This window comes from Dermacentor variabilis, chromosome 2 (assembly GCF_050947875.1).
Source record: "Dermacentor variabilis isolate Ectoservices chromosome 2, ASM5094787v1, whole genome shotgun sequence".
Lineage (NCBI taxonomy): Eukaryota > Metazoa > Arthropoda > Arachnida > Ixodida > Ixodidae > Dermacentor > Dermacentor variabilis.
Genome location: NC_134569.1, coordinates 102,343,242 through 102,487,420, shown reverse-complemented (window position 1 = coordinate 102,487,420; position 144,179 = coordinate 102,343,242). Strand labels below are relative to the sequence as shown.

The 144,179-nt window shown below is 45.3% G+C and overlaps 6 protein-coding genes across 7 annotated transcripts in view; 5 read left to right on the top strand and 1 right to left on the bottom strand.

Annotated features, from left to right (window-relative positions):
• Positions 1–26,688, top strand: part of LOC142572431 (progranulin-like) — a 461,641-nt gene extending 434,953 nt beyond the window's left edge. The window contains exon 6 of the mRNA XM_075681534.1: positions 26,065–26,688. Coding sequence (XP_075537649.1) covers positions 26,112–26,618 — 507 coding nt within the window. The 5' untranslated portion in view covers positions 26,065–26,111 and the 3' untranslated portion in view covers positions 26,619–26,688. The remainder of the gene's footprint in view (positions 1–26,064) is intronic.
• A 25,569-nt stretch (positions 26,689–52,257) lies between these two features.
• Positions 52,258–69,787, top strand: LOC142572429 (uncharacterized). Its single transcript, XM_075681531.1, has 8 exons — positions 52,258–52,547; positions 56,025–56,153; positions 56,409–56,498; positions 64,308–64,380; positions 67,816–67,881; positions 67,959–67,991; positions 68,081–68,140; positions 68,232–69,787. The coding sequence occupies exons 1-8, from the start codon at positions 52,378–52,380 to the stop codon at positions 69,495–69,497; spliced, it is 1,887 nt and encodes a 628-aa protein (XP_075537646.1). The 5' UTR covers positions 52,258–52,377; the 3' UTR covers positions 69,498–69,787.
• Positions 69,788–78,311: 8,524 nt separating this feature from the next.
• On the top strand, positions 78,312–82,678 carry LOC142572427 (progranulin-like). The gene is made up of 2 exons (XM_075681529.1): positions 78,312–78,482; positions 81,870–82,678. Exons 1-2 carry the CDS (start codon positions 78,392–78,394, stop codon positions 82,586–82,588), a joined length of 810 nt encoding a protein of 269 aa, XP_075537644.1. The 5' UTR covers positions 78,312–78,391; the 3' UTR covers positions 82,589–82,678.
• A 1,235-nt stretch (positions 82,679–83,913) lies between these two features.
• Positions 83,914–98,427, top strand: LOC142572428 (progranulin-like). Its single transcript, XM_075681530.1, has 2 exons — positions 83,914–84,107; positions 95,617–98,427. Exons 1-2 carry the CDS (start codon positions 84,014–84,016, stop codon positions 96,249–96,251), a joined length of 729 nt encoding a protein of 242 aa, XP_075537645.1. The 5' UTR covers positions 83,914–84,013; the 3' UTR covers positions 96,252–98,427.
• Positions 98,428–105,501: 7,074 nt separating this feature from the next.
• Positions 105,502–139,807, bottom strand: LOC142572425 (SH3 domain-binding protein 5 homolog). Of its 2 annotated transcripts, none has more exons than XM_075681527.1 (9): positions 139,666–139,807; positions 131,966–132,028; positions 127,096–127,224; positions 125,436–125,603; positions 124,344–124,474; positions 120,256–120,298; positions 118,734–118,938; positions 114,564–115,031; positions 105,502–111,684 (listed from the first exon to the last, which is right to left on the bottom strand). In XM_075681527.1, exons 1-8 carry the CDS (start codon positions 139,708–139,710, stop codon positions 114,640–114,642), a joined length of 1,176 nt encoding a protein of 391 aa, XP_075537642.1. In that variant the 5' UTR covers positions 139,711–139,807; the 3' UTR covers positions 105,502–111,684; positions 114,564–114,639. The 2 variants fall into 2 exon arrangements, with proteins under 2 accessions (XP_075537642.1, XP_075537643.1); XM_075681528.1 differs by having other exon boundaries at positions 114,569–115,031.
• A 354-nt stretch (positions 139,808–140,161) lies between these two features.
• LOC142570389 (PAXIP1-associated glutamate-rich protein 1-like) lies at positions 140,162–140,659 on the top strand. Its single transcript, XM_075678777.1, has one exon. It carries the CDS (start codon positions 140,162–140,164, stop codon positions 140,657–140,659), a length of 498 nt encoding a protein of 165 aa, XP_075534892.1.
• Positions 140,660–144,179: the final 3,520 nt, after the last annotated feature.

The following is a 144,179-nucleotide window of genomic DNA, read 5'->3' as shown; positions in this document are numbered from 1 at the left end:
AGAGCCGCCAGTGATGGAGAACTATATTTGGGTAGGGTGCAACAGAACTTAATCGAAATGAAAGGGAGGGGGAGTCGGAATGCTCATACATAAGGCAGCCAAATGCGAAAAAGTAAATTCATAATGTCAAGAGCATCTTTGGTTATCATGAACAATTAGTGGAAAGAACGCTTGGCTGGGCGTAACATATTTGTGACCCGGAAATAAATGCAGAGAGAAGAATCAAGAGTTAGTGAAATGCCTAAGTGCTGATATTAGGGGTTTGAGGAATGGCGCCGAAATTACCCTATTAGGTGACATGAGTGCCCACATACAGGATCTAGATGCAGGCATGTACCCAGGAGAGGGGGGGGGGTCTCGCCCCCCGCCCGAAATTAAGCGGCACACACCTTCCCTCCCACCCTCCCCGCCCACGTTACCACTCCTCACACACATTCCTAAAGCGTCGCCAAACCAATCTTGAGACTTGGTAGCTATTCGGCGGTACAGTTTGCTGCCTTTTTCCCTCCTTTTGGGTGGCGTTAGTTATCGGCATCTCCTGGGGTGTGAAAGCCAGTTTTCTCATCGATTCGGTGCCCGCGCGATCAGCTCGAGATGCGTACAGTAGTCACTATCTATTGCAAAGGTGCAAATATGAAAATATGAAAATATACAAAGGGGGAGGGCAGCTGGGGAGGATCAGGTAACAGCAGATTTTTTGAAGGATGGTGGGCAGATTGTTCTAGAAAAACTGGCCACCCTGCATACGCAATGCCTCATGACTTCGAGCGTCCCGGAATCTTGGAAGAACGCTAACATAATCCTAATCCATAAGAAAGGGGACGCCAAAGACTTGAAAAATTATAGACCGATTAGCTTACTGTCCGTTGCCTACAAAGTATTTACTAAGGTAATCGCAAATAGAATCAGGAACACCTTAGACTTCTGTCAACCAAAGGACCAGGCAGGATTCCGTAAAGGCTACTTAACAATAGACCATATTCACACGATCAATCAGGTGATAGAGAAATGTGCGGAATATAACCAACCGTTATATATAGCTTTCATTGATTACGAGAAAGCGCTTGATTCAGTCGAAACCTCATCAGTCACGGAGGCATTACGGAATCAGGGTGTAGACGAGCGGTATTTAAAAATACTGAAAGATAACTATAGCGGCTCCACAGCCACTGTACTCCTCCATAAAGAAAGCAACAAAATCCCAATAAAGAAAGGCGTCAGGCAGGAAGATACGATCTCTCCAATGATATTCACATCGTGTTTACAGGAGCTATTCAGAGACCTGGATTGGGAAGAATTGGGGATAAGAGTTAATGGACAATACCATAGTAACTTGCGATTCGCTGATGATATTGCCTTGCCTAGTAACTCAGGGGACCAATTGTAATGCATGCTCACTGACCTGAAGAGGCAAATCAGAAGGCTGGGTCTAAAAATTAATCTGCAGAAAACTAAAGTAATGTTTAACAGTCTCGGAAGAGAACAGCAGTTTACGATAGGTAGCGATGCACTGGAAGTGGTAAGGGAATACATCTACTTGCGAGAGGTAGTGACCGCGGATCCGGATCATGAGACTGAAATAATTAGAAGAATAAGAATGGGCTGTGGTGCGTTTGGCAGGCATTCTCAGGTCATGAACAGCAAGTTGCCATTATCCCTCAAGAGAAAAGTGTATAACAGCTGTGTCTTACCAGTACTCACGTACGGGGCAGAAACCTGGAGGCTTACAAAAGAGAGTTCTACTTAAATTAAGAACGACGCAACGAGCTATGGAAAGAAGAATGATGGGCGCAACGTTAAATTATGGGGTTTTACGTGCCAAAACCACTTTCTGATTATGAGGCATGCCGTAGTGGAGGACACCGGGAAATTCGACCACCTGGGGTTCTTTAACGTGCACCTAACTCTAAGTACACAGGTGTTTTCGCATTTCGCCCCCATCGAAATGCGGCCGCCGTGGCCGGGATTCGATCCCGCGACCTCGTGCTAAGCAGCCCAACACCATAGCCACTGAGCAACCACGGCGGTGATTGGCGTAACGTTAAGTGTTAAGAAAAGAGCAGATTGGGTGAGGGAACAAACGCGAGTTAATGACATCTCATTTATTATTATTATTTGTTTTTAACACATATTAACATATGCACATTAACAGGAAAGGGAAAGCGAGGAGCAGGCTGGCAACTGCCACCGAAAGGGGCACAACGCCTGCCTACTCTTCTGAAGGGAGGCGACAGCAACACAGAAATGGAAGATAGGAAGGAGGGGAGGAAAGAAGAAAGAGGAAAGGAAGAGCAATAACATCTTAGTTGAAATCAAGAAAAAGAAATGGGGGGGGGCAGGGGCAGGACATGTAATGAGAAGGGAAGATAACCGATGGTCATTGAAGGTGACGGACTGGTTACTAAGGGAAGGGAAGCGTAGCAGGGGGCGGCAGAAAGTTAGGTGGGCGGATGAGATTAAGAAGTTTGCAGGGACAACATGGTCACAATTAGTACATGACCGGGGTACTTCGAGAAGTATGGCAGAGGCCTTTGCCCTGCAGTGGGCGTAACCAGGCTACTGCTGCTGCTGCTGCCTGCCGCTGCTGCTGCTTGCTGCTGATGCTGCTGCTTGCTGCTGCTGCTGCTGCTGCTTGCTGCCGCTGCTGCTGCTGCTGCTGCCGCTGCCGCGTGCTGCTGCTGCTGCTGCTGCTGCTGCTGCCGCCGCCGCCGCCGCCGCCGCTGCTGCTGCTGCTGCTGCTGCTGCTGCTGCTGCTGCTGCTGATGATGATGATGATGATGATGATGATTATTGCAACGGTCACGCGCATCGCTGTTGCTTCGTTAGTTCAACGTTCTTTGTTTATACTGATCTAGGGACCAGGAAATGGATTCATATCATAGTCAGCTGGTCTGTATGCTCGTGGGGAACGAGTTGCGGCCGGAGAAAATGCCAGTTGCATTTAAGTTTTCCTTTTGCTTCATTATTTCCGCTAGTGACGCCTCGCCGCGACGCTGGAAGATACTCAGAACAATGTACCCATCTTATATGGGTTAGATAAGGTGGAAAATAAAATCATGCGAAACAGGGTCTATCATCAAATCCTGGAATAACCGTTAAACCCATAAGCAATATGAATGTCACTCGTTACCTTCTGTAGTTCTTCCCTAATTGCACAGCACTTTTCGGGCAAAATTGGCAACTGGAAAGAAGAGTCGCAAGGAGTTGAAAAACTAAGCGATCTGCTATGTGAGAGAGCCGAGGCAACAGCCAAACAGGAAGGAAAAGCGATAATTAACAAATTTAAGCGTTGTTTGCGGAAATATTTATGGATCACCATCTCTTTATTTAAAAAGGAAGTAGAGGAAACGCCGCCGGAAGTGGAGAATGATTGAATGTGTTTTGAATTACGCTTCTACAGTCATCAGTCGAGCCGCATGACGTAACCACTTCTCTGCTGCGCTTATGTAGGTGTTTCTCTAAGCTTCCGCGGTGGGCGCAGTACGTCTAGAACCGAAGCGTCTTGCGCTCTACGCGGTTCTACGGGACTGGCAGCCGCGCATCCTTACGCAACTTAGTAGAACAGTAACCGCAGTAAATATATTTCTCTATGATTCTTCCAAAGCTAATTTTAAAAAACGCTGTTAGAAATTTTTATTTTACGCTGTCGCTTATTTGTTCGCTCTTGGCGGTGTTCTTCCTGCGCTTCTTTCCTGCGCAAGTCCATTTGACACAGTTCCTTGGCTGTCAAGTAAAGGATAGGCGTATCTCACAGGCGTACCTGCAAGATACACCTTATTTCATGACTCTTTTGCGGGTTTACGCCTCTTTATGGCGAACGGTGGGCATTGTTCACATTTGTACCAGTAAAAGTATCCCACCCCTCATTTGCATAGAAAAGTTACCTTGGGAAAAAATCCTGGGTACGTGCCTGTCTAGATGGTTATACCGACAACACCAGGAAGTCAATGCTAGATCTTTGCGAGTAACATAACCTCGTTATCATGAATACAGTGCCTAAATGTGAAGGGCAGACCTCGTGGGAAGTGGGAAACCGGCAATCGACCACTGATTACTGTCTAATGACAGAAGGAACTTGTGATAAGTTGCGAGAAGGGTATAGGAAGGGTATAGCAGCATTGACGAGGAAGGGTACAGCAGCATAGGGAGTGGCCATAAACGCATCATCTTGAAAATGGGATATGTGCAGTTGGAATAGAGAGCAAGGAGCGAAGAATGGCCAGTTCAAATTTAAACGTTGAACAAATAACAAATATAGTCACAAGAGTCGAGGAAGAACTTGGAAAATGGCGAAGCAAAGAGTGGGAATATAATGAGATTGTAAGTTTAATTACAATGGAAATACGGAAAGAGAAGCAGCATGTTCGTTGGAAAGGAAGAAAGAAATCCAGAAGCTGGTGGAATAGGGAGATACGAGAAGCGATCGCAGAACGACAGAAATCATCACGAGAGCTCAGGCAGCAAAAAAAAAAAAAAAGGGAAGTTGCCGCAGAATTAAGTAGCCAGAAAATGGGAAATATACCAGGAGAAAGAAATCTATTGTTCAAATACCGGTTGAAGCAAAGATATAGATGAAAGTAAAAGTTGGTGGTCAGAAATTCGTGCGAAAAAGAAGGCCGCACTTAGAGTATTTTGGGATCACATAAACTTATTAGGCAGGGAGTCTAGAACAATACAACAACATATCCTATAAACGAAGATGGGAACAAATTGGAAGGGGACGCGGCACTAACTTGCATCTGAAAGTAACAGCCGAATCATTTCAAGGCAATGGCGAGGTTGTATTCGAGGAAAAAAAGCGCATGAAAGAGAACGAGATGGAAAAGTAGCTGGATGCTCACAAATTTCAACTGGAAGAAAGCCGAAGAGAAAATTCCTATAGCGTTCCTAAACGAGGTTCCCGTTAGGATGATTCCCGTTAGAATGAAAATTAGTTAACTAGGGCCAAAAATTAAGGAAGCTCTGTTGAAAGCAGTAGAAAAAAACCTTAAACGATAGACGAATACCAGACAGTTGGCGACGAAGTATAATGAATTTAATATATAATGGTAAGGGGCAAAAAGATAAAATTCACTCATTTAGACCGTCGACCATTTCTTGCAGTGGTTCCAGGACCTAAATTTGTAAATGCGGTTGTTTGCTTCAAGTCAGGGGTGCAATCCGGACTCGACGGCTACCAAAGGCCAGTGGGACGCCTCGAATTGGGCGCTCACGGTCAGAATACAAATGAAGCTGTGCAGGGTGATATGGGCTCGACAAGTCTTGATGTGAGGGAAGCTCAGAGTAAAAGTGATTATGGAGAACGACTGAGGAATATAGAAGAAAGTAAATGGGCTGGGAGAGTGTTCAGATATTTGTAGAGGAATAACATTGATTGACAGTGGGGGAAAAGAACTAGGACGCTTACCAGCAAGTATGCGACAGGTATGGTGAGCAACTAGGCAACAAAGAACGTCAAACGGAAAGTCAGAGAGGTTGAGACATTTTTATGGGTGGTGGCAATGGAAACGAAGCCTGCCATGAGTATCTACTTAAGAAGAAAAAAACGAAATCAGGAAAAATAACAATTTATGATAGTTCAAATGGAAGCTATTTACTTTTCGAAGCAAGATGGCGATGCCTTAGAACACGCTCTTATAAAGTGAGATACAACAAGAAAGAAGAAGCGTGTGCTTGCTGCGGTAAAGCTAAGGAAACGATGGAGCATGTTTTACTAGAATGTGAAGATATCTGCCCAGCGATCTATTTAGGCACCTCTGGCCTCCTTTAATCTCTTGGGTTCAGTGAGAGTCGGGGGAAAGCAAGTATGCCCGCAGTATATGGATTAGTAAGAATCGATTGGAAGATTGGTAGAATATAAGTAGGGAAACGACAAACAACGAAGGCGTACAAAAACAAAGTTCCCCTGTAGAGTTTCTGAAAGCTTGCTGATGGGAATCCTTCGTGCGGTCTTTCTTTCTCTTTTTTTTTTCCTTTCTTTAACATAAGTAGGGCATTAGGCAATATAATAACAAGCGCTTGGTGGCGCAACCCACCCTTCCAAATGGGACGTTCATAGCATCCACCCATCCATACATCCAACCTGTGCCATGCTGTGCACCTTGTGTCTGCATAGTGTTCCAGTATTCCGTTAACGGTAATATGTTCGCGGACAAGCTCTGACTGTGCACTAAAGGCAAAAATTACCTGAGGCTAAAATGGCGTAACTTTTTAGGAACGTGTTCAAGGTTAGTTGCGTCAGAAAATGCTGCTTATCAAGGCAGGAAATAACTGAACTGGGAACCTAACCGCGCCGGCGATGATGCCACTTAATTGGGACGCAATTCATTATTAATGTATGCATTTTGGTTAAATTAGTTCTTGAGCGCAATGCAATTTCTTTTAGTAATGAGCGATTGGCTACCCGAAGATAGCTGTTACTGATATCTGGGACGCGACAGGTAGTTAGTTGGGTCGACAATTTTAACGTGGCTTCGTCGCCTGTCTTCTGTCACAATGAACGTCTGAAACCAGTAAAATTGACATAACATATAGTTTTTAAAAGCAAAATCAAATAATGTCACCTGAAGTCTCACTTTCCTTTAGTTAGGCCTTATGTGCCTTCCTCACTAAGTTGACGCCTTGCAAATAAATCTGTAAGACGACCTGCAAACAAGTTGCTGATGCTGCTCGCAGGGCGCAAAAAGTAATCTTTCAATCGGACATTATGAGGTGATCTTAGGCACAATGACGAGTAAAACTTCGTTCCACTAGGAATTCGTACCAGACATTTTTAGCCCAAAGGAAAGCTTAAAGATAGCACACAAATTGTCGGTATCGAAGACCTATATAAAGGACATTTCGAGCAGCATTATGCTAAAGCACTACCAGCGTTCCAGAGGCGTGAAGATTGAGCGGCAAGAAAGCTTAAGCTTGAAGCTAGCTCTGTTCAGGCGAGATGAATACAGGTACTATTTGTACAATAGTACAATCACCAGTATGCAACATGCATATGCAGTCGCCACCAGTACTGCGGGTGACTGAAAGGGGCTGCACTCGAAAAGACGCTCAACATTTGAGCCTACCTATAGTCTCCGCCGTGGAACCAAAAGACAAAAGAACTCTGTCCGGTGTGCAAGGACGAAGACGCCACATGTACCAGTCTCCGCCAATTCTTCCAAGCACTGTCCGGCCCAGTGGGCTGTACCCCCCACCGCCCCACCCCAAAACCTTTCCATACCCGCATGCCCTAATATGTCTGAGGCGAATCGTAGCCGCGCTTACATAAATGCGATAGCACAGGGCATCGCGCCCATTTAAACGACGTTAATGCGCTAGCAAGGCGAATCACATTCATGATGCAGGAGAGGGTAGTTTAAACATTGAGACGGGGTAAGTCGTCGCGAGCGACGCATGTGAACGCCGGTGTATGGCGTCGAAGGATAGAAGCGAAGTGATACTGTCGCCGGCATGTGCCCTCCTCCACTCACCGGCGAAACGAAACATGTTCCGACTGGTTTTAGAACGAAGGGGCATGCTCCACATGTAAACGGTGTCGGATGTGTTTAAATTGAAAGAAAAAAACACTGCGGAGGTATAAACGTCCCGAGATTGTACAGTGGGTTATTCGGAGCTCCCTATATAGTGGAGTACTCCGGATTCATTACCACCACGAGGGCTCTTTAACGTGCACCAAATGCAAGGTACACGAGCATTTCGCCCTTATCGGAATGCGGGCGCCAGCAGTCGAACCCGCAACCTTGTGCACGGCCGCAGTTCAACACCATAGCCACTAAGCCACAGATCACTACCGCGCGCGATGTACGTGGTCAGAAATGCGATACGCTACACTCGCATTCGTGTAAACTGAACCTATAGTATGTCTGTGTCATGTCGACTTCAGAAAGAATTTTTTTTTATTTGTGTCGCAACTTGGAACTCTATTTTGCCTTCCTGTAAAGGTCTTCCTTTGTAGTTTCAGCTTCAATATTTGATGAAAATTTCTACGGATATCGTGTTCCCGCACTTCACTCAGTCTCGGCAACCAGCCATGGTTACATTCAGGGTACAGTATACAAAGGGGTAAGTTCCTTGTGCCGTTCGGTTCGCCCGAAACTAGTGGAGAAGGTGTTTTCATTTACCGACGAATCTCAACGTGGGAAACAAGGTAAATGATATTTTTAAAATTTGATTAACTTCTGCGTTTAGTCTTGCTCTAAGCTGCTGTTCGGGTCTAAGTTTCGTTTAAACCGATGGCCACAGTATACCCTGTCACCGCCGGTACCGAACAGCTTGTTTTCAGTCTCGCTCACATAAGTGCAACACGGTGCGAAAGGGGTCCGAGCTAAGCCTCCTCTCTCGTGGGCCCTATTTTCCCACGGTTACTTTTTTAACGGATGAAACAATATGTCCCATATCCGGAACCCCAATAAAGTCTCCAGTAGTCACCGTTCTTTTTCTCTCTTGCTGTTGGCGTCAAAGTTTTCTATAACAAAGCCGAGCAAATAGCGCTGGGCAGTCTGCCACCTTCGTTCTACGTGGGCACCTATGCTCGGTCCCACGTGCTCGGGGCGGTGAACGAACGGAGCCCATAAAACGCGCCGTAATCCCTCTCGTTCTGGCGCGCCAATAATCCCGCGCGCGTGGCGAAATAAAAGCCCCAAATGAATTAAGCCATCACGTTGACCGGCGGTTTTCCTCTACGGTTCGCGGGGCAACTTATCTTGCTAACCCACCCCTCTAATCTGAACCGTAATCGAGGGAAACCCAGTGCCGGGAACTAAGCCGAAAGGAGGGAGGGATTATAATGCGGAATCCCGGCCGTTGATTCTGCGGTGGCATCGGCGGCGTCACGAGGCTTGGAACAAGCGGGGCTAAAATAACCACTGGAGCGACGGTGTGCCGCTTAGACGTTCGTGTGAACTTTAGCGAACGCATGGAACGTTTGCATGGGGCTTCAGTAGGCGAAAACCTTGAAACTATATGTCCTTCACTGCAAAGGTATAAGTGATGATAACGAGAAATTAGATTGGCTGTGACGTTTCTTCTGCTAAAAATTTATCTATCACCCCACCTACACCGTGATTTTGGACATTACGACGCCGCTAATATCAACTCCACTCATCCCTATAGCGCACTCGACCAAAAGTGTGGAGACTAAAAATGAATCCGTATAAGCAGACACTCACTTTAGAATAATGGTGCTTATATGTGTAAGCTGTTTGTTTGCGGCACATGTGTGGCACGGTCACCATCCTTAAGCAGACCTTGTGGAACTAGTTAACCGAGGAAGTTTCTCGCCTAAACTATATGTCGAAAGCGCTGTAGTTTACAACGTGATGAGATTCTACACTAAACAACTTGAACGTCTCATATCATTTGGCAGCGGGTGTGTTTACAGTGTTCCTGCCACTCCGTCGTGCGCAGGAAGCCGGAGTAACAGGCCCAGTCGTCTGCTGCGACTGCGCAAGCGCGTTTAGACCTCCGACGCCATTTTGCTAAAGAACAAAAAAAAAAATCAAATTCGATTCTGCACTGAGCTCAGACACACCAGCGGCAGCTCTTGACTGCAGCGGCAAATCCGCTGATTAATGCGTCGGTCGACCGCCACGCGTCGCTACTTGAAGGCTCGGCACGCAGCGCGCATTTTCGAACCAGTGGAAGCGAAACGAGATGGAACACCATAATCGCCGGTGGTTGCAGTATTTGCTTTTCTTTTGTGTATCCTTGCCCCTGCGAGCGCTGCACTTCTGCCAGATGGGAGAGCGCCCGTTTTAAGATTCGCACGCGTTTCCCCAAACAGGTGCGCTGATTGTAAAGATATACTAAACGATAGAGGATTTCTTGTAGAGAAATGAGGAGTTAGGAGGAGATTGGTGGAAAGTGATAGCTGAACTAGACTTGGAAATGGCGTATAGATGTTATAACTTTGACCGCAGGCCACCTCTGTGCTAGGAGGGCCATCTGCCGGCCGACGTATCTAGACAAAGAAAATGTGGTGGGAGCGAACGTGAGAACCCTTGTGAACTTTGACAGAGATAAGAGCGTTGACTTTCGAGCGGACGCAGGAGGGCAGGGATCTCTTGGAGATTGCGGCGCGAGGAGCTGTAAAAAAGGGGGAAAAGAAAAGAAAACAAATGTGCCGCCCGTATGCTTTCTAAGACAATAATTTATTTATAGAGAAAAGCTTTATTTGTCATTCACGCTCACTGTTCAAAATTATAAGGTGTAGTGGGTAACCGTATAACGGGCTTTACGCACACCACACCAAGAACAAGCAAGAACTACGGAGCACCAACTAGCAGTCCTCACACCCCTTGCGCGCGGTGTTGTGTAATTCACATGCGTGTAGCTTCGTTCATTGACCCTTTCTCTGAAATCAGGGCTATGTCCTTTCTTTTTATTTTTCTTAAGTACACCCATCTTGTTCGGCTAGGCTACATCAATCAATCAATCAATCAATCAATCAATCAATTATTTCAGTATCAAAGACACTTGGTGGGTACAGACAAAAAGCCATTCATCGGGCTTAACGAGGTCTGCACCCCCGAATACTGGCAGACAAGGCGCATAAGAAGCACAGCACGCCAACATAAATAAACCTAACAGTGTACAGAAGTCAGGCATATATACATATATTGTTACGGTCTTAGATCAGCTGCTATTGTCATAAATACTAGTAAAAGAAGCAAACATTTTCGCAAACATTTTTATTGATGATGCCGACACTTAGTGACGCGAATTTCTCGCTAACGAAGTGGCTGTGCAGTTGCAGCCGTCTGCCTTTCCAAAAAGTGCATGTACCGTCGTCTTTGACGTCTAATCCACATAGATGAGTGAACGACATATGCTGGCTTTTTCCATCGGACGCATCCATCCTCGGTCTCACATTGGTGGAGACATTTTTCATGATACTGGACTGTACTAGTGGGTTTAGTAATGCCGCAACGATTATCAACACCAGCGCAACTGTATGTTCACAGCAGGACGAAAACCTCTCCCATATATCTCGAATAGCATCTGTCTAGCGCCAGCTGACATCATCCCGTGCCTGAGAATTTCCTAATTTATTCACATCCCCTAGCTTTCTGACATCCCCGACTGTACGCTTCCCATCTCTTGCCACCCTGTCGCAACTCCAATAGACAATATGTTCCCGTGCTCAACTCCATTTCTTAAACACGTCTTAAGCAAGTCCACTTCTTCCTCTCAAGTATAATATAAAATACATCCGTTTTCTCTCTCATCCACACCACTCTCTTCCTGAGTCTTAAGATTACGCCTAATATTTTTTTAATTACATCACTCATTGCACGGCCCTTAGCTTCTTCTCAAGCTTGCTTGTTAAGCTCCAAATTCCAGCCCCATATATATAGTACCGGTAGAAGGTTGGCAGAACCGGTAGAATGCAATGACTACACGCTTTTCTTATCAAAGATAGCGGTTAGGTTCTGGAATTGACTCGGTAATGCCTGCCGTATGCGTTGCAACTCATTTTTATTCTTAATTCTGTAGATTTTCTTCTCGTGATCTGAGTCCCCTGTGACTAACAGACCTATAGTTAAGCGTGCTCCTGCACCGATTCTAGAGGTTGACTGTCAGTCACGAATTCGCGTTCTCTTTTTCAGGCTATTGCACATCTGCATATCGATCATCATCATCATCATCAGCCTAGTTACGCCCACTGCAGGGCAAAGGCCTCTCCCATACTTCTCCAACTACCCCGGTCATGTACTAATTGTGGCCATGTTGTCCCTGCAAACGTCTTAATGTCATCCGCCCACCTAACTTTCTGCCGCCCCCTGCTACGCATCCCTTCCCTTGGAATCCAGTCCGTAACCCTTAGTGACCATCGGTTATCTTCCCTCCTCATTACGTCCTGCCCATGCCCATTTCTTTTTCTTGATTTCAACTAAGATGTCGTTTACCCGTGTTTGTTGCCTCACCCAATCTGCTCTTTTCTTATCCCTTAACGTCACACCCATCATTCTTCTTTCCATAGCTCGTTGCGTCGCCCTCAATTTCAGCAGAACCCTTTTCGTAAGCCTCCAGGTTTCTGCCCCATATGTGAGTACTGGTAACACACAGCTGTTATACACTTTCCTTTTGAGGGATAGTGGCAACCTGCTGTTCATGATTTGAGAATGCCTGCCAAACGCACCCCAGCCCATTCTTATTCTTCTGGTTATTTCAGTCTCATGATCCGGATCCGTGGTCACTACCTGCCCTAAGTAGATGTATTCCCTTACCACTTCCAGTGCTTCGCTACCTATCGTAAACTGCTGTTCTCTTCCGAGACTGTTAAATAATACTTTAGTTTTCTGCAGATTAATTTTCAGACCCACCCTTCTGCTTTGCCTCTCCAGGTCAGTGAGCATGCATTGCAATTGGTCTCCTGAGTTACTAAGCAAGGCAATATCATCAGCGAATCGCAAGTTGCTAAGGTATTCTCCATCAACTTTTATCCCCAATTCTTCCCACTCCAGGCCTCTGAATACCTCCTGTAAACATGCTGTGAATAGCATTGGAGATGTCGTATCTCCCTGTCTGACGCCTTTCTTTATAGCGATTTTGTTGCTTTCTTTGTGGAGGACTACGGTGGCTGTGGAGCCGCTATATATATCTTCCAGTATCATTACATATGGCTCATCTACACCCTGATTCCGTAATGCCTCCATGACTGCTGAGGTTTCGACTGAATCAAACGCTTTCTCGTAATCAATGAAAGCTATATATAAGGGTTGGTTATATTCTGCACATTTCTCTATCACTTGATTGATAGTGTGAATATGCTCTATTGTTGAGTAGTGTTGCGTTTCGCCTGCGACACGTGGTTTTGCCGGCGCGACTGCGGCGGGGCGGCAGACATTTTGGCCCGATCGTCGTCGCCGCAACGCTCCCCGCCAGGTGTTTCCAGGCGCGACTGCGGCGATGCGACCGCAAAGGATCACCCTCTCCTTCCAGTCATTGTGCCTGAACCAGGCGATGCGACAGCAGGGGCACCCTCTCCTTCCAGTCATTGTGCCCGAACCAGGCGATGCGAAAGCAGGGATCACCCTCTCATTACAGTCATTGTGCCCGACCGGCGGCGCTACGACAGTGTGCGTCACCATTAGCCCATTGTACATTCACGTGCTCGTCTATTGAGGGGTTCCTTCTTGCCCTCAACTGCGAGAGTATAAAAACAGCTGCCCCCGGACGCCAAAAAGGGAGGGCTCCGATTTCTTCTGTTGAGTAAAGTGCTCTCCCGTCTCTCTACTTCGGTCAACCTGACCGCCAACTCTTTGCGATGTTAAAATAAACAAGTTGTTTTGTTGTTACCAGTCGACTCATGCTTTGCCGGGACCTTCGGATGCTTCCAGTTGTACCCCAGGCCGCCAGGCCAACGCTACCCTTGGGGCTTGCGACCCAGGTACAACCACGGGCGTCAGCGCCGAGCTCCCAACAGGTCGTACCATCGGTGCGATCCCAAACATCTGGTTGGCAGCGGTGAGATCGCCTCCGACTTCAAACATCTGTCTGCCAGCGGTGAGATCGCGACAACGGAGGCCAGCAGCGAAGAGATGCAGTTGACTGTATGCTGAGCAGCTCAACGACGATCCGGGAGCAGTGCAACGAGCCCTGTGTGACGACTGGTTGCCTGCAGCGGAACGACTGCGCGGAATTCCTGCCTGCGAGGTTTGGTGAGTGCGGGACTTTCTTCTTCTGAGCTTTGCCAGGCTTTTGTTAGTGTCAGAAACAGAGCTGGTAATTGTGGTTGTCGTTGCTGCCGGGTTAGTTTGCGGCAAGACAATAGTAAGCAGTAGAGAAAGCAGCATTCAGAGCAGCCATGGATTTGAAGTCGTTGCGCAAACCGAAATTGTTGGAGCTTGCAAGAGAGTTGGGTCTGGATGTCTCGGACAAACTCAGAAAACCAGAACTGCTAAAGGCTATTCTTGAGTTAGAGGCTGAGGATGACGAGCTGTCGGAATGCCTTGAGACTATTGAGGAGAGGTCAAAAAGACAGGAGCGCGAACTTAAAGAGCAAAAAGAGAGACAGGAGCGCGAACTTAAAGAACAGAAAGAAAAAGAAGAGCGTGAACGTAAAGAACAGAAAGAGCGAGAGCAACAAGAGAAAAAAGAAGAGCGCGAACACGCTTTGGAAATGAAGCGTCTCGAGGTAGAAATGGAACGCGCTCGTAATGGAAGTCAGGCACACGGTGCAGGAGAACGCGTATTGTTCAAAATGACTGACCTGATGCGGCCGTTTAAGCTTGGAGAGGACATTGGTTTGTTCCTGGTTAACTTTGAGCGAACGTGCGAGAAGCAGGGGTTCTCTCGGGAAACGTGGCCACAGCGCTTGCTCACTTTGTTACCCGGCGAGGCGGCCGACGTAGTCGCTCGCTTGGATAGAGAGGAGGCAGAGGATTTCGACAAAGTAAAATCGAGTCTGCTAAAAAAGTACCGGCTGTCTGCGGAGGCGTTCCGTCGGAAGTTTCGGGAAAATGAGAAAGGCAAAAGTGAGTCATATACAGAGTTTGCGTATAGGCTTATGTCGAACATGCAGGAGTGGCTCAAAGAAGAGAAAGCGTTTGGTGACCACGATAAAGTTCTGCAGTGCTTCGGGCTAGAACAGTTTTATAGTCGGTTACCGGAGAACGTGCGATACTGGGTCTTGGATAGGCCAGACGTTTGTACGATGGCTAAAGCCGCTGAGCTAGCCGAGGAGTTTGTGACGCGTCGGGCTCGCGGAGCTAAGGACGGTCAAAAGGGTGAATTTGGCTCGAAGTTTGAGAGGCCGAAGTTCACACCCATGAGAGCAAAGGGGAACACGCGTAGTGCGGATGCGAGTGGAAGCAGTGCGACCGAACCTAAGGAGACGGCGGCAGCCGAAGCCGAACGCAGAAAGCGGTTCGAGATGAGGCAAGCGCGCGTTTGTTATACGTGCCAGAAGCCGGGTCACTTTTCGGCGCAGTGTCCGGAAACAACACCAAAAGTTGTGTTTTTTTCAATAGGCAGCACTGACGAGAACATGAAGCTTCTCGAGCCTTACATGCGAGACCTCCTCGTGAACGGGAAAGAGTGCCGAGTGCTTCGCGATTCCGCAGCTACAATGGATGTAGTTCACCCGTCTTACGTAGAACCCCATATGTTCACGGGCGAGTGCGCATGGATCAAGCAAGCCGTGGAAGCTCATAGCGTGTGTCTGCCAGTAGCAAAGGTGCTTATTGAAGGACCTTTCGGAGCGCTTGAGACAGAGGCGGCAGTGTCATCTATGCTGCCACCCCAGTACCCGTACCTATTTTCAAACAGGTCCGATCACCTCCTGCGCGAGAAGGGGCTTTTGTTTGGTGAAGCTAGTGTTCAGGCCTTAACCAGATCGAAGGTTCGGGAGCTCGCTGCAAAGGCGGTAGTTGCGGGGCCGACGTTATCAAACAACGAAAAAGGGTCAGAGGCGCAGCAAGCTGATATTCAGAGCACGCCCGAACTGAATCAAATTGAGTCTGTAGCGTTGAAGGCGCCAGATACTGGAGAGGAAATGCCCGACACGGGAAAGTTAGAAGAGCTATCTACTGATTTGCTCATCGCGCCTACGTCAGACGGACTTGATAGGTTGCTAAAAGTCAGCCGGTCGGCTTTGATAGCCGAGCAAAAAAAGGATGGCAGCCTGGAAAACGTGCGCTGCAATGTCAAAGAAGGTATCGCCAGGAAAACTGCGCGTTTTGTGGAAAGAGGTGGAGTCCTGTACCGGAAGTATCTAGACCGAAGAGGAGTGGAGTTCGATCAGCTGATCGTGCCTCAATGCTATCGTCAGGATCTGTTGCGCTTGTCACACGGGGGTTCGTGGTCCGGACACCTAGGAGTTAAGAAAACTAAGGACCGTCTCTTGCAAGAGTACTATTGGCCAGGGTGTTTTCGGGACGCAGACCATTTCGTGAGGACATGTGACACTTGTCAGCGGGTGGGCAAACCAGGGGACAAATCAAGGGCGCCGTTGAAATTGGTACCTATCATAACGGAGCCTTTTAGACGGCTCGTTATTGATACAGTGGGACCTCTGCCGGTAACAGCCACGGGGTACAGACACATTTTGACTGTGATCTGCCCAGCGACAAAGTTCCCTGAAGCAGTGCCGCTTAAAGAACTCAGCTCAGTTGAGATAGTCAATGCACTACTGTCCATATTTGCGCGAGTTGGTTTTCCTGCGGAAATCCAATCAGATCAGGGCACAGTGTTTACTAGCGCTTTGACGACAACTTTTCTCGAAAGGTGTGGGGTAAAGCTGCTACACAGCTCAGTGTACCACCCACAGTCGAATTCCGTTGAGAAGCTCCACTCCGTCATGAAGCGCGTGTTGAGAGCGTTGTGTTTTGAACATCGAACTGACTGGGAGCTGTGTCTGCCTGGGGTGATGTTTGCTTTAAGGACCGCGCCGCATGCGGCTACGGGGTTTTCGCCAGCTGAACTGGTGTACGGTCGCTCGCTTCGATCTCCGCTTCGCATGCTTCGAGAATCGTGGGAAGGTAGGGGCGACGACCCAGTCGTGGTGGAGTACGTACTTAAGCTCCTCGAACGCTTAAGAAGGGCACCGGAGTTGTCAGGTGAAGCAATGACAAAGGCCCAGCAGAGGGCCAAGGTTTATTATGATCGGACAGCCAGGGCCCGTCGTTTTGAGGTGGGCGATGAGGTCATGATATTGCGCACATCGCTAAACAACAAACTAGACGTGCAGTGGGAGGGCCCAGCACGAATTGTTCAGAAACTGTCGGACGTTAACTACGTGGTAAGTCTGCCAGGAAAGCGGAAAGCACAGCAAGTTTACCACTGTAATCTGCTCAAACCTTATAGACAAAGGGAAGCAGTGGTGTGCATGATGGTAAACGTTCCTTCCGGTCGAGCTTCCGGGACTAGGCTCAGTGACGAACAGGGAAGACACCGGTCAAGTCATTAGTGACCTTATCAGTAAAGCACCGCTGTCGCCTGAGCAGAAAACCGAACTACACCAGCTCTTACAAGAGTTTCAAGGTCTGTTCTCTGAGAGGCCTGGTAGGACTTCTGTCCTTACTCATGATATAGAACTTACCTCCCCAGAGCCAGTACGATCCAAGGCGTACCGGGTGTCACCCCGCCAGAGCGATATTATGGAGGCTGAGGTAAAGAAAATGCTACAGCTCGGTTTTATTGAGGCAGGTGAGAGTGATTATACCTCCCCTTTGATTTTAGTTGAGGTACCGGGCAAGGAACCTCGTCCTTGCGTCGACTACCGCAGGCTTAATTCCATCACTAAGGATCAAATTTATCCGATCCCTAACATCGAGGAGCGCCTTGAGAAAGTTAGTAGCGCTCAGTTTATTTCCACCCTAGATCTTGTCAGGGGTTATTGGCAGGTTCCACTTACAGAAGAGGCTAGTAGGTATGCGGCGTTCATTTCACCAATGGGAACATTCCGTCCTAAAGTGTTGAGTTTTGGTTTGAAGAACGCGCCATACTGTTTTTCAAGCCTCATGGATAAAGTGTTGCGGGGACAGCAAGAATTCGCTTTACCGTATCTAGACGACGTAGCGATATTCTCCGCATCCTGGCCTGAGCATATGGCACACTTGCGGGCAGTGCTAACCCGCCTGCGCGAAGCGGGCTTGACAGTCAAGGCTCCTAAGTGCCAGTTAGCACAGGCCGAGGTTGTCTACCTCGGTCACGTGATTGGTCAGGGTCGTCGCCGCCCCTCTGAAATAAAAGTGGCCGCTGTGCGAGACTTTCCGCAACCGCGCACAAAGACCGATATTCGGTCGTTCTTGGGTGTCGCCGGCTACTATCAGAGGTACATCCCTAGGTACTCTGATATCGCGGCTCCCCTGACGGATGCTCTAAGAAAGACAGAGCCTCAAACAGTCGTCTGGGACGAGACAAAGGAAAGAGCTTTTAGCGCCCTAAAGAGTGCCCTAACAAACCAGCCTGTGCTACGATCGCCAGACTATACAAAAGGGTTCGTTGTTCAGTGCGATGCTAGTGAGCGAGGCATGGGCGTTGTACTGTGCCAACGGGAAAATGGAGAAGTAGAACACCCCGTCCTGTATGCTAGTCGTAAGCTGACCAGTCGTGAGCAGGCGTATAGCGCCACCGAGAAAGAGTGTGCGTGTCTCGTGTGGGCCGTTCAGAAATTGTCATGCTATCTAGCCGGCTCGAGGTTTATCATTGAGACGGATCACTGCCCTCTCCAATGGCTGCAGACCATCTCTCCCAAAAATGGCCGCCTCCTGCGCTGGAGCCTCGCTTTACAACAATATTCCTTTGAGGTGCGTTACAAAAAGGGGAGTCTCAACGGTAACGCCGATGGCTTAAGTCGAAGCCCCTAACGTAGGAATCAGCCTCAAAATTGTTGGTTACTGATGTTTTCTTCCTGAGGCAGGATTTTTTTTAACATATTGCTTTTGTTTAGTGTTTCAAAGTGATGATATGCTTTCTAGTGCAATTTTCCAATTTGTGGACGCGTTCTGAGTGATGCTAGACTACTGTAAGGAACTATGCAGTGGTATAAAAAGGGGAAAGAGCCTGGCAGGGCTTAGTGAGGGTTGTGCCGTGCTTGCTGACTGAGCGGTTGAGTTTCAGCGTAGTTCTAACGCTTGCCGGGAACGAGAACAAAAATGTGAACTCTCCCGAAGTCACTTTGCAGTGTCCCGTGCGAACCTGAACGAGAGAACGAGGCCTTCTCTGTGCGCTGCGCTCAAGAAACGTCGAGGGACGCCCGACTTCGGTTATGAGCATCATCGAGCGACATCCCTCCGGACAGCGGATGCAGTCCCCTGTCCATCGGGATCTCCTTTCCCCGGCGGGGCGGTCTGTTGCGTTTCGCCTGCGACACGTGGTTTTGCCGGCGCGACTGCGGCGCGGCGGCAGACATTTTGGCCCGATCGTCGTCGCCGCAACGCTCCCCGCCAGGTGTTTCCAGGCGCGACTGCGGCGATGCGACCGCAAAGGATCACCCTCTCCTTCCAGTCATTGTGCCTGAACCAGGCGATGCGACAGCAGGGGCACCCTCTCCTTCCAGTCATTGTGCCCGAACCAGGCGATGCGAAAGCAGGGATCACCCTCTCATTACAGTCATTGTGCCCGACCGGCGGCGCTACGACAGTGTGCGTCACCATTAGCCCATTGTACATTCACGTGCTCGTCTATTGAGGGGTTCCTTCTTGCCCTCAACTGCGAGAGTATAAAAACAGCTGCCCCCGGACGCCAAAAAGGGAGGGCTCCGATTTCTTCTGTTGAGTAAAGTGCTCTCCCGTCTCTCTACTTCGGTCAACCTGACCGCCAACTCTTTGCGATGTTAAAATAAACAAGTTGTTTTGTTGTTACCAGTCGACTCATGCTTTGCCGGGACCTTCGGATGCTTCCAGTTGTACCCCAGGCCGCCAGGCCAACGCTACCCTTGGGGCTTGCGACCCAGGTACAACCACGGGCGTCAGCGCCGAGTTCCCAACCGATCGCGCCAGCGGTGCGATCCAAACAGTAGCCTTTACGGAATCCTGCCTGGTCCTTTGGTTGACAGAAGTCTAAGGTGTTCCTGATTCTATTTGCGATTACCTTAGTAAATACTTTGTAGGCAACGGACAGTAAGCTGATCGGTCTATAATTTTTCAAGTCTTTGGCGTCCCCTTTCTTATGGATTAGGATTATGTTTATGTTAGCGTTCTTCCAATCGATATCTTCCATATCGATAACCAGACTTAAATACTGTTACAATTCGTTGTTTAAGGTCCCGAATGATGTTTTGTAAATCATCTCCAGCATTGCTGAACAGAACTTCATCTTCAGACCGCAAGTTGCTGTGTTGTTCCCCGTTTATCCTCACGCACAACCATACCCAGTCAAACAGCTTAGATGCTTCTAACCATGCAGTGATTAGCGTTAGACAGATAGTATGACCTTGCGTAGCCCCCTCTTCAGCAATATGTTTCCACTTCCCTTGTGAAAAAATGGGGTATCTCCAGAATATTTATATATATTTGCTAAGGTACTCACATATGCTTCTTGTGCTCCTTGACGACGCAATTCCTCCATGAGTGCTGTTATCTCTTCTGAATCAAACACTTCTTTCGTAATCCGTGAAAGTCACAGAGACGTGGTTGGTTATATTCCGCACATTTCTGATTACTTCGCTGATGACATTGATGATATCCATTGTTTAATATCCCTTCCTAAAGACAGCCTATGTTCTAAGCTGCATGAAGTCAAGCGTTGCCCTGATTCTAACTCAAATAACTTCGGTGAATATTTTGTCCAATACCGAAAGCTAGCCAATGAGCCTATACTTTTGTCACTCTTTATTTTCTCCCTTTTTAAGGGCTAATACGATGTATTTATTTTTACAAGTCTCTGGCGCCCTTGAACTAACGGGGCATTGCGAATGAAGGGCCACAAGTTTTCCGAGTACACACTCCATCTTTTATCAAATCAACAGTTATTCCATCTCCTGCTGCTTTTCCCTTCCACATGTCTTGCACAATTGTGATGTGTGTAGCACTGCGTGAGACGGTACCGTGGTGGGGAGGAGAAAGCAAGAGAACAACAAAGAATGCGCACGCGGAGGCGAATCCCGTGCTAAATGAAAGACGACGACATCGAATAGCGTCGGACACAAGAACGCGCGCGCGCGCAAGAAGATAAAAGGAAATGAATCCAATCGGAAGAACCCACGGAATTTCCGGGGGCCAATCGCCTGTGAACACGGAACTCCGAAGGTCACCAATCAGGCGAAGACAAATCTGCCAGAGCAGCAGAAAAGCGAGGCACACTGGCAGAAGAGGGGGATAGTTCCAGGAAGCGACGTACGGCTGAAGATCGGCCACCGGACCAGAGCCTTCAGGGCATCACCCGACTGAGGCATCCTGCCGAACCATTACCAGGCGTCGCAGCCCTACTTGATCACCGACTGCTGCCTGAGGCCGGCGAACTCCTGCGCCAGCAGGCAGAGCGCGAGCAGTCGGTCTACGGGCCCGAGTTTGCGCCCAGCTGCCTGGCCAGAAAGCCGTATCTGCACGTGCGGCCAGGCCGCCTGCGTCCCAAGCTGCTACGCTCTGGTCGCCCTTTCGGCGGTCAATCACGTCCACCTTTTGGACCAACTCCGCCGCTTTCGTCGCCTCGCCTCCGCCCCTCCGCGTCGAACTGTTGCGCGCGATCACACTCGTGGCTTGCCCTCATTCGCATGGCGTAGATACTGTTCTAACTTTGAGGGTAATGGCTACTTGCAGTGAATTTTCATTGAGTATTTGTTTCATATTTCTTTTTCCGCGCGAGTTGCATCAAAAGTGTGGTGTACGTTTTGCAGCAAACGGCTTTGTCCTTAATTGGGTTCTCGCAGTCTCCGCCTCAGGCAGCAGTCTGGAACATTAAAGAAAGAACCTGCATCACAATATCCCTTCTAACCTCATATAGTTACTCAAGTTACACATGGGATTTTTGAATCCTGATCGTCACTACGGACAATTACGGTTACATGGCTGCCCTGAGTGCGGTACAGTTCGGTATAAAATTAATCTGCTGCCTTTTAGAGCAAAGCTTACCGTACCGTTCACCGCTGCAGTTCTTGAAGTGCACCGTCCTGAGTGGTCGTTTCTAGCCCTGTCAATCTTCCCGCGTGTGCGCTGTGCTCGCTTTCTGACGCTCGTCTGGTTGACATCCCTGCTTTTACTCTCTCTCTCTCTCTCTCTCTCTCTCTCTCTCTCTCTCTCTCTCTCTCTCTCTCTCTCTCTCTCTCTCTTTCTTTCTTTCTTTCTTTCTTTCTTTACCTGCTGCTGTTGCTGCCTTGCTGAGTATACAACTTCGATCACTGAGTATGTGCCGGAATAGACAACTTGGGGCCGTATAACGCAAGACTATTCCAATATGTTTTTTATTCCAACCTCCTTCCGCCAAATACGTAACCGCCGACGCAAGCATCCGGCGGTGAACCGCAGCGTTGCCTGGACAGCCCAATCAAACGCTGTCCTCGTTTATAGGAAGTCCCTTCTGTTTGCTTTCAAAACGAATAACGTACATTGCCTACGTTGAGCTGTTTTTATTATCTAATTGGCTGACAAGAGGCGAGGAGCACGCTCAAGTGGAGAGGGTTTAGATAACCGGATGAAGAGAGAGTTGCCGCAGTCTGCGATTGGTCCGCTTTCCCTTACTTAGCTTGCGGTGGCTTGTCTAATATTGCGGCGGCGTGCAACGGAAAAGAATGCCGCTATAACGGATCCTTATCAAAGAAGAATTTTCAGAGCGATGTCGCATACGTGCCGAAATGGCTCGATAACGTTGTGCGGCCATGCAAAAAGTTTTGTTATACGCAAATAAACCCATACTCTCCGGCAGGTGCGAGTAGCCAGCGCCTGAGCGATCGGCGGGTAGCCATCTTATATTCTTTTCGGAACGGAGCAGTCTCCGGCTATTCAGAAAAAAATCCGGTCTGGTTCGGCATATTGACGCGTCTTTAACGCATGCACGTCACTTTGACGCAATGAGTTTTCGAGGTTTTTGACGTCGAGTGGCCGCTGCAGTCATTTGACTTGGGACCCTCATCCGTATACTATTAACAACCAACTATGTATATTGAAAGAATAATAAACTAAAACTTAAACTGAAACTGAGTGACAGTCAGGGGAAGTGGATGCAGCCTGAAACCTTTTGACCAATTGCAGAGGGCTAATGGCGAAAAGGCGTCGTATCAGAAATATTTTTTTTGTTGGGTCCAATCATGCGTAACCAGTGTGTCCATGTCACGTCAGATTGGGCGCTATTGCTGTTTTCGTGACGTCACCTAACAGACAGGCGAAATGGGGGTGGTCCGAAAAAATTTGGCCAATCGTAGAGGGTTTATTGCAGAATTGGAATCATTGTTTGGAACAGCTTTACGTTATAGCGCCCTTGGGTCGCTTTATTTGTGCAACTCGGCATGTTCCACTGGGTACGTGCCCGAATAGGCAACTTAAATCGATGGGTATGTGCAATTGGGCACGTGGTACTGGAGAAAGAGAAAGGGAGAGAAAAAGGTTCCGTGAATTAATTCTCGGCCATTCCTCCAGAATGCGTATGTACCGCTGGTTATGTGCCTGAATAGACAAGCACAATAAGTGGCAAGCAGCGAAGTCGGCAAACAGGTATTGAAGAAGTCAGCTGCAAGTCCTGTTTACCCAATAACGATGTTGAATACCTGCATTAAACTATTATCTGCATCGATATGGTCTGGCGCAGCACTCCTTGTGCTCATATTGTGGCGAGATAGAGACAATGAAATGTAGTTTGTTATGGCGCCCTTTTTTATCATTAGGAAAAGATAGTTTAGACAGACAATATTATGGCGCTGGATTGAATCTAGCAATTCTCGATATTCTGTCTTGCCTCCTCTCCGTGACGTTATCGTGGGGATGTTGGTGCAGCTGTTGTGAGGTTTATCATTGAATCAGGACGATTTCATTGCTAAATTGTTAAATATTTATCTGACTTCATTTGGATTTATCTTTTCAAAATTTCTCATTAGTGTTTATTTTAAGACTCGAGTTGTTGTCCAAAGTCGCCTGATTCTTGGTCAATGATCCATAGTGGGCATGAGCCACTTGCAAAGGAAAACCAACCAACCAAATTTTCATTAGTCAATTGTGATCAATCCCTCTCGTGGGTAGGAGCCATGTTTTGAGACGACGACAACAATAACAATAACCAAGCCAAGGGAAGAGAATGGAACCAGATCGTGCATTGGAGCTAGGAGCATTGAGCTACATAAAAGTGAAGAACTGAATACATTTCAGTCAGCATCCAAGAAAGCGTCGCTCTGAATCGATTCCCACTTATGCGTGAAATCCGTCTTTTTTTTTTTGTATTACATCGTCCAAATTATTGACGACATTGTCCTGTTTAATCTCCCTCTGCATGCATCTTGTCTTTCCAATGTCGTTAGCTCCTTGCTGATTTGATGCTGCCCCCATTCTTTACTGCTTCCTCAATCTTCCTGATGTTATGATTTTGAACGTCAGTCATTTCACTACTGGTCAGCTTTGGCAACAGCATGTGCCACTCCGATGGAGCACTATGGAGCTAGACACTTTCGTGTGATGCAGTTTCTTCATTGGGTATTTTGTTAGTTCAGGCAGCCTTCCAGTTTGCTGTCTTCGTGCACGTCACCTCCAACTTCGAATGCGGCTTCTGAAATTATTCTAGCTAAAATTTCGTTCATTATGTCTATGCTATATCTCCATCCTCCCGTTCCAAAGCCTCGTATTTGTTTGAGAGCACTAACCTTGAATTCATCCGCTGTTCCCCTGACTGCTTCGGCGTTGACCAGTTTCTACTTGACTAGCTTTGCTCTTTCCCTTTTCAAATTGGGAGCAACACTTGACGTCACTAACCTGTGATAACTGCCCTTTGCCTTACCTAAAGCTTCTACATCCGGCACAATGCTAGGGTCGGCACAGCATATAAAATGTATTTAATTTCTTGTGTCCCCGTTTCGGGCTTTTCCAGGTCCACTTCCAGTTATTACACTTCTCGAAGAAGATATTTATTATTCACAATCGATTCTTCCTGTGAACTCAACCTTCATATCCCTACTGTTATTCCTAGAGTCGATGACACATCTGCCAATTGCCTATTCCCCAGTCTGTCAGGGGGTTTCTTTTGTTTTGTTTTCTTTTTCTCTTTCGCGTTGAAGTCTCCCATGACTACAGTATACTGAGTATTCCCTTTTCTCATTGCTTATGCAACGGCCACCTAGAGCTGTTCTACTTCATCTACATCATGACCCGACGTTGGAGTCACGGTCGGCCTTTACTATCTTTAATGTTTATCTCCTTTTAAGCTCTATTACAATGGCTGCAAATGATTGCTATTACGATAAACACCGACTGCGCCTTTCTCGCTAGGTTGCGTTTGTCAGGAGCGAATTGACGAAAACGAAGAGTGTTCTCGCTCGTGGTGCGGTTAACACACGAGGAAGGCGTGCCGACGTTTCTCGTTCGAGCCTGCAGCTCGTTGCTACGTGTCAGAATGCTGCTCACCCTCGGTTTCGTGCTGCTGGCGGCCTCAGCGGCGCTGGCCGCAGACTACAAGAGATGTCCCGACGGGAGCCTCTGCGTCTTAAGTGAGAATGTTATTATTTGCATATTATCTTGTTGCAGGCATCGAAGCATCACGCTATCAACATCCGCAAGCCCCGCTGGGGCGTGTCTTGGTTCAGTATACTGGATATATAATTGCGTATATAGCTTAGGTGATGTCTCGCGTGACAGCGTGTGTCCGCCACACGCAGTCTTCCTTGAGGGCTTCCGTCAGGGATTCACCGTCATATTGTCCGCATACAAGGTTTTTTTTTCTTCCTTTCCTCGCAGTAAGTGTACGGAGGAAGTAAAACATAATCTGTAAGCAACCCATACATGAAATAATAGCCTCTTGGCCATGTTACTGCGGGTGGTCGCGGCTCGTGGGATTTTTCTTTCCATCCAGACATGGTGCGAAAGGACAGTCGTATCACCTGAATTTGTTCTTTACATTGTATACAATGAATGAACTTCGGCAGGAGGAATTTTGCAGATTCGAGTCATCCAGGTATTCGAATCAACCGTGTGATCGGATCACCAAGAAGCTTTGCACTGTGCCGCAACAAAAGAAAACAAAATTAATGTCCCGCTCGTGTCGCGTAGTGTCTGCAATACGGCACACACCTGCGGCACACGCCCCGTCTGTGGCGAGATAACAGGCCCGGCCCTGCTCTGCTTCAGCGGTGGGAGACATATACTGCCGTCGCACGCGAGGCATAGCGTGCTACAAGGGCTGGAGCGCTGCGTATTGTACGAGTCCACCTAGAGGTTTGCCATTTCGGCCGCTGCTGATATGCTGATTGGATGGAGCTGTGCGAGCGAGCAGGAGACGAGCGGCCCCAGCCAATCAGCGGCGGTTGAAATGGGCAGTCCACTAGGTGGACTCTTACAGAATAACCCCCCCCCCCCCCTCCCTAGTCTCGATGCTTTTGCTACATGCTTTATAAGTCGAAATAACCTATCAAACCCAAATCGTACTAAATGTGTTTCCGACGTTTTCTCGGCGTCGCGTGATGTCCCCTCGATTTTTTTTTTTTTTCAGAAGGCACTTGCTGTCTGCTACCGGTCGGCCGCTACTCGTGCTGCACCATGAGCAACGCCGTGTGCTGCTCCTCGCGCAGCAGCTGCTGCCCCGAGCACTACGTGTGCGACCAGGCGTCCAACCTGTGCGCGCCGGCGGCCGGGGCGCGCAGGCATTCCGAGGCCGGGAACGCGACGACGACGACCACCATCGCCGCCACCGGAACGAAGACGCACGGGAGCAGCGTCGGCGACGACGAGCCGCTCCTGACCAAGTGCCCGGCGGGGGACACGTACTGCTTGCGCGACAACAGCACGTGCTGCCGCCAGGAGGGCGGCTCGTACGGCTGCTGCCCCGACCGGGACGCTGTGTGCTGCAGCGACCTGGTCAACTGCTGCCCGCGCGGGTTCGCCTGCATCCGCGGCACGGGCAACTGCGTCCAGACCACGACCGTCGCGAGGCTGGCCGCCGGCGCACGACGCACGGCGTTTCGCGCAGTTCTGCCGGACTCGGACATGACAGAGCCGCTGGCTGTGCCGGCCATGAGGCTCGAGCGGGGCTTCGCGATGCCTTAGTGCGGGCGCGGATGGTTCGATGGCCCCCACCATGTGATTTCGGGTGGGCGCGCCGTCTCGCCCTCCGTCGGGTCCCAGCACGAGAGAAGGCGCCGCGGGGGTCTTTTGTGAAGTATATGTTGTAAGCGCATGCGTCATTTGTCGGATCTGTTTTCTATTCGCGTTCACGCACGCGTGCGTATACTGCGCGCCATAAATGGGGCGGACGCTATCGTACGGAATACAGCACACGAGGAACTCCAATGCCTCCCCAGTACACTATTTAAAAAAAAAAAGAAATGTCGTAATATAGTTACTACTTAGTTGTCACACCTGTTTACTACCTCGGTATAACTGCACTTGGCAAGGGTAGAGCTTAGCTACATTACTGACTAAAGAAAGTATACTTCCTGTTACTAACGGGCCGCAGCTACCATTTTCAGATGAAGCTAGCGCCGCCGGATACGAAGTTTGCAGCCTATAACACTTATATCGGACCCACTCTGGTATACTGCTGAGTGGGTCCGATAAATGTTCCGACCTCATCAAAATTCGGTCGCTGCTGTCGGATTCAAACCCGCGGCTTCGAGCTATGCGTGCAACGCCATTAGACGCTAAGCCACTAAGCCACCGCGGCGGATATTTTAGATGTATTTACTGATTAGCTTGAAACCCAGCCCTACACCTTGCTGCGCATTGTTTAAACAACTGCTCCGTTGAATCAACTGCTCGGCTATCCCATATGTCTCGGCGATTAGTAACGTGTCTGCGTATAGATAAATATGGCTATTAAGAATTAGTCGATTGAGATCATTTATACATAAATATGAAACAACAAAGCCGATGGAACTATACGTTGGGGTACTTCAGCACGAGTATAAAAGCGCTGTTTCACCTAAAAGGTTTAATATTTACGAACAGGTTAGAAGTCATATAGTACGTGTCCTCTAAATTCATAATTACCTAATTTCTTGCCTAACGTTGTTCGATTGAGAGTATCGAACGCCATTGATAAATTTAGGAAAAAGGCACATGCAAACGGTTTTTCTTCAAACGCTTTTATTTATTTATTCTTACTTTCTTCATTTTCTTTTAAAAAAATTAAACAGAGTAGCAGTAGTCGCCGTGTGCTGGCGACGGCTCCCCTTTTCGTTTGAATGATAATATAGGATCATAAAATATTAATGCTTGCGTTATGCAGTGTTTAAACATAAAACAACGGTTAACACACTAAGAGTGAGTTTCTTTCGAAAGGTTCTCATTAAAACAAAGCCCGTGGAAGTCTGGTGTACACAAGTTTCGGATGCAGGAACGATATTCAATTACCCACGACGCCATGAGGTGAATAATTGTCACAACTGCCGGCGTCTTCAACGAAGCGTTGAAGTGTTTTGATAACTTCGTGGTGCACTTTTGATGACCATGGGTCTAAAGGAGGAAGAGAATTGCGCAATCTACCGGCGGATCTACAGCCTTGCAAATGCATGCCGGCAATGGCTCAGTCCGAGCGTCTCCTTTTGCCGTGCGGGGATAAACATGTACACGAACTCGAAGTTTATCGCAGCGCGCCTTCTGCGGCACATCCAAATGAATGCACTGGTTACCACAACCGGCCTCTTTCTATATATATATATATATATATATATATATATATATATATATATATATATATATATATATATATATATCGCTATCGCTCCGACCCCTCCTGCCCCAATTGCCCCTCTACTTGCGCAGACCTATCCCATTGCCTACTCTACTGTCCGGCTGCTCAGCAATCAGGTTCCTATCCTCCCCCTTCCCTTTCCATCACCGACTGGCTTGGCGCTGCAGGGGAAGAACAGCGTCGACTGGCCGCCCAGGCAGTCGATATGCTCAGCCTGTAATTTTGGGCTGAATAAAAGTCTTATACTACTGCTACTATCGCAGCGTACACAGCTCACTCTGTATCTCATGAGGCTATTAACTGCATTACTCGATTGGAGAAGTTTAGCATTACCCGGTTTCTTTTATTCCATCTTTTATTCCTATTTTTTTAGCCATCTTTTATTCCTTTCGGAACGGGGCAGCCTGCGGCTATTCAGAAAAAAAATTCACTTTTGGTCGACTTAATGCATCTTTAACGCGTACACGTCACTTTGACGCGGGGAGTATTCGCGGTTTTGTGACGTAGCGTAACAGGCAGGTGAAGTGGGTGCAGCCCGAAAACTTTTGGCCAATAGCCGAGGGCTAATGGCGAAAAGGCGTCGAATCAGAAATAACTATTTTTCTTTTGTTCGGTCAAATCATGCGTGATCAGCGTGTACACGTCATATCAGATGGGGACCTATCGCGGTTTTCGTGACGCCGCGTGATAGACAGGTGAAGTGGGGCTGGTCCAAAAAGTTTTTAACCAATCGCGGAGGGCCGATTGCAGTAACGGAATAGAAAAGTTTGGAATAGCTTTACGTAATAGCGCCCCAGTTGTCGTCTTTCATACTCGCTGGATGTTTTGTGGCACTCTCACACCTTGGCTTCCCCGTTTTTGGAATAAGGATGAAACCTACGACCCATATGGCTAACGTCGTGGGCCAGAAAGCTCTTTGAAAAACTGATACAGGCCCGGTTACCTAGCTACATAGAGAACAACAATCTTTTTCCCACAAACATGTTCGGCTTGTGCCCACACGTGTCGGCGCAGGACGTTTTTCTCATGCTCCAACAGGACGTCCTCCATCCGGTAAGGGGCTCGGAAGACATCATTGTGCTAGCTCTCAGCGTGAAAAAGACATTCGATACGATTTTCCACGACACAATACTAGAAGTACTAGACGCGGTAGGTTGCAAGATGCGCATTTACCAGTATGTACGCAGCTTTCTGAAAAAACCGTACAGCCACTGTTGGTCTGGGTTCAACTAGGTCGAAACCTTTTGCAGTTCCCGATCGAGGAACCCCACAAGGGTCAATACTCTGCCCCTTCTATTTAATGTGGGAATGCGTAAACTCGCACTGGAACTGGGGACGAAGCAAGCCCTAGGGAGCGCCATTTTATGCTGACGATATCACGCTGTGGACAAACTGAGGATCCTAGTGGGATAAGCAGGAGCTCCTCCAGTGGGCAATCGAACAAGTCGAGACCTTCACGCAAGGGGCCGGCATGACATCTGCCCCGGAGAAGTCCGAACTTATTAGAATAAGAGCAAAGTGCGCGAGACAAGAAAAATCGCCCAAGCATCGAACTGTTCTTGGACGGGGAGCGTGTAATAGAGGTGGATAAACTGCGCGTCCTGGTATTATGAATCTAACAGAAGGCCGGAGTAGAGCACAAGCTCCTACTCGGCAAAGGTACCACCCAAAAATGTAGCTAAGGTGATCCGTAGGGTTACGTAAAACTCGCGAGTGCTTTTCGGAAGGGGGAAACGATCCGACTTGTGCACGCTTTTGTGATTACTAGGATTATGTAAGGACTCTCCTTCCAAAGCATTACCAAGCAGGATCTCAAACGTACAGCTTGAAGTCATCATACGGCGGGCCTTTAAAGCTGCTTTAGGGCTTCCGGAATATGCCAGTACAGAACATCTCGAGAAATTGGGAAAGCGCAATACCTTCGAGGAGTATGTGGCGGCCACCCCAATCGCGCAAAGGGAACGGCTGTGCGCAACAACGCAGGATCGGGCCATGCCAACGAAACTAGACTGCAATCCGCCCCCAGTTCAGTGCAGAAGAGACCGTGCAGATGACCCGGGAAGTCAGGCAGCATATGATGGAATCCCCAGTTCCGAAAAATATGAGTCCGAGATATCATGCGGGCGGCCGAAAGGCCCGAGCCTTGCACAGCAGATTTACAGGGCAACTGGACATTGTTAAGAACGGCCAGCTGCAGTGCAAGTTTGCCAGCCATTTACGCCAGCGGTGGTAACCTCATCTTGGAATGCCGCCGCCAACCTCTAGCCACGGCGCGACTAAGTCGACTTTGTGTCAGGAACAATACGCACGCCTTCCACTCTCCGTCGCTTCGGCTAGGATGCGTTTGACGAAGCAGGCTTTGTGCTGAAACCGCCACCGTTACGCTCTAGCCTCGTCGCCGTTGTGACTGAAGGAGTTCGACGAAACAGGCTTTGTGCGCAACACGACAACGCGGACCTGATCTGCTACCCGGGACGGCTCCGAGTTCTACGAAATTCGTGTGGTGTCGGTTTCGGACCGTGAACACGTGTGTGTGTGCATGTGTGTGTGTAAGCCGTCCCGCGGAGAGGCGGCTAGTTTACGGGGACTAATGTTGAATTCCAATGGTAGATCGCGAGCGCTCGGCCAGATCACGAACGGAGCGCATCGCTCCGACTGAGATCGCTCTCATCTGCTCACACCATATCTGCGAAGGGAATGCGTGCGCTCCCGCGGGGGCACTTAGTACAGGAAAATCAAGTGAGAGGGCGCTAGGATAGAGAGAGGAAGAAGCGTTTGGAAGCACAACCCACCACCCCATTTCACTGCCCGTGTCAGAAGAATCATCACTCGACTTGGAAATCGTACTGTCTGAGTCGGAGCTGTCTAGGAGCGCGAAGCGGTGTCCACGTTTCCCATGTCGTCCATAGCTGCCCGCGACCGGAAACAGTCGACCGTGACAGGAAGCAGAGGCGGGTGAAGGAAATACGTCACGAGGACTTCCGGTCAAATCTGCCGATTTTGGCGGAGCAAATATTTTTGCTCCACGGAGCAATCCGGGATCATCGGCTGGTCCCAATCTGCCATTGGAACACACAGCTCACGCTCCCATTCTGCGATTGGAATAGGATTGCTCCATACAGAGCAGAAAAACTTGATCTGGATCTGCCATTGGAATTCAACATAAACGAACGTCCGCGTCACCTTGTATCGCGAGAGGACCGAGTGTTTAAAAACTGCTGTTGTGCGGATGCTCGACACACTTTTCTTAAGCAGTCATGTTAGACTGAGACACTCTCTCAAGCAGTCGTGTTATGTTGAATTCCAATGGCAGATCCAGATCAAGTTTTTCTGCTCTGTATGGAGCAATCCTATTCCAATGGCAGAATGGGAGCGTGAGCTGTGTGTTCCAATGGCAGATTGGGACCAGCCGCTGATCCCGGATTGCTCCGTGGAGCAAAAATATTTGCTCCGCCGAAATCGGCAGATTTGACCGGAAGTCCTCGTGACGTATTTCCTTCACCCGCCTCTGCTTCCTGTCACGGTCGCCTGTTTCCGGTCGCGGGCAGCTATGGACGACATGGGAAACGTCGACGCCGCTTCGCGCCGTGCGATTTTGTTCGCGCCCCTAGACAGCTCTGACTCAGACAGTACAGTCACAGAACACCTATACAAACTTAGAGAAGGGAAACTGTACCTTCCACAGTGCTACGGAAATAAGCGTAGCGGTGGCGTCGTGAACTAAAGTATGTGACCACGGGTGGCGCTGTACAACAGGAAACGGAAACGGGGTTTTGCACAGTATGGTCGCTTTACCTACTGGGTTCTGGCTGATGCGCATCGATCGTGCTCCCGCCAGTTAGGTTGCTGTGTGGCAAACGTAGCGCCTACATATGTATGTAGGCGCTACGTTTGCCACACAGCAACCAAACTGGCGGGAGCACGATCAAGGCGCAGCAGAATATATGTAGCGCTGAGTCATATCGAGTTAAGGCACACTCTGAACTGACTTTTAAGGACATCCCGAGCGGTTTTTCGTTTATTACGCCGCCGTTACCCCGAGTTGTGCCGCCGCGCTCCAGCTGTTGCATTTCGTGTAGGGCTACTGACAGAGTGCGGTTTCCAGGTGGCACGATGGCCTCGACTGGAATAAACGCACACACCAAAGATTGAGTAAGCTTGAAAATATTTTATTTGCATTTTACAAGTACAACAAAAAGCACACGTCTACGGATCCACACAAACGCGGTTACATAGTCAAGAACATAGTCAAGAAATGGCTCATTAATAAGGGTAGCACAGACGCACAAGAAAGAAGACCTAAGCTACAAAACGTACAGTCGGCTGCTAAACATAACTTCCCTGTCACCGCGTGTCACTTTTATACAGCATCTTTAGAGCACTACCAGGCCGGGTAATTTGGCGAAAAGAACGCAACAGCTTACGGCCGTCAGCTGCCTCTTCCTTACGGGTGTCATAATTATCCTAATCTCCGCATCAACGTCGTGCAAGTCCGCATACAGGTATCTGTATCTGAACCACATGTGCCAGCTTAATACATGTGTAGTGAAATTATAACCACTGCGTCTTATCAAACGTATTGGTTTTGCAAATGCGCATTACAGCTGACGGAACGACATACTGTAAGTGAAGCACAAGAGAACAAGGACAAAAGGAGGATGCAACACTTGAAGAAGTGAAGAATTAGTAGGCGTACAGCAAACAAGCGATGACGGAGAACACACAATGATGCATCGGGTGTTCTGTGACATCGGTTTGCGTACTTACGGTGTTATGGAGATCAACGGCATAAAAACGTACCTTCAAGCGTATTCCGTCAACCTCCGCCGCATTCATTATGATAATCAACGCCTAAACAAAATGAGGCACTATTTTTTGCCAAGAGTAGACCTCTTTACAGCAAGTCTGTGTAATGACTCGCAGACGAAACCAGCATGCTTTCGAAAATGTTTTACCGCCGTAGTATTCGAACGCCAACGGCCAGGAAACACATCGATACCAATAGGCTGTCGGCTGTCGGTGGTTAATCAAGTACAAAAACCTTGACGCTATGACTAAAAAGCAGCTTCAACAATCAAATTTTAAAAAAAATCAACTGCCTATTTGCCTGAGGTAAAAAAACATCCTTATACACCTCGATTGTTCATGTCAATAGTTTGTGTAAATTTAAAAAATCAGCATGTTCAGCGCCCCTAGCAGAGAAAGCACCAATCAACGTATTCGACCAAATTACAGTAGCTCCACTTGCGCGCTTACGCTGAAACGCGCCTCGATTGATTTTTCGCCCTCTGTGGCCATTTGTTGAACTTGAGAGTGTGCGGGGCCTGGTACAGTTTCCAAGTCGAGTGATGATTCTTCTGACACGGACAATGAAATGGGGTGGTGGGTTGCGCTTCCAAGCGCTTGTTCCTCCCTCTATCCTAGCGCCCTCTCACTTGATTTTCCTGTACTAAGTGCCCCCGCGGGAGCGCACGCATTCCCTTCGCAGATATGGTGTGAGCAGATGAGAGCGATCTCAGTCGGAGCGACGCGCTCCGTTCGTGATCCGGCCGAGCGCTCGCGATCTACCATTGGAATTCAACATTAGACTGATGTAATTTCTCTCGCAGTCATACTAGACTGATGAACTGGATGTAAATACTGTAAATAAACCCATATTCCTCGTTCTCGATGAGAAGCAGTCCTTCCCTTCATCAACGTCCTCAGCGTGGCACGATAAGTTGGACGACGGCATGGGCCAGCTACCTTCGAATTTATGCCGGACTCCAATCTTGACAACGGATCACGAACGATGGGATTGAGCCCCCAATCCTGACAACGTGTACTACACGGACGCGAGTTAGTCTGGCAAGGACACGTATACTGTGGTAGCCACGAACCAAAATCGCGCGATAGCGGCATCGGTCAGGGCGAAATCTGTCAGCACGGCAGTCGTGTATACCGCGCTACTGCCATGTCATAACTTTATCGACTAAGTACAAGCTACTGGATTAAACCAGTTGGGGATTCGTTTCTTTCACGCAGCCGACGTACAGTCTAATGGCTAGCTATAACTTTTCAATTACAAAACCAGAGTTTATGTTCATCTGATCAGTGGAGCGAATATACACGTGGTCTAAACACAGCGAGACGCAACGTCCAACAACATATTCTACTACAGTTGCATCCAGAGAAGCGGAAACACTCTTCAGTGTTCCGCGCATGCGTTTAAGTAGTCGTTCGTCAATGTTTCTAATCTTCAGTATATATATATATATATATATATATATATATATATATATATATATATATATATATAAGGTCGCCTACGATACATGTATTAGTGTAACAAAGGTAGCTGTTCTAGATTCTTCTTTGTACTTACTCATGAAAGCCTGTAAATGGCTATTAAAGCTAGCCAAGCTGAATGATTCAAGGCGCAAAGCTAGATATTCAGCCATTATAAAGAATAATGACGCCAGAGTGGCTGTCCACTGTGATTTAAGAAACACTGCAATACCACCTTCTTTTCGATTAAATCTTGAAGAAAAGGTAACACTAAATCAACAATTTATTTGGTGCGTCCAGGAACAACACTGCATGAGATTTGAGTGCTGGTGCCCAACTACGACTAAGAGTTTTAGGATTTTAAAAAATACAATAAGAAAACAAAAACAAGAAAAGCTGGATAAACAGCTACATAATGAACAACAGTACAGCAATAACGCACAACCTAGAGACGGAGAACACGTACGGAAGGAGAGAGAAATTCAGGATAGGAGCGCAGCTCTATAAAGAAGAGAAAGGGCGAAGCTCGGAACGGAAAGAAGACAACACGTTTTGAAAGATATCAAGGTGGAGTAAGTGACAGTTGTAAATGTTTTGCATTCTGTGCAAAGGCGAGTGTCTGCTGAAAGCGGCAGGAACGTCGAAGGGTACCTGGTACCTGGTAGTGTTCTGCGGAAACCGCAATTAAACAGAATCTAGTAGGTACGAAGATGTAATAATTCCATGAATGATTTTTTATAAGAAAGAGGACGTCAGTACGGCTACATCTGCAGCTAAGCGACGGAAGTTTAGGATTATTATTCAGGCTTGAAAAGTTCTTGGTCCGTGAGGCCAGAAATCGAGTTTTAAATGATATACTCGTGAACTTTTTCTGCGCACGCTCATTTAAAATGCTGTTTGAGTGGCTTGTATCATTCCACACCACTGAGGCATATTCAAGTAGTGGGAGACAGATGGACGTAAACAACTTGAGGAAGAGAAGAGGGGTACGCAAATATCTTGTTAGTCTGCAGACGGAACCGAGCCCGGCCGCGCAAGCGTCCTGACGCTACGTGCTTAGAGTTGGGGGCGCTTAACTTGTCATCAAAAAGCAAAGCAAGGTGGCTTATTGCAACAACCCTCGTCAGCATTGCATGATCAGCAGAATAAGTGAAGACGATATTATTGGTAGAAAATATGACAACAGTCTGCTTTTCGGTGAATTTAGAGTGAGCCCGTTTAACTGGCACCATTCGGAGAATGAGGTTAGGTCGGACTGCAGAGCACGGCAGTCCTTGTTACTGCGTATCTCTTCAAATATTTTGATATCGTCAGCGTAAAGAATAAATGAAGACTTCTGAAGCATGGCTGAGAAAACGTCAGTAATGAAGACTGAGAAGAGAAGCGGACCTGACACGAACCCTGGGACACACTATTGGATATCGTAAAAACAAAACACGATTGATCATTGACGCTCACAAAGCAGGACCTGTCGAGTAGATAGCTGTGTAGTAGACGTACCTTTCCCTGCATCTCCCACTTCCCCTTACCCCAGTGAGGAGTAGCAGGCTAGAGACACGCTCTCCAAGCCAACCTCTCCTTTCTCTTGATTAAAATCTGCTCCTCCTCCTCCTACAATTGCAGCTTCAACAACGCAAGCTTCTAGAGCAGTATGGGATGATTGACGATGTGAAATGCTTTGCAGACGTCGCAGCAGTATACAGCATCAACTTGCCCGCTTTTCCTGACAGCGTGGAAACCTGCGTCGTAAAGCTGACAAAGTTGGTGGTCGTTGAGCGGCCAGAAACAAATGCACGCTGATTTGAATAATAATAATAATAATAATAATAATAATAATAATAATAATAATAATAATAATAATATAATAATATATTTATTGACACACATCCAAAAACAAAACAAAGAAACGGGCCTGTCTAAGTATACGAGGACTTGTGCGACTAGGCCCGGCAGAGTCGGTACAGCGATGTGGTTATATATTTACATAAAAAGTGAAAAGGTAGACATATACATAATAACACTTTTTTTCAACTTTGAGAAAAATGTTTGGTTGTATTACCCGTTAACAGACAATGACATAGTAAAAAAAGAGAAACACATCAACAACTTAAGTAAAGATCAGGACTAAATTTCAACGTTTCATCAATAATTTCCTCAACTGTTTTTTCGAAGTTGCCAAGAAGAATTCATCGGCCAATTCGTTAAATATTTTTGGGATGTATACACTTCTTCTCGCTTCACCATACTTAGTAGTGGAATAGGGTACCTTAAAACGTTTTTTTATTTCTTAACAGACGGGGTGTATCGTATGCCTCTTTGAATTCATCGCTCCAATTATGCCGCATAATAACAGTTCTGGTAAATAAATCCTCCAATGTGCAAAATCCTAATTCCTGAAAAATATTATTGTCGTTAAGTATAGTACCATAAGCCACATTTCTTAATATGTTTTTTAGTAGTTTATCAATCCGATTTTTCCAGTGCTCTGTACAAAAGGCGAAGATCGTTATCCCATACCTCAGCACACTGTATGCTAGTGCATGCACTATCATTTTCTTGACTGGCAGAGGTACTAAACCTTTTATGTTGAAAAGTAAATATGCAAGACTACGTAGTTTCCCACACAAAAACGCCATGTGATGTTGCCAAGACATGCCGCTGTTGAACGTTATACCCAGGTATTTGAATGTCTCCACATATTCTATAGCAGTACATTTACATGAAATACAATGTTCATTATGCAGAAATATTGGCAAGTTCATTTTTCGAGTTTTTAATGGACTACGAAAGCACATGATTTTGCTTTTCTTAGCATTGATATAAACACAGTTTTCTTCAAACCATTGCATAGCCTTATGGACTGCATTTTGTAGGGCGCTAATTGCTTCTTCATAATGCATATGACGAGTGAGTAGAACTGTATCATCTGCATATTGATACACAGTGGCTTTTGTAATTATCGTGGGAAAGTCGTTCATAAATAAATTGAATAAAAGAGGGGACAACACGGATCCCTGTGGAACACCAGCTGTAATATATTTTCTAGCGCTAAAAATTTCTTTACTGCCCATGACCACCTGTGATCTATCCTGTAAATAATTGCAAATAATATCAAAAAAGGGTCCCCTGAAACCCAAACGAAACAACTTTTCCAATAAAATATCGTGATTTACAGTTTCGAACGCTTTTGCTAAATCTAAAAACAAAGCACAACTATACAGGTTCTTATCTAGAGCAGAATATAATTCATCTGTGAATTCTTCTAACAGTGTAATAGTACCTCGCTCAGCAACAAATCCAAACTGTCTTGGTGTTAGGAGTGAAAATTTCTTTAAGAAGGAAGTCATGCAATCAAACAGAAACTTTTCCAGTATTTGAGCGAGTATAGGCAAAACAGAAATAGGTCTATAGTTTTCAACTTCATCTTTTTTTCCTGCTTTATACAGTGGCTTAACAATCGCCGTTTTTAATGTCTCCGGAATTGATGCGGTGCTTATAAAACCATTAATCATAAAAAGCAGTATGTCTGCTAATGTATCAAAATTTCTTCTTAGTGTGGCCACAGCCAACCCATCTATACCCGGTTGTTTATTAGGTCGGAAACTAAAAATTATTCGCCTCAGATCTTCCTTCGACAACGTGGGCAAAAAAGCAGATGCTTGAACAGTATGTTTGAGTGAGCAAGTGTGTCTCTGCGACTGCGCAGTGTTAGAAAAACGCGTGAAAAAATTATTGAAATTATTTACAACTACATCTGGCTTCTCTGAAAAAGATTCCAAGAAATTCGCAGGTGCCGCAGTTCTGCCTCGGAGCGTATTTATTAAAGCCCAAGTTTTTGCAGAATTTTTGTGTGCTTGATTAAATCTGTCTACGAAATACCGCCGTTTTGCTGATCTCAAGAGAGCAACGACCCTATTCCTCGCAATCTTATATTCAGTTTTCAAATCTTGATTTTTCGGCGCACGCCTGCTCCTTTTCCACAACCAGTCTCTGTTGGAAATAGCTCTCATTATGTCGGCTGTGAACCAGGGGTAACTTTTCCTTTGCTTTTTAGTTATTGTGTACATACTAGAAAGCTCAAATTTTTTTAGTTGCTCACAAAATTTTTCATAAACTTTAGCATAATTACAATCCTCAATCATTTCCGCCCAGTCAAACTGTGCGATCAAATGATCAAATGTTCTCTTGTTTAAAATCTGCACTTTTAATTGATTACTGTCATGTTTTTCTTCTGATTTGTCCTTTCCAGACAGGGGTAAGAGTGCCTTAAGGCGACATGCGACAAAATAATGATCCGCTATCTTTTGCCTTATGATACATGCCTCTAAAGAATAATTCGGTGCTCTTATTGCTATATGGTCTAGACAGGAGGATACTAGTCTATTTTGTAAAAGTTCTTCTCTTGTAGGTTGATTTATAGTCACTTGTAAGCCATAGGTTGATAAGATGGAGAGGTAATCCGACACAGTAGTCGAACTGATGTTCAATATATTAATGTTTAGGTCACCCGCCAAACAAATCTGATCTGCTGCTTTGTGGCTTTCTAAAATTTCTTCAAGTTCACGCAAGAACCGTGTGACACTGTTATTAGGTGGCCGATAAATAGCTATCAACAATAATTCTGTGTTCGGAAGCGTAATTTTTACTGTCAAACTTTCGGCTTGGTTTAAAGAAATGTCTGTAACCAGTGTCATATCTTATCTTAACAAACACTGCTAAACCCCCTCCTCGTCGTTTCTGTCGTGACATGAAATGGGCTTTGTAACCCTTTAAATTGTAAATGTTAGTGCAGTCCTCTGGTACATTTGTTTCCACTATTATAAATGCATCTACTGCATCTGCGACTGATTCCGCTACCTGTCTAAATTCCTCCCAATATTTTCGTAGACTTCTGATATTAATACTAATTACTGTGAAACCGTGTTCACGGCTGGTAGCAAATATATCTTTGAACTCTTTGAAATTTGAGACAGAGGAAAAATTCGTTGCCATGTTCCTTATGAAATTTTAAGAATATCGGCTAGACTTAATTCGAATCAGGGGTGCATCTTCATTCTTCTTCACGAAAATACTTCCGCCCTTGACCCACGCAAATTTGTAGTTCTTTTCTTTTGCTGTAGTTCTAGCTCGCCAGAACAGATTTCGGTTCATTCTTGTCAGATCATCATTGATGTAAAGCCTCGGCAGTTGTCCAATTTGATGCAAGCGTCTTAGCTTGCCCCGCGCATCAAACCACGCATTCCTTGCGGTCACGGAAGAAAAACGTACTAGTACTGTTGGGTTCGCCTTATGTTTGTTTGGTAAGCGATGCACCGCCTCGATATCAGAGCTACAGAAATCTGATAGCTCCAGTTTGCTGGCTATGTTCGATAAGACTTCTTTTAGGTTTTCCTCGTGTTTGACAGGTAGCCCTTCAATTTCCATATTTACTTTTCTGCTATACTGTTCGCTCTCATTTAGATCCTGTTGCAGCTGCTGTAGCTGTTCCGCCTGTTTCCAGTTGCGTTTTCATGTCAGTAATTTGTGATTCACGCACAGCTTCCCGTTCTTTACTGGCGGAAAGCTGTGCTGACACCATGTCGTATTGTTTAGACAAAAAGGAGACTGTTTCTTCTAGGTCTTTCATTGTTATGCTCAAGTTTGTGAATTCTGCTTTGAGAAGGAGCAGAGAATCTACTTTTCCATGTAAAGTCAGCAAAGAGGTCAAAGTTTGCTTAATACCTGCCAGCTCTGACAGTAATGTGGCTTCTGAAGTGTCTTCTTCTGGTAGAGTCGTACTCGCAGATTGTGAGCCCGCCCCCCCTCGTTGCTTTACCGCGCGACACGTTTTGCACACCCATGATTCACGCTTACTTTGACTCTTCGCTGCGAAAGTATTTTGAGCTACACCTGAGCAATGTTGACCCAAATGATATGGGTTCCCGCACTCCGAACAAGTAATGAAACGACCATCATCGGGTAGTAGTTTGTTACAAGCAATACAATTGTCCATAATAACACTCAACAAGATACACTCTGCAGTCGGCGGCCAACACCCTTAGTTAGATTCACAAGGTAAGTACAGTACCTGTAAAATATTTGCGTTAATGTCCGGTCGTTGAATCGCCGCCGACTGCAGAGCGTCCCGTGCTGCAGCCTGTTTAAGTAGGCGTTTCTTCCAGGGTTTCCAGAGGCTGGTGTGATTTTGCAAAAGCCTTCTGCGATGACGTTTGTGAAGTGGTGCTGGCTTGAAAACCGGATGAAGGTTCAATCCAGCAGTAGAATGTTCTCGGATGATTACACGTGCGAGCCTGTAAAATATTTGCGTTAATGTCCGGTCGTTGAATCGCCGCCGACTGCAGAGCGTCCCGTGCTGCAGGCTGTTTAAGTAGGCGTTTCTTCCAGGGTTTCCAGAGGCTGGTGTGATTTTGCAAAAGCCTTCTGCGATGACGTTTGTGAAGTGTTGCTGGCTTGAAAACCGGATGAAGGTCCAATCCAGCAGTAGAATGTTCTCGGATGATTACACGTGCGAGCCTGTAAAATATTTGCGTTAATGTCCGGTCGTTGAATCGCCGCCGACTTAATAATAATAAATAATAATAATAAACAATCAATTAAATGCTTATACAGGACCTAGGACCAGATACGGATCATTCGTACTTGTTTTGTACACTTAAAAAGTAATACGCGAGACAAAATGCACAATGAAGTCATGTGGTAGACAAAACAGCGCGGAATGGAGAAACAAACAGGGGAGCAGAAAATTAGGAGGCAGGGTGTAAAAGGGAATTAATTATACAACATGATTATGTACATTTATACAGAACACAGGAAATAAACCCTGCAATATGTAAATACAGGCAGAATATATGTATATAACATATGCAGCGTTGGAGTGACGCCTGACATCGGCAAGAGATACCGAGAGCGAGTGGGCCTATACTAAGCCAGGTACAACCAAGTTAGGGAAGCCCACTAGGCTTCAACAAAGACACTCCCTCACCAGAAGAGAAACTGGCCTCCCTGGTGCAGTATTCGGCCACTACCTCCCAAATGGTTAACGACAAAAAATGACAGTGTCTATCTAACACAAGAGAAAAGATAGAATTCTCGGAACTCTCAAAAGTGATCAACAAGGCGAAAATAAGTGATATTCGAAACTATAACGTCAGAAAGACTAAAGACGCCGTAAAAAGTCGACGCTGCCTGAAATCAGTGAGAAAGAAACTTGGCATAGCACAAACCAAGATGTATGCACTGAAAGCTAAGCAGGGTAATATCATCAGCAATGCCAAAGATATAGTAAAAGCAGCGGAAGAATTCTATACTGACCTGTGCAGTACCCAGAGAAGTCAGGATACCTCCATTAGAAACAGGGTACAGAAACTCCTATAACTAGCGATGAGGTCAGAAGGGCCTTGCCATGAAACGAGGAAACGTCATGAAACGAGACATGAAACGCGGAAGAACGAGAGGAGAAGATGGAATAACAGCCGATTTAATCAAAGATGGAGGAGACATGATGCTTGGAAAACTGGCGGCTTTTTATACGAAGTGTCTATCTACTGCAATGGTCCCAGAAAACTGGAAGAATGCAAACATTATACTAATCCACATAATGGGAGACGTTAAAGAATTGAAAAACAACATGGGCCCATTAGCTTAATCGCAGTATTATATAAACGGTTTACCAAAATAATATCCAGTAGAATAAGGGCAACACTGGACTTAAGTCAACCAAAGGAACAGGCTGGCTTCAGGAAGGGATACTCTACAATGCATCACATCCATGTCATTAATCAGGTTATCGAGAAATTCGCAGAGTACAATAAGCCTCTCTATATGCTTTCATAGATTACGAAAAAGAATTTGATTCAGTAGAGATACCAGCAGTCATAGAGGCATTGCGTAATAAAGGAGCACAGAACGCTTACGTAAATACCTTGCAAAATATCTACACAGGTTCTACAGCTAACTTAATTCTACACAAGAAAAGCAGGAAGAAACCTATAAAGAAAGGGTACAGACAGGGAGACATAATCTCTCCAAAGCTATTCACTGCGTGCTTGGAAGAAGTATTCAAGCTATTAAACTGGGAGGACTTAGGAGTAAGGATCGACGGCGAATATCTCAGCAACCTTCGGTTTGCCGATGGCATTGTTCTATTCAGCAACAATGCAGACGAGTTGCAACAAATGATTGAGGACCTTAACAGAAAGAGTGTAAGAGTTGGGTTGAAGAATAATATGCAGAAGACAGAGGTAACGATGAATAGCCGAGCAAGGGAACAACAGTTCAATATCGTCAGTCAGCCTCTAGAGTCTGTAAAGGAGTACGTTTACCTAGGTCAACTAATCACAGGGAACCCTGATCATGAGAAGGAAATTCATAGAAGAATAAAAATGGGTTGGATCGCATACGGCAGACATTGTGAGCTCCTGACTGGAAGCTTACCACTATAATTGAAAAGAAAGGTGTACAATCAGTACATTTTACCAGTGCTGACATATGGAGGAGAAACGTGAAGACTGACACAGAAGCTTGTGGACAAGTTAAGGACAGCGCAAAGAGCGATGGAACGAAGATTGCTAGGCATAACGTTAAGAGACTGAGAGAGTGGTTTGGAATAGAGAGCAAACGGGTATAGACGATACTCTAATTGACATCAAGAGAAAAAAAAATGAAGCTGGGCAGGCCATGTAATGCGCCGGTTAGATAACCGTCGGACCATTAGAGTTACAGAATGGGTACCAAGAGAAGGGAAACGCAGTCGAGGACGGCAGAAGACTAGGTGGAGCGATGAAATTAGGAAATTCGCGGGCGCTAGTTGGAATCGGTTGGCGCAAGACAGGGGTAATTGGAGATCGCACAGAGAGGCCTTCATTCTGCAGTGTACATACAACAGGCTGATGATATATATATATATATATATATATATATATATATATATATATATATATATATATATACATATGTATGTATGTATGTATATTCAGTCGAGCGATAGAATAGTCATTAATGCAACAAACAGGGTCGGACAGGAAATACGAAAAGATGCCTGGCACACTTTTCGGAACGGAGAATGCATATGATTAAGAAGCTTTTTGTAATGAATAATGCCATGGGCCACCTTATAGAGGAACAAAAGGTCTGATTTAATACGACTTGATTTTCGAGGTGTCAGTTGAGGTATATTTCACCGGGCTGGACTAGGGTCGCCGGAACGGCAAAAGCGGGGCATGAAAATAGGTGTGACTTGATTTTCGAGGTGTCAGTTGAGGTATATTTCACCGGGCTGGACTAGGGTCGCCGGAACGGCAAAAGCGGGGCATGAAAATAGGTATAATTTCATTTTGGATGCATTCAATGAGGTCAGAATGAGATTTCCACGTTCCGCCCCAAACTAGAGGCATACTCCAGTAGTAGAAAACACGGAGATGGAAATTCAAGACGATGGACAAAACGAGAACAAGGTAAAAGCCGGAACGTGTCGACAAGTGGACTTCTCTTTTGAAAAACACAAGTCCCCTTGTCGAAACGTTTCCTGCCGCTTTTACCTTGTTCTCGTTTTGCTCATCATCTAGTAGTGGAAGGCGCGCAGTAGAATACAATTTTAGAAAGGCAACAGGTGAGTGGAAGTCATATGCGATATACGACGAACAATACCAACAATGCGAAGGGCACATAATAATAATAATAATAATAATAATAGTAATAGAAAGAAGAAGAATTATGATGATGATGATTATGATGATGATCCTAAAAATGACTCGCGGAGGTCAGCGCGGCACAAACGCGGGTGGCGTCTGACGCGGACGCCGGAGAAGTTTCGAGTTTGAACGCGATAGTGTTAAGGAGCTCGTGTTGCAGAAAAGCCGGTGTCGTCGGCGTCAGTGTCGGCGTTGGCCGTGAGCGATAAATCACGGCAGGCACTTCATAAATAAAAAGGAACTTCCAAGATGGGCTGGGTGGGAATCGAACCAGGGTCTCCGGAGTGTGAGACGGAGACGTTACCACTGAGCCACGAGTTTTTTTTTTTCTGTAGCGCCTGACTTTGACAAAGAATGAACAGCAATAGCAATACACACAACAAAACATAAAAGATACAATGAACACGTCGTATTGACATAAACAGCCTGGTAGGGGGCTGGCTTCGCCACATTAAAATTCATTTAGAGCCATCAATGGCTCCATCCTTGACAGCCACTCGGGGGTATCGCCACCGGCCTTCAAAATCTCAACAAACCGATGGACAGTCTCACGGAAATAAATTCGCGTAGGTCGTGCGTCGGGATCGCAGTAGTATCCTGCCATTCGAGAGCGCCAAATACTGTGGAGGCCAATTAACATTATTAAATCAAACGGAAAACCATCCTCGTTAGTAATGGGTAGATATCGTATTCCATGAGGGTCGAGAGGAAATTGTTTCTTTAACGTTCTTTGTAGTACGTCCCAAAAAAATACCCCTCCCCAACAATGAAGAAAGACGTGATCTATTGTTTCTGGTTGTTTGCAGATAAGGCAGTGAGATCCCCATGGAAGAAATAAGCCCTTTTCCTGTAAAAACATTTTTACTGGCAACGTTCCAGTGTGTACCTTAAAAAAAATTGCTGTGGCTTAGCTAAGGTTAAGCCCAGGATGCGAAGCATACTAGCCTTTATTTTAGTTGTTGAACCACTGTTTAGCCTGGTGAACTGCTGTTGCTTGGCTATATTTGGTTCGGCTAGACGAAGAAACAACTCATGCGTTACTCTGCTTCGCCTTCAAGAGTGGAACGCGACAGCGTTCCCGTCGACCCGCCAAGGGGTGTAAGACAATGGGCTACGGCGCAGCGACTACGCGCCCCGCATTGGACGCGGTGAGCGTCGAGCAACGCAGCGTTCGGCACGGCAACGAAATGTGCGCCTGAGCAAGCGACGCACGCCTGAGCCTTAGAAACAGCTAGTTTCTAAGGCAACACCGCATTCACTAGAGGCGCTTTTGTACCGCTTTGAAGCATCGTTACTCGTGGCTCAGTGGTAGCGTCTCCGTCTCACACTCCGGAGACCCTGGTTCGATTCCCACCCAGCCCATCTTGCAAGAGTTGAGCCAAAGCCACCTTAGAAACAAGCGCAGCTGCTTATATACCGCCGCGACGCCGCGAGCGACGGCGCGAGTTGGAGCCCGGTTTCTCCTCTGTCGTGACGTCACGGTGTCACGTGGTGTTGAAGGCGACACCGCCGCGCCTGAGGAGCTGGGTTGAGCTCCAGTAATATGCTTCGCATAAAAAAAAGGTTTTAACCCCTGGCGCAACTTGCATTTTTTTAACACTCTTTACACTGAGCCACGAGTTCGATGCTTCAAAGCGGTACAAAAGCGCCTCTAGTGAACGCGGTGTTGCCTTAGAAACGAGCTGTTTCTAAGGCTCAGGCGTGCGTCGCTTGCTCAGGCGCACATTTCGTTGTCGCGCCGAACGCTGCGTTGTTCGACGCTCACCGCGTCCGATGCGGGGCGCGTAGTCGCTGCGCCGTAGCCCATTGTCTTACACCCGGCCCTTGGCGGGTCGACGGGAACGCTGTCGCGTTCCACTCTTGAAGGCGAAGCTTAAGCGTCCTGCAATTTTTGTTATGGTCCCGAGAATATTGGCCAGTCCACCGTCCGCGCGCCGCGCAGTATGGAGCGGGTGGGACGCTTTTTTAATGAAAGCACAGAAGGCGCTGCAAGCAGTCCTACTGTGATGAGAGATGACATAAGGAAAGTGTAGGAAGACGTATTTAAAGAAAATGGTGAGTTTTAATGACTTACAACACAGTTAAACAAAAATAAATAAAGCTGAGCATGGTGGCAACTGCCATCACCCCGTTAAAAGGGGCGGGGCAGTACCTTTAGGGTAACGGGAACAACAAAGCTGGAACTAGGACTGCCATAAATCCCGTCACCGCAATACACTGTTTGCTTCATCGCATTACACAAATGTGTTGCGGTGAAGTTATTGCAGGTGCCCATATACACATTTATTCGTCCCAACTTTACACAGAACCTTGGGTCCCATTGCTAAAGCTAAGAGCACGAAAAACGGGCAGAGATGCAGCTGAACATCACAGGGCACAGTATTAAGCTCCACCTCAGTGTTTATCGCGCCCTTAGTACCAATATTAAAAATCTACTTTGCATTTTAGTTCATGGAATTCTGGCAGACCATGTGATGTCACTAAAGCTCAGTTAATTTCACAGCACTACGCGATAATTGTCGCAAAGCCCACAATAAAAGTAAATCACATGAAGTCACGGATGGAGCACTAGCGCTGAACACGATGGAAAACGTGCGCTGCCCCATTTCAAGGACGCGTGATCAGTTGTGAACCACCATCACCTTAAGTATTACATTACTTACGTAACGTAAGTCTTGGCGAAAAACACGTACCATACCTCCGCCTACAACGCCCGTCAAGTAAAGGTGCATGTGCGATGTGATGACGATGCCTAAAAGGGCAATGCCTAAACAGCGCTGCACAGCGCCGGTTCGCAAATGGCATTGCCGAGGCGCTAAACCACTTGTATATTTCGATCGTCAGCACCACTGTATTCTTCAGAAATACGGGTCTCACACCACCAGAGTTCACCGAGACCAAAAGCCGACATTCCACACCACTACTACTGCACCACTTTTCGCTAACAAATACTGAACCCACTGCGGAGACATCATACGACATGCGACCAGCGGTCGGCGTAGGCCGGAGATTCAACGCGCCACATGGCGCCACGGCATCACTTGGCGCCATCATCGCGCCTTCTCAAAAGTCCCTAAACGATCCTGTCCCTAGGCACCTAGGATCAGGTCACGTGAGAGATTTTTGTACGGCATTTAGACGCACGCGTTTCAAGAGGGACGCTCCTACCTTCCATCCATCCACCCTGTAGTGTTCCTGTACATACTCCCGCAGGGAGCAGAGTTGCGCATAACTTTTCCGGTGCCGCTCGCACCGCTATTCGCCGAGCGCTATCAAGTGGTGCAAAATGACGTCAAATGTTCAACTGCGCCGCTGCAAAGCCAACTTTACGGGCGCGGCGCCGACTTGTTCCCGTCAGTGCCAATCTAAATTGCACTCAGCGGACCGTCGAGCGTGCGTTGCACCGATCGGCTCCAGGTTTCAAGTACGGTATTAGACGATGTTAATTTAAGGACATTGGTGAAGTGGTACGAAACACATAATTCCAGTATGACGGGGTGCAGCGCACCAAACTGCACAAACAGCACGGACGAGACCGACCGGCTCCTAAAGGGACCAGTATATGCGAGATGCGTCCGCCTTATTTACAGAGGTGGGTTCGGCTTGTTTACACTAAAGCAGCATTTATCTCGAGTAACACTCCTGTACACGCTGAAATGCGTGCGCCTGGCATCAGAGGTTGCTCACTTGTGCAATATTTTGGTGTATATGTGCAGCTCGACACAGACGCGGCACAAAGAATAGACGACACCTGTGCCGCACTGCACATATACGCCAAGAATGTTAACTTACCAACTCGCCCAATTCGATGTGTAGGTTGTACGATTGTTCTGACTATGCAGCTCTAGAACAGTGTGTTCAAAACAGAGTAAGTACTAGCAGATATATACAATTTGCCTGCAGCACCCTGGCTTTTCTCTACTCTGCTCTTTTTTTTATTTTTTGTCGGAGTTATGATTTTTCACTTAAGGCCGATATGTACTGGTGTTCATTGTTTTGTAGTAAGCGAAAACATCGTGCCTTCCCGCTGATGAGACAGCTGTGATAGCTTCAGCATTTACCGCCCGCAATATGTTACTTCTTTGATCACCCTTATTAGTCGGCGTGAGGAATGTAAAATTATTTTTGTACTTTTAATAAGCGCTGTGTTGTAGTAAATTAACGTGAGTAGTATGAAGAGATAAGCAAAAAATGTGTTGTCATATTACAGTGTGCAATGTGTGAATAATATACTTTGCAAGTTTGCCATATTATATGATTAGTGCAACAAAAATAACCTGTTCTTACTCTTAATAACTTGTTGCCTTTCCAATGGCTTTCAATTCCACCCACCCCCCCCAAGGCTCCAAGAACCAGCACTCATCCTCTGCTGCCACCATCCATTGCTCATTCCTTCCCTTGTACGAAATAAATTTGATCTAGAAGCTCGCGCATCTTGAATCTTTTTCCAGTTGCAGATTTGCCGCTACGACGCAGCAGTTAAGTTTGCTGTATGAATCAAAAATAAGCTTTGCATGAAATGTGCGCATGTGAACATTTGAAATGCGTTTAAATCTGCGTGTCTGTACCGCATATATCGAAAACGTGCAGCTGCTGTGGACGGCAGTTAGTGACGAATGACGGTCACGGTTAACGGTCACTGACGTAACTGCAGGCAGGATAGTTCTCTTTGCGACGATCGTTATTCGTCGGGTTTCGGCAGCCGAAATGTGCTCACATAAATGTCCACCACACGTGTGTGAAGCTTTCTTTAAACGCCTTTTAAAACATTTCTTGCCTTCCGGCCTCCGCGAGAAAACTTCATATGCGTGCTGAAAAACATTGCACCGCTTTGTGCTGCAAGGTAATGCACGTTTGCGCGCGAACTTTTGAGCTGTTCGAGCCACGGGCGTAGTCAGGATTTTATTCCGAGGGATCGAGGGAGGTCCTACTCCTATATGTACGTTCGTGCGTGTGTTTGTATATGTGCGTGTGTTTATGTACATACAAACCAGAAATTTCGGGGGTTTTCCACCCCTCCGGCTACGTCAATCGTTCGAGCGAAGCCTGCATTAAAAAGTGCCATCTTGCTCAGCGCTTGCGAACAATTGCCGCATGCAGCTCGCGACCAGCAGACAAAAAAGCAAATGGAACACCGCGCAGCATTTGCCTCCTGCGCGCGCGAGGAGTTGCTGCGTTGCAGAGCTGAAACACAACGGCGGGCCTATGCGCTACTCGGCTCCCTGCGGGAGCATAAACAGGGAGACTCGCGTTATCAGCATGATACAGGGGATATCAGCATGAAACAGGGGACGCGCGTTATCAGCATGATAGCATTTCCTGTCGGCAATGCTATCATGCTGATAACGCGCGTGCCGTTCGTTACTGGAAAGTACCGGGTCCGCAGCGTTATGGAAAGGAAACGCATCAAGGCAGATGACGATTATCGTTGTGTGGCAGAAGGGGCACTCCAAAGGGTGTAAACTGTTCTTAGAGTGTATCCTATATACTGCCCTACGGCTACGCTCTTCGCTGTCGTCTGTTTGGCTGCCGCATGGGTGGGTTTACAACATCATCTGCGTGTCTCACGAAGTCTGTCAATAATGAAAGGACAGCAAAAAAAGAAAAGCTAGAACATTTGAAAATGAGAAGATGAAAATAATTGCGTTTCACCAACTGCGTCATATCGGGGACGCACGCTCAGCGGCCTTGTAAGTGTCCTTTTCTTTTTCTATAATTTCTCTTCTTCTTCGCGAACCTCTTGCTGTTTCATCGGATGTTGCGTGCTATAATTTGTTTACACTGTTTTCTAAAGTTTCTTCATTCTTCTCTCTTTATAATTTGTTTTGGCTGTGTGCTTGATTACTGGCCCGGGATTATCGCGCAGTGGAACGTGCTTCCACAATTTTATCTATTGTCGAAACATAATTTTGTGTACTCCTTGTACATGCACGATATGAACTTTACATGTCGCGTCATTTCATTGCATGACATTAGCGGCGCTTACTTCGCAAATGATTCTTTTTTCGTTTTGTGTACTTTTGCCGTTTGCAATTTGATCTGTTATAATGTGTTGATATTTGTTCTCACTGTTCTTGCTCACCCTTAGCTGGAATTAGGTGCTTTCTTTTTGGCTTGTATACGTTTTGAACTAGCTTGGGTGTGATTTTTATTTTTAGCCTCTACTCCGGCATTGTCGGCGTTGGCGTGACCCCGATGATCCAAAAAGTCAAGTGATCCAATCGAGGCAGTTGATGACGTCAGTTAATTCAAAGTTAATTAACACGATTTCAATTAAGGCAGTCAGCTAAGGCAGGTTTAATTAAGTTAGAGTACATTACGGTACTCGAACTCACACCAGTGGTAGGAGTCGAACCCACGTCCTTTGGTGTAAATCTGAAATTAACTAAAGTACACTCAATTAAGATGGAATTCACTAAGGCATCCGGACTCACGACCTTTGGTGGTAGTCGAGCCCACGACCTTTGGTGTTAATTAGGGCGAAGTCATTAAAGTAGAGTTAATGAATACATTCGAACCCACAGCCTTTGGTGTAAATCTGAAATTAACTACACTCAATTAGGATGGAGTTCACTAAGGCATCCGAACTCAGGACCTTTGGTGGTAGTCGAGCCCACGACCTTTGGTGTTAAGGCGAAGTAATTAAATTAGAGTAAATTAATAAACTCGAACCCACGGCATTTTCTGGGAGTCGGACCCTCGACCTTTGGTGGGAGTACAACCCACGACCATTGGTGTTAATTACGGCGAAGTTAAATTAAAACGACTGAAAGTGCATATAGGCAGCGCGAGCTGGTCGCAATGCTTTCGCATTTTGATAACTAAGGGCCCCTTCAAGTTTAATGTTTCACTTTTAACCACTGCAGCCTTGGCTGCTAATGGGCAGCAGTATTGCATGAATAAACACATTCAGTGTTCACGCTATTCCAGGCTGCGCAATCACTTTGTGTTCTGAGTCGTATCCCCACTCCACAGGCATACTTCCTACGGCTCAGAAAAAAAAAAAAAGACTTCGCGAACGTATACCACTTTAGGCAGCTAAAACCTCTAATCAAACCCGTAACAAATACTGCTCTAATGCGGCACAAGTACGCGGCGGCTGAAAATCATTAAAAAAATAAAAATAAACGATTAAGCGCGCGCGCCTCGCCAACACGCAACCGGACTGCCGCGCGCCGCGCCGTAGAATGAGGACTGCTAGCAGCGCCACCGCCACCGTCATTCGAAAACAGTCTTCGCACCCGTCGGCGGACGGTAGACTAGATTCTAGGACCATAGTTTTGTGTCGACACACGGACACGATCCTGGGGGGACTAGCCGTTAACAGCTTAGCTGTAAAAAAAAAAAAAGGAAAAATACAGTAGTTGCGGCTGCAACACGGCGCTCATCGTCTTCGCCATCAAAAGAAACCTGCCATGAGTAACTACTTAAGAGGAAAAAAAGAAATCAGGAAAGAAACAATTTATGAGAATTCAAAGGGAAGCACATTACCTTTCGAAACGAGATCGGGATTCCTTAGAACACGCACCTGTAAAGCGAGATATAAGAAGGAAGAAGCATTTGCTTGCTGCGGTAAAGCTAGGGAAACTATGGAGCATGTTTTATTAGAATGTTAAGACGTCTACCCAGCGGTCGATTTAGGCACCACTGGCCTCCTTAAAGCCCTTGGGTTCAGAGGGAACAGTGGTAAACATGTCCGCAATAGGCATTAGTGAGGCGATTGGAGGATTGGTGGAAGAAAAGTAGGGAAACGACAAAAGATCGAGACGTGCAAAAGCACATTTCGCACTAGGGGATCAGAAAATTTGGGTGTGGTAGTTCATAGTCTTTTTTTTTAATTGTTTAACCTAGGTAGGACATTAGGCAGTATAATAGCAAGTGATTGGTGGTGCAACCCAACGTTGGTGCAACCCACTGCCCCGTCCCAAAGGTATGGTGTTCCAAAGAGGACGCTCATAACATCCATCCATTCATCCGTCATGCGCCACTAGCGCGCCAAGAGACTGCACAACTGGGCAAGTAGCGACCTCCACCGGGAATTCTTTAAACTGTTGGCGTGGCTCGAAAACTGGGCGCAACCAGTGGTCGCTGGTTATGGTTCGACCATAGGATTTTCGCTGACACTGCCTTGCACGTTGGGCTCGTTAGCTTTGATATAATGCCTCCGACCTTATCTTTGTCTAGGCAAACATGCTGTGTTGCCGGGTGTACCAACAGCTATGCAAACACGGCGAGTTCTGGTGAAACCATTCAGTTTTACCGCTTCCCGATGCGGCCTTTCTACCTTGAACGACGCAATGTTTGGATATCTGCCGTCCGCAAGACCAGGTTTGTACCACGGTAGTGTTGACACTGTGACTGAAATGAATGAAACGGCAACGTCTTCTCTGAGATAAAGAACGCGGAAGGAATAAGTGCAACAAGTCGCTTTGCAAAGCTAGCATTCATGCGACAACTGAACCGAGTTTTATATGAGCGGCGATGTGCGCACAGCGCACTATGGAATTTTCTTCGTATAATCTTGACAGTGTTGTGTTAAATTACCTCGATCGGGGTGGGAGAGGATAGCGCAAGTATGCCGTCACTTTTCAAGGAGCTGCTTGTGTTCACTTTGTCGATGGACTTTTTTTGTTTCCGGGTCTGCTTTCATTTGTTCCGATTTATGAGTTTTCATCAGTGGTGTGGGATGGAGCACTGCACGGGACGGGCTCGGGCTTGTGAACTTCGGCTGGCTTCAGACAGGCCCGGATTAGGCCCGGATATGCCATTTTCAACTGCACAAAACTGTACTATTAAAACTGCAGCCTTATACAATTTTTAGGTCCGTAGTGTCTGTCGGTTTATGTGTCTAAAAGTCGAGGCGGGCGGGCCACGACACGACAGCGATACATAGTACAGATTCGTGTACATTAGCGGCGCTCTTCGGTCACGGAGAAAACGGTACCAGTGATTACCCGCGCCCACTGTGTGCACCGTTCTTTAACGCTATTAACATTATTTACTTTAGCAGACAGCGCAAAAAACGAGACACAGAAAAGGGGCACACGACACGGGTGCTGTGTCCCGTTATTTGCGATGTTTGCTAAGGTATGTGTTTGTACCAACATGCGGCTAGCCACTATTCTGTAGCATTATTTGCCTGCTTAGACTTTTTATCTATCATCATCATCATCATCAGCCTGTTTTGTGTCTACTGCAGGACGAAGGCCCCTCCCTGCGATCTCCAATTACTCCTGTCTTGCACCAACCGATTCCAACTAGCACCTGCGAATTTCCTAATTTCATCGCTCCACCTAGTCTTTTGTCATCGTCGATTGCGTTTTCCTTTTCTCGGTACCCATTCGGTAACCCTAATGGTCCAACGGTTATCTAACCGGTGCATTACATGACCTGCCCAGCTCCATTTTTTCCTCTTGATGTCAATTAGAATATTGTCTATACCCGTTTGCTCTCCGATCCAAACCGCTCTCTTTCTGTCTCTTAACGTTATGCCAAGCATTCTTCGTTCCATCGCTCTATGTGCGGTCCTTAACTTGTTCTCAAGCTTCTTTGTCAGTCTCCAAATCTCTGCCCAATATGTCAGCATCGATAGAATGCATTGATTGTACACCTTTCTTTTCAATGAGCATGGTAAGCTTCCAGTCAGGAGCTGACGATGTCTGCCGTATGTGGTCCAACCCATTTTTATTCTTCTATAAATTTCCTTCTCATGATCAGGGTTACCTGTGATTAATTGACTTAGGTAAGCGTACTCCTTCACAGACTCTAGAGGCTGACTGGCGATCCTGAACTCTTGTTCCTTTGCCCGGCTATTTATCATTATCTTTGTGTTCTGCATATTAATCTTCAACCCCACTCTTACACTCTCTCTGTTAAGGTCCTCAATCATTTGTTGTAACTCGTCTGCATTGTTGCTGAATAGAACAGTGTCATCGGCGAACCGAAGGTTGCTGAGATATTCGCCGTCGATCTTTACTCCTAAGCCTTCCCAGTTTAATAGCTTGAATACTTCTAAGCACACAGTGAATAGCATGGCAGAGATTGTGTCTCCCTGACCCCTTTCAGGTATCTTCCTGCTTTTCTTGTGTAGAATTAAGGTAGTTGTAGAACCTCTGTAGATATTTTCCAAGGTATTTACGTAAGCGTTCTGTACTCCTTGATTACTCAATGCCTCTATGACTGATCTATCTTACGTCATGTGATAACATTGTTGTCTACTAAGTGACTACATTAAGTGACTCAACCCTTGTTTTCACAACCTTCTATACGTTTTTCTAGCGCTACATGGGTTCCCTGCGAATTTATGTCAACAAGCAGATCATATCCCAATCTGACGGGGAAAAGAAGCTCTGTTGCCTAGATTGTACATGAACTGTACTGAAACAAAAATAAGACACGAGTCCAAATTTGCTCATTTTGCAAAACAAGGATGCCTATATTGTCGACTGAAAAATTCACACCATTATAATGAAGCCGAATAAAGGTATAAAACTGGCATTTCCCGGTACAAAAATGTGCTGCTGCATGATTAGTCACACGGCACATCCTCGTGTTTTGCAGGCTTTCTTTAGTACTTGGAAAAAACTTCTATGTAGAATGTATAGAGCAACAGAAAGATGGATCAGGAATGGTTTATGATGGCCTACAATTTTATGATTGACAATTTTGCTCAAATGATGTTTCAGAAGTTAATTAAATTATGATGAGTAATTATGTAATCAGACAAAATATTAAAAAATAGTCTGTCTTCCAAGTGACGGCAAGCAAAATGACCATGGTTCTGTCTAGCTATGTGGCACCCACATACATTAAAATTTTAACACACATTACGTTGGACACCCTGTTTATTGCCACACAACAGAAAATGTACGGCTTTCACATCACACTTTAAATGACCAGCATGGTGACCGACACATGTGCTTTTTTTATCCGCCTCCCTAATATAAGCAGGCGTTGTGTCACTTTCAGTGGCTGTTGTGAGCCTGCTCCCTTTCTATTTTCCTCACTGTCCATTGCATATGAGTGTGTTTGTGCCAAATATTCAAATAATAATCTGTGTGTGTACGGCTAGCTAGGAAATTAAATCGAATGTTCATTTTTCTAATGGTTAGAGTAGCCAGCAAGAGGGGACACTGGGCAAGAAACTGCTTTGACGTGCCTTGAAGACCGCCCGGCACACATTGATTACCCGACAGTATCTTCACTAATACAGAGAACTCGACCTAGCTTCGTATAAGCTCGAGGGCTAGTGGGTCGAACAGAACTGGGCCAGGCAAAGCCAGCCCAGGCCTGCATCTTTCAGGTCCAGGCCAGGTACGAGCCAGGTTTGAAATCGCCAGGCCAAGCTCGAGCATCCCAACGCATGGCACTTTTGGGCTCCGGCTGGGCCTGGCCCTGAAAAGCCAACCTATGCAGTGCTCTAGGCTGAGGTCTGATATGGGCTTTGCATCTAGCCTCTGACAACTGAAAGAATTAGGATGTTGAGTATTTTTATTCATTTTTCAGTTTTCTGGGCAATGTATGAGACACCCTCTCATTCAAAAACTTGTCGAGAACAATGCGTTGTGCTGCAGTACTAATTTCACCTCTGGTGTTGCATGGCAGAGCATTTTATTGCATCTTAAATACCCACTCTTCTTGTACCCTAAATATGCCTTGCATTCCCTAGTAGAACCGAATATATACTTTTTATTTGAAATAATGAATTTATTCCCATGCACACTTTACATTTGGTTGTAATCTTTTGAGAAATGCCTTCTTTCACAAATTTGAGCCATGTAAATGTTATTGCGATTTCTTTTCCAGGGGTGATGACTGGGAGCCAAATCATAACTCACGTATTTGCAGTCGCCATTTTGTTGGAGATAGAAAGTCGGACAACCCCAGAAACCCGAACTACAATCCATCAGTCTTTCCACAGCCACAGAAACAAAGGTACAGGGGACATGCAAATGATTTTGAAGTCCTTCATATGCACATCCGAGCAGATCCGTTACTGTTGCAATCACTGTTGTTGCATCTACCACTTTTTCCACTTCAATATCGCGTTGATAAAAAAAAAATCTGTACAGAGGATTGCTTTTTTTAAACACTTTAAATTATGTTTTGGAAACAAACCAGTTGAACCTATTTTGCTTCTTTGATTTAATAGACAAACAACCATTTGCTCCACCTTGCATCCCACTGCAGGTCTCCCTGCCACAAGCCAACACTTGTTTCACAGCCACAATTGCAAAGGAAAAGGACATGGGCACCTGCATCCCAAGGACGCCGTAGGCCGTATGTACTCCCAAACAGATTACTAGCTCTCTGTGCACCACCTGCTATCATGGCATAATGCATAAGTACTCGGTTTTCTTCTATTTAGAATGTTTTGTGTATGTGTGTATTTGGTTTGTATTACTTGCTCATTTTTCAAGCATTGCCATGCTTTGGTACCCTGCCTTATAAAGGCATTAAACTTTTTGTTACCAGAAAGAACGTGGAACTTATGTGCTCATAGTTTAACAAGATCACCACAAGAGACCCTTAGTATATATAAAATAATTCCTATCACATATGTAACTCTTTATTATGTGTCTATTCTTGCTAATAACTCATTATAAATGCCTAGCAAGTTTAATACTGACAACTGTTTGTGTGGTCAAATGGCAAAGTTCTCTACTACAGTTTCTGTCACACCCTGTAACAATGGGCAATAACAATGCCACTTCAATAGCAAGCAAGACTTTCTCAACTGCTGCACATGACAAAAATAACATTCTTGAGGGGTACTAGGAATAGCATAACACAGTTGTTAATAGGCAAAATGATAAATGCAGGCCGTTGCTCGATAGCATATTAACGCATGTAGGCCCTAGTCCCACTGCTTTCCTGATACTCATGTACTCGTCCACAGTCACATTGGCGAGACTAGAAACTATATGTTACCATGTAACTTAAGGTCACCTCATTCTCAGCTTCACCCCTTGCCATAGGGCAAAAAGAAACCAAAACTTGTGCACCCTGCCACCGGAATTCAGCTCCCAGTTGCAGCAGTGTGCAATTGGTAGCTAGATGTACTGATGACTGCCCTATTCTTTAGCTTTAATGCCTGATATTTTCTGCAGGGTTCTTGTGCCCCGCGTAGAGTCTGAGAATGGTGGCATCGGTGCACGTATTTTCGAGGCCACAGCAAGCCTCAAAAATACATGCAGTGCCATCCTGTAGCAGATGAGGATGACACTGTGCATTGCAAAAAAAGGTTGTTCTTGAGAAAAAAGTGGCGACCACTGTGGGGGGCCTGCCGCAGTCACAGTAAACGAGTTCAGATTTGGAGGAATCACTGAAGTCTGCCACTTTCTTTTTTGGTTGTTGTAGTTATTGTTTAACATCGAGCAGTTTTTGTTTATTAACTGTGGTAGGAGAGCAGTTTAACATTTCCCGGCAGATTACTCAGAGGCAGACATTAATTGCACAACAAATTGGTGAAGTACAAATCACTTACATCATAATGAAGTTCTACTAATAATTTCCTTAGTTATTCACTTTAGGGCAAACGTTGCAATTGCAGATATGGTCATTGACAGTAAAGAACTCGTACCCGTTTAGCAGGAATGAGATTAGCACCAGTTTAAAACTTCCCTTACTGAAAATTTGCTACTGAACACACTGGCATTCCAGTTAGTTCTGTCCTGCAGTGCAGAGGGTAGACTTTTGAACTGACGTTAACCGCTATGAAATGCCAATGCATTTCATGGCATATTCTTTAGATGTCTTAACTACAGTGCTAATATCAGAATTTTTATCAAAAAGGTATGACAGATAGTTATACTTGCTGGCAACTTTCTGTGGCCATAAAGGGGAGCTACAGAAGCAAAGCACGTGCTAGTGAGGGTGTTTGTTAAGTGCCTCATTCTCATCCGCATAGCAAAGCCTTGAATTAAGCTGGTTGTGCATTACAATTCATCCTACAAGCAATGTTCATTTGTCCAAGTAATCCACCTGTAGAAGTGTAAATACACTGCTGAATGCAGGGAATGTTTTCAATTTTAGATATAAAGAACAAATGCACCCAGTATAAAAATAGCAGCTCCTATACCCCAGGTAATCCAGGCACCTTTGTTCACTTGCAATACAAAACACCCTTGTACTTGGATTTAGGTGCACGTTAAAGAATGCCAGGTGGTCCGAATTTCCAGACTCCCCCACTATGGCGTGCCTCATAATCATGTTGTATTGACACATACGAAAAAGGGGTTTCGACCGAATCAAACGCTTTTTTTTATTACGAAAAAGCGTTTGATTCGGTCAAAACCTCAGCAGTCATGGAGGCACTATGGAATCAGGGTGTAGACGAGCCATATGTAAAAATACTGAAAGATATCTGTAGCGGCTCCACAGGCACCGTAGTCCTCCATAAAGAAAGCAACAAAATCCCAATAAAGAAAGGCGTCAGGCAGGGAGATACGATCTCTCCAATGCTATTCACAGCGTGTTTGCAGGAGGTATTCAGAGACTTGGAGTGGGAAGAATTGGGGATAAGAGTTCATGGAGAATACCTTAGTAACTTGAGATTCGCTGATGATATTGCTTTGCTTAGTAACTCAGGGGACCAATTGCAATGTATGCTCACTGACCTGGAGAGGCAAAGCAGAAGGGTGGGTCTAAAAATTAATCTGCAGAAAACTAAAGCAATATTTAACAGTCTCGAAAAAGAATGGCAGTTTACGATAGGTAGCGAGGCACAGGAAGTGGTAAGGGAATACATCTACTTAGGGCAGGTAGTGACCACGGATCCGGATCATGAGACTGAAATTATCAGAAGAATAAGAATGGGCTGGGGTGCGTTTGGCAGGCAATCTCAAATCATGAACAGCAGGTTGCCATTATCTCTCAAAAGAAAAGTGTATAACAGCTGTGTCTTACCAGTACTCACGTACGGGGCAGAAACCTGGAGGTTTACGAAAAGAGTTCTACTCAAATTGAGGACGACGCAACGAGCTATGGAAAGAAGAACAATGGGTGTAACGTTAAGGGATAAGAAAATAGCAGATTGGGTGAGGGAACAAACGCGAGTTAATGACATCTTAGTTGAAATCAAGAAAAAGAAATGGGCACGGGCAAGACATGTAATGAGGAGAGAAGATAACCGATGGTCATTAAGGGTTACGGACTGGATTCCAAGGGAATGGAAGCGTAGCAGGGGGCGGCAGAAAGTTAGGTGGTTGGATGAGATTAAGAAGTTTGCAGGGACAACATGGCCACAATTAGTACATGACCGGGTAGTTGGAGAAGTATGAGAGAGGCCTTTGCCGTGCAGTGGGCGTAACCAGGCTGATGATGATGATGATGATGATTGACACATAAAACCGATAATTTTATTTTATTTTCTGCCTTGGATCGATTCGGTATTGCACTACCTTCGGGATCGGCCCTGTATGGGGAGTGCTTAATGCCTGCTTCACCTCCCGGTATTCCACCCGGTATTGAATTATCTTCGGGATCGGCCCACGTATGAAAAATTGTTGGTCTACGCGCTGACGCGATCCGCTAGGTTCTAGCCATAGACAGCTTTGCTGTAAAAAGGCTATATGCCCCATATCCACCATGTCTAATAATTTGCTATCATGCAAGGTCTTCTGTGAATTCCACATTTTTATATCAGATTATTGGATATTCAGGATACAGGGCATATGGGCTTTTTTTCAAGATCATATTAAAAAATGACCGTTCAACTAGTGCAGCCAAATTGCAAAATATCAAGTTGTGACCAGAGGAGTGAAAGCCTTGCATGCAACTGGTTGATCAGAGCACAGATATTTTACTGGTTTATACCTATATCAGGACTGAATTTCGACTTATGTTTAAGAGAGAGGAACTTTAATAGCAGAAAGGTGGAGAGGTTGGCCTCAGTGAAGTGCCTCTGGCCTGCTACTCCACACTGAAGAAGGGGATGGGGAGAGCAACAGAAATAGGATGAAGAGAGGATGGCATGATGAAGTTGATGATAAGAGCTGCAGAGTAAACTGTTCCTGTGCATCTTGTATATGCACACTTCACAGTATACACATCTTCACAGGCAGAGGTGAAAGTTACTTCAGTGTAGCCAGGAGACTGCCTACATTTATTTATCTAAAATTTGTATTAGAAGGCGCTTTTGATACTGAAACTGAAATAAATGCAACCATACCGCTCACTGGAAGTGGCACATGACCTGGAACACATGGCTGCTCAACATGACCTCCAAGTTTAAGCAGGGCGCATGGCAGGCTAAAAAATTTTGGAGGCAAGTACAAGGATCTACGTCTTATTCTCTGACCACCAGATGCACCCGCCATCTGCTTAGTTGTGTAAAGGCTTATAATAAGAAAATCAGGCATTTACCAACCCTGGCAACCATCTATGGCAAGATTGCTTCAGGGGTATATGCAACTCATCTGTAAAGAATTCAAAGTGAAATTTGTTGCAGTCGGCTTTAAGTGCGAAGTGGGCTCCTAATTTGTAGGCTGGATACTTGAAGCCCAAAGTAAATATAAATCTGAGTTTCTTTATAGTGTCCAGAGTAAAACTCTACTGGAAAGTTGTATATGTGGCAAATGTAGCATTTTACCAGTCAGCAGCACAGCTAAAACATTTTATCACTGCCTTAAACCTTTTTATCTCACTCGACAAAGCACCTTCGGTTGTCGACTTGATCGCCTTCTGCGCTAGCAAAGATGCCCAAAAGTCTCAAAATTTAGTAGTGGCTTCACGAAATAACTGTCGCAGTAGGCTTTGCTGCAATCAAGCTACTGATTTACACTGCCATGCTTTACTGGCAGCAGCTTCTATCTAGCTGGATAGCTGGCAGCTAGTGGTTTTCACCCGCTATCAGCAGGTTTGCCTGCGTGCTTACACAGCACGCATACAAAAAGAAGCTTGCATGCTAGTGTAAAGCTTCCGACTGGATTCGCACAGCACGACTATGGACTATATATTGTAATCATTCTTTCTGTCGTTTGGCACGCTTAATGATCACTTTGTAGTAGTAGGTGGTGCACAGGTCATCTAAAGTATGTGCCCAAGGTGTGACTTCGAAGAGTGCGTTGCTTGGTACAGTATACTTGACTTAGTGTTGCCATGAGTAAGTTGCTTTCTGAGTAGATATCATTCTGAATGGCAAAACACAAAGAAAACTGTTATTACAGTCGTATCTCAATAATTCGAACTCGAAAGGGCCCGAAAATGTTCTAATTAAAGGAAGCTAATTAAATGGAAAACTTACCTGCAGTGACACATGTAAACTGAGCTAACACATGAGTGGGAAGTTCCAGAAGGTTTATTCAGACTTATTTACTTCCGACTTCCGATTTTTCTGACTCCATAGGGGCCGCGAAGCGTCCAAGAAATCGCGCGGTCAGAAAAAAAAAATGAATGCGTGCGTTTTACTGCCCCCAAGGACTGAAATCGCCACAGTGACGTCTGAAATAGCTCTAAAGGCCTCGCAGTACACTTATTAGGCATATCGGTGCTCGTACTGTGATAGGAGACGGCGGGTGCACGCGTGTATGATTAAAGGAAGCATACCATGTCCCGTAATGATTGCCCCCCTTCTAACTTTTGGTATGCTTCACCGCATAACATTTCTGTACTGGGGCGACGCTGACTTTCAAAAACCAGCATTATGCAATGCGCCATACTTTCCGTGCTCCGAAACCATTGGCGCGGATACAAAGATGGAATTGCTAACATCGGCTAATTGTTTTAAAAACACGGCACTGGACAGCAGGAAGCTTGGCAACGAATGTCGAAGTAGCTAGGCCTAGCGTTGCCACTGTGTGGCTATGGCTTCCACCGGATCTGCTGGTCGGAGGCGCCCTCGCGTGATTTGGCGCACTGCTGAGAGCATTGTCGGAGCGCAGCACGTTCTAATTAACAGTCGCAAGTGCGTGCGCGTTCGAATTACCGGGCGCTTTCGCCCATTGGAATAGACGGGACGGGACCACAGTGTAAGTGCGAATAACCGAAAGTTCGAATTAAGCGTGTTTGAATTTACGAGATTCGACTGTAGATTGTTCCTACCGCTGGTGTTGGCTGCAAAATTTCCTCCTTTCTTCAGGATTGTCCATTTTTTGTACATGGTGAGAAAAACTGCTGAAAAACCGGTTGCCATCTCTCTTTTTTTTTTCTTTAGTCTTAAAAGGGTGGAGACATCAAAATTTTCGTTCATGCGTTTGTTGATTCAAACGTTGCGTCATGCTTCAGGGAGCACGATACACACAGCGGGATTCATATATATCCGATAAATAATTTAATAATAGCATTATTATACCGAGCGATTTCGGTTTCGGTTTCTGGGCTCCGGGGGGATGCTATGACGTCACAGAGGAGGAAACGCAACATGGCTTGGTCACGTGGCCCACAAGAAATAGTGACGTAAAACTATGCTGCGTCGTCTGCTCGCGCATACGCGTGCTCTGCCAGCAGAGGTCAACCACTGGCGATTCGAAGTGCATGTCGCGATTATTATAATTATTGCGAAGAGCGACAACAACGGTAAGAAAATATTGCGGCTTGTGAGAGTCGGTGATTCATTCCGAAGCGCCGTAAGCTTTAGCTTTGAAGTGAACCGGAAAAGGCCTAGCGACGATATCGGCGGCGCCGAACGATCAGAGGTGGTGAAGCTGCCGTCGATGCGAGAGCGACCACTCCTCGGTCGCTGATTGGCCGCTTCGCCGTACGGCTGCCGCACAAATGGGTCCCGGGCCCGTCCTCTCTACGGAAAGGAAATCTCGCCGTTCGCGAGCAAAACCGCTGTCGCACGGGGGCCCACGAACGGCAAACGGCGTGCGGCGAGTTTCCGTGCCGGTGACGTGGACGGGCCGGTAACGTGGAAAGGCCAAGCGAAGGAGAGTCCGCTCCGAGCTGCCGAACTACGCGACTATGCGAGGAGAGAAGCAGACAACACGAACGCCGCATATCCTGGTCCCTTTCGGAGTCGGCCGGCTAGTGTTACACTCAAACGCGTAAAGGCCCGTCCGCAGGGCAACTCGCCGCACGCAGTTTGCCGTTCGCGGGCCGGCGTGCGGCGTTCGTGTTGTCCACTTCTCTCCTCTTGTGTCCGTGTCTGCACGCCTTACCCCTTCTTTGCATTACGAAAGGTTTTCTATATGCCTGTAGCACGCTCGTAGTGGAGGCTATGCTCGGTTGCTCGGCTCAGCAGGCCCCGTAATCGGCATTTCATCGCTACTCATCATACGTCACGTTTTTGTGCTGGTGTGCTATGACGTCAATATTTTCGTTCCTCCTCTGTGACGTAGTAACTGCCGCGCTAGCGATGGGTCTCGACTACGAGAAGGAGTTTTTATTGACTCTTTGGAGCTCAATTAAAATTATTTTGAAATGTTTGCAGCGTTCAATACCTCGTTCTGGGTGTCCTTGCATACGGAAGCAGCCTACAACATGCTTTTTATAGCCTCAAAATTTGGTGTCTCAACCCCTTTAATTTTCATTGCGAAAGCCAGGGAACTTACGAAAAGTTGGGCAGACACCCTGAGTTATAAATATTAAGCAATTTATGGATATTATTAAAAATTACTCCAGAAATAATGCCTATACCATTCTATCATTTTTGTTATTATTAAGTATTGGCAGAGAGGGAAATGAACCTTATTTTCTTTCTTTTCTAAGAAAGCAATAAGTGCTCTGGAAATACCCATAATTTTAACAAGCTATGGCCAAATACCTGTGATGTCCGGTTCTCACCAGTTTCCAAGTTTCTTAACTGACTAATATTCATCACCATTTTGCACATAAAACTGGAAAGTTGGTGACAGAAGCATGAATTGTAATTGAGACTGCTATCATTCACAGCATTCTAACACACACAAAATTGCGAAATTATATGCTAGACCACTCAAGCATGTGTCTGTGTGCAAGCTCATTATTGTAAAGCATTCATAATGCTCAAATAGAAAAAGAGTACTGCACGACATTTGAACATTCATGTGTATAGGTTAGTTTCACTGTGTGGTTGATGTTATGCTTAGCAAAACACCTTATTGTGGCGCAGCATTTGTGTAACATGTACCACTGCGTTGGCCTCACCTTTTCTTACACTAACATCAGGTTGAAGAAAAGGAAGGCTTGTGCCTTTGAGCTGCAGTCTACCAGCGCAAATCACTACGAAGATTACAACCAGGTACCAGCTTCGCTATTTTACTACTAATTATGTTGCAGTGCTCTCATTTATTCACTCAAGTTCCACTAAATGTCTTTAAACTATGGTATTATGTAGAGCGGGGTCACTACAGAAATGCCAAAACCAACGCTGAAAGTCAAGCAAAAGAAATGTTAATATAGAAGCATCGATAAATAACAAAACAACGCAGTCAGACTTTGTTATAAGGAAGACGCGTTCAATACTAAAATACCTTTATTATATCCAATATTTGTTGCAAGCATGCATTCTTTACCTGCTGGGGGGATATTGGCAAAAAGCATCTTATATTTACTTCATTATATTAGATAACTTGTTATATTGGTGTTTGCTTTGTGAAGGTTTGACATAAACACAGGGTATAGTAATGAGAGGGAAATAGATATTGTTACGGGGATGTTGGGGTATAGACCGACTGTATTTACAATTTATACACAAGCAGAGTCAATGTAGTTAAGTGGCTGACCAGCACCAACATGCACAAGAACAACAGACGGAGCCCAAGGGCTCTGATGGTTCGATGACCCCTTTGCAGAACATTTTGTCCACTTCTGATTGGTTGACTCTACGTTCAGCATGTGATACATGATAGGGACGCCAACAAATAGGATTCGTGTCTCCAGTGTTTATACGGTGATGAACAACAAATGTTTGGCCTAAAGGCCTGTCGCCGAAATCAAAGATGTCACTGTACGATTCGAGCAGGAGACGTGTGTCTATGTTCTGTGTAGATGTGAGGTCAGGTGCAATCGTTTTCGCTAAGTCATCCGTTAAGGAACCAGAGCTGTGAGCTGCAATTTAGCGCTAATAAACCACTCTCGGCATTCATACTCTCAATGTCAAATTCGGAAGTACTAGAAATGGTGGTGAAGAACATGCAGGCCGGAAGCACTTGAGGGCACAGGGTAAAATTCGGAAGTGGTAGAACGACATCGTTATTAGTAACCGTGACCAGCATATGCAGAACAGCAATGTTCCGGTTCAAAAGCATGTCGACGATAAGGCGAAGCACATATTCACTGTCAGGAACCTGTGGCTCCGCAGTCAAAGTGGCGTAAGTGGCTGCCTCGGGTGACAGACGCAAATCGTGAAGCGAGCATGAGTGTAATGGGGCGGTGCTCGCAGCATCGGCGAGTTGAGGCAGTTACAAATGAAGAACACCGGTTGTGCAGTCGAGGAGAGCAAAATGATTGTATAAAAATTCCAATCCAAGGATAACGCAATGAAGCCAGTTGTCGATCACAGCGAAGAGAACAGAAGTAGGGTGGTTGGCTGTAATTAAATGTGCAGTACGCATTCCAAGAACAACCAGCAGGCCACCATTGACCACACAAACCACTCGGACAGGAGTGAGGACTTTCCTTAAACGTCTGCATAGGCTAGCACTCATCACAGATATGTGCGCTCCAGTGTCGACGAGTGCTTGGACAGATACGCCGTCTATTTTAATGGCAATTACACTTCTCTTTGTGGTCACAGACAGAGGATTTGCTGCAGTAGTAGGCAATGCAGCACCACCTTCGACGGCTGCATTTCGTAGTTTTCCCAAAGGGTGGGACCAAAAGCCACGGGACAAAAGGCGACATGGCTGCGGCGAACGGGAAGATGGGCGGCATGTTTGCAGTGGAATGAGACTGGTGTGTGCGCAGCAATGGTGAGCGACTGTACCACGTGTTCCTGTCAGAGTTGTTGGCGCTGTTAAACTCGGCGGTGGACGAAAGATTGCGGGCATTTCCATCAAAACAGCTCAGGTTGGTCAGCGTGTGAGGTGTTGAGGACCACAAGTTGCGACAGTATCGGCCAACATGACCAATGTGGCAACAGGCGAAACATACACGCTGGTCATCCGCAGTTCTCCACTCAGTCGTATTGCGATAATGCGGAGAGGAGCGACAGGGTGGCTTGAAAATAGTAGAAGGGCACTCGTTGGCTCTGGAGTTGATGACAGCAAAGACAGAATGTGGACCAATGTTTTCAGGTTCCTGGTGAATGATGGCTTGTATTAGGGGAACTAAAATAGAGGTAGCATCAGGGCTACACAAACAGAAAACTGCAGGCATCATTGCATCCAGTACACGTCAAACGATTCGCACCACGTCCTCTGATGGCGACACATGCTGCTGCGCGGGTTGAACTTCACACGTCAACATTGCAGCAGTAATGGTAAGTCTGGCGAATGGTTGCAGGACGTGTCTGCTTTTGGCCTGCTCGAATTTTCAGCACTCTTTGATGATAGCATGAACTGTAGAGCAGCTTTTGCACATGAGCAGATTAAAGGCATCAGCAATGCCCTTCAGCACGTGCCCGACCTGGTCATGTCGTGATGGCTTTACAACAAAGTGCCAGCACATCTTGGATGTGCGAGACATAGGACTCCATGGGGGATTGGGCACGGGAGGCCAGTTCCTGCTTTGCAGCAATATTATAGCCAGCTGGTTTGCCAAACAACTCTGTCGACTTCTTTTTGCATTGGTCTCAGCTGGTTAGCTCCTCTTCGTGGTTTTCGTACACCTTTGCCGTGCTTCGTAGGTAGAACAACAGGTTAGCTAGCATAAGCATAGAGTCCCATCTGATGATTCCACTCATGTGTTCGTACATAGCCACCCACTCCTCAACGTCGGCACCATCGGTCTCGTAGAAAGTTCCAGGATCCTCAGGTTGCACAACTACAACTGAAGGAGACAGCAACGTAGCTGGCGATGGTGACGTTGGAGGCAGCAACGATGTTCATTCCGCGTGCTCACTGTCATTCATGGTGGGGACAGTTATGGTGGGCCACTGCGGAGCCGCCTTTCCAGCTGTGGTACCCACCAATATGTTACGGGGATGTTGGGAGAATACACAAACTGTATTTACAATTTATACACAAGCAGAGTCAATGTAGCTAAGATGGCTGACCACGAACAACACGCAGCAGCCAGAGTCTCACGATCTTCCTTTCTCCCCTTTTATCCTTCCGTAACAATATTATAGAAATAGTATATAATAGCATATTGTAGCCGGCTAAAGATTAAAAAAAGCAGGCAAGGGCAAAATAAGCCAATGATAGTAGTTGTGTTGAATGATCAACAAAAATGAGTGATAGCAATAAGCGATAGCAAAGTGTGTGGGTAAAAAAATTTGTACATGAGACAACAAGGAACCCTTGCAAGCTGTGTGCAGAGGAAAAGATGTGAGCATAACAAAGAAGAGGCAAAACATCATCAAAATTAGCTTGCACTAAACATAGAAAAGAATGTGCCGAATAAATAAATGAATGGAGCTTACATGGAGATTTTAAGTGAATCAGGACTTGCAATTTAGTAATGTCGGTCTGGGTGGCAGTTTGGGGTTTTAGATGTTTTCACTTGTTTCCTTTATTTCTTGCATTTTGGAATCCTGATTTGACCAAAAGCTTCTACTTTTTTACTCCTGCAGCCAACTGCTAGTCCAGGTTCTCCTACAATTGAATTTGATGGCAAAAATCAAGTGGAAACATGTGAGGTATGTAAATGCTTTTATCATTGATCATAGCTCAGAAAATAAAACTTGCATGTCACAATTGTTTACTTGTGTTTCAGATGGGAACAATGACATCACTTGAAGTTCGTGAGGTACACATATGGATGTTTAACTCGTTAACATCTAGTTGCAATGAAACATTGGTGCGCACTTTCAAGATCATTTATTTAATGGATTTCAGGTTGGCACCATGATGCCATTGAAAGATTTGGATGTACCTCGTAGAGTGAAAACACGGCATGTATGTAAATTCCTGCACTACTTGGTGTTGTTTGTGCGTGGCCTGATTGAACAATGCTGTGACCTGTCATGGTTAATTGTTCTTGTTTCAGATTGGCACAGTGACATATTTGCAGCCTGGAGAGCTCCCTTGCCGGCCTTTTGCATTCTTCTGTGTCTCGGATGGTAGAAATGCATCCACACAGACTTGGTGCAAATACATTTCAGTGCAGTCTGCACAGACTCATACAGCTTATGCTGCAGCACCGCCACCGCCACCACGTTGTCGCTCACGGATGGCAGTTAGTAATGCAGTGGTAGGAACAGACCAAAAATCATTGTGCTTTGCCGGAGCACAGTCAACGGCATCACATGGTTGCTCACTGATGGCAGTCAGTAATGCAACAGTGGGGCCAGACCACAAGTCAGTGGGTCTCCCTGGAGCACAGTCAGCAGCAGCAGCATCTCGTGGTCGCCCGCTGGTAACATTTAATAATGCAGCGGTGGGACCAGATCTCAAATCAGTATGCTTCGTTGGAGCGCAGTCTATGCACCAAGATGACAAATCTATGCAATGCCTCTGTGCAGTGACTGCAAACATGTTCGCACTTCTGATGAGCATCATTCCCAATACAAGAACCCTCCATGACATCTCCAAAGCTGACCGTCTCACCCTTTTTCTAATGAAGCTGAAAACTGGACTCTCGTACGGTTCATTGGCAGCACTGTTTGGTATCCACCACACAACAGTAGCAAGGTGTTTTCTCAGTGTTCTGAATGCTCTGTTTGACAAAACACGTTCGTGGATAAAGTGGCAACATAGCGCTGATGTGCTCTCCAAGGCGCCAGAGTACTTCAAGTTGCACTATCCAAACTGCAACATCATCATTGACTGCACAGAGGCTCGGGTGGCACAGCCTGCACCGGTGGAGATACAAGACTTTTACACCTGTTCTAAAGGAATATTTTCAGCCAAGTTTTTATTTGGAGTTGCCCCAAATGGAGCCTTGACATTTGTGAGAAGTGCGGGTGACAGAGGTAGCTTATTAGATGAGTTCACAGCTGTTGCCTCCCCACTGGATCCCATAGATGTTCTCCCTCACAGACCGTCTGCTAAATCTGCTAGCTTATCACAGCCAAATGAAATTCTGGTCAAGCCTCCACCTTCAAATGGAGAATGCTCAAACTCTGACAGAGCTGATGCAGTCTATTCAGTGTACAGTGTACGTATGCACGTGGACCGAATGATTCACAGGCTCAAGTTTTTTAACATTCTGAATCTGCCACTTTCATCTGATCTTCAAGATAAAATTGACCGAATTGTTCATGTCATTTGCATTCTGGCAAACCTACAGGGCAGCATTTTAAAAAAGCAGTGATCATGTCGCCTAAACTTAGTATTTTCTTATAATAAATAAATCAAGACCATTCAACTGTGACCAGTTAAAGCTTTCATATTTCACATGTTGCTCTGATATGATGCACAGCACTGAGACACAATAATTATACAGCAGCTTCCTGTGCCTTGTGTCTCTCAGTTCTGTGCATCATATGAGAACAACATGTGAAATATGAAAGCTTTAACTTGTCACAGTTCAATGATCTCGATTTATTTATTCTCACCTCTGTTTAATGTGACATTGTACAATAAAATTGCAGTGCTCGTCTACAGTGTAATATCTATAGCCATCCTTGAATGCTTAATTGTTCCATGATAAATTTTACCAAAAGGAGTGATACGCAAGAATTTCTTGCAGAAAAGTTACCAAGCACAAAACATAAAATAAATGCTCATGCACTAATGTTACTGAGTATGACGAATGTGACAGCTGCAGAAGTACTTGCTATCAAGAAACATTTCCAGATTAACTCTTTCCGTACCATGCCCATCGGGCATCGTTAGCCTGCTAACGATGATTTGATACGCCGATTTCGAGACTTTCCGCGCTGCCCAACGAGACACTGTGCTGTCGGACATGAAGGAGAAATATTCTTTTGTTTTCTAAGCAGTTAGCTTATTTTCCCCCAGGCGGAGATTTCTGAACGCACTCCGAAGTTTTCAAGATCGTCAAAGTAGCAAGCAAAAATGGCCGCCCGCTATCGATGGTTCGAAACGCCGCTTTCGAGACCTTCCGTGCCGCTCACGGACACTGCACCATAGGACATGAAGGAGGATAACTATATTTTTGCTTTCTAAGCAGTCCGCTTTTCCCGCGCAAGGTGTTAAATTTTAACGCCCTCCGAAGTTTCGCGACCATCAAAGTAGAAAGCAAAAATTGCTACCTCGAGGAGCGGTGGCGCGCTTCCAAAGATGGCAGATCTCATGATTCTGCTGCGTTTGCGGCTGCCTTTATTGGTTAAAAAAAATTAAATTATGGGGTTTTATGTGCCAAAACCACTTCCTGATTATGAGGCACGCCGTAGTGGAGGACTCCGGAAATTTGGACCACCTGGGGTTCTTTAACGTGCACCTAAATTTAAGTACACGGGTGTCTTTATCGGTGAATAGGGCAGCAGCTAGTCTGAGGATGCTGTCTATTCGTCGGACTTTGACTCAGAGCGACGATGACGCAAGCCTGCCCGGAATATCGGCGGCCGCAGCCTGGCACACCAAACTGTAGTGCTTGCGCTTTAATTTTTCTAGTAAAAAACCTGTCGAAGGAAAAATTTTGATTTTTCGTGATATATAGTGCTCCTTAGACAGCAATATATTTTTTTATATCTCATAGTTTTTGTTGCATTTCTTAGTAGATACAAACATGTCTTTACGATCTTTGTTGAATTTTATGTCACAATCTTGATTGGCAATTTATATCTTTTTTATGACATACACTTCGTTAATAAAGCTTTTATGCGTGAAAAGTGCATTCATTCGGATTTTTGTTTGTGTATTGCATAAAATATTGAGTGCAGTAACTCCTTCAGAAAAGATATCTGGCGTAACCTGCAAAAAAACTATTTTCCCCATGGTACGGAAAGAGTTGATCTTTTTACGTTGTAGTCATCCAGTTGCAGGCAGCTTTGTACACACCAATGGTTTCGCAAACAATCCTTATCAGTTTGGTACATGTGTGTCATAGGTAGCTTGTGCATGCTAGTGACTTGCAGCAAGCCTGCCACCAAAGACGGGAATTCCTTTGGGATAACTGCAAAGTACTGATACACATGTTCTTATTGGTATAGAAGCTCTACTATGTGTTTCCCGCACGTAAAAGAATGACACTTAAAAGGTATGAAAGGTGCGAAATGCTTATAGTATTCTAATTTGACCCATAAAAGGGGCCATAACCCAATTTTCGAGCTCGAATTACGTATTGCATGTTAAACTGTTTGCATCCCACAGTAAGCTGGCAAAATTTGAGCACATTTGGTGCAGTAGAAAATTTGTGTTTAAATTTTGTACATCCTACTTGAAACTCTACAGCAGTCTGGTGACGAAATGAAATTGCACCCTCAGCAGCAGCTCACTGGTTAGTAATGGAAGCCAATCTCGAAAGCCATGCTTTGTATATGCTGGCACCGGAAGCGATTGCAGGACCCGGAAATAACTTAGTCATGGTCGCCATGCATTTTGTTTTCATATGTGCATCTTGATGGTCCAGCGTTGCGCCATCGTTTCTGCAGGCATTCTGGTTCGTGCTGATTTTACTGCGCAGATGAACGAATTGCAGGCACAATTTAACGGCGATACCCTTGCTAAGCCCTTCGGTTCTATAGCGAGCGGAGCAAGACTTTTGGTGTGGTTTCGGACTGTTTCGGAGGAGATGACAGGAGCGGTCCCGCACTTCCTGAAGCCACACAATCCATGCCGAAATGGTGGTCGCTTCGATGAGGGGATTAAAGGCAGCGATTTTAGGCTTAAATTTTAGTCCATGGTTGTGAGTGTGTGTGCGCACGTGGGAAAGAGTGCATGCGAGCGCAATTTGTACAACTCTGTCATGGTCATAGCCCCTTTCAATGGTCTCAAAAGGCCGAAACTGGTGTCATTGACATTATCATAACGTCATGACAGAAAACATTAGCTGACTCGTGTAGTAACTCTACGTACGAGATGTTGATCATAAAAAGTTCAACGATTACGATACTCCCTAATGCGAAATTTGAGCGCAGCTCTATACGTGTTTTTATTTCGCGTGCAGTGGCGTAGCAACGGGGGGGGGGGGGGGGGGCCGTGGGCCCCGGGTGCAAGAGGCCAGGGAGGGGGGCCGTGTCATATACGTCTGAATAAACCCGAAAATTGTTGATATCCTCGCCTTCCTCGACTACACCCGGGGGGGGGGGGGAAGTGACAGTAGACCTATGGGCCCCGGGTGCCAGACGACCTAGCTACGCCACTGTTCGCGTGCCAGTATTTTGTATTATGATTATTTAGGTGCACGGTTTATACTAGAAAGTATAAGCACTAAGTATCGTGGCTGGCGCGGACAATCGGTCTAGTGCGGCGCATTGCAAACGGAGCGAAGTGGCGTGATTCCATCGCTAATAGAGAGGTCGCGAGAGGCAGAGCGTGGGTGACACCTGGGTGCGATTCACAGTACAACCTTAAACAAAATTACACCCTTTAGGTCGTATCTTGCCACACAACAATAATCGCCATCTGTCGTGTCCGCATTTCCTTTAACGCTGCGAGCCCGGTACTTCCAAGTCACGAACGGCATGCGCGTTTTCGGCATGACAGAGCAGTCTCGACAGGACAGTAGCGAGCGCGGCGTTTTTAAGAAAGGAAACACAAGCAAGACAGCTGATTATCGTTATGTGGCAAGATACGACCCAAAAGGTGTACATTTGTTAGAGAGTAGCGGCCGCAGACAGACCTCCGCCCATGCAGCGCTTTTGTTTCCATATATGATAATAATATTTGGGGTTTTACGTGCCAAAACCACTTTCTGATTATGAGGCACGCCGTAGTGGAGGACTCCGGAAATTTTGACCACCTGGGGTTCTTTAACGTGCACCTAAATCTAAGCACACGGGTGTTTTCGCATTTCGCCCCCATCGAAATGCGGCCGCCGTGGCCGGGATTCGATCCCGCGACCTCGTGCTCAGCAGCCCAACACCATAGCCACTGAGCTGTTTCCATATATAGTACCGGTGGACGCGCTCGCCGCATGCCTTATCGATGGCGTCATCGGTGAACAAACGACGGCGCGCTACTCGTATAGCGGTCATCGCCGTGGAGCCCATCTTGCGGCACTACGATTTTCTCGGAACTGGTGACATCCTGAATATTCCTTCTAAGTGGATTCGCCTTGCAAACGAGTCCATGGCTAGACTTCGTAAGTTGCAATATGAGCCATAAAGTAATTAGCTAAAAACTTACTTAGTGAATATTAGTCGACTATGCATTTCAATTTTTTTGTGCAAGTAATGTGCGCGTCTTCGAGTAGACCAGCTCATGAACCACAGAATTGTGCTATCTGTCACAGGCAACCTTTAAACATTCTTTTACAGCGAAGCTGTTTATGGCTAGGTTCTGGCAGGTCTTGTCACTGTGGACATAGACCAACAATATTTCATGCCTGGGCCAATCCCTAAGATAGTGCAATGTCGGGTGGACCCGCGGCGGTAAGCACTCCCCATACGTGGGCCGACCGCGAAGATAGTGAAATGCCGAGCCGACCCGCTGCGTGTGTGAAGCAGGCGTTAAGCACTCCCATACGTGGGCCATACCGGGCCGACCCGCGGCTGAGGTGCAGTTCGCCAATAAGGGGCCCACATTCACAGCTTTGCTGGTTATCCTTCTTCACATAGTGGAAGGGCACTGGATTTCTTTGAAGTGTTCGCTGAAACACCCGGCATATGCAAGCCGGTTTGCTTCAGCCTGGCTCGCGTGCCTATCGGACGACAAACCGATGGCCGACCGACGGCCCATGCAGAGCAACGGCTTGTTAGGCAAAGAAAGCTTCGCTTCAAGGCGGACTCCTGTTCCCGCTTGCGCATTTTGACGTGGAACGTCTTTCATTTCGGTCAGCATATAGGGAAGTTGCTTGCTAAAACCGCATGTAACGAAAACGTGTAGTACTAATATCGCTTATACCTTTGTAACCATGCTACCCACGCGCTTTACTTTGGTATCGTCATGTAAAGGGGGGAAAACATTACTTCAAGTAATCAATCAAGTATGTTTCGCCTGCACAGATGGCGCCGTTGTCGCGCCACGCGTGACGCAGTCGCCGCTAAATTGATCCTCTCGCTCAGTAGCACTTTTTGCCGAGGCGAGCGGAAGTGGTCGCGTTTGAGACAGCCCACTCTGCCACGTATAGTAGGCATAATCCACCAAACTCAAACCTGTGCTCGTTAGTAGTTACAAGGCCTACAAGTGTGCAATTTGTTGCAGAAGTTTGGCAGTTGCTCGGCTATGGCGCCCCCGCGTTCGTCACATAGGTCCAGCAACGGCGTGGAGAGATTCGGGCATCGCAACAGGGATGCGCCAATCCCCACCCACCACCTCTGACCACGGCGAGCCCACTACGAATAGGGACCGAGCACAGTTACAAGACTAAACTGTATAGGACCGCCACTATCTGTATCATTATAGTTAAGCATGTAAGTTTTGTAATGCGTGGATAAATGTCACTTGAGTATTTTGTTACACCATCAGAGGCACGCACAAGGCGTTTCACGTATCCCAATGTGGCTGCGTTCCCTATATAGCCGGCCCGATTTCATATTCTTTTACACCGAAGTTGTATTGGCGTCGAGGAGTTACGGAGTCGCCATCTATCGGAAGCGCCTCGCTGGCGTAGTATGAGGGATCACGCGGCGCGCTCCTCATAGGTTTTGCTGTCAGCGCTCACTGAAAACACCACGCGCCAGCTCTCCCGGACATTTCTGCAAGTACTTTCGAAACGAGAGAAGAGAATAATAATCTTGGGCAAACTGAAAGCACACAATCGTTTACAGACGCTATCTCTTTACCGAATACGTACAGTGAACGCCACTGCGCGCGGTCACCGCGGTGGAGTCTCCCGAACCGCCTTCTTGCGTGAAAGGTACAGGTAAACGCTGAGAGCAAACTATGTGAAATATGTTCTTATAGTGTTTGTATAACCAAATGGAGCGTAATAGAACGAAGCCTCAATGCAGCGATCGCGCAGATTCGCAGCGACCGACTGCGCGTCTGCATGCTTGTCCGCGCACTGTTTCGCTTTCTCCGCGCGCGCGTTTTCGCACCGTGCCATGAGCTTTAGGCCGCAGAATATGAGCATTTGACAGTATACAAGCAACCATTGTTGCGTGGGCGCTATCAGAGCTGTTAAAAAATAATTTCATTGTAGAGACTTCGATGCCTACATGGCTCAAATGATGATCTGCCGTCGCGACGATTCAATCTTTTTTTCTTCCAGATTCTTTGACTTTTCAATATTATTTCTCGAGTTGCGTCGCACTGTATGTTTATCGGTGTTCTGAGCGTGCAATTTCCCGCCGCTCCTATTTAGTATTCCAGTGCATTAATTCATAACACAAAGATAACCATATGCCATGCTTTTTTTAAATGTGCTTCTTACCGCTGCCTTTCCACTCCACTGAACTTGCCAGTATCTATAGCATCGACAAGTTCATAGACCAAACCGGCGTCTCAGTGCGCGTTTTCAGAACATCGCAGACCGGGCGCCGTAGCAGAAATCTTCCTCGCGTCTGTGCTTGCTGCATACCCGAGTTGTAGCCGATGACTGTTTGCCGGTTTTATGTTTCGCGAGCCAAGCTTCACGCAGCTTCTTGTCCTGCGGCTACGTGTGACTGACACCGGCCTCCGTTACGCGCGTCCGGCCCTGCGGCACCGAGCAGTAGCCTACCATGTTGCGCGCCTTCAAAGGCGGTCACTACCTATTGTAGTGCTTTCAAGCGTTGTAAAGAAGACACTCGAAGCGGGAAAATTTCACCAATAAATGAGGACCGCAGCGTACGAGGGAATTTAAACTCGTTTTCAGCTCGCTTCGGCGCGCCCGAAGCAGCCGACGCGGCCGCTATGTCCTCGTGATCCCTCCTAGCACGTCACGCCGACGGTGGCGCCAGCTTTTCAAGTGGTGGAGCTCGAGGCCAATACCTCTACTCCTCGAATGCATTTGCCGTGTCCGTGGGCAAAAACTCAACCAATCGCAGCGGGAGGCGTGCGCCGCTGGGTTCCTTGTAGCGTCACCAGATGGCGCTCGCATCCGGGGCAGTGCTGGCGCCGGCCGTGCGGGGAAAGAAGAACCAGAAAGCTTGCCTTCGCGCATAGCGTTTCCCGGTAAAGATTACGGTTGCATAAGCTGCAGTTGCCGGGAAGCGGCAATTAGCATACGAAGCAGGGAGGGACGTAACTACACTTTCGTATGTAAAAGAAGAACCTGCCTAGCAACTGATGTCATTTGTGTTCCGATAATGCTAGGCAACAGCCACGCATAGTTAGGACTCCGGAAGAGCAGCGTGAACAAGATGAGCAAAGAAAGAAAAGGCAACGTCAACATGTACAACGGCGTCATGCTCAAGCTCGGCTGGACCCAGTTCAAGGCTAAGTCACATTGGTCTATCGGATCGGGTGATACCACAGCTTCGCTGGCCAACCACCTTCACAGCGTGGATTTGAGTCATCCCCCCCCCCCCCGCCTTTTTTCCCCTTTCCTTTTCGTAGGCGTTGGTGATACGGTTAGCTTTCTGCATCCACCTTTGGGTTTGTCACATATACTATAGTATAGTACACAACGCAGAAATGGCGCACGATGGCGCAAATAGCACCAGAGAACACGACGGACCAGCAAGGAGACCGAGGCGATCACAAGGCGCCCCGCGGGAAAGCAAATAGCCCAGCAACACGTTCTGGCACAAAAATATTAGCAGTATTTACTGGGTTATTATAGGTGGGCAAAGTGGATCCACGAGCTAACAATTTTAAAATTAAGCTTTATTTGTAGTGCCGGTCAGCGTGCACACCTCAGTTCTACGTAATCAAACAATAATTCACGACATAAATGCTCACGTATACTGATTCTTTGATTTCGAAATATTTCTTATGTTTGGCCTAATCCACTGTCGGGCCAGTGTACACGTACGCACCAGATGCTCCGACTTATATACGAAACTTTGACGGGCAAAATATAGTGTCAGTGAGCGCATGTTCGTTCTGCGTGATGAATCAATAAAATACGACATAAAATCTGTACATACAGTGTCGGCATAAAGCTCTCTCGATCTGAAGCACAAATTTCTATTAATGGAATTGCGTATAATAGTATTGCACGGCATCTTATATCTTAAATTTCATATATTTGGGCTGCCCTGTATTCTTGGGTCGCTGGGTGTGCGTCACTGTTGCACAAAATGTGTTTAGATAGTATGTGTCGCACTTCTCTGAATACACCGCTCATTACTATTCTTCCCTCGATAATAAGCATCATGCAAAACCTTCGTCCTTGCGACATATCGCTGCATCGACGTCTAACAGCTAGTGCGCACGTATACCCGCCTGTATCGGTGTTTGCATTACGGCATCGCTTGCGATCAGTGCACTACCTAAACATAAATAGCATTAACTTATGGCCGGTGCGGTACAAACATATAAACATTGTACGATATTACGTGTTGCACTGGATGAAAATCGATTATCCGCGTCGCATTTATATTTGTATCGCACTTATTGCCCGTTTCACGAAAGCTCTCTAGCTGCTTTACATGAATTCCAAATAATGCGTTGGATCCTCGTAAGGTTAATTTCCCCCCCCCCCCCTACAATGTGATCCAGAATTCAAATGTGGGTGCTGCAACAGCTAGGCCACACAAGATGTCAACTTTGTCGCTTCACCAGTGGAAAAATGCGCGGAATTCAAATGGGCACAATTTCCAGAGCATTTTTTTTTTTTTTTACTTAGAAGGTAGTGAACGAAACATCAACACTTTCATTCCGCACCAAACTGGGTGAATTACGTACTTTAAACCAGCAAATGCTGCGGGTCGGCGGTGCCCCCCCCCATGACTGTGTACACAACGAGAGCCGCCGAAAAAGAGCGTCAACTTGCGCTGTACAAAACTAAAGCAAAATATAACAAGATAGGGTGACGTATTCGTATCTTGCTCCGTCCCTGCGGTGACCAGAGACGCGTTTCTCGACCGAAGCTAACACGCCACAAGGCTATATGGCTCGGCTATCACATTCGCTATCGGAGGTCTCGCGGGCACGGGACGATAATCTCCGCCGGGTTCGAGTTCAAGCAACAGAGAGGGAGAAATAAGCGAGGAGGCGCGCACCACCACCCGAGGCATGCATGTTCAGCTGGCATTATAGCAGTCCGAAGAAATGGTGCCCGCGATGTACGTCTTCGTGCTTCTCGCGGGTCTCGTCGCCGCTAGCCAGAAGACCTGCCCAGATGGATCTCTGTGCAACGCTGGTAATCTATGTAGTATTGTACCATATCGTACGTCTCGGTGCATGCATATTAAGAGGGAAAAGTGAGCAGCATAGTCCTCAAACGACCAAGAAATATACGCTTTGCGACGATGATCACGTGGCCGCACATTTTTTAAAAGTGATCGAATAGCTCTGCTCGGCATTGTGGAAAGTATAGCATAGTATATGGCTAGACGGTTTCGGCGTGTACGGTTCCCGCGGACGCATGCGTGCAAGTTGTCACAGTCGACGGCTGTGAGCTGGCCAATCGAGAACCCTTGCCATTTGTATATAGTTTCCACTGTATTGCACAGTTTTAATGGGGCAGCATATAGATGGACAAGAGCGTTCAAACGCAATAGAAAACATGGATGACGCAAGCGGACACAAGCGCGGCATATATATATATATATATATATATATATATGGATCGCAGACAGGGCACTCGGTAACGGTTGTCTCCAACAACTGGAACGTGACAATGCGAGCGCGTTAGTCTGACACATTCTGAGCTGCGACTATAGTGTTGGTGTGCCAGAACGCCACAATTGCAAGCACGTGTGTGCTTGACGGACACTTCTCGCCGCTGTGCCGCCATATATGTACGGAAAAGGTCCTGCGCACGGTTTGTCGCGTTTCAGATTCACTTACGAGTGCACTCACTTTTATCTTCTTAAAGGAAAAGACTGTACATTTGCTTGTTGCAAGCACATTCAGAATGAAGGTGAAAGGACAGAATGGCCGCCTGTTCCCTCCGCTGTAGCTCATTGGTATGGGCAACGCACTCCTTGCGTTTCGACGCAACAGGTTCATCAAGCATGCACTTTCGCCCGCGGTGATCAGCTATAGCGCAGAATTAATGCGCGAAGTTGTCTTTGTTGTCTCCGTACTGAGAACAAAAGATAGAAACCTCGCCAGCTGAGCTCAATACTCGTCTCGATACTGCGCTCGACAGAGGGAAGGACAAATCTGTCGTGTTTCCTTGGCGCTTTCAGGACAGTGCGTGAGAGAGCCTAATTTGCGTGCCTCCCGGCCGTGCAGAATGACTTAGAACGGTGTAAAAATTAGTTATTGCATATTCAAAGGAATGTGCCTTAACTAAACCAATAACTAGTAATCCAAAAATGGAAGTATAGAATGGGAACTAAAGTGCCTGGGTGTACTTATTCAGACATCCAGGTATGTCATCGCGTATCTATATACTATACAAATGGTATTTTTTCATAGCCTTGGATACCCCTCACACTCCCTTCTTCGTTTTTTTTTTACTAGTCTCTCTTATCGTTGGAGTTATTTTTTTTTTTATGGCCTTGGTAAATGGGAGAACAAATTTTGGCTGGTTTAAGTACATAGTTGTATACAAAGTTCGTGTTAAAAGAGTATGACGACGTAAACAAGAACAGATCGACAATCGCCGATATGACTCACGCCCGTGTATTAACTCAACTGAGAAGGATCATAGTCCTAGAGTAAGTACGAACTGAAGAAATCGCACGTGAGAACACCGCTGTGAAGCATGTGTGTATTAAATGAGAAAGCTTGTGCGCACGAAACGATCTCACCACGATACAAGCGATCGAAGGTCTACTCATATTTGCAGCTGCTGCATTGATACGATACAAATAACCACCTCGCCCAGGTTTGTCCCTGCCCCCCCCCGCCTCTCCTATATAAAATATACCCTGCAAAACGAACGTCGGTACGCCCAACTGCTTTGTCTCAAAACAGCTGTTAAGCAATTAGCACGCAATCAGCTGGTACCGAAAATGCCTTCTGTGCTCAAGGAAACAAAGAAAAAAGAAAAGACTGGTACGGTGGCCAGTAATCTTCTGAATAACCGGTATTTGTTGTATAGTTGGTGCATACGTCCTGTGATTTTCTTGTTCTTGCCCTCGTTCTTTCGCACCGCTCTGTGCCGACTAATTCGAGCCGGCATTCTGCCTCTGCAGCCGGGCGGGCACCCAGTGTTCTGGACAGTGATAAAGCTAGACCACACTACCTGTGCACAGCAAACACCCGGTGGCCAGGAATACATCGCAAGACTCGCTAAATAATCTTGCAACGTCATGTCCGTGTCGCGTGCGCACTCGCTTGGAGTTCGCAGTTTTGATTAGTGAGCTTACAACATGTTAATCTTTTGTGGTGCAAACAGTACGAAAAGCGGGGGGGAAGACGCATGTACGAGCGGCCGCTCCTGACTGTAGTTTGAATTATTCCATGAAGAAGGTAATAAGCACCATGTACGGCCTGCCGCAAGCGCAAACAAAAAGGAGGTCGCATCTTTGTGTAATTAACAAAACAAAAAAAGCAACCTCGGCCCCTCGCCTAGCTGACTTCCCGGGGACCTGGTGTCATAATATATCGCTTGTCACTGACTTTCTATACTCGACGCCTAGAGTAGAAATCTGCCGGAATAGGCACTATAGGGTCTGCTTTTCACGTCGTTTTTCGCTCATACCAAACCTCTTATGCTCTCCGTTGTATCTCACATATTTGGCGTTCGAGAGGTCTAACGTACCAATCTTGCTCAGGTTCAATATTTTTCCTATTCTACGGAACTTCTCACATGATTCACTGACTCCGTGGAAACCTCGAGAGACGCTAGACGCTAGACGCGCCATTGATGAACGTCGTCTATCGAAGAGCTACCAAATCGTCTGGCGAGGCAATTCAGATAACCCACCTACATGTGCAAAGCAACATGGACTCGGGAATTCTACTACGTTCACTATAGAACCGAAGTCCGCGTATATACCGTTGTTCCCTATATGCAGCATCCATTTTCTCAGTTATTGTGAATTCGGAACGACAGAAAAAGAAAGGTTTATCAGGGGTGTAACTTCTAGAGAATAAAATAAGACACATTATTTTTAGTTTCATTGTTTCTTAATCGGGGAGCACTGGAACAACTTTTTTAAGCGTACCAACGCGGCCTTCACAGCAGAAAGCTTGAAAATGATGCACTCCTTTAGTGTGCCTCTCTCACAGGGACACTTTGTGCCAGGAGGATATATCAAATCTTAATTAAACCTAACATAATCGAGTAATTCGGAGCGGCCTTTATAAATATCTGCAATTGAACTGGTGTTATCTAGTTGTGGCGCACACATGAAACTTAATCCTCTTGGCACATTCAAATCACCAGGAGACTTTCTGCAACTCACCGATCACAGCTAAATAGAGCGCAGAAGAGGAAAGCTTCTTGCCAGTTTGGCGAGTCGGTGCATAATAGGTTGATGTTCAAGTTTCTTCCGCCACAAAACATAACTTGCAGATGCAAATATTTCTCGCGAATTGTCACTCAAGAAACATGAACACCAATTCTAACACAGCTAACTAACCCACCCTTCTCGATTTTTTTTTTTTTTACCTTTTCTACCAACATCAGATGGCACGTGCTGTAAGCTACGCGGCCAAAAGTACACATGCTGCCCGCTCCCCAACGCCGTCTGCTGTCCGGACCGGGAACACTGCTGTCCGTCGGGTTACACGTGCGACAACGAAACCGATGCGTGCACTCCGCCCCGGACGGAAGTGGCTCACGCGACGTTCCTGTCGCAGGCGCTTGGCAACGTCCACCGCGAACCGAGGTACCACTACGTCGACTGCGGTCTGCCGGGCGAAGCGGTCTGTCCCGCCGGCCACACGTGTTGCACGATGACGCTGGGCAACGTCACCAACCACAGCTGCTGTCCGTCCCGGGACGCCGTGTGCTGCGCTGACGGAGAACACTGCTGTCCCAAAGGAAGAACGTGCGACCTCGCAGCTGGACGGTGCACCCACAACGAGGTCTACGCGCCGGAAACCAGAACGCTCAGGCTGACTCCCGCGAAGCAGTACGGAAAGAAGCGGACAAGTGCGCCACGCCAAGTGACTGTGGTGCCGTGCAGCGACGGCAGGTCTCATTGCCCCGACGGCTACACGTGTTGCGTGGCGCCTAGCGGATCGTACAGCTGCTGCCCGCTGAAGGACGCCGTTTGTTGCGACGACAACGTGCACTGCTGCCCGCACGGCACCGTGTGCAACCCAGACCGCGGTGCCTGCCACAAGGAAGGGCTTTCGCGCGTGCCTTGGAGTACCAAGGTACCCGCCGCCCAATTTTCGTGAAGCATTCGCCGAGAAACACCAAGCCTTCGCATTTGAGATATCATTTACGTAGCGGCAATCTGAATTATAAAGTTGAGTATAATCCTGTGATTCACGCTACTACTTTCATTCGTTTCCGGCGTGTGGTTGTTCGGTGTCACAAAAAGTCTTCATAAACGAAACTTTGGGCTTACCAAACACACATCTCAACTGCCGCCGCGCGAGCTTAAGCGCGGACAAGATATCAGACATGCGGAGGCTGTAAGTGCGTGGAGAAGGTACGTTTGTAGTAGAATGGGAAGAAAAAGGTGTCGCACAAGGCGCTCGGGCCATTCCTGCTTACTGATGGTATAATCAGTCGCAACCGATGCAAACTGATAAACTTTTTCGTGCAACTCAACGCCAGTTCCGAACAATGGTTTCGTGGTCATTATGTATGTCAGTGCCCTTTGTTCTACGCCAAATCGCATGAACGCAGAATATCAACCACAGCAAAGTGGACAGTATTTGCTCATGTTCCGTATCTGAACATGTGTGCATCATTGAACATCATTGTTCCTCATATGTTCAGTGTGCATCATATTTGAAGATCATTGGTTGCAATCGATAAAGATAAAATTCGCCTTCTTTGTATGACTCAACCTTACTTCTACCTCGAAATATGCAAATTAAGTGGACTGAAAGCAAAACAAAGATACCGTTTTAGTGTCTAACAAAGAATAGAACACTTTGTGTTTGTGCGCGAATTTTAGTTGTGGTGCCTCCGCACTGGGTATGTAAGAGGCAAAAATATCCAGGCTCGGCACTGTGCTGACGACTGTAATTCATTTCGTAATAGCCGACGTATAGACAAGCAAAACATTCCTGAGGAACAAGCGCACACTAATGAAACTTTTAGCATTGAGTGTGTTTTCTTGTACACCTCTAACACAACCCCTTACACCCGTCAGCATAGCTTTACTTTGCGTGTAGAAACGCCCTTATCGACGGTGGAGTTACCGACGTTGCGTCCTAGGAAATGTCGGAATTTCATTGGCGTAATTACAAAATTACACCCTTTAGGCAGACTCGTATACTTCAGGCACGGCTGGCCTCTCTGCCTTTCCCGTATAAACGATCTATTCCCTGACGAATTTTTACTAGACACGAAATCGACAGCACGAATGCTTTGCTACCAAATCTGTATTTTGGCACAAACATCACAGAGTTACAATACGGTAACAACGCTGTTTTCCATTGTTTTCGTCTTCATTCCGCTTTTTCAACAGCTTAGCCGCCACCTACGTGCCTTTCAAGTTGAGTGAACAAAGCCTCATGCTTGGGATATCAGGTCCGCTATCATAGACTTCGCGGGCACGGGACTGCACCGATAGGTATACAGACCTTGGCCTTCACGTTCATGTATGGGAGGGACAGCCAAGCTTTCAGTTTCGCCTTTGCAATCGAATGGGAATGCCAACTGCAATCTGCGTCCTTGCACTCTTTGCGGGACTTGTCGCCAGCCAGAAGACCTGCCCAGATGGATCACTGTGCAACACCGGTATCGAATTTTTTGCATCAATGTTAAGGATGTCAGAGTTCCCCATAAGGCGATGGAAGCGGATGCAATTAGAGGAACGGCGTACCTATATACCACCGCCTGAATTACTTTCGCATCCCATATATATATATATATATATATATATTGGACAGGATGCCCGTCGCTCAAATCGCGTCGCATTGGGTGCAGCGTCACGCCAAAGTGAAAATATTCCAGAAAGGGTTCGATAGATCGAGAATACATAGCCCCATATAAATAATGAAGATGAAGATCTTCGGGTGGATTTCTTTCTGATACGTGCTCTTCTCAAGAAGACGCGTCCCGACTAAGCGCACACTGTACGTATCGTAACACTGAAAATGTCAATTTAAATTTCTATATTTGTCAGTTTATATTTTGCATGCGTTTCAGTCCCAAACTGAGGTTTCGTTGTGACTCGTGGGTGGCCAAATTTAACTGTAAGTAGGAGGATATTTATTTCAAAGTATGCGTATAATTTCAATGCGCAATAAGAGTTATACTCGCAGACTGCAGACAATTTGTAAGAATCGTGGAAATTAAATCCTTACTGAAATTAACATTTTTTTTCACATTATACCTGAAATTTACTATAGTTTGCAGAGTTCTGATACAGTGTGTCCCAACTAACATTAGCCAAGCTGTTCCAGGGAAAATAAGGCAAACAATGTTACGGTGCAAGATACGATTGTAAAACCTAGGTATTTGGTCGTCAGGAGTCTGACGACTGGACACTATAGGTCTTACAATTGCATCTTGCACCGGTTTATTTTTAATGTTTTTTTCTCTGCTTTACCAGCTTGGGGTAACTTTAGCTGGGACACCCTATTAAGACTATAATCGACAGTCACGAAAGCTTCGCTAAAGTTTAAGCCTATAATTTATAGCAGAAATTGGCTAGCGCTGTGTGTGTAAAGAATTTCTTCTCTGCCCTCGTCCCGCCTCGCTGCACCGTGTTATCATAAACTACAATTTATAATCGCTGCTAGAACACAGATTAAGCGTTCCCTTTCAAGCTAGTGCAAAGTGTGCGTGTTCTATCTATACTTTGAAGAAAGCACAGTATTGCGTAGATGGCGATGTTCTTCGTCATTATACGGCCGTGCGGTATACGCCGCGCAGTACGATAAGAAGCGATCGATAATCGATGCTGTCACTATAGTCAGGAACGTAGAAAATTTTGCTTGAAGGTGGTGGCGGGCATAATTTTGCTCGTGGCGTTTTAAGCATCCCTGCGATAGAATTAATTGCCATCATTTGGAGGAATGCCGTAGGAGGAAACAACTATTATAGGACAAAAATTATAGGGCATGCTCAACAGCATGTCCTATAACGTCCACTTAAAGTTGAATGTTTTTAAGTGGACATTTAGGGGCATGCTGCTGAGCCCCTAATGGCCACTCTACATTATTACGCGTATTTCATAAAGTGTTAACCGCTTTCTTGTATAGCTTGCCTGCTGTGACGATCACGTATGCTGTTCAAAGACGGGTCAGTCAATACTTAAGGCGAAATCGATCGTTATAAGCTTTATATATGGAGATACATTACAACGATAGTATAAGGAAAGGGAGAGAGAGAGAGAGATAATTTTCAGCACGCAGAAAAATAGTGTTTGTGGGTGTGCGTGCGTGCGTGCGTGTGTGTGTGTGTGTGTGTGTGTGTGTGTGTGTGTGCGTGCGTGCGTGCGTGCGTGCGTGCGTGCGTGCGTGCGTGCGTGCGTGCGTGTGCGTGTGTGGACCGCTCGCGCGACGTCTGACTGGTGATGAAAAGTTCATCCGGTTAGGAAAAGCAGGAAAAAGGGCTATGATAGCAAGCCGCCTCGACGAGATAAAATTATAGACGTTATTTTGTGACTGAAGCAATAGTCGCTGCGCCCGCATATCGATAAGCGACTAAAGAAGTGTATTCACGCTCAAGATATTGTACGAAAACAGCATGCATGCCGTCTATTCAAAAGCTACTCTCATTGCCGAACATTTTAAAAAAAATTATGGGGTTTTACGTGCGAAAACCACGATCTGATTAGGCACGCCGCAGTGGGGACCTCCAGAAATTTGGACCACCTGGGGTTCTTTAACGTGCACATAAATCTAAGTACGCAGGCGTTTTCGCATTTCGCTTCTATCGAAATGCAACCGTCATGGCGGCCGATTTCTTTTTCTTTTTATTGATTACAACGAATCTTTCTTCCATGTAATTATATGACTCGACTCGAAGCTCTTCTTTCCCTTCACCAATTACCATGGATGGATAGATGTTATGAACCAACCGCCCCTTTGGAACGGGGCAGTTGGTTGCAGGACCAAGATCTTGCTATTATATTGCCTAACTTCCTACCTATGTTAAAAAAGAAAAAAAGGAAAGGAAACAAGAACGCTGGCATCCCATAACCAATGTTTCTGAACACCTATTGTGAACTTTGTTCTTGTACGCCTCCGTTTGTCGTTTCCCTATACTTCCGCCGATCTTCCCAATCGCCTCTTACTAATCTCTACTGCGGAGATGTTTACTTTGCCCCTGCTCTCGCTGAACCCAAGGGCTTAAAGTGCTGCTTAAATCGACCGCTTGGCAGATATCTTCATATCCTAATAAAACGTGCGCCATCGAATGATGATGATTGTGGTGACGATGATGATGAACCTCTGTTATGGCTCGCACCCACTAGGGGGATAGGCCAAGAATCGGGCGGCAGGAGGTAGCTAAACGAAACTCTTTGAAGACGATAAACGCAATGTGAAAGAAATACAAAAAAGACATCGTTTACCTATCTTTACCGCAGCATGCACGTGCTTCTTCTTCCTTCTTCTTTATATCTCGGTTTATAAGTGCGTGTTCTAATGAATCCTGATCTCGCTTCGGAAAGTAACGATCGAGCTTCCCTTTGAGTTATCATAAACAGTTTATTTTCCTGATTTCGTTTTTTTTAAGTAGTTACTCGACAGGTTTCTTTTCGATTGCCGCCACCCATGAGATTATCGCAGCCCCTCTGACTTTCCGCTTGACGTCTTTTGTTGCTGTGTTGCTCACCATACAGGCCGCATACTTGCTGGTAAGCTTCCTAGTTCTTTTCCTCCACTGTGAATCAATGTTTTTTCCTGTACAGATACCTGAACACTCTCCCAGCCCGTTTACTTTCTTCCATATTCATCAGTCGTTCTTCATATTCAATGTTACTGCGAGCTTCCCTCACTTCAAAACTAGTCCAGCCATATCACCCTGCACAGCTTCATTCGTAGTCGTCCCGTGAGCGCCCAATGCGAGGCGTCCGACTGACCTTTGGTTGCCATCGAGTCCTGATTGTACCCATGATTTGAAGCAAACAACCGCATTCCCAAATGTAAGTCCTGGAACCATTACACGTTTCCACATGCCCCGGTGAAACTCTTATCTATTGTATCCCCATAGCGCTCTGTGTTTCATTAGGATCGCATTTGAACACCGATTTGAGCACAGCGCCGTCCCTCGAGTGAAGAAGACACTATGCTTTCCAAGAACTGCTGCGGAGTGTGCGAGAAACACAGTGACTATTTCTGTCGCGGGGCGGCGCTACGGTTCACTTTCTTAGTGAAAATCTGTGCAACAACATAAAGGGCAGTGTCTTGCTATTTGAGGCTTGACCTGGTTGCCCGAGGACAAAAAAACATACCGAAGCAAATGTTGGCAACAAGATTGGGCATGTGTACGCTGCAGGAAAAATCCGGAGATCACTCAGCACATGCTAAGGGTATGCGAAGGTATTCTTCACCCGGAGAGACCCCTAGGTGACCTGCATTTTACAGAAGCACTTGCACCTAAAGCGGATAAAAGCATTAACCGGCCAGCCGTCGAGATAAGCAAGGTACGGTTAGAGTATTGGTGGGGAAAAAATCAAGGGAGAAATTGATAGTACCAGATCCGTTACAGGCATAGGTAACTGTACAAGATACATATAGAGGTTTTAAAGAAGAGAGAGAAGATTAAAGAGGCATAGACAAAATGCTAGACACATAAATATATATAGATTACTTGTTTAGCTCAAGCTGGCTAGGAGACTATTCGTCGCCGCCCCGTTTCGATGAGGATGCCAATAAATCATAACCACCATCGTCGTCATAGCTGAGTCGAGGCAGGGTGTTGAATGAATGGGCATTTCAAAATACGAGGGTAAGTTGTGACGTTCAAATATTACACAAGCGACAGAGACACTGGAACAACCTTGTCATCGGCGAACTATATACCAGACACTTCGGAGCGGTCGGTGTGCGTGCAGGCGTACAAAAATCGTGAAAGGGGGATTTGTCGAACGGTCGTACGACTTTATGCAGCTTAGAGGTTGGATTATTTTCAAGTTTTACTGCGTTTCCTCTGCTTCGAGTTAACGCCCAACACGTGTGGACCGTGCTCCCTGCTGGAAAGCAGAAAGTGTTCTTTCCTATATGGCCGCAATATCCGGCGATCAGCAGCAGCAGCGTCGCCTCGTTAGTTTGGGTGGTGTTGCGTACTCCAGGGTAGCGTATCGTACTGCTGCCGAGTTGTAGCGGCGCCTACCTATCGAAGCTCGATCGACGTTACTTATTGGGTAGCGTGGCGTTGTCGGCGGGCTGCAGGCATCCGGTAGACCATGGCGACCGGGCAAGGACGAGACGATTTCTCGTGCGAAACTTGCACGGTTTATTCAAAGGTAGATGATGATGAGGAGCGAATGAAGTGATCAAAAGTAGATTTCGGGGCCCCTTAAATAGGCTCTCTACAATCGTGGGAGGGATCTTGCTTCCGTCGACGTCACGTGACCGGCCCCTCCTCCTCTGGTTATACCGAGTCTGCTGCAAGGAGGAGGCCGTCCCGCCTCCTGGAATTGTTGACGCTTGTCCGTCTCTTTTGCGCGTTGCTGGTTCGTGAAAGTTCTGTAGACTTTGGCCGTTCGAGGAAAGGGTCCCTCTAAAGTAGCGCGCGCGCACACACACAAACACAAACACAAACACACACACACACACACACACACACACACACACACACACACACACACACACACACACACACTACACACACACAGACACAAAAAAGAGGCCTGTAAACACTGCGGGGCTTCCGCCAGACCGGCAGACACTCGAAATGGTCATGACGAATTAAGAAGTCACGCTTCATTTCGACGAGGCAAGGTGTGTGAAGGTTGGGTGAGAGAAATTCCTTTCTGCACGTGGTGCGGGACGCCAACCGTAGCAGGAGCAGTCACCCTCATTTCGACGAGGCATGGTGAGAGAAGGTCGGGTGAAATCCCTTTCTGCACGTGGTGCCAGACGCCAACCATAACAGTGGGCGATTGGCGGCGCGCATAGAAATGTAGTTGGCGAAGTAAAATGTAAGTAACTACCTTTTACTTTTTCGATTCTCTATCAAATACAAGATAGTTAATAAGTTAAGTTGAACAAGTTGCTAGGGCTTCAAGGAATACAAAATGTGAAATTGATTGAACGAGTTCATTTCATCGGCATAGTATATATGCTTCGATATAAAAGATCTGGCCGGCACTTTGTGAGATTTGAAATGTTCAATTCGTAATAACATCTCACTGCTACAAATCAGCCTTCGCATACGTACAGGTATAGTGGCACTTTCCAGGTCTATGCTTGTACGAGCAGTGTTTCTTCTTGTTTGTACTGTTCCTTTGTAGTATTTTCAGGGGGTATACCAACCGGGAAAACCGGGAAAACCGGGAATTCTCAGGGATTTTGAGTAGTCTGGAAAAACTCAGGAAAAACTCGGGGAATTTGTACCTCTATCAGGGAAAATTTGCTGTAATTTTATAAAAGGGTCGAAAGTCGCGGTAATGTTGGCTCGAGTAACAGACAGGGATCGTAATGAATCGTCTTTGACGCCCTGTCGTCGGCTGGAGGAGTTGCCAGTGTACAGTCAACGACCGACTTTCCGGATTCCCGATAATTAGGACGGCTTCGCGGCACCACCACGTACCCCATAGAGTCAATGTATCAGAACGTCTGAAATTTCGAACGCAAGAACTCTTCACCGTCCAAGTTTCCGGACGTTTTGCCGTGACCGCAGATCCAAAACGGCATTAATCAAAGCCACCACTGCTGCCATTTTGATTACCTCGCCGCCCCGAACCGGCGCTCTCGCACGCAGATCCGCTGGCAGCCGCAGCCATCACTGCGGCAACGCTAGGCCTAGCTGCTTCGATGTTCGCTGTGAAGCTTCTTGCCGTTGGGTGTCGCGTTTTTTATTGAAGGAATTCGCTGCTGTCAGCAATGGCACGGACTCCGCCTTTGTGGTCGTCGCGATTGGATTCGAAGCTTGGAGAGCACGGTGCGTTGCATAATGCCGGTTCCCGAAAGCCAGCTTTGCCTCTGTACAGAAATGTTTCTTGGTGAAGCATACGCAAAAGTATTGCAGTGAAGCATAACAAGCGTGGGAAGGGGCTATTGCCACGGGACACAGTATGTATTCCTTAATTATACACGCGTGCACCCGGTATTTCCTGTGACAGTACGAGCACCGATATGCCTAATACGTGTACCGACAGGCCTGCAGAGCGTTTTCGAATGTGCCTATGGCGGATTGAGCCCTTAAGGAAAGTAAATGACATGCATTTATTTTTTCCAACCGGCCGATTTTTCGGACGTTCTCGCGGCTCCTAAGGAGTTCTAAAAATCGGAAGGGGACTGTGCAACTGACCAAGAAGATGCTTTAAATGGTCCGTGGGGCGAACGAGTGGCGGAAGGCGGACAAGAACAGAAAGGACCTACGCATTGGGGAATGAAAGGGAAAGGAAGCATACTGCCGCCTTTTTGAGCTCAAAAAACAGTGTTGGCTGATGCTGAGATGCAGTTGTCCCTAACCCAAAGCAAAATAAACTCTTTAAAGAGTATGTCAGGACAGTTGAGGTTAACTTACGAGCTGCTGAGAGAGAATCTCAATTGTGACAAAGTTCGGGCCTCCTACCACTGAGCTTGCTATCAGTTGATAGAAATAGCTCATACTGGAAAATATTTGCTTCTGTATGCATCTCCTTTTTATTTGTATTTGAGAATGTCCGACTCGATTTGCAATTTTTTTCGAAGACATTTTATTTGCTGTGCATTTTACTAACCCTCCCTTCTATTCTTTTTTTGAATAACATAAATACTACTCCTTAGTATTCAAACTGCATTAAGTCGTTTTTTTTCTTTTTGTTTCATATGCTTACTAGAGAGTGACAGCATCGGGCGATATGGTTTCAGCCCGTCTTTACATAAAACATTGTTCTGCACCACTCGGGGAATATCGCAAAGGCACTCAGGGAAAACCTAGAAAACTCAGGGAATTTGGAAATGCCAACTTGGTAGGCACCCTGATTTTTTCGTTGAAATAAATGAGCCTTGTAAAATGGAGAAAACAGTTATTCCTGACGCAGAAATGTTTAGAGATGTTTCGGCCAGCAGGTTAAACTAGCTGAGGTGCAAGTAGAATGCCGATTTCAAACAAGTTCTGAAGCTTTCAGCTGCATCAATAGTAATGAGCAGATGCGAACTGTCACACATCAAATATTTCAGCGCTATGTTCGGAAGTTCTAGCACATTTTAATTGTCAATAAGTATTCATCAATTGATATACTTATGAGCGCTGCGTGAATGCCTATCGCAGCCGATTTCGTTGAACGACAGCATGCATCGACAGGTGCTGGTTTTGCTTATATTGGCCTCGAGCTCCACCACTGGAAAAGCTGGCGCCACCGTTGGCGTGACGTGCTAGGAGGGATCACGTGGACATAGCGGCCGCGTCGGCTGCTTCGGGAGCGCCGAAGCGAGCTGAAAACGAGAGTTTAAATTCCCTTGTACGCTGCGGTCCTCATTTAGTGGCGAAATTTTCCCGCTTCGAGTGTCTCCTTTACAACGCTTAAAAGCACTACAGTAGGTAGTGGCTGCCTTTGAAGGCGCGCAACATGGTAGGCTGCTGCTCGGTGCCACAATGCCGGATGTACGCAACGGAGCCCGCAGTCAGCCTTATTCACACGTAGCCGCAGGACAAGCTGCGTGAAGTTTGGCTCGCGAAACATAAAACCGGCAAACATCGCTTACAACTCGGGTATGCAGCAAGCACAAACGCGAGGAAGATTTCTGTTACGGCGCCCGGTCTGCGATGCTCTGAAAACGCGCACTGAGACGCTCGCCCGAGTCCGCTGCCCGACTAATGTCATGACGGTTTGGTCTATGAACTTGTCGATGCTATAGATACTGGCAAGTTGAGTGGAGTGGAAAGGCAGCGGTAAAAAGCACATTTTAAGAAAGCATGGCATATGGTCATGTTTGTGTTATGAATTAATGCATGCACTGGATTACAAAAAAGGAGCAGCGGGAAATTGCACGCTGAGAACACCGATACTAACATACAGTGCGACGCAACTCGAGAAATAATATTGAAAGGTCAAAGAATTTAGAAGAAAAAAAAAGATTGAATCGTCGCGACGGCACATCACAGTCCCCGTAGGCGTCGAAGTCTCTACAATGAAGTTATTTTTGAACAGCTCTGATAACACCCACGCAACAATGGTTGCTTGTATACTGTCAAATGCTCATATTCTGCGGCCTAAAGCTCATGGCACGGTGCGAAAACGCGCGCGCGGAGAAAGCGAAACAGTGCGCGGACAAGCATCCAGACGCGCCGGTCGCTGGGAATCTGCGCGATCGCTGCATTGAGGCTTCGTCCTATTACGCACCATTTAGTTATACAAACACTATAAGAACATATTTCACATAGCTTGCTCTCAGCGTTTACCTACTTTTCACGCAAGAAGCCGGTTCGGGAGACTCCATCGAGGCGACCGCGCGCAGTGGCGTTCACTGTACGTATTCGGTAAGGAGATAGCGTCTGCAAACGATTGTGTGCTTTCAGTTTGCCCAAGATTATTATTTAGACAGTAAAAAACTTCTCTCGTTTCGAAAGTACTTACAGAAATGTCCGGGAGAGCTCACGCGTGGTGTTTTCAGTGAGCGCTGACAGCAAAACCTACGAGGAGCGCGCCGCCTGATCCCTCATACTACGCCAGCGAGGCGCTTCCGCTAGATGGCGACTCCGTAACTCCTCGCCGCCAATATAAGCAAAACCACCAATGGATAGAGCAAATGTTCCTCATCAAGACATAGCTGGAAATTATGATTAGTGCTACATTCGCTGTTCAATTTGCCTATTGTAAGAACCACTATTGTTATATAGCTCGATTTGCTGCTGTTAGCGAGCCGCGAATACATATACGTTTTGCAGTCACACCACAGGTTCTTGCGCATTTCGAGGAAGGCTTGCACGTTTGCCCTTCGCATGGACGGCGTTGAGTAAAGCAGTTGTATTTAATTAGTGACCTAAGCGCACAGTGTTAATCGTGTTGAGAAAAATAAGCGCTCTTCGGCGAGCTCGGGCTGGATCGCAAGCGCCGTCGGCCGCGGCGTCCGCCGAGCTAGGCCTAGCTGTCAGCGAAGCCGTCAGTAAACAACGCGCCGCTGTGAAGTGTTTTGTACAGCTTTATTGACAGTGTTCGCGTAAAGCGAAGCAGAGTTGTGCAAAGTTGTTTGCATTGTATTTCTCGACGTAATATGAAGTCTTGCGAGCGTACTACAAGCTGGGACATTGGATCTGGGCGGAGCTTACGTGCCGCTCGGTCGTTCGGATGCAAGCACCGTTTGCCCCGAATCGTGCATGCAGCGCCGCACGACGGCTCGGACGCCGAATCGTACCCTGTGTCTCCTCTTTATCTCGTCTCCCGCACTCCGGCTGTGATCTCTGAACCACCGCCGACGCGGCGTGCAAGGCAGCAGCAGCAGCAGCAGTGGAAAAATCGAAGGGAGAGGCAAAGAAGGCTTCCCTTTAAAAAATGTCTTTAATTAAAAAGAAATTTCTCAATGGCATCACAGACAGCTTTCAGTAACAGAATAAGGAACGGGAAGATTCAATCCAATAGTGCCGAACGGTACTTAAGAAATAATTCTTCTTAATCCCTAACTTGGAGTCCAGCACAAGCTGGTGAACCAGGCTAGGGAAGCAGCAAAGGCCAATGGATACCTGGACTGAGGACGCCACCCGCCTAGGATGAAGAAAGAAGCACTCTTTCTCAGATTCATATTATCAAACGTTTATCTCTCTCTCTCTCTCTCTCTAATTGTAGAACCTATGCTCTCTTATTCAGCTTCATGGTTAGCCGTGGTAACCTGCGGATGTGCATGCATGCGCGTGCTGAGTGCCTTATTACCCGCTGCAGCGACACCCCGCTAATAAAAATTCGCTCACCGAGCGGCCAACAAAAAGGTGTTCAAAATTTTAAGGAAAGTGTTTAGAAAAAGTTTATTTAAACAAGGGACGATGCGAACACTGAGTCACAATCACGGCACAATTCCACCAAAACGATAACATATACAAGAAACGTAGGATTGTATACATGGCACGTTCTCAAAGTAGTGTACGTATATACTGATACTCGTATACACTGGTATAGACGACAAAATGCGCATTTTGTCGCAAAGTGTTCTTGCTATTGAGTTTGTCTATAAATATTGTCAGAGTATATTACAAGCCAAACGCAGAGGGTAGCAGCAATTTTTGTTAAATTGCATTTTATCCTGCTTGAGTGTCGTGATATTGTAACTAATATTCTAATTACACCGATGAAAATGTGACGTTGCCGATCGTCCCGAATTTATCGGGACGGTCCATACCTTTGAGTAGACGTTCCGAGTCCCGACTTGACCCAGTCGAAACGGCAAAATATCCCGAATTGTGTTCGTTCTGCTGTATAACAGTCAATACAACAAGTTTTTATAATCAATGACAGCTCGGTTGCGTGATCTTCTCTTATATGCTCTCTCTCACTCTCCCTTCCCCATCTTTCATCCCCCCCATCCCGCTCCCATGTGTAGGGTAGCAAACCTGTTAAGCTAAACTGGTTAACCTCCCTGCCTTTCCTTCTCTACTTTTTCCTTCCTTCATTCCTTCCTTCCTTCATTACGGTTTTGGTTTTCGCGTAGTTCTAGTTCTGATTTTGGCCGGCCCTAACCGTTCAGAGTACCTCTATATGTATCCTTAGCAGTAGCAAGGCGAATACTGCACCTTTATTGTTGTAAATCGCAACATTGTGACAGTTTTAAAAAAATTCGCGTTTGCACGTACAGAATGGCGGCTAGCTCCTGGCACTGACAGGGTCAGTCGTCACTCCCCCACCATCCCGACTTCGTTCACTCGACAGTTGGCAACCCTACACAATGGCGGTAATTCCATAGAGTTTCATACACTATGGGTACTTCCACCATCCATGCAAAACGCCCATTATGAGGGTTTAAAGGTGTGCATTTTAGACACGTAAGAACACCCTTATGCGTGGGTGTAATTTGATTTTCTATGTACGTCGTTCGTGAGAATTTTGAGCGCCCATTATATCCAAAATATCTAGAAAGGGTAGAGATACAGTGGACGTACGTCGAGAGTCAATGATTTGCTGCTTACCGGGTCCGTCTCTCGCTGTCCTAATTAGGAGACACGTGCTGCAAGCTGAGGAGCGGCAAGTACAGCTGCTGCCCCCTTCCCAACGCTGTCTGCTGCGAGGACCAGGAGCACTGCTGTCCCTCCCGTTACCGCTGCGACAACGAGACGGACAGCTGCAAGCCGTCCAGAGCACTAGCGGCTGACGTCGAAGCCCTTCTGTTGCAGACGCTCGAAAACGCTGGCAGGCAACAAGAAAACGACTACGTCCCGTGCGGTTTAGGGGACGACGCGGTCTGTCCCGCAGGCCACACGTGCTGCACGACGACGCCAAAGTCGAAAGCCACCAACCACAGCTGCTGCCCGTTCCGGAACGCGGTGTGTTGCGCTGATGGGAAACACTGCTGCCCCGCACGGACTACGTGCCAGCCAGCTTCTGGACGATGCAGCTACGACGATCCTGGCGCGCCGGGAACTGGGCTCACTCCGGCGAAACCGTACGAGACGATGCGGACGCCGACGGCGGCGAAGACCATTCCGACTGAATGTAAAGGCGCTTTCTGTGCCACGAAATCGTCGCCGAACACTGTTGGCATCTGTCCGCCGGACTATTACCAGTGCTCGAACCCCGTCTATTGCTGTCCCGTCAACTTCCTCTGCACGTTCACGGGTGCCTGCGTGCCGTAGCCCCTCTTCGTGCCAGAGACTGACGCGGTGTGCTAATACGAGAGCCGATCTTGTTAACTACAGCGAGTCATGTATACATATGTCTATGCTGCGAGTCGCAAAGCGCATCCTGTGGCTGCTTTCTGCTAAATCTCCATGGTTACTAAATGTCGTTCGTACATAGCTGCTGCGACAATTAGAAAATTACACAGGCGTATGAGCATATAGACGAAAAATAAGAAAGGACCCCACAAGTCAGTGGTTGATTTGAACTGAACTGACAATGTTGGTAACATTATAATATAAGTACATCCTCCACTGCCACTCCCCTGCAAGAATAAACCGCTGTACGATCGACTTAAACAAACGAACATAATGGAACGGTGGCCATACGTATGTTAGGCCGATTAACGTGGTGCAGCGTCACGCCTATGACAGATATGCCACCGGGCAGACAGTTTGGAAATGTCTTCCTTGGCGAGTTACCGCCCCTTTTCTTTATGGAGTATTTCTGTGTTTGCATGGGCCGATCCTGGAAATAGTGCAGTCTACAGATGTGGGCCAATCCAGAAGGTTGTGCTGCCTAAAGTTCGACGCTCTTCTTCACTGCGATCGGTGCATGTAACAAAGGCACGTGAGGTAATCGCACTTCCAAATAACGAAATAAAAAATAGCTTTGATGGAGTTTCTTGAATAAAACAAAATTGAAAACGCACGCTTACCAAATTATCTGCAATGAGAAATTTGACTTGGGACTTGTGAAATGACATCCGTCCTCAGCTTCCTCGACTGATAAAGATAGCATCAGCATCAAACATTTCTTGGCATCACATTTCTCAGTCTCTTTCGTTTTGAATGTTCTGTTGAGTTCCCTTATGACGAAGAAGTCTCTAAGTTGATAAGCCGTGCGTGTTTTGTTCGATAGTGGTTATAAGTGCACATAAGAGCGCAGTCGGGCTCTCGGACACAACTCGTCACGAATTAAGCGCACTCGAACTATACGTCATAAAGACGAATAGGCTCAATTTTCCTTATGATACGCCGATGTCAATTGCCAACATTACTTATGACGTTGTGTGCACAGTTTTTATCAGTAATTACTAAAGGTAACTCTAGCGCTGCGATCGCTCGGCCAGTAGTATAAACGTTGGCTTGCAGCTCACGTAGACTCTATCGCCACAGTTCCCTCTAGTAATTATTGTATGCAACTTAATGGTTAGGTGGGTTCACGCATGATTATTCTTGTTTCTGCCCGTCGAGCGTATCCTAGCGTAACTATACAACTTCCATCTTGAATGAAGCATGCATAACCAAACAAAATTGATTTACTTTATTTGGTAACTGTGTTTACAAATTGTTGTATTTATAGTAATTCGCTATATCCATGTTCTATTGCAACGAGTCTATGTGTATACTATTACTTCTTTTTGGCACTTCCGCTAATAATCTGCAGGTAGGTCAGAATGAAAGTCTAACAGCGAGGAAAAGGAAACTGAAAACAGATTACGCATAACTATTAGACGTGGGTGAATATAAAGTTTTTTTCGAATACGAATCGAATACGAATACATAGTCACTATCGAAATCCAATCGAATTTCGAACACTCAAACGCAGAGGCTTATATTTACAGCAGGAATATTTATTTTGTCTAATTAGGTACCGCGCTTGTACTGACCAGCGAAAAAAAAAAGACATCAGACTATCACGGACAATTAAAATCAGTTTTAGACATAAAATCACTACATATATGTCATTAAAAGAACTGCACGAACAGCCTTCCAACATCTTTACAGCCTGTTTACAAACAACGTTTCAAAGATTGAATAGCTGCAATACGACTAGCTTTCCAAAAGCGTTAAATAAATGATTGCCGAAAAAAAACGTATTGTAAAAAGAAAAGTATGCGTAGAATCTCCTGTGGGAGTTATATAAATGATACGCAAGCATTTGCTACTACTCACCTGCTGTTGCATCATCGTATGCTGCTGTGTTTGGTACAATTGCAAGAAACGCCGAGAAAGAATCGCGAGACGGAGAAGCACCCTACGGCAACACCGAAATGTTAACTGTGACGACAAAGAAGAGGCGAGTAGTAGCACTGTTCGCTCACGTTATAGATAACTCCCAGATGATGTGGACGTGGGTTGAAATGACCAGATAGATTTTGTAAACGAAGCAAATATATACAACATTCGTTATGTATGTTCACTGTCTCTTGTTTGGTTCTACTTCTTGTGTTATCTTCAAATTGGATGATGCCGCTGCTTCGTGGAAAATAAGCACTGACCGACGGGTGCTGTCGTACGTGACGTAATTGAACAGTGTCACGTTTGGTAGACCTCGCACGTAGGCGGGACCGTGACGCTGGCTTATCTCGATGCAAACCATTATCAACCGTACTCCAGTGGCGGCGGCGTATACGGCGCGGACCTTATCTTGAAAACGATCTGCGATGGGGACACAAGGCGCCGAGTGCTGATAGCTTCGTGTGCGCTGTGTTCTCGCCGCTTAGTTGGCATTGAAGAGAGAGAGGCAGTAGGAAGGACGGGTTTCTTCGTTGGGTAGGCATAGAAATGCTTACGCAGAAAGAAAGAAAAAAACAGCTGAAGTACTTGGGTGATGTAAACACATGTAAAAGGGCCCGTTGCAGGGAAAGCATCACTGGTTTTAGCGTAAAAGATAAAACTGCTGCGTGAACAGACTCCAAGAAACACGAAACTACACACTGCACGTAAGAACAAGTTGTCATGTAGGCTTCCACCGCGAAATCGAAAAGAAAGCTTGCACTACCAATTTCGTTTGTGCATTGCTCGGAAAACTTTTGTCGTTCTTTCACTTCTAATAATTCGTTTAGCAAACAGAGAACAGCAACCCGACTTTAACAATCTGTTGCGAAACTTTTGGTTAGTTTCCAATATTCGGAGCCAACAAATAGTTTACTTTCGAATACAAATAGGGTGTAATATTCGATTCCTATTCGAAACTTCAAATATTCATCTGTAATCGTAATGCAGTGTATTTCGACATAGGCGTCCGCGTCCCCAAAACTTACTTGGTCTGTGAATGAATCAGGCCAGGCGAAAGGCAAGTACGCTTTTTTTCCCCTGTAGGGTGTTTTATGTTCACTGAATGTTCGTCTCTCTCTCTCTCTCTGTGTGTGTGTGAGTGTGCGTGCGTGCGCTAACTATACAGGCGCAGTGAGCTACAGCTATAGCTGAGCTTGAAATATATCAAAATAGTCAAACATAGGCGCTTGGCTTATACGCAGGGTCACCGACACAAACCACGGTATAAAGCGTGTCCCAACGTAAGCCAACCTGTTGACCGAAAACCTACCCGGTGCGGTTGCTTAGTGGCTGTGGTGTTGGGCTGCTAAGCACGAGGTCGCGGGATGGAATCCCGCCCACGGCGGCCGCATTCTGATGGGGACGAAATGCGAAAACATCCTTGTACTTAGATTTCGGTGCACGTTAGGGAAAGACAACCGCTCAGAATACGAATCGAGATAACCCTGCTGATGGAACGATTCCTTATCGTAGTGGCTCAAACGAACCATGTTTTTCTCAATAAACGTGGATTTATATTTTTAATTCATCCTTAAAAGTGGCGAAAAATGACTTTTGATGCCCCATGCGGCAAAAACATGAATCTGCATAAGTGTTCCACCACGTGACCTTCTACTAGTGTACGCGGTTCTTGGTCTTTTTATTGGTATTGAAATGCAGCATACTTTTTATTATTATAAGTTTTTTCTGACTTACACTGTACAGATAAGCCTTCGTTTGTAGAGAGCAAAAAAGTGGCGCTGCCTTTGCCTTCGTTTTCCATGAGTTGGCTTGGCTCGTCAATCCACAAAACGACGACGACGGGGGCCAGCCAGCCATGAAGTAGGCGTGACTTCGAGGAAAACCCTATACAAATATAAGAAATCTCTGTACAACAACGGGAACGTATTGCACCGGCTTGTTATTTTCAAAAGTGGTGGAAATTTGGTCCACCACAAGTGGACCAAATTTGCGGAGTCTTCTACCCCCCCCCCCCATACGACGTGCCTCATGATTAGATTGTTGTTTTGGCACGTAAAACCCCATAATTTTATTTTTCACCAAAAACAAATATTCAAAAATCTCACCGCCCAATAACTCCGTACAGATGGTTAACCAGCACTGAAACGTGCGGCCCCGGTGTTGATCAATGGGTTAATCCCGACGGTTCAATAAAGGACGGCTTGGTAGGCTGCCGTATCCTCGGTATGCAGTTGCTGCTTGCACTCGGCTTCACAAAGATGTTCTTGCGCCCGGGCTGCTGCATCGGCACGGCGTACTGGTTCTGCTCGCGGCGTTGCTGATCGAAGGCTGCCTGCTCCTAAGGAGTACGTATGACGCGTGGCCTACCCATTTCTGAGCCGGATAGAAACTGCTGCGCGCGCGCTCGGCCGCAACGGAGAGCAACGACCTCACTCTGGCGCAGCTAGTCCGACACCACCTAGATAGCGCAAGGCATTTTCACTCCGATCCATGACGTCATATTACCAAGCCCGACTGCCATAGTCTAACGGCGATACTCCCGTGTAAGCAACAGTGATTTTGACGTCACCGCTTTCATCACGCCAGCCTTGTCAATGGAAATTTCAGGCCAGGTAGCGTGACGTCATGGATCGTAGTAAATAGGCTTTGTGCTATCTAGGTGCTGTTGGCTAACCCCGCGCCTATCTTTCTCTTTTTCGCGCATGCGCGTGGGATTGCGCCGGAGGAGTTTTCGGCGTACAGTCTACCGACAGACGGACGAATCGGCTAGCCCATACACAGCTTCGCTGTAAAAACACGGTGCAAGATGTAACTATAATACCTACGGCGTTCGGTTGTCCGACTACTGATAAGCGAACACCTTAGGCCTTATGATTATATCTTGCACCCTGTTTCTAAAATACCTTTTTTTTTCGGTGAACACGCACATTCGCTAACGTTAGTTGGGACACACTATAGAGACATCCCGGCGATTTCGCAGCCGGCGTAATGCACGGATTCCTTTAGTTTGACTTTGCGCCGTTGACGGTCGGCCGCTCCTAGTGATGTGGCCGCAGCATATCGCTCGAACTACTGACGAAGCATGAAAAGGGATGAAAAGCAAGAAAAGGAGATTCGCAAGTGAATTAAGCTTCTATAGTGGGTCGCACTTAGCTTGAACTGCCTTCGCTTTATTCACTTCCCTAAATATGCCTCGAGCATATTATCGGGCTGGGTGAAAAAACCATATTCCGCGGACAGCCTACGCTGCTGTGAACATCTCATCCAATTTTTTGAAGCTGTATGCGGTGCGTGGAGCTCGCAAGCGGAACGCGAAGTCATCTTTTTCTCCAATGCTCCTTTTTCAACAGAAGCCTGCTCCTCACTTTTTTGGGGCTACTTTGTTTTGTAATTTAGCAGATTCCCATATTGTTACGGTTGGCGTGTAACACCCAGGGCAAAAAGGATGCTAAAAGACCATGCCTAGCCGAAACGGAGGATGGATTCCTAATTTACTATGGTTGTCTCGAGTGGTTGCGGCCTGGCGGGCACACCGCAGTGATGGCAGGCCCCTTTGTGTGTGTGCGACCAAGGGAAGAACTTTCCGCGAACTGTCCCACTCTAGGGGAGAACGCATTACGCGAACCAGACAGGCTACCGGGCTGCCGCCTGCGGAGGCACGCTCGTGAAAACGTCACTTGGGAGAATGGATCAGCAGTCCATCCCCGACCCGCGAGTTGCCGCCAGCGGAGGCACGCTCGTGAAAACGTCACCTGGGAGAATGGTTCAGCAGCCCATACCCGACCAGACCCACGGGTTTCCACCAGCGGAGGCAAGCTCGGAAAAACATCGCCCAGGAAAGTGGGAGCAGCCGAAAAGCAACGAGGGGGACTCGGTGCATGTCACGTGACGTTTACGTGAGAAAGATCCCGCCTACGATTTTAGTGGGCTTATTTAAGGGGCCCCGCAATGTTCTTTTGATCATTATCTTCTTATCCTTCACCAACCATTGAATAAAAAGTGCAAGTTTCGCACTAGAAATCGTCTCGTCCTTGCCTGGTCGCCATGGTCTACCGGACGCCTGCAGGCCGCCGACAACGCCACGCTACCCAAAGTAACGCCGGTCGAGCTTCGAGAAACGGCGTCGCAACAATATGCAGCTGCTATTGACTAATAGCATCAAATCGGATGTTTGGATCAGTGGGCTTCTTTTTATTACTGTGTATATTTATTGATGCAGTTTAATGAACAGGGCTGAAGTAAGCGAAAACCTGCTTTCGAATTTCGATAATTACGTACTTTCTTAAGAAGCCGACTATCGTCTGCTCACGCTCGGCCGCCCGCGTAGAAATTAAACTTAGCCACACTGCTTGTCAATGTCGTAGCCGTTGAGTCCCTCTAATTTGACAGGCCGATTGATAGCAGTTAAAGATGTGAAAGTTGGATGTCGCTCCTAATCGTTGGTCAAGCTGTTGAAGGACCAAATCCGGTCCGCACCACATAACGCGGTCAGCGAGCCCTAACCCAAGCAATGCCGTGAGCAACGCAAACGCGGCGCATACGCAATACAGTTGCATGTAGCTGCGGTCTGCTACGTAGCATAGATACCAAGGCCGCCGTGGGATGCCGCGACGAGTCCACTGGCTAAGCGCACTGCGGCAACAGCAGGAGGGAACTGCTTCGCAGAGCTAACGGCATCCCGAAATCGGCTGCTTACGCGGCAGCAGCTACGTCCTGCTGCTGCCGGCAGGCGGCGACACAAGCCTGTGCCAGGGCCTGCTTTTCAGACTCCATTTTTCCCATAGGCGAAAACAGTTTCTCATTTTTATCTTAAAAAATAGGCGACTAATCGTGTTAAGTGTTATACTAAACGAAATCGACAACATAATGCGATCGTTCTGCAAAATTCCAGCAAGAACAGTGCAGCGGTGAGTGCAAAATCTTTTTTTGAACACGCGCAGCCAAATGTTCAGGACCCTGCATGTCCGCACTCGTAAACCTTATGCGAAATCAAGCGTGGGATAAGACGCACAACCTAGACTGACGGCCATAATAGCGGAGTGTGCATTCTCTAGGATCGGCCTGCAGGGGTACTGCTCTGCAAAGCTATTTCATCCCGCTGCACGTGCTTCGATCGACCCGCGGTGGTGGCGCCATTCAGAGAACCAGCGAGGTCGACAGCACCAACCGACCATGAACTTCCTTCGGAGAACTGAAAGATTACGGCAGCGTTAATCCACCATGCGCCTCGTTCGGAGAATCGGTGACGGCAGCAGGGCGGGCCACCTTTGGCGCCCAACGTATTGTTGGTTGATTTGCCGGGTCTTCATGGTCTCTCTCGGCAACAAGAAGAGCTTCCTCAACAAAAGGGTGCTTTGCGGTACGTGGGCCCCAGGATTCGTCATAGTCTGCTGACACTCGCGGCGACTACAGGAGAAAGGCAGCTCTGGAATTTCGAGGCGCAAGACAATGGGCAACCGGCGGCCGCGCAGCGGGGGTCAGCTCGGGGAACCGACGCGCCTTTCAAGACTCAAGATAATGGACAAACGGCGAATCGATTGCGTTGACGTTTGACGCTGCTAATCGGCGGTGAACTGCCGTTTTTCCCTCACCTAGGGATCTAGGGAACACGGAGTGTTTGTAAGCGGCTGCTTGTCGCTGCTAGTGTGCGCTCGTCTGTGCGTGTGCTCGTCAGTGTGCTCTGTGATCGTACTCGTGAGCTGCGTGCTCATAAGCTGTGTGCTGTATGTTCGTCTTGCGTGCTCCATTTGGAAGCCACGCTAGACTGTGGAATGTATCTCTTGTTTAAAATGTAAGTACTGTAAATAAACCCTGTACGCCTAGTTCCTGCCTACGACCTCCAACCCTTGCAAATGGTGGCAGCGGCGAGATCGTCCGACAACTCCTACAACTGTATGCCAGCGGTGGGATCGACCTCTACAAATCTTACAATTCACGTGCGGTCCCTTTCGTTTTCGGAAAATCCCTCAGCGGCGTGCATTTTCACCGGCGGCTTGGTTTGTTTGGACCGCAGTTAACAAGCCAACGTGCTGATCCCGCGTGATTACACCAATCGCACGGTTGCGTATTTGCGGCAGTGAACAACGCATGTAATTTAATGTTCACGTGCCTCGTACCGGCCCGGAAAGATGCAGATGGGTCATAAAAATCAAGAGACCCTTTGCTGGCCCGTCGGAGGAACAACGCTTGCGTTTCTTTCGCGTAGACCGGGGTCAGGGGAAAGGGGGGTCTTCTGTAGTGGACTGCAAATTTCAGCACACACCGACTGGGCAGAGCTCGAAGCCAGTAGGGCAGGCGCCAATCGTCACCACCCGCTCTGAAGCTCGATCTATTCAGTGCACGCTGAAATATAGTCCCCTTAGTGTACACTTACAGAATACTCACTGGTCGCTTTTTTTCGCCAATATCTACATGTGTGCTTACAACGAATATCGGATATAATGAAGGTATTTTGTGTGCGCTGCGACTTCGTTATAACGAGGTTGAACTGCATACACTTATCTGTCTCTCCCTGGGTTTTACTTTCTCGTAAGCGTTTACACTAGAGGCTGCTGAGTTGCTTTGCTTCCAAATACACCATAAAGGCACCTAAATCTAGGCACACACACAATTTTGCATTCCACCCCATTGGAACGCAACGTCTGCGGCTGGGAATAGAACAGGTGACATTTTACTCAGGAGCAGAACACTGCAGCTAGTGATGCGCACTGAAATCATTTACCAGCAGTACTCTTTAGCATGAGAATCGAATGTGCTTGGGAGCACGGAAGCGAGCACTGCAGCGACTCTGTGAAGGGTCACAACTCTGCAACAAAAGATAGTGCCAACCAATAAATGCAAGCATGCTGCTTTTCAGAAAAAAAGGGGGAGGATTGTGCGTAACTAAACCTGTTTCCTTTCATAAGCCAGTGTCGCACACAAGAGGATTGACAGTGGCCACCTTTCTGGTTCTTACTCCTAGGTGGCTGATGCCACCCACAGCCTTTAATGTCCTGAATGGAGTTGGTGAAGAAGGGTAAAGCAGAAGTAGTGCAATTTACACTCACATCATTCAGTTATATAAAAAATAAGAAAATGTTCGTAAGTCTGCTAGCTAGTTGTGCTGGCTTACAATATGTAGACCAACAAACTAGTGCAGCAAATAATGAAGTGCAAGGTGGTGAGCATTCCTCTCACTATTGTGTTGTAATTTTTTCTGCAATGGTTTATTCTTCTGAAGTCAAGGGTTACCACACAGAAGGCAGGAAGTTCAAAGGCACGATTTTATTAGTCAAGAAGACCATGTGTTTGCACCCTTCAAGAGGACGGCAAGGAAGTCTCGCAAGACTTTCTGAAGTGCAGGGTCCCCTACTATTCAGCGCAGGATTGGTGAATTGTGCGCTTCATCAGTGCACAATGCCATTACTGCATCATTCATTATTGCGCACTGCAAGTATCCCTCACACGTTTTTAAGGTAACTAAAGCTTGTGATCCTGTATAGGAATATAGGTTATTGCTCCCAATATTGTATTTGGAGCCCACGACCATATGCCTAATAAAACGAGCATGCATACATTACAACTACAGCCATTAGGACATGGATCAGTCCATACATGGTGCACTATCACAAAAACATGAGCAAAGGAACAGGTAATAGAGTGCGTAATTCGAACTACTTGAATAGTTCCTGTAAAGCAGCATGTACACTCCTCAATCGCGATACAAGATACCTCGTTTGCTGCTCCTATCATCACAATACACAGTCAGCCGTTTCCAGCTTGCAGTGTAAAGGTTACAACACGGCAACGAGACAACAATTCACATCGTTATTCACAAAAATACATTCTGTATTCAATGTGCCTGTTACTCGCACCCTCAATGAATTAAGTTCTACATGAATCCATTATTTACCAATACTTCAGGTGTGGTGAAGCACGAAACAATTCACAGCACACCTGTCATGCAGATAGTGCAAGCTGTCTAAAAGCATAATGAATACTAGTTTATAAACACTAAGACAAAATATTTGGCAACGTAAAAACACATGTCTGGATGATTTCGGACATTGTTGTTTTGTCTTGTCCACTATGGTGAGCACAATATTCAGTGCAAGAAACATCTGCATGTTCTTTTTAACATCAGGCAAAAGGTACTCTTTGTACTTGTTTAACAGTGGATACAGTCACAACAATGATATTCAAGATAGAGAGAAAAAGTGTACAATTTGAAAAATAGATGCAAAATTCGTATATAGAGGCCTTCTTTTGCTTTTCTATAAGGATAAATTTCATACTGCATGCTTAGAAATACAGTTCACCTGCATTCAGTGGGTGGATATAGTTTCCTTTGGAAAAATCTTCATACCTATACCGGGTAAGGAGAGTAGTGGAATGGAAGAGTCTTCTAGGCATAACTGTAAGCTGGGCCATTCGTACACTAAACGACAAATCTTCAATACATTCTGCACTTGCTCTGCACATGCCATGTTCCCCAGTTTTAACACACCCATGAGGAAAGTTCCCATACGGAATGCAAGAGTGACAACTGACTTAAGTGTGAAGACAATAGGACATGCAAGCTCCAACGATAATACCAGCCAATTACAGAAGCAAGAGGATGGCTGTAAACATCACTTTTCTATCCAGCACAAGCCAAACATCAACAAGTTCTGTCTAGTTCTCAGATCTTTCCATAAGTTATTGCATAAAATCAAGTTTTTTTTTTTCATGCAACACAGCCGCCCATTGACCTCTTATATGAAAACTTGTGCTCACACAGTTGTTGAGGCTAAATGCCAAGGTGAGTCAAGATGCACATTTTGTTCTCACTGCATAAACATGCACACTGGCATAATCGGAAAACTAGTTTGGAAACTGGAAAGAAATTACATGTCTGGAGAGTGAGCATGCACCTCCAACCTACACATGCGATCATTACCTTCTTGCAAGCCTTAGTATCTCCAAACTGCTCGTAGTATCAGTCCAATAGAGAAGCTGGGTACGTAACATAGAGAACTGTGGTGGTAAAAACCAGTTCTCTCTTCCTATCAGACCACGGCGACGGAAATAGGGCAGAAGGGGGTAAAAAAAAAAAAGCTTTTCATATACTACTGTCACTTTCGTTCTATCTCAGCCTATTCTACAACCTGTTTAGCCATTTCTCCATTAAAACCAACTTAGAATGGCAGGCCAGTCACAAATGCTTTGGAAAAATAAATCTATAATGTGATGGCTATACTGGCACTATAAGGGATATCCTAGTGAAGGGGCACAGCATTAAGAATTTGGCCAAGTGGGATTTGCTGTGGCTGCACCCAAGTTGCAATACACACACATTTTTGTGTCCTGACCACCATCGGAATGACACACCTGCTAAAACAATATGGCAGATAGAATTTCATGTACTATGCTGGAATATTTCAACATCAACAGTTTAAGCTGTTTCACAGGTTCAGGAGTTAATGAGTTTTAAAAATAAACTCTCAAGCACTTTGATATTAAATACATACACACAGGGACAGAGTGTAAATTTGGACAACAGATCAATAATTGCTACATTGGTCATTTTTTAAATGATAATTGAATGCAAATTTTACAAGTCACTAGCAAAGAAAGAAAAAGAGGAAGCAATTCAACCTCTCCTGCCTACATATGTAAGTGTACATGTAATGTCATTATATAAATGTAGCGTAATAGTACATTGCAGCGCATGAAGCCTTAATTGAAAGATGTCAGTTCCTGGCATAATAAATGTATAAAATGTGCCACAAATCAGCAACAAAAATCACTATTTAAAGATTTTCACACAATGCCATGGACAACACAACAGTGAACAGGTATTTGGAGGTTGGCCAAAATAAGACAACATTCACCAAACTTTCACAGAAACTGTTTTATATTGCTGAAAACATTTCAGCTTCCACCAACATCAAATAAGCACATGCAAAATGCAAACAGCACACAGCATAACAATCCCTTAAGTGCTAGATAACCTTCTGCAAGGCAACCTGTCCTTGGTGTAAGCTAATTTTGCACAACAGCAGCTTCAAGTCCAAATGGCTTTTGCATTCTTTAAACATTCTTTGAACATTCTTTGATGACTGAACAAATTCTCTCAGTTCAAATGATGAATTTACATCCAGAAACTGCACTGTGAGCTACGAGGCATGCCTCGATGAAAGGAGCTGGGGCTGACTTTGACGAGCCAGCATTCTTTGATAAGCAACAAAATTATGGTCAAAAACTTTTCTACATTTTGGAATGAGGCCATCATGGCAGAATTAAAAACACAACCTCACATCGTAAAGTAGAGCTTGCCGCCTGCGAAGCCACTGCTGTGTTAAAATTTTCAGTTTGCCGAAGTTGAAAAAGAAAAGGAGCACTGTTCTACATTGTTTGTCTGGCACACAGATTGTGTGATGCATTTGCACTGTCATTACAGAACAAAATGGAGATGACACATTAATAATGCTAGCTTAACATGCCTAGACAGACCAGGCACTGTCGAAACAGCCTAATTGTAGCCTTTTGGATGCCAAAGCTGCAGAGCTGCTTCATGTCAATTTTGCCAGCATGACAAGGTCAAAAGCCAAAAGTAAAAGCAGCACAACGACTTCTGCTTTTTAGGCAACAGTTCTCAATGGTTGCAACTATGCCTAGTGCAACATGTTCTGGGGTATGCAAATGAGTGTAAATCCATCACAGACAAGCTTACTTCAACAACAACTTTGCCAATATTTCAGTGTTTCACAACTGACTGACCTGAAAGGCCTGTCAAAACAAAGCACCACACCTTTCTTAAACAGCACAAGTGCATGGCCAGTGGCACTGTTAGCTAGTATGTTAAAGGGGCACTGAAACACTTTTCTTGAAACCTGAAAAACATGCTGGAATGAATGCAATGTCTTTCAACAAATATATTCCTGAAGGAACCTCTGAAAAGGACTTAATATGAGCAGAGATTTAATTAATGGAATGTTTATCTTCCCCATTCCCCGTCAACTCGTTGATTCCTCCCAGTGGGCAGTGCCAATAGCAGTGCCTTGACTATCGTCCCTTCTTTTCATGGTGCAGTTGGCACCTGACAAAGGTGCTAGAGAATGACAAAGGATTGGTAACAGGGGAGGTGGGACAGGGCAGACGTGTATGCATGGCCTTTTGCTCGCGAGTTCTTTCATGGTTTTGAACAATGGCCCAACGGCTGTAATCTATGGGCAGTTGCGCTGGCTGCAATGACACAATTCAGGTAATAAAAAAAAATTGGATGCCTCGAAAACCACAGCAGAAGGCAAGCAATCTATCAAGCAAGATTGTAGGCTACCTGCTGCGACGTGGTGGAATAATATACGCTCATATGTTCATGGCAGCAATGTTTACTGATCGGTAGCTTGTTTGAAAAGCGTCTCAGTGCACCTTTATGAGAAGTTGTGAGCTTTCTAAAAAATATAGAAGAAATCAACCATCTACTGAGCATCTATTTTAAATGGCAGATTAAATTAAGGATCTCTCTAAATATAGTAAAAAAGTTTATAAGTTGCAATTGTACTGCAGAATGCAACGGGTAATTTATAAAACGTAAACATGGAGGGTACTCCACACTACGCAAATAAGTATGAAATAGACAGTAAACATTATTTTAACACCAATTAAAAGGCAGTCAGTTTTGTCATGTTTACAGTTGTCAGCCGCAGCTAAAGGGCCTTGGAAGAAAGCATGAATAAATCAGTTGTAATCGCTGAAGACGATGCTAAGCAAATTCAACAGCACAAATAACTTTTCAAACAGGTTTTACAGCTCCATCAAAGTAATGTAACATTATATAAGGTCACATATATGTGAATGCATGCTTCTTAAGAAGATGCTAACACTTCTTTAAACATGATGGCTCCACATGGAAAAATGTATAACAAAATTTTGAAAAGACAGGCCTCAGACATCTGCTACAGCACTCGAGAAACAATGACATAAAAAAAAAGAACAAGAAAGAGAACAGAAAAAATTATTTATCGCTGACAACGATGTATTCTAAAAGCCCTGAATAACATGTAAAAGAATGACATCAATATAAGTGATTTATTGATTGCAAGCATTAAAAATAACTTCAAAATTCTAACAATTCACTTATATTTATCGCATCTGAAATGTCAGCTCTGCAAATGGCAATGCATGTGTAGGGCCACGCTTTCCAGATGTTGAAAAAAAAAAAAATCTTAATGTGCGCTGCGCAGATATGGCAAAGTGATGCACGTGAACTCGAGTTTTTCACACGGACATCTAGACTAGAAAGAGGTGGCAGCATGCCACTAGAGAAGAGGTAGAACAGCATTTCACAAAGTTAACCAAAAGGGGGCCAGTAGTTTATTCTTATTGTGCATGGTCTGCAGGGAATAAAAGGAAGAGAGTGCAGAAGATGGATGATGAATTGAAAACAAAACTTCACTTTCACAGATGAATAACATTGCTCCCCTTATAGTAATAAAAAGCTGTCGAGTGCAGGCCAAGTAAAAAATGAACCTGCTGGTCAAACAAGAGAAAGGACTGGTCAGAGGATAATGCAAGTTAGATAACAGTGTCATTTGCTGCTGCTTTTGCAAGATAGCTTGAAAATGCAAATGTAAGCTATCTACCAATGTCTTGAGCATGCATTTGCTACATTCTACCAAGAATAATTTTCTGAAGACACACAGCTTCTGTTGTAGACACACATACCTTGCCCACTATAGTGAATTATGTTTTACACTGTAGTAGGTGTTCCGAGCTCACGTCAGTTTGAAATCTTGGTTCAGTGTTCAAATGAGCAGTTCAAGAACTGCCCTATATTCCTTGCCCTTTGCTTTAAGCTTGGATTCTTATATCAAAATGAGAATGGCAATACAGTTGCTTCTTGAATGCCTCAGCACACAAGTTCAAGTTTGCAACAGTTTTTTCTTCTTACCAATGCTGTCACAACAATAACAATGTCCAATGTCATCTGAACAGCAAGAAACTAAAACTGTAAACAGCAGCTACATAAAGACGGCAAGTGCATGTTACAGGCAACAAAACCAGTTCCTGACCATAGTCTTTGCCGAATGATCAGTTCAAAACATGCATACACATGAATCGGGGGAAAAAAAAGAAGAAAAAAAGCACCTTATAACTGATGGCACCAAAGAAATGTCCTTACTACAACTGAACAAGCAACGTGAACTATGAGCACGCAACTACTACTATACATGATGAACACTAGACCACAAGGAGCTAAAATAAAACGTGAACCCTAAACTAACTGGCAATGCGTCAGTATTCAGGCGAGATTCCGCTGCCATGCAAGATCACTGGTTGTGCAATGCATTCTTAAAACCTAGAGTAAAACGTTGCTGAATGAGCTAAACAGTGAAGTAGGTATATGGTACCTCACTTTCTGAAGGAAGCCCTGTACGAAGCAGTAACTGGACATGTGATCAGCCTGCAAAAGAAAGAATGAGGTTGATGCCTGTTAATAAGCAGCAACTTGAAGATGGGTCAGTTGATACTAGTTCATGTTTAAGAAACAAAAAAATGGGATTGGTTGCCATGTCAAGCCCATAAGAACTCAGGTTCCCCTATCTGCTCCGACAAATTCCATTATAAAATGCAAACCAAACTAGCATCATACAGCTTGTAAAAACAGGCCAGACGGTAACATGGCACTAGTGTCTATGCAAGTTTTTTTCAAGGTTGCTTCAACCAGCTTGCAGATGGTGGGAAGAACAAGCATCAACTCTGTCTTGGTGATGGTTCACACCATGATACATTTCCAGCTGCATAAACGCCCTTTAGAGCAACAAAAACATTGGGTAGAATTTGTTACAATGCTCTATTTTGTATTTTCTATATGAAACTCATACACTGAAAGGTTGCAAATACTGTAAACCACCATGAAACTGTAATGCTGCAAGCTTTTCCTAGTAAATTGATCATTTGATCATTCACTGCCAATGAAAGTGTCACTGTACCAGTATGACTGTTGCGTGAAAGAGTACACAGAATCAAAACACATTAGCACAAATTCATAGTAATTTAGTCTCCTACCGTTACTTCAACCCTGACGAGACCTACAAAACTGATCGAATTATCCGGCAGGTTGAATTAAGCAAGATGCAGGAAAAAACTCCAATACACATGGCCGAATTACTTGGCAGTATTTGCCAGATTCTAATACACCCCCTAATCAAATGCACAACCATATTTTATGTGTCCGAAGTGCAATTGACGTAGAAATGACATTAAAGCTCCTAAACAAAGTAGAAATCAAAAGCGTCCCCGATATTTTAGCAGCAAAAATGGGCAAGTGTCTAATATGTGTAGCAGAATGATGTGCGGTTTTCTAAACTTAGCTTCGCCACACAATTTATTAAAGCCAGCTTTAGCCACATTACATTAATGTTATGTAGTAAAGGATACCAAAGCCGCAAAGGCGGTTTCGGTTTCATATTCGATTGCACCGCACCGGCAATTTTTCAACCCGATTTTGTTGAAAAAAAATGTGAAAATCTCGCATTATAGTTGGATAAATACCATAATTACACATATTGAGCTGTGGTTATTGCTTGAGAATCTCCCTAGGCAGGCCGAAAAATAGACGGTTTCAAGGGGGAGATGAATTATGTTCAATGCATTCACTGTCCCCTAAGCTCAACCGAGACAGACACTACCAGTGAAGGGGTCGCTGTCGGAGTCACCAGAAGGGTCAGGTGCATGCATGCTGACTGCGCAAGTTCGAATTATCTGGCCAAGGCTAATTTGATGATAGAAATAATGAAATTATGGCCCATATGAATGCATGGGCGCCAGCTAGGACCTTCGGTCGAGATTGAATTAACCAAAACAGTCAAATTAGGCGGAGTCGAATTTATGGAGGTTGACTGCAGTAGCATGAAACTACCAAGCAAGGGGAAAATGGGAACTAATGTGAGCAGAACAGAAAACTTATGCTTGTTGCAATACTTGAGTAGAGTTACACATCTGATGCAGTCTTTTAAAGGCGTACTGACGTAAAATTTCCGACTTGCGATTTTTCTCTTTTCTTTTATTGATGATAGTCCAAAGCCTCTCTAAATTATAGAAATAATATTGGCAAGCATCAGAGCGACCTAAAAGAGCTTATTACAATACTTTTTTTTTATTAACAAGTTACGGTTTCAACACCTTGGAAGTAGATTAGTCGTGACGTCACGACACACGAGCACCCTCCATTACTGCCATTGCTGTAGCTGCCATACTAGAGTGCAGCCTGAAGAAACACGAGCAGCCCTCGTATTTATTATTACTATTTTTTTTCTTTTTTTGTGAACAACGTCGTCGTACCTAGCTTTATTGCAACATAAGGTCAGCAAATTTTGCTCTACATCATGACGTCATGAAATGATGATGCCAGCTCGTGTTTTGAGACCAGCTTTAGCATCCAATTAAAATATATTATAATCATATTAATGTTTCCCAACCTTCATACTTATGAAGTGTCATCATTTCACATGTGGTAGAGTTTCCACAAGTTCGAAAATGTGTGTCAGCACTTCCTCAATGACTAAGACACAAAATGTGTTAACGAAACCTACCATAAAAATTCGTAAATGTTCCCAAGCTTGAATAGGCACCCGCACCCCTTCTATAAATGATTCTCAACTTTGTTTTCTGACATAGCAAGTGCCCAGTCACCATCTCCACCTCAAGTCACCTCAAGGTCACAGTCATACAAAGCTGGCACAGAGTCACTGGTGTTTCTCAATTAAATCCCGTGAATATGCTCCATATTTTGGTACGCTGCCCACCCAGTCAGTGAATGTCTCCTCCCTCAAGTGATGCTGTTTGCTTCACCAGTGGTTACACTGGCACCATTGACCCACTGCACTTTTGTATCTGTGCAGCAATTGCAATGCTCTTCAATGGGTGCGTAGCTTAAGCATTTTATACTGACTTGGACAATGTAATTGATGTCTTCTACAAAGAAGAGGCGATCTGGCAGGTTACAGGAAATTTTTTTAAATTTTGACCATGGCTTGAAGTGTTTTAAAGTTCAAAAACGTATTTTTCGCGAGTGCTAACCATATGTGCAATTACTGTCTCGCATAATATTAAAGACCTGCATCTTCAACTCACATCTCTGATCTATCAATTAGTATGCATTTCAGATACTTGACAGAACCACCACCCATGTCACTTTTCTTTTGGTGAATGTCTATAAATTTCAAACAGGCACTTGGCCAGTATTTCACTGTATGTAGCACACATTTTTTAACCCCTGGCACATTTGCACCTTTTGCAAAGTAAGGCTGACTACTGCAATAATGGTGTGCACCAGCTCACCTGACCTGCGTGAAGGCCTGGCAGCCACTCGTTACAATTGCCCTCTTCAGCTTGCAAGGTAGAAAAACAGCGCCTTCTAGTCCGTGTTCAGGTCCACCTCTTCGAAGTCATCCGGACTGCAAATCCTGGGTGGCGCCGAAGCACGGATCGCAGGTGGCACCGGCCCGATGTGAGAATGAGCAGACGACATCAAGCTTCCTCGTAACACAGGGCTCTGCTGGTCATCGTCAGCCAATGATGGCGATTCCTGCAGGCTAAGCCCGGACAGAACTTCGCACATGGTAGTTTTGGACAGGTCGGTGGGAAGCGAGAGGGTGCTGCCGTTGGACGGCGAGGAGCCGAGGGAACCATAGGACTCTGACTCTGCCTTGGAGAACGGCCCATCACCGCCAGGAATATCCAGCAGACGTGAGGTCGTTTGCCGAAGCAGGTTCATGGAGGCTTCCAGTACTCGGGAGTGGAACTCAGCTGCGCATGAGACAAGATGGGCACAGGAAAACAATGTGTCTGTTTTAAAACAGACAAACACTGCAGGTGTTGCATCTAGCCAAATAGTTTTTGACTACAGTGAAACGTCGTTAATTTGAAGTCAGCCGGACCACAAAAAATCTTCAAATTAAGTGAATTTCCGAATGACCCGAAAAGAAACAAGAAAAAGAAGAGCAAGACTGTGTGATATAAGCATGTCATGTTTATTTTACATGCAGCTGGACTGCTAGAAGTAATCATTGATGCAGGATTGCTTGATATGGCAGTTTGCTGCACCAAAGGTCATTAGACGGTATTCTTGGGCGATCACTTCTGCAAAAATTGGTGCTAAATGCATCAAATTAAACTTATTGCATGTGATGCCACATCCGTCATTTGTCCTGAGCATCTGCCATTGCTGGATACCTCGCTTGAACGTGGCTATGTATACACAGTTGGTGTCAACACATACGCACCACTTGTTTATGGTCTAAGGAGCAGTGTGATGGTAAAAGTTAGAAGCCCCTAATTTCTTCCCTTTTTACATGGACAGTTTTGTGGGGCCAATGTGGACTCACTATAAAGAAAAAGTCTAAATGTGCGACAGCGTGGAACCACACAAACTGTGCATCATCCTTCACAACCTGCGCAAACCTTCATCCTTCGTCCACTTGTGAGCGCTGCAAAAACTACATCATGTGCGCATCGGTGCCGATGCAACTTCAGACCCCGTTATGCTGCTAGCCACTATGAACGTGGATATGATTATAATTACTTGTTGCTGTCTGCGAGCTACGTCACTCCACAAGAAAAGAAGATCTGCAAATCACTGTAGGTTCACATTGTCTTGAGTGAGAAACATATCAGCACAGCACCTGCCAGCAGGTCTTAATACCATACTCAGCCAAATCAATGTAAGCAAGTTTTTTGCTTGCGGCAGTGAAAACTCTCTTGCCTCATTACTTTTTCTTTTTTTTTTTGTCACAGACGGCCTGTGTGTCAGATAGGCTCAAACATGTGTGCACACTTTTTCTTTTCCGTGTGTGAAACACAAATCAGCTGCTCACTGCTTTCCATAAGTTTTTGTTTTTTTAAATAGAGCTTCCCACCACAATTACGAGAGGGAACTCTGGCTCTGCAATTGTACAGCGACCATGAGAATGAAGGGTGGTACATGGACTTGTTTGATCTTAGTGCTTGTGGACTCAGATGTTTCTGTGGGTTTGTTTATTATGCTTTATCTGCCTTCATATCCTAAATTTCAGAGCATTTTTCTAAGGGCAGGAAACTATGCAAACATGCACAATCACTCCCAATTACAGCAGTTCAGCCTGTTGAGGTGGCCAAACTGAAATGTGCCAAGTGTCTCAATGCAATGGCTTGCCCATGAGAAATTCGTAATGACATTCTGTGCCACTTGTCAATGCATCCGTCCGTGGTATAATGGTTTCATTATCGGGCTTCTGTGCTAAAGGTCCTCTGTTTGAATCCTGCCATGGGACAATTTAAAATGGTAATTTAATTATTTATTACACATTACTTTGTCGAAAATTACAAGTTTACAAAGTCACGAAGCCGTTCAAAGCCAAAAGAACAAAGTTTAGGCAAATCCATGCACTACCCATCACTGCCATGATGGGCAGCACCCACTGTCCCGCTTGCACAGCTCCAGTACACACTAGTACCAGAGTTCCATCAAGTAACTATATTGTGAAACTCTATGTGGCTTTCTAGCTGGCAAGTACTCCAAGTTCGTAAAGTGAAAATTTTGTTTCAAACACATTATGTAAGTTATGCCCGGAGCTAATGACCGAAAGCTCAGATCAGATCCTCCATCTTCAATTGGCAGGTTACCCTACACATGTACTTATTAGCGTTGCTGAGGGTCTGCTCAAGTCGAAGCTATCAAAGAATTCTGCCAGCCTGCCTTGTGTAGATAAGAGGAGCGTTGCTGTCATCCCATATATCCACGGCCTATCGCACCGTTTAAAGAAATTAGGTCAACGTGCAAATGTTAGGGTTGTGTTTTCAGCGTCTACAACATTGCAATGTCTGTGCAGACTAACCAGACCAGGCCTCTCTGAAAGTGCACGTGCAAAAAGAAACACCAGGAACTGTTTGTTCAATGTGTGAAAGCAGTTATTTACAACCTTCCTTTAAGGTGTGGGAAGAACTACATGGGGAAAGCGGAAGGTGCCTCAACGAGTGTTTAAAGGAACACCGGTATAATGTAGCAGAAAAGCGGGGTAGGTTCCTTGACGCTCACTGCAGGCATTGCAGGTGCGCTGTTGCCAGGATGGATGATGGTGACCACTCAACGTGTGCTCCAGCATACAGAGACTGCTCCATTGTGGGAAGAGCCCGAGGTAGGATAACTCACGAAATTATAGAAGCAGAAATGATTGATAGGCTTGGGGAGAACTGTGTGTCAAAACCATCGATTGCCCTTTCCCGCAAAGAGTTATCGTACCTGTGCAATGGTGTGTAAGGAATTTTTGCAAACAGCGCATGTATGATGTACGCGAAAAAGTTGTATATATGTATGGGTCCCTTGCTCGAAATAAAGATTGTTGCAAGTTAGCGCCTGTGTGTGCATCACGTCTCCCTTTTGTTTTTGTCTTTTCTATGCACTATAAGCCTCACGATGTCTTACCAACAAGCCCAAATCACTGCTTTACAGAATAACGTAGCCATGACCACTTTGAGGGGACAGAAACAGAGATGGGCGTGCTTAGCTGCCAGTGACATAGAAACACATGGCGGGTATGCTGCGGAAACTGTGGCCATTTGTCTTCACTACTATCCTAATACGGCACATTTCCCGTAAGGCTGGGCGAATATCTAGCTGTTTTGCAAGCGTTGGCGTATGAATAAGGTACACTTCTAACATATCAGTGTAAATGTGGCTACTATCGTTGCCACTCGCGATTTGCTGTGTGCCCACGAGTGCAGACGAGAAGAATCGAAAGGCGCCTTTTTTGTTGTTGTTGTTGTTGACCACAACCATCATAAAGCCTACAAATAATAAAGTCAAGGCAAGTTTGGTTGTAGCTTTTTTTTGTCACGGAAGTGCAGAAAGTGACGAAAGGAATGAAATGGGGCATCTGCTTAAGAATGTTTGGTGCGTGCAGACCACTTGGTATGTCTTTAAGGGTCGTTCACATAGCATTTGACAGCATTTGACAGCATTTGACAGATGGTAAGCGTGACCATCATTAGCTAGACTTGGCACATGACATAAATCGCTCCGGCATGTTTGGGGTGCGATCATTACATGAGAAAGAAAAAAAATTGAATGAATTTTGACGACAAAATTCAGGGGTGCGATCATTATGCAAGTAAATACGGTATTTGGAAGTATTTTATATCTACATGCATGCATCTTAACATATGTGAACATTGTTGTTTGTACAATGCATTGTATTCCTTCTTTGAATTTGCCCTTCCTGCTACGACCAAAAAGGTCTGGAGTATCACGTAAAAAAAAAAAAAAATCTTGTTGATTTCACAGATGGGGGAATGTACACTTGCGCATAAGAAGAAAAAAAAAAAGAAATAGATATTATATCCAGATGGGTAAATCTGCTGGGTGAAGTAAAGGCCGAAATACATGACAATTTATGTTCAGGTTTTGTGTTTCACTTCAATATAATGCGGCCACCTGAATTTCTGCAATAGTCATAGGCTCATAGAATAACAAACCTGGGTCCCCAGACTTGGCATCTCCACCTGGCACTGATGGCGGCTTGTGCTCAGCACCGACACCTGGCTCTCGAGTTGGCAAGTGCGCTTTGCGCCGCTCATGGATCTCTGTAGAAATCTGTTCCAGGCTGTGCAGGGCGTCTGTGTATGCCTGCTTGGACTGTATTACCGCTTTGCGCAACACTTCCACCTGGCTCTTGATTTCCTGTCAAGTCAGTCCGAAAAATAGCAGTCATGAAACAGTCATCAGTGTGCTTTGAGTTAGAAAAAAAAAATTAATCATAAGATTATGCGACCTGAAGGTGCACAGTGGTTTAGAGGGATCGTGTAGTGCATAATGAACAACTAATTTTGTTAGCTGGGGTATTTTATTGTGCAACTAAAGCATTGTACACAAAACGTTTTTGCAATTCATGCCCCCTCCTAGAATGGGGGTGCCTCAGCTGAAACACCATGGCTCAAATTCTATTCTAATAGAATTAACTGAACTACAGAGTGTAATCTGATATGTCACTGCAAAGAACAGAACTAGGTCCACAAAGGCTGCTTGAACTGTGTCATATCAGGCTCTAAATTGTGCATTTAGAGCGTAGTAAGGTGCCAAGGTGCACCTTTTAGTGTGCCTTGGACAGATCTCAAGGTCCTAATCAACACTAGCTGAACTTTTTGATCATATGCAGAAAGGAAATTAGATGCATGTGGCTATTAATCCAATTCACATCAGCTGAGTTGAGTTCCTGGTATGTTCAAAGCAGATGAGTAGTATCAAACACATATCCATATTTTGCAAGCTGTGTTGGTTGACAAATGGTGTGAAACAGAATCTTTGATCCTACTTTCATGCCACATTAAGCTAGATATTAAAATGAACTGCAAACTTAGATAGGTTCCTTTTCAGGTTTTAACTGTTCATACATTCAAGTAGGCACTCTAACTGAAGTGAAGAGATATTTACACGTCAAAATTAGAAACAAAAGAACTAGTACAGGCAATGCAAGTGCTGTGCTTCACTTTAATGGCATCTTCGGATGGTTTCGCTGATTCTAAGAATCCAAGCGGACTGACTCCTGAGGCACTCTGGGCACAAGACGGAGACATCTTGTGCCACCTGAACAGCTGGCTACTTTTCAGAGCAGTGAGAGGAAAGGAAGCAAAAGCTGAGGGGAACTTCTGGTAATGCAGCAGATGTTGCCACTGCTGGCGAAAAAAGACAAAGTTGCGATTAAAGCAAACAAAGTTAAGGCAGGCAGTACCAATGTCGCCAACCTGCACCAACGCAAGCAGTGAAAACCACAAAAACGGGTAAGGTCACGTGACCGGTAACCAGACTAGATTCTCCATTGCTTCAACAGCAATGTGGACTGAAACACAGAGCTCTGATCTGGAGCCGGAGTGCCTCTTTTCAGCCATATGAACAAGATCGGCCTTTTGGGAACGCTTTATAGCTCTCAAGAACGACCATCAGAAGATGCCATAAGATGCTTTGCAACTTGCACGTAGAGAACCTATAGCATATCTGTACCTGGAGTTTCTGCTGGAAGGCAGCCTTCTTTTCAAAGTATAACCTGAAAACCAGAAATTGAGCAAAACAACGTCACAACTTCCACACATAATGTGAATGCCGCATAAGCGTGCATCCAAAACCAGAGAAAAGAGATTTCTGCATGCTTCATGTTCCCAATGCAAGAAGAATGTGCACTGAAATGCTGTAATGAAATCCGAACAGGGAAAAAAAAACAGAACAGCTCTTATGCTCACAGTTACTTGAAACTGCAACAGGTGATCATGGAACAGCTGTGTGGTAACAGTGCTCACCCCAAAACTTAAGCCTACGGATGAATAGTAAGGTGCCGCATACACTGGCAAACACGGAGAGGGAAACATGCCCTTGTGCTGTCATATTCAGTAATTCAGTGTGAGAGTATATTACTTGTCACTTAAAAATAAAATGATACAGCCTACTTAACAAGATAAGCTACTACATAAGAGATTGTAATGTAAAAATCATGGATGGTATGACACTCGAGGGAAATTTAGGTCTAGCTAAAATGATTGTAGTCCTCAAAATTTTTCGCCATTTTTTTCTGTTTCAAGAGATAATTTAGTCATTGAGAAAACTATGACTGAAGACATGGGACATCAGGAGCTGGTTCCATTTTCCGAATGATACAGGTAAACCTTTCCTGTTTATGTAATTCTCTCAGTAACAAAAGATTTTGCGCTTTATGAAAGTGACACTTTGGACATTCTGGAGCTCTAACCTGTCACTTAAGCCTCATTTAATGTTAGCCTCTAGTGCCTTCCAATGTACAAATCCTACATGCACGCACAAATCATGCAGTCATATTGCAGTGCAAAGCAACATGATGTAACAGCATTCAAATATCTCCACTGCCTTTCTTTACCTATGTCTGCTAAAGTACAAGTTTACCACCGCCCCCCCATTTTTCATGCTGTTCCAATATAGCTGCAAACGATACATCAATGTCAGTTTTGACTTACTGATGTGAAAGCATCAAATGGCCGATTGAGCAAAAAAGCCAGCGTGTGTCGTAACTGCAGGTGAATTCCCATTCGATGCGATGCCACGTCATGAGCACGCCTCGACGAATTCCCATTGGCTGCAACGCCATGTCATGAGCTTGCCTCAACAGAGCACAATTGCCAAAAGGTTACACCTGCTGCTGCAGTAGTGTGCCAGGCGTTGCGCGAGGGGAGAGGACATCGCCGAGACACTCTCGGAAGCCTATGTCTTGAAAACATCACTTTCGGAAGCCCGTGTTACCCGTGTGTTCCTTGCCCATGCACTCTCCCGCCTGCCAAATCAACACGCATCAAGCGTCTCAACGCACTTGCTTGCCCGCGAGGAGTTCATAACTCGAAGGACAGCTCAGTGGCGTTTAACTGGACATTAATGCTTTCGCATTCACAACTCTTACGTGCTTAGGTGTCCTCAAATTTTTTTATTCAACCCTCTGAGCAGACTGGTGTTGACACATTTGGGGTTCCAACCAACCATGCTGCTTCTTGTTATGTGTGCTCTGTGAACCCTTAGGATAGCCCACTCCCAATTTGCAAATTGCTTGCTGCATGACGGAGCATGGAAGGGGACACTTCCTTGACGATTTGTACAACAAATTGCAGGCAGGCAAAAGCATCATTGCTCAGCATTCTTATTTTGGGGGGGGGGGGGGGGGGGGTAGATGGCATCCTTAATAGTTAAGTACACTAACACAGGGAGCTTTCCAAAAACACATGGAATCGCAAAGTGTGAATGACTCTGGTTTTATCATTCTCTTCGTTGCTATTTTTACACAAATAGAATGCGTCCCAATATGTGATTTTCAGATTCTCACTTTTAAGCGTGCTATTTATATTCTCAGCCCTATCTTAGCTCATATATTTAATTGCTGTTTCAAAAATGGTATTTTTCCCAAGAATATGCAAAATGCTAGAGTGACGGTAATTTATAAACGTGGAGATAGAAATAATTTAGCAAATTACCGTCCAATATCTATACTTCCAATATTTTCAAAGTGTCAAGAAAAAATAATACATGTACGAATATCAAATTTTTGTGAAAAACATCACTTGATAATGCTCAGCCAGCATGGTTTTCAAAGATCCCATTCCACCGAAACGGTGCTTTTAACTAAAAAAGAACTTATTCTAAATTGTTTTGATCAAAAGAAATTAGCATTGGGCATATAGTTGGACTTTTCTAAAGCATTCAATAGGATTAACCACTATACATTACTTGCCAAACTTCGTGTATATGGTTTCCAGGGTGTGTTCCTTAACCTCATAAGATCCTGTTTAACATCCCGTCATCAACAGGTAGTCATCAATGATCAATACTCGGACAATAAAGCTATTCCCGCAGGTGTTCCTCAGGGTAGCATATTAGGCCCACTACTATTTAACTTATACTATATGTTAATGACATTGTTAACATTAACGATAAACTTACTTTCGTTATATGTGCAGACGATACGAGCCTATATTTTAGAGGAGCATGAGTGTCGGACATTCGAAACCAAGCTGATGATTGTTTATGCTTATTACATCAACGGTCCCTATGTAATTCGCTCCCTATCAATACTAATAAAACAAAAGCTGTATTGTTTAGACCTCGGAACAACATTATTGAATTTCATGCTACTGTTTTTCAAATAGTATCTTACGTTATAGAAACTGTACCTCGTGTAAAGAGCTTAGGTGTTCTCTTTGAGGAACACCTGCAGTGGAATGATCATATTGATTCTGTTGCAGTAAAAATTTCAAGAACTGTAGGGATCCTTTCGAAATTCAGAAATTTATTTCCGCAGTGTATCAACAAACTATGATATTACTCGGTGTTTTACTCCGTCATTAACTACTGTTTTCTGGTATGGGGCACGACTTCTTTTTCCAACCCTAAAAAACTATACACAATCCAAAAAATGGGCTGTACGCAGCATTGCCAGTACCGTGTTCGATTCCCCCTTCAAACTTACTTTTGAAGCACAAATAACATAATACCCATAACAGAATAGTACAACAATATGCTGCTTAAAAGATGTAAATTTAGCACTGAGCAAAATGCCTTTCTTGTTAAGCTATCTAACTTGAAACATAAAATGCACACATACGATTCCCGCGCCGCTGGTGATTGGTTTATACCAAAAACACGTACAAATTATGGTCGACAAATGATTTCTTATCGACTACCCTCTCTATCAAATTCATGCAATGACTTTGCCCTGCAGAAGAGTGATTTTTGTTTGCTTTCGCATGTAAATCAACCCCAGAGAGCAAGTCGTAATATGCTTTTCTTTGTATTGCTGTATAAATGTTTTGTTGTCGCTGTATAAATGGCTACTTTGTATTTATTATCTATGCTCATATAAGCCAAGTTTTCTAGGGGCGTAGACTTTCGTCAAGCCCGCGAAAGGTTTTTTTGTCTATGGCCTCGTATTTTAATGATGTAAATAAAGTTTCTGTCTGTCTGTCTCTTGCTTACCTCGACTGATGACTAGTCCCCGGCACCCTCAATCACAATGCCCTATCTTGACCTAGCAGAGGGAGTGTGCAAGGAGACAAGTCTGGACAAGGGAAATGCGCTGTGCTCTTCACAGCTCTAGCCACCCTAGCACAGGGTCACTGACATAAGGCTACCTATGCGAACCCAGCCCTTTAAAATACTATTCTGTTAAAAAAGAAACTGGCACAGAAACACTTCACAACCAACATCAACACACTACCATGGTCTCGTGATTTGTGAACCAAGCTAGTAAAAAGCAAAATGAAGAGGTCTGTTGTGACAATCCCACTTTCGAAAACAAATAATATCAAGCACCAAGAACTCTACTGTTCTTTTGCATGGCAACACTCCAAGTGCAAAGAAACAAGCGCCGAACATCAACTAATGTCTCCTTCACCTAGTATTTTGCGCTTTCCACTGTAACTGTAATCCCATCCGAATCAACATACCAACTAGCTTGCTTGCCTGCACTGACATGTTGTGATACACTTTAGCGATTTCAGCACAGGCCATTAGAAATGGCAATAAGATGGTACAGCCTCAGTTATTGTACATGCAAAATTGCACAGGACATAGTGCCAACTCACCTAGACTTGGCTATGTCTTTCTTCAATCTTCGCTCGAGTGAGTGGACCTTATGTTCTGCTTCAGTGAACGAAGCTGCCCGTCTGCGGTGCTCCCTTTCACTATCAAGCCTCATCGCTTCTGCTTCCATCACCTAGCAGACAAATGTCAGGACACCAGCTCCATAAATGCCATCAGTCACTATAACCTGGATAAGCTGCATCAAGCAATACCCAAAGTCATGTGCTGGTGCGTTGCAAGCAAGTTACTCCCCTGAGCAAAAGTACATGGACCAGGAATTCCGCAATAAAGCCGATTGTCTTCTCCACCTATGAATGTAACTTGAAATTCAGGACTCCAATCCAAACTTGGCATTGTGAGCATTCCAGTGCACTAGACAATCTCAGTTTGTGCATCTGAATTACAAAAAAAAAAATTCAGTTTTTTCTATAAGCCTGTGGCCCATATACTTTTGTTCACGCACATACATGAGAGCATGAACAATAAACTAATGAACCATTAAGGATCTGCATGAGTGCTACAATATCATAATATAGAAAAGGACAAGATGAGCTATGGCCCTATCCTTCACTTGATGTCTTGTGCAGCGTACAAATAAGTTTGCTCTGGCTGTCTGCTAGGGCGGGACTCAAAAATGGAATAAGTCAAAGAGGCTGACAAAAGAAGAGACTCACAATGTTCTGGAGTGGTGCTTAATAACATTCAAGAATGAATAAGGCACCCAATATGTACATAAATAATATCCAGAGAGAAAGGCAGCCACCTCATAGCTTATAGAACACAGAGCTATTACAGTCAGGTTTAGTCAGCACAAACGGGCAAGCTATTAATTACCCCATTCCACTTAACACCAAGACTATCCCGCATTTTCTTTGCTTTTAATGGCTTCCTGAGACAAACTGCAAACTTAAGCAAGTACAAGATAACAGTAAGCACATGACCCTATTGTTGGACATCACACTGTTCATTAGAAAATTGAGTTGTCAGTTTCTGCAACTGGATACTCAGTCTAATTTAGTTCCTCACATAGCATCTGTACTTCCTCAGAGAAACGTTTTCACGGACACGCGAGTCAGTGCATGCTGCACACATACCTTCATGGTAGCGTGGTTGAGCATCTCCTGCCAGGCATTGTCAAACTCCCACTGTGTCTGATTGCTAAGAAAGCGCTGTTCCGCCAGCGAAATTGTTTCCTTGGCTGCCTGGTGCACCTCCGATGCCCGCTGGTACTGCACAGCCGCCCGCTGGCACTCCAGCTGTGCCTGCACGCACCAGAAATGTTTGCACCCCAACTTCCATATTTTCAGGATGAAGGTGCAGCCACAGCTCGACACATCAAGTGTGATGAAAAGTGACAAGAAGATTGATATGCTACAAAACATGGTCTGTTAAAGTCACAGTTTGAAAAACAAAGAACCCGTAGGTCTAGCACATGTGTTAATGCTTACAGAGCGCTACACAGTGAATCTCTGCACCACCTCTCCATTACTGCCTAATAATCCTCTACAAACACTGAATTGAATCGAATTCTGGGGTTTTACATGCCAAAACCACAATTTGATTATGAGGCATGCCGTATTGGGCGACTATGAATTAATTTTGACCACCAAAGGAAGGATCTTTAACATGCCGACAATGCACGGGACACAGACATTTTTGCATTTTCGCCCTTATCGAAATGCGGCCACAGCAGCCGGGATTTGATCCTGTGACCTCGTGCTTAGTAGTGCAGCACTATAGTAACTAAGCTACCACACCACAGGTTCTACAATCATGCATGGATAGAAAACTAAAGTTGCAATGTTCCGGCCCACTACAAAAACTGTGATTGCTGCACTGCTTTTCAGCACGTCTTTGTAAAATTTTGTTAGCAGTTATGAGTAAATGAAAGGGAAAAAAAGATTTGGGGGTACAATTTTAATGCCAGCACATTCCTGCAACCTAATATTCTTCCATCCTGTGCATTTTCACAGGCAGCATAATGTGCCTATTTTCAAAGGCAGTCCTACTAATTGCATACACAAACCATGTAATGAACCCAAATACCATGTAATGAACCATTAACAGCTATTCAATGGAAACAATTATATGGTAGAGAAGCCACTCCAAAAGAACTGTTAGGCAAAGTAGCAATGACCTTCTGTTTGTTTCTGTTCAATGTTCAATCCATTACGGCATGTCTCTTGATAGTATCGGGAAGCTGCACAGGGCAGTCTTGCTCCTTTCATCCTTTCCCCAGCAATGAGCCAAGAAAGAGAAGACAAGGTAACCATGTCATAGCAAAAAGATGCATCCCAGGCCTTAGATAATTGAGCCCAGCAATGTGATTTTAAGAAGACACCAGTTTCCTGAGCACTTCATGGTGCCGAAATGTGTGGAATATTGCAAACACCTCGTCCTTTTATTTGATACACAACTGCTTTGTCATCTTGGCACACAAAAGACGCATTAAATGTCAAAGTCATATGCCATAAAATGCCATAAGCTGTGCAGTAAGATCCAGCATACCCAAATTCAATATTTTAGGTCCAACAGTGTCAGCATTTAAACATTTAAATACAGGCATTTTCAATGACAATGTATATATATTATTGAAATGTTATCAAGAATTCTAATGCACTATGAAGTGCAATCTGATTCAGCTACAGCTATCAGTTTCTGTAGTACAATACTTCATAGAAATCTATCTTCAAGCTTACCTTCGACAAGCTCCAAATGTACTGGTTAGAAATAAATTGATGAAAAACTACTTACCTTCTGTGCATATTCTTTGGCTTCATAGTATGGTCGTGCTGCTTCAATGGACTTTCCAAGCTTCTTTGACAAAATGCGCAGCTTGTGACTAGACTCACTGAGAGTTGCTCGAAAGGCAGAGTTGGCATCCTGCAGTCCCAAATTTGCGTATATGTGACACACTATGAGATGGACTAGCAAGGTTAAAGGTGATAAAAATTAAGTCAAGCTTTTTCAGCAGTGTTCTCTAAAATATCTTTCAAATGCACTGCTGTGGATGAAAGCAATGCACAAAATGCCTTAAGCATGCAAGAAATGAGGCACCCCCACATCAGAAATAAGGAACCAGCTCCAGCAGACATGTCGTCCTGGTTATGAATTGTTAATATAGTAGTCAACCACTGACAATAAAAAACATCAAATTAAGTTTAAATATGGTGCCACTTATGCTGCACGTTAATAACACTCTTCTGGCATGGTTTTCAAGCCTGTTCAATCTCTTTGACAACCCTTTAACTTGTTAAAGGGCACCTCACCAGACCCCATGGCAAATTTTGGTTATACACTGGAAGTTGCTACGTGTCCTCTAGGGAGCATTCCGCCGAAAAATTTTTAAAATCGGCTCATTAATAGTCGAGATAGAAATATTTCAGTGCCGCGAACCCATGATTTCAGCAAGCGGGCTCCACTGCCAAGCAAAACACTCTCTCCACTTGCCCCGTCTAGCCTCCGCAAACAAAATTCCTTCCCTGCGCTCTCCCATATCGGACTTCAAGGATTGCGTGACGCATACGTCAAAGGCCCTGCCTTCATTTTTTTTTCTTCTCCCTTTTTTTTTTTTTTTTTGGCGCTACGGGCTTCTGCTGATGGCGTCGCGCACGAGCTGTCTCGTTCACGCAGCGCACGATTTTGCACGCTGTGCATAAGGAAACATGACTAGTGGTATAGTTCAGTCCTACACGAATACTGAGGCAGAACAAACAGATGGCAGAGCATGATCACACGCTGGAACACAGTAGAAAATTACACAGTTTCAGCACCTGCGCACGTGACCGCACGACCAGGGGGAACAAGTAGACGAAGCGGAAGTACATCTCTCTTGCTTCGGTGTAAAGTAAAACAAAAACACGCAGACATTCTGTTTGTGTGTTTTATTATTTCTCTAAACTTCAATTTGCCAATTCAAGTAACAGGTCGCACAGATAACAGATGTTGTCTTAAATAATTTTCGATGTCATGTGTCACCACAAACGACGTCACACTGCGGACACCAGTACGCAGGCGCAGGCGCACGAGTACGTCATCCTCTGGCTTGGAGCGCGGCGGCCGCGAGGAGAAGGAAATACAGCATTCTGTTTGAAATTTCAGATCTTTCCGCGGCGCGCAGCGTTGTAATACTTTGCAGACATGATCATTATTGCGCAAATGTATGCTCTGCGCTTGTCAGCTCAAGATGGCCAGACCTGGTGAGGAGCCCTCTAAGGTTGAGACAGTGTGGCCTCCAAGATTCTCAATGCGGTGGAATGTTTCTAGCAGCACTGGGAAATTTGTACACAAGGTGATACGTCTTCTCCATTCACTAAAAATTTAATTGTGCCATTTTCATCGGTAATTTTCTACACGACTAAGATGCTTTGTTGACACAAGACAAATGCTGATAAGACTTCTAAGAGCACAATCTTATCAGTCTAAATAAACATATTGTTTGCGTTTATAATTGTATATAACGGACTATATTTAGGACTTCCCTGCCACCCCTCAAAGAGAAAAGCAGTGCCCTCTATAAGTCTCCAACTGCCTGGAAAGGGCACTAGGTTTAACCTTTTATTTAAAATTACACTTGAAATTGCTTAAAGAAAGTGAATAACTAGCTGGAACAATCCGGATAATGAGTCTATCAAAAAGCCTGTTCATCACCAAATTCCTTGACTAAGGCATCCCACCATTATTCTTTTGTGTGCAATGGACTGGACAACAGCTGTAAGAAGAAAGACTGAACGACTGAGCTATTTATTTGTGGCTTTCAGAAAACAAATTAGTCTCTAACGACTGCAAAAGTATTTACGTGCACTTTTATGTGAAGGACATGCATCTTAATTTCAGACACACCTCACGATTGAACAATGAATTGTCACACCGCGTCCACGTAACCAGGCTTCCTGGTGAACGAGAAGAAAGGAAACTGAGGACCCGATTTTTATTAGTCATATCATAAGAAGCCAACAAACAAAGACACCAAGAACTGCATAGGCAAAATTACATGTACTTATTCATTCAATTAAAGAAATTATAAGTTAACGAAAATTAAAGTGGATGAAAAAACAACTGACCGCAGGTGGAGCACGAACACACGTATTCACATTATACGCGCAATGCCCTTACCAGCTGAGCTACCACGGTGCCGTTTTCCCATCCACTTTCTGGAGTACTGATGTTTATCTACTGGAACTAAACCTGGGAGTGTTAGCCAGCGCCACACCTCACGGCCTTGACAGCAGATGCAGAACATCCTTTCTTGTTGCAGGCATCATGTGTACATGATCTTTTTGGGTGAGGGCAACTGGTTAATAAATCCACGCATGATGCGAAGACATGGGTTCATGCCCCACCTATAGCCAGTTGTTTCTTCTTCTACTTCCATTTTTATTAATTTATAATGTCTTTAATTCAATTAATAAGCACATGTAATTTCCCCTATGCAGTCTTTGGCTTCTTTGTTTGTTTGCTTCTTATGATATGACTCATAAAAATCGGGCCCTAGGTTTCCTTTCTTCTCGTTTATTACATAGTGGGGCCTCAAATCCAGCAGCATTGATGCCTTCGGGTAGCATGTGTGGGTTTATTAACCAGTTGCCTTCACCCAAAAAGATCATGTACATGTGACGCCTGCGACAAAAAAGGATATTCCACATCTGCCGTCAAGGATGCGAGGTGCGGCGCTGCCTAACACTCACAGGTTTAGTTCTAGTAGATAAACATAGATAAACTCAGACAAGTAGATAAACTCCAGAAAGTGGATGGGAAAACTGCACCGCGGTAGTTCAGTTGGTAAGAGCATCGCACGCGTAATGCAAAGATGTGGGTTCATGCTCCACCTGCAGCCAGTTGTTTTTTGATCCACTTTCATTTTCATTAATTTATCATTTTCTTCTTCAATTAATAAGTACATTTAATTTCTCCTATGCAGTCCTTGGTGTCTTTGTTTGTGGGCTTCTTATGATATGACTAAGTTTCCTGGTGTAACGTTAAACAGCAAGCTACTTAGACAGCAAGCTATCATGGAACCGACACATAGAGAAATTGTGTAAAAAGGTAGATAAAGACATGCTGATACTAAACAAATCGCGGCATATTTTCTCTCTCAAAACTCTACGAGCCCTTTATTACTACTTCATCCATTGTCACATAATTTAAGCCATTGCTGCGTGCACTTCACCTTAACCTTCCACATTACTTTCTCTGCAGATTGCCCAAAACGCTGCCCTACGTATTATCCTGTTTCTAGATAGGTGTGACTCTATCCTTTTCACTTTTTCTTTACTAAACATTCTACCAGTAAGGCAAATCGCTGAACATTCAGAAATCAACCTAATGGTTAACACGCTTCACAACATCATGCGCTATAACAGCCATAAGACCACAGCATCATATTGTCCATCATCAGCTCAATTTAAAGCCCACAGCTTTTCAAACTAACTACAGAGCATTTTTCTTCATTTATAGCGCTTCTAAACTATGGAATTCATTCTGTCAGAACATAACAAACAAAAAGGTTATGAATTCCATTAAAACAAAACTGGAAGAGTAGCTTTTCCTTGCCACAAATATAAAGGCAACCTTAGTGACCAGTATTTAATTATTCTATATTCTTGCAATTCAGGAATTGCAGTTGGAATAATGAAATGTTTTGCCGTTTTATTGCTATAATAACAATGTTCCCTACTTCTTATTGACCTTTTATAGTTACTGTATTATTTATATGAGTCCCTCTCTCACAACTCAACGAGTTGTGGGTTTCACCTGTGTAAAAATGTGTTAATGTTTCACTGATATACGTGAAAATAAAATTGGCTATTGATTTAGTCGGCTACGGCTAAGATTAAATGTTGTGCTAGCAGAGGACAAGCCTAGTGAAGAGAGGATGTGTCATGTCATTCTTTGCTTGTCCACAGCTTTTACCACTAACACAAGGTTTGCTACCTATGAAAAAAATTGTCTCTTAAGCCCCGAGACAAAAAACAAAAAAGGAGAAATGGAAAACAACATTCACTCAACAGCAATGAAGAGATTGTAAGAAAGCAACATCATCAACCAATGACATTGGCAAACTCAAACAAAAAGCCCCAGAAGGAATACAAGCCTGGACAGAGAGCAGTCACATGGCACAATCACAATAGCTGCCTACTGCCACTTTATCACCTCTCTAGTAGCTATTCTTTAACAAGGATATCCTTGATAAGGTGACACAAAAGCAGAAAGCAATTCCGCAGATATGGCATAACACCAGCATAAAAACTTGCACAGTTCCAGTCACATACCCCACCATGTGCTCAATTACTTTGGTCAGTGGTACACAACTGATACCTGGCAGGAAATGCATTTTCCATAACGAAAACCTTTGTTGCGGCAAAGGCATCTTATATAGTGAGGCTGCTTGCCACAGGTTAAAATTAAGCAATAAATGAGGAAAGATAAATGAAGCTTTACAACCAAGTCTGGCTTTTCACTTTATAAAGGCAAAATACATCATGAAAGTGTTATCATATGATGTACCTCAGTCCTGAACAGAGTACAGCTGTCAGATGATAGTACCACGGGATGTAGCACACAAAACTAGCAAAGGTAGAAGAAATGCTCAGCCCTTGTCACAGAACTAAGCAGTGTTACTTACATCTAATTCAACTTCTAGCCGGTTGATTTCATCTGTGCAGGTATTCAATTTCTCCAGCTGGATCTGCATGAGAAAAGCGGCCTTGATGTGAGGCACTGCCATAGCTGCAACAGCAGTAGAACAACTGTCTTGTCCAGGGAAAGCGTCGAACCCTATCTGCTACTGGTATCGAGAATATGCTCGCTTATTCAAGTGCAAGGCAAACAGGAAGCATATGGCCTATGGGATGGCCAGCCACTTCCAAGAGGCTTGAAGCAACGCCTATCAGATTTGCCGGCACCACTGTTATCGGTACGATACGCCAACAATGCCTGATTGCCACAAAGATAACAAAAGTTACAGAATTAGCAAGCCATGCAAACGAATGTTGCTCTTCTGCCACCAGCTTAAAGGCCAACAGCAACGATGCTTCACTTTAGCTAACCTGATTACAAATGAGTAGTACATACTATTGAAGCAATGGTGGCAAGGCTTCAGAATTGTTAGTTGTCTAAAATTTTTATTCACAGGCTTTAAATATCACCTACGCAGACAATACATGCAGGTGGTTAGCAAATGTGATGCAAGTTTCAGCACATCGTAGCCAAGATATTTAACATACTCTGCCTAATCTCAGAGGTCATGCTAAGAAACCTGTGCTGGTTTTCAGTGTTTTAGTTCTGTGTAATTTTTAGAGAGTGATGATGGCAGTGAGTTTTCTCTCTCTGTCCTTACTTCTCTCTCTCTCTCTTTCTCTCTCTCCATTGTGATATCCAAACTCCTACTTTTGCGAGCTTTTTATGATGTGTCCACTTGTATTTCCAATGTAACAGTTTGTACACAGGTTTCTACGTAGCTACGCTATCTGAAGCTAGGCTTTTTAATGCGGTTCAAATTGTAGTTGTCTTTTAATGGTTACTGAATGAATACGCTTAACATCCCAATTAACACACTGGCTATCAAATATGCTGCAGTGGAGGATTCCAAATTAGTTTTAACCAGCTAGTGGCCTTTAATGTGCACCCAAAGTTCGGCCCGCATGTTTTTTCATTGCATCCCCAATGAGAATGTGGCTGCAAAGGCTGGGAATCCCATAACCCTGTGCTCAATATAACAATGCCATAGTCACTGAGCCAATACGCAGGTGAGTACCATAAACAGTGGATCATAGAGGAAAATGTGGTTGCTGAAGTATTCAAAGCCCAAAACTGAAATCTGCAGTGCTTACTTTGCACTTACAAGCACTGAGTCAACATATATTCCTCTGCTTACTGTGCATGGCTATGCTGCAACAAAATTCAAGCAATTTATTTCTTAAAAACTCGTCGAATGAGTGCCTGTATACAATCATTTTAAGTGACTACCAATAACCACTGCCACCAACAAGAGTGCTGCAAAGTACCACAATCCCGAGTTATGTGAACAACTTACACAACTTTCAACAACTAAACAACCTGCTTTCATATCAGGCTTGATGCTGGCTTTTAGAATGAAAATTCAATTTCAAAGACTTTCAAGGACGAGTCTGCACATTTTCAAGGAGCATGTTGAACGCTGCTGGTTCTATACAGCCACTACCATTAGACTATTTTGAACACAGAAGTGCACCTTTAGTGTACAAAGAAAGATAACGTATCCAAAGAGAAAGCTCTCATTGTGTCATATGGGAGCTGACATTGTGTTTTATGAATCTGAATGCATATGTTAAAAGTTCTCGAGGCTTGCTTTTAGTGGTCTCTCCAAGGCTGTTGGATTCGACAGATGTAGGGTGACTGATCCATTCTGCCTTCTCCACAAAAGCGTCTGCTGTAGCTGTCAATTCAGTGACAGCTGCTTCCAGTTTCTGTTCATTTTCTTCAGTCTTTACATTTCCTAATCTGGCTTATATTTTCAAGTCACTGCTTTCTATTCGATTTCTATAAGGCATATAATGGTATCTTGCAGATGACACAGCCGTCTTAAGTTTTTTACTGATAGGAACATTTAGTATGCCACCACGTTCGAGTGACCACCTCGTATACAATATGCTTTATGATATATAGAAGAGTTAATTTAAGTTCACTACAGAGACGTGGTGGTTCACACTGAACCCTCTATCCATAATTCCCAGCCCATGACTAAAGGTCAACAAATGCTCCAAACTGCCCTTTGATCAGTGTAGATTGCACGGTTTAGGAGATCATAGAAATACTTGTCAGAGCTGTCTGAACTCCTTTCAAACAATTCCATGTAAGACTTGCAAATTTAAAGAAGTTCTATATATTCCACAAGCGAAGACTCCTAGTGATGATCATTTTAAATGCAGTAAATAGTCCAGTCTCAGGTGATCTTTAAGCATTGTCAGCTATTCGAAATTTTGTCTTGGGCAAAACGGAGCCTCCATGCCAAGCAGTTGATAGCTGCCATTTGCAGGTTGCAAGAATAACATGTCATCCACACCACAGTGGCTGTAAACAGATTTAGTGCAGGGCTGCAGGCACTGGCTGTACTTTTGTCTTGAAATAGGCTGAAGTACAGGCTCACTTATGAGCAAGCACAAGCACATGCAACAATACATCGACTTATTTCACCCAACTACAAATTGAACCTACAGTTGGACCTTGTGTGCATAAAGAAGTTGCATTCGACACAAAGATACCTTTGTCAAATAAAATATTCATTACGAATGTACACATCAATATAAACTAAAAAAAAATTGGAACTCCGGTCTATATGAAAGAGACGCAAGTGTGATGCCTTCAAGAGGCCAGCAGAATCTACTTCAATTACTCGTTGGCGGCTTGCCATGCCAATACACGACACGAGAACAACTCTGCATTACAAACACATTTTGTGCTCTCGTTAATATGAAACTATTGATCAGTGTGATCACACAGTCTAAACACACTGGCTTGCCTGCTGCAAGGCGGCCGAGCCAGCGACAGAAAAACCTACGCGTGTCCAGGATTTGCCATTTCAATTTGCTCTCGCTGAGTATTTTACATTTCCGCTACTCGCATACATACTTTGAGCTGCGAGAGAATGAATATTAGCTTTCACATAACCAATTTGTGTGGAATCTTGCATTTTCAGTTTCGTCATAGCAGTATAATACACACTGAGATAAAACATAACCAAGGAAATTTTAGATTTACTTCATTCTCTCTGTGTTCGTCATATTAAGGTACGACTGTACTTGTCTTCCAGTGAAGCAATTTTTTTTTTCATACTATTGATTATTAAATCAGTAAGACTAAATCCCTCCCACTGACTCAGAATAATCTATCAGCCACATGTAAACTTAAAATTTGAGGATTTTTTTTCACATTAAAAGAAAAAGTCCAGGTATTGTTTCAAGGCCTTGAATATGTGATTTTTAAGAACCCACATTCACCCTATGTGTTTGTGCAAACTCAAAGAAAAACAACAGTCCTACATCAAGTAATGAAGAGTGAAGCGAAATGACACAAATATTTATTATAATTTTATGACAGAGTCATCCATTTGAACTACCTATCTGTTTTAAATTAAATTTTGGGATCTTATGTGCCAAGAACACAATATGATTATGAGGCACGGCATAGTGGGGGATTCCAGATTAATTTTTACTGCCTGGAGCACTTTAATGTGAACACAAACATAAACACATAAGCGCTTTTGAATTTTGCATCCATCAAAATGTGGCCAACCACCACTATTAGTTGATCCCGCTACGATCATTTTATGAAAGGTTTGTTGTGGTCCTTCCTGTCAAAACTGCACTTTTATTGTAAAGCAGGTGAGAAAGTGCGAATTTTTTTTCCCAACTTCTTTTTTTTTTTCTTTGAACGTCCCACATATATGCCTGTGCACATACTCCACAAGTAGTGAGAATGAAAAAACGAAAGAAAAAATTTTTGTTTCCCAAAGTCATGCTGAATGTTGAGGACGCGTCTGCCAACCGTGCGGTCGTAAGTAGAGCCTTGTATCACAAGCCACCTTTTCCTTTACTTTTGAAAGGCTTACAAGCATGGGTCCCTGGTATAGCAATGATAATATCCGCAAAAGAGACAACATTTTAGCAGAAAGCTGCCATGATCCTGAAATATGATGCTTTGAACACACTGAACTAAAAAACCACTTAACACTTGTCCATCCTGTCGCCCCTGTTTTCCCTCCACACTTCAAGTTTACTAGTCATAAAAAACTTCCCAGCAAATTAGATACTTGTGGCAAAGTACAGCATAATGGTGGCCTTATGATGCATGATGGAAATTATGACCACGGAGGCACTGGCATGATGCAAAGCTAGAATGTACCTCTCAACCTTGTGCATATTTTTCTTTTTTCTTTCTCAGAACTAATCAAGAAATTAAATGCCATTCTAGTTCCCCTTGCCGTTTCTCCACAATGAAAAGGCAGGAAGAACTGTTCCCATTCGAGAGTCACACCCCTATAAACTCAGGCCATCTATTCCAGGCAGTCACTACTCTTCCTTGGTCTGACCAACAAGAAATAGGGGTCAGATGCAGTTCCCCGTCTTATTCTTGAAATAAATGCACAAATCGGTAGATGAGATGGCATGGATAGAAAGCAGCTTTGCAGGGAAGCTGCCTTTAGAGCATTTTGCTAATTGTGAACCTGCAACATGATAAGTAATAAATAAGCTGGCTGTTGTGAGAATGGCAATAGGCTCGCTGTCCTTGCACTGTCTTCTGGCAGAAACATGGGAAGTGTTCTGCCTTCTTTGCAACAGACCGCAGCAGTGCTTTTTGCTGTATTAGACACCTCATTGCTGTTTAAGCCTACTTTCTGGCTTTACATTTTAATTTACATCTAAAATAAAACACTAAGTACTCTCTACAAGTCTAGCACCAGAGCTGGTACTGCAAGAAATGTGCCACAAACGTTCAACGCTGTAAAACCATGAGTAAGCTATTCACATACATGCCTTTAAACTACCTCTTAATATTAGCAATTCAGTAAGAGGTACAGCCAACTTGCATTTATTGAAACTCCTAGGGATCACAGATTTTCAATAATCCACAGTTAAGTAAAATGCACTAAAAACAGCAAACACAAAATGACTTTATATAAAGTGTGTGAAACAGAAGCTAGTTATTGTCTTGTTGCTGCACAATGCACGACCAATATATTATAGCCACAAATGCCGCTTCGGGCAAGAGGTCAATGCACGTTTGAAATGCACATCCGATATGTTCTACCCACGAACACGAATTCGGGCAAGTGGTCAACGCATGTTTGCAATGCCCATCCAATATATTATAGCCATGAACATGAGTTCGGCCAAGTGGTACCGCTTCGCACTGGTGCTCATCAAAACGCAATGCAGCCTGAACAACTAAACACTAGCACATTTCAGCTACTCGTGCCTTATGAATGTTGTCTCAATTTTTTTTCTCTCCTCTTGGTTTGGTGGGAAGCCAAGAAATTTGAATTAACCTAGTCTTATTTGAATACCATCTTCAAACTGCATTGCAGATGTAGCGAGCCCCCCAAAATTGGAGCTTTCATTTAATTACCTGGAATTTAAACTTCTCATTGTTTAATTTATCACGATCAACTGTATCCCCACAAAGTTAAGGTTTGCAGTGTTAGTGGCACCATCTCAGGCAGCTGTGTTAACTGAAATACAGTGACATTTTATTCACTGTGTCCCTGCTCTAAGTGAAGGTAGACAAAAGTAACTACATTGAGATTGCCACCAGTGATAAAAGATTCAAACCAGGAGATGGGCAGGGCACAGCTGACCATCTATGTAGCAGCTATGTATTATCTCTGTCAAAGAGAGCTTGATAAGATGACATTAGCACTGACAGCTACTGGCTAGCCTTGATGTGGTGATAACATACCAGTAGTAATATTTGTGCGTCTAAGCTAAAACTTTCAATTAATGTTTATTAATACCTTGAGGGGAGATGCAGGTCAAAAAATCAGTTTTATTTAAAAATATGTATTTTTTTTTTACATTCTGATTGCAAAATTAAGCTATTTACACATGAAAATTCTATTTTCATATGTAAAATAATCGAGGTTTCTCTAACGGGAAGACAGCAAGAAATTATCCTAAGCGAGGCATGGTAGCTGTAGGGGCTTCATTTTTCCATTCAGGCTTTAATGATAAGGTCCACAACAACAAGTTTTGCCCAGATGACGAGCTTTCCTGGTGTAACATCAAGCGTGCACTAGCCTTGGCTGAGTCGGCACCAGCTCAATCTCCACTTTTCAGCAGTGCTCAGGTGAGGCTATGTTGTTATGCTTTTTGCACATGAAAGGCTGTTGCTTCATGTCAAAAAATAAACAAAAGCCTTATGGTGCTCCATTTGTACACTCTGTTTGTCCCATCCCTACGCCTTTTCCTCCATTCTTCCACCACCAAGTACAGGTGCACAACATTTAACAATGATATGAATGCCACCTTCTACAGAGATCATGACTGCAATGCTGGCACTGAAGCTGGAAATATTTACAAAGTGCCGAAAGAGCTCAGCTTTATTAGAAAACACTTGGGTCTGTATTGAGAGCACAGGTAACCAAGCACACGAGTATATTGCGCAGCGAAATGTCTTTCTTCGAAAGCAAGCTCCCAGAGTTACGTTTGCATTGCCTGCGAAACATTTAAAGACGAAAGACCTATCTCTGCGCGCGCAAAGGCCAGCATGCGAACGCTACGAATTCTTGCATGTCACGCGCCACATGAAAAATAACAACGCCAGGAGATTCTCACGGCTGGATTCCCTTACGGTCTGCAACAGGCGCGAGCAGCTGAGCGCAGCCTTGGGTGACATTTGTGCACAGAATAAAGAGACAAGAAATAATAATAAAGCAAGCGTCCTTCGTCGCCCACAAGCCGGAAGCCGCAATTACGCACAGATGCTCGCGGCAGTCGACAATCTGAATGCCGTGCCGTCTTAACCTTCAGCGAAGCGGTTTCGCTTCGTTTCGGTAGGCATTCGCACACAAGCCCGTCTCGATGACGCAGGCGCCAAACCCCGAAAGAGTGCGCAATTGCTCACGCGCGCTTCTCGTGCAATATCTTTGCAGCTGAGTAATAGGTGGCCGACTACGCACGCTTGATTCGCGGAATCCTGTTTACGCAACGCGCAGCCTTGGGTTTCCGCGCGTTCCAAGACGCATCTTCGCGCGAGCACTGTTATAACGTACGCGGAAAACAGCAGAGATTGATCAAAGCGCACAAATTTGAGATTTCCTCACGTATGCTGTATATATAGCATCGATCACTTCCTCGAGTCGTGCGCCCAAGTCTATTTTCGGAAGCGCTAGTAGCGACCGCCAAAAACAAAATCGATGCGTTGCTGCTACACCTTGCGAAGCAGGTCAGGTGAGGTATTCGCATGCGCTCGGGTACTAGCAAGATTAGGAAAGCAGAACACTGACCGAAAGGTCAACGAGGTTACATTCATCAGTGTCCTCCGATGTGAAAGTACCAATTCTAAAAATGACGCCTCAACATATCGCCAACGTCAATGCAAGCAAATCGTACACCACCTCAAGAAATTTGCGCACTGTCATGCCAGCGCAATTGCTTTCAACTTACAAAGCAGAGAAAGAGAACTGCGGATCGTCAGGAATACCTACCACGATCACAACACTGTTTACAAACTTTACAAAGACAGCGCAAGATTCACCAGGCAGCGAGTTATCAGCATAATTTAACTACACAGAAAGAAATTCTGACACTTGGCGACTTAATCAAGCGCTTCAATCGCGAGTCACCTTACTTGAACTCGGGGATCCAAAGTTTCCTCTCCAGCGTCATCAGCCATCCGCCGTCGCTGACCAAACCCACTTCAGCCATTGATGCAAAGAACTTGTATCAGCCGTTGATCTCTTCCCATCAAACGTTTAGTCACGTATAATACATACTATAAGAAACACATATTTAAACAAAATAAATCTGAATACACATATTTAGTACAAAATGTATTTATGTTATGCAAATTATTGAGTTTTATTGGGAGTAATATTTCACATAGTGTACGAAAATGCGCGATAACAACTCGCCATTGCCCATTTTTCATGCGGCAATGGCTTCGCTATGGCGCTTTATACAAGTGCGGTGAGCTAGAATTGCGGAATAAGAGCTATAATAGCTGGAATTCTAGCTCGCAGTACTGTGGCTGCTGTGACTGGCAACCATTTACATGCGTCCTAGATGCTTTAGATGTTTGTGTCAACAGGTGTGTCGCAATATTCCATCGTGTCACGACGGGAACAATGTCTATGAACGCAGTGGACGAGGACTGGAAAGTAGAGTGCAGCGACGATGAGAAATACCTGTCGCAGCGCGATGATCATGGCGGTCGAAGCTGGGAGCCCATTCCCGAGGATATCATTCGTTTATACACAACTTTGGTTGAAAAAGGTACGCTCGAGCTCGAATGGCGTTGCCCGGGCCGGCGTTCTCCGAGCGTCCATTCGAACGAGTCGGAAGGAGCGGAGCGACGCGCCGTGGAAGAGAACCAGACTAAGACGTCCGAACCGAACGAGTTCGACTTCGACGACGACGAAGGCCCGGACACCAGCTGCAGCCCGAAGATTACGCCTCGGCGCCGAGCGGCGCCGCCTAGCAGCGTACAGAAGCGGGTCGCGAAATTTGACAAGATCGTTTTTGATGTGCGCAGACAGCGCGAGCTCGATGCCATTGATAAAATCGAGCAGCGACAGCAGCCCCAGCAAGCGGAAAGCAGCTCGTCACCCAGCGTCAAGCGTTAATGACGAGGCACGAAATCGGCGGCGACGTTTTGTTCATGCGTCGCGCTGTGACGGCTTTCAGTCAAGTGCACATTCGCTCTCTTAGTTTCGTGTCTGAATGCGTTGTGCAAAGCACCATCATCCTCAGTACTGATTCGAGCGAAGCAAAGCGCGCTACTAAATTCCCCCCCCCCCTTTCTTTTGCTTTAATTAATATTTGTTATGTGACGTGCGGATAAATTATATGGTTCCACTCGTACCCAGTGCTGTCATAAATTTTTGGTACGTGTCGGTGAACTGAGACAGAAAAGACGCTAAGGGCGCATTCACACTTGCGAGTCGCAGAGGTCGTGCGACAGTCAGTCGCCTGCGACCAGGCAGCGGATCGACAACTCCGACATTCACTCTTGCAAGGGCCATAGAGGTTCATACAACAATTACTAGAGGGAACTCTGGCGCTAGTGTCTACGGGAGCTCCAATGAAAGCGGTTGTACTGTCATAGGAATTATGGGAAGTACATGGATTTGCCTAAACTTCGTCCTTTTGGCTTCAAATGGCTTTGTGATTTTGTAAACTCGATAGTTTCAACAATGTGGCTTAATGGTTTCAATATCAGGCTTCTCTGTTAGAGTTCCTGTGTTCGAACCCTGCCGTCGGACAATATTAATTATCTTTATTTAATTATGTATTACACAGTACATTGTTAATGTACTGCGCTATACATAATTAAATAAACATCATTAAAATTGTCCGACAGCAGGATTCGAACACAGGAACTCTAGCACAGAAGCCTGATAATGAAACCATTAAGCCATGAACGCATGTATCAAGTGAATGAAATGCCCTTATGAATTTATTGCGGGCATGCCAGTGCCTTCAGATGCTTGGAGCGTTTCGATTTGGCCACCTGGACAAACTCACTCGTTGCAATAGCAATTGTACGTGTTCACGGCGTCTTCTGCACTTCGAAGAGTATATATTGCACTGAAATTTACGACAATAAGATTCATATAGCATAATATAGAAAGCCAAGAGAACGTCTAAATCCACAAGCACAAAGATCATACAAATCCATGTGCTTCCCATCATTCCCATGGTGGTACAACAACTGCAGCGCCAGAGTTCCCTCTAATAATTATTGTATGAAACTCTATGGTAAGGGCCACCTCGGCGACCTGCGGGTTGCTTTCTCGTTCGAAACGAGAACTCTCGGGAAGGACGCCGCTCACGTTTGCGGGCGTGTTCTCTGCTGCGACTGCGTCTCCCGCATTCGAGCTCGGTGTGTTCTAAAAGTAATTCCAAGCAATGAAATTGTCTGACAAGATGTTGCTTCTTCCACCATGCAAGTTCTGCTCTTGCCAGTCTCTCAAAATGAATTTCTCAAAAGTGTGTGGTACTTACGAGATAAGCCGAATATCTTCTCAATGATCTGTTATTGAAATCCGCATGCCTCTTGTCATTCAGAAATGGGTACTCCACTGCATTCAGGAGGACCTCGGTGGAGTACTCGGTTTTTCCTCCTCGAGCCAGTTTCGTTTTTGCCAACGGCAATTACAACCGGATGCACAAAGTCCTGTGCGCTCCTTCTGGGGCGTCGCTGATTGGTTTAGTGGTTTGCAACTCGTAGTCGCAAGGCTGGAAAATCAAGCAGTGTGTGACTGGCCTGCAACCGTCGCTATTCGACCAATGCGACTGTCGCTTTGTGACCAGAAGGGTCGCACGACCTCTGCGACTCGCAAGTGTGAATGAACCCTAAATTTTGCATCAGTCACTAAAGCTGTCGCTAAACCTATCGAGTTAATTGCAGACACAGGCGTTTTGGAACAGGATTAGCTAGTGTGGTATGAATCACCTAACAAAGTGTTTGTCTAATGGCTACACAGATGAGCAATAAACAGTACATTTACTGGCAAGGCTTATAGGGCATTTCATTTTCTGATATATGTTCAGGTGGGTACATTGTTAGAGGGAACACATGAGCACGTGGCTCATTTTCTGCGCAGCGCCATGTACAAAAAGCAGCGAAAACCGAGCGCATGCACAAAATCACGCCGGGGCAGCGCATTCTGCGGGGGGTTCCACTGAACCACCCCTTTGCTTTTCCCACATGCGGCGGCCCTGCCATGCAATCACACGCCAAGAACCCTCCGCTTAATGAAGAAACATTAATTTCATGCACTGCCACCCATGAGGCGCAGGAAGCACATAAGTACACTCACTTCTACTGCAGTGACTAGGAATGCAAATAAGCAGGAGCAGAACAATTTTTTTTGGAGACTGTACTTTTGGACATGCTAAATAACGTCGCTGTGCTGTGTCTCACGCGAGCATTCCACAGCCGGAAACACATTCACAACACTGTCAGCAACGCCAAATTGTTCAGTCTATTTGCTTCATATGCTGGTGTCGCTCCCTCACTGGCATTTTGGAAGAAAAGGGTGATACCTTCGGACGATTTAGGCTGTGTGTGTGTGTGTGTCCACAATTCTGATTCCCCGGTGGTAGAGAGAGAGTAAAAACTTTATTGAATATAAATAAAATAAGGCACGATGGTTGGAGCCCCTATTCCAGGGCCCCACTGGCACGTGCAGCTCGCTGGGCTGGGTCCAGAAGAGCGAACTGGCTCTCCCGACCATCGTCCGCAAGCCATGCCTCCCACTGCCTATTCCTCATTAGTGGATGTTGGTGTAATATGGGGCTGTCTATGTGCAGAGGCCTCCTGGGGCACTCCCATGTGATGTGTTTTAGTGCTTTACACAGCTTTCCTAAACTCGACAGACTGAGCGCGACATAGCCAGACACCGCTGAAACATGCCGTGCACAACAGTGCCAAAAGCAAGCTGTGGTGCGACTCGTGCTCAGTTCATTGAATCAGATTTGCGTGGACAAGTGTAGCCGCTACAGCATGCATGCCCTTCTGCAGTTGCTCTGTCCGATATGATTGTTAATTCTGAATCTCACCATATAATTTTTTTGCAATATTGGTAATTTTTTACAGCTGCGAAGGTTCACCAACCAAGCATGTTTAGTCATACTGCAAAACCTGTGAGTTCTGCAATGATTTGAAGATTCATTCAAATCGGTTTACAAAAAAAAATCATTTTTGAGCACAATGTGAGCCCTGTTAGGAACACCATGCTGTGAAACACAATCACCATGTGAACACCACGAATGTGAAGACAGCTGTTGCTTCATCATGGGGCGCTGTATATTTAATTTTGGCCACATTTTTGTAGATTTTGAATATTAAGGGGCGTCCTCTACACCATTTCTGAAGCAATTTTTCTAACTTCGAAGCCGCTGACATGTCGCCAGTTCGTTGCATGTCACTAAAATGATGCTGGTCGCTAAATGGAAAGATTTGTCACTAGCAGACCAAAATGTCACGAATTCAGGGACAAAATCGCTAAAATGGCAGCACTGTTAGTAACCATTTGTTTGTGGTGGATAAAATGAGGTGTGTAGGAAATTTCTAAAATTTAGAAAAATGATTAACAAGTTCCATATTCTGTTCGGTTGCAAATAAACAAGTTAAAGCCA

Excerpts from the sequence above, each read along its gene's own strand:
- LOC142570389 (XM_075678777.1), top strand. The coding sequence starts at position 140,162 with ATGTCTATGAACGCAGTGGACGAGGACTGGAAAGTAGAGTGCAGCGAC.
- LOC142572425 (XM_075681527.1), bottom strand. The coding sequence starts at position 139,710 with ATGGCTGATGACGCTGGAGAGGAAACTTTGGATCCCCGAGTTCAA. Across the intron at positions 132,029-139,665 it reads CTTTGGATCCCCGAGTTCAA|ATCCAGCTGGAGAAATTGAA; the intron begins GTAAGGTGACTC and ends TTTCTCATGCAG. Across the intron at positions 125,604-127,095 it reads CCAAAGAATATGCACAGAAG|GCACAGCTGGAGTGCCAGCG; the intron begins GTAAGTAGTTTT and ends TGGTGCGTGCAG.
- LOC142572428 (XM_075681530.1), top strand. The coding sequence starts at position 84,014 with ATGGGAATGCCAACTGCAATCTGCGTCCTTGCACTCTTTGCGGGACTT. Across the intron at positions 84,108-95,616 it reads TGGATCACTGTGCAACACCG|GAGACACGTGCTGCAAGCTG; the intron begins GTATCGAATTTT and ends TGTCCTAATTAG.
- LOC142572429 (XM_075681531.1), top strand. The coding sequence starts at position 52,378 with ATGCCTCCGACCTTATCTTTGTCTAGGCAAACATGCTGTGTTGCCGGG. Across the intron at positions 56,499-64,307 it reads TCCCAAGGACGCCGTAGGCC|GTTGAAGAAAAGGAAGGCTT; the intron begins GTATGTACTCCC and ends CACTAACATCAG. Across the intron at positions 67,882-67,958 it reads ATCAAGTGGAAACATGTGAG|ATGGGAACAATGACATCACT; the intron begins GTATGTAAATGC and ends CTTGTGTTTCAG.
- LOC142572427 (XM_075681529.1), top strand. The coding sequence starts at position 78,392 with ATGGTGCCCGCGATGTACGTCTTCGTGCTTCTCGCGGGTCTCGTCGCC. Across the intron at positions 78,483-81,869 it reads TGGATCTCTGTGCAACGCTG|ATGGCACGTGCTGTAAGCTA; the intron begins GTAATCTATGTA and ends TACCAACATCAG.